Genomic DNA, 144,179 nt, shown 5'->3' with positions numbered 1-144,179 from the left:
AGCTTACATAGAGAGAAAACTTCCCTCTTGAACTACTGTTGGATTAAGAAAACTTTCTCTGTGTGTATTAATTGTGTATCTTTAAAAAAGCTGATTATCCCTTTGATGATGGTACAGGTACAGGAGGAAGAAAATACAGTATCTTGTCTACTTTAAAACTGAAGGTCTGTGATAATAAGGAAATAGAAACAACTCTAAGTGAACCCCAATGTATTTTACTAAAAAAAACAATAGTATAGGAAATTCACCTTAATTTTAATTGAAGGAGATTGTTTTTTCTCAGAGCAGCTGCATTATATGGACTTACAGATCAAAAAATACCCTTATTCTATAGTTAAAAATGCTACCAGCTTCACTCCTCATGAAGAGAGCTTACCTGAACAGAAAAAAGTATATTTTCTCTAATATTTAATTTTTGCTATCAAATTGTGCTGAAAAATCTCAGTGAACAATACTTGAACCTATGTAAAATGCCCCTAGTAACAATTTTTTTAAATTGTATTGTGTTTTCTTGTATTTATGTATTTATGAGCTACTCATCTTTTCCAAAAAACAGAAATAAATAAGTATGCTAAATACTAGCTCACCACAGTAGTATTCTGTTTCAAGTGTAACAATTAAAGGGCCAGAATTAAAGTAAATTAAAATATACTTAATTTGATAGGAGTGTTGACTATAAACGTGGAATGCACAACATAGGAAACAGAAACAGCATTTGTCTGAGTAACTTATTCATTCTGAAATTGTCGGATGAAAAAAGAGATTAAATAAGTCAGAATAGAAATTATTTAAATGTAAATTTACTCAGCCTCAGTGTCTTTTAATTTTAGAAACAAGTTTGACACAATAAGTGAATATTCGTGCTCCAGAGCAAGCACTTTTGAAGAGAGTTGAAGAAATGCATGTCAACGAACAATAATATGATTCAAAGTATTTTCTCTGACATGAATTGATAATCTTGCTGTCTTTTAACAGCAGAGTTACATACAGAGACAGAGTTACACAGCTGGTACCTTAGAATTTATAAGATCCAAACTGAATGGTGGGGAATCAGCTAACTTCCATCTGCAGGAGAAAGGCCTGAAAATGAAGAACAGTATTAAGCTGCCTGGTGTCTTTCTTAAAGAGATGCCTTGGTTGCACAGACCTCTTTGGACCCCAAAAGAGAATGAGCTGAGGGTTGATGCTTCACATTATTTTCTTTCATTCAACAAACAGACAATGCCCACATGACAGATAGGGATCAAAGGGCTCCTTCCGTTCATGCAGCAAGAACTGTTTATTGTCAGCAGAGAGAAGGAGGCAGAGTAAGTAGAAAATACAGTAGGTCTGGATAGAAATAACTCTTCCTGACTTGACAGAGTACTTTAAAGAATGGGATTACAAGTATTGCAGACCCCTAGTTTTTTTAAGCCTTATAATTTTTTATTAGAAAGGATTTTTTAATCCTAAAATTTTTTAATCCTAAATATTTTTAATGGATACAGGTCAGAGCACTGCTTTTATAAAAGCAAAACCTCAATCTCCAGTGAGCTCTGAATCAAATCTCATAATCTTACTAATGAAAGAATTTTCTGAATTCTAAGAATATAAAATAAATCAGCACATATATAAGAGTCTTCCAGTTTTACATTAGGCGTATTGATAAAATGCTGTATTTACCAAATGTAGCAGTTATGGGGCAATAATCCACTACTTAGTAGCAATCAACCTGCCTTTGTCCTTATGTTTCCTTTCTATTCATTTGCTCTGGCTTCCAGTCAGAAAAAAGTGTTAAGACTTATATTATGTACATATTTTCTTCAAATGAAATATTTCTATAATGAAATTAATAGAAATACAGTATTTGAAAATTTAGCTACTTGTAAATGACACTGGTTAGGAAGAGTCCAAGTAAGCATATAATAGCAACTGATAATAACTCTCTAGGTGATTACTTTATTCTACTAAATAGTCATCCTGGCAGTATGCAGAATATTACATCGATTTATTTTCAGTGTGTAAAAGTATGACTAAAATCACCTAAATCGAACCCTGTTTCATTTTGAACTAATTCTGTCACTTTTGTAGACCCTTGACTTAGATTTTGGAAATAAATATTTAGAATTAAATTATAGATTAAATAGTCACACAGTAGTTGCCTCGTTATAATAGTCCAATGACTGTTTTCTGACCTTTGTATCAACAGTACTGTAGGAAGTGTTTTGGACTTACATTCAAATATTTTTTTTAAGAGTAGCTGAACAATGTTAGCATTATCTTCTCATAATCCTGCACAGCAAGTCAGAGAAGAAAATAATAACTCTGAATCTCCAAGATAAACCCTCACTCAGGAACATCTGGGACTTGTCCCGCACAGTTCGTCTGTGTACTGTGCTATCCAGGTATAGTTTGATCTGCATGTTACATCTACAGTGGGATCCATAGCTACCTTGCACAGCAGCGATCACTTGATGAAAACTGAAGCTTTCTGACACCTGTTCAGATAGTCTGTAAACCACTGTCAGATTGGGACTTATGAAACGTTTTCTCTCTTGACACTGGCAGGACTTATGAGGAAGAGGGGCATTAGCTACACTGCTGTGCTTTCCTTCTTGGGCAAGGAGGAATAGCAAATGCCTCCTTACCACACAGCTGACTGGAAGGCAGGGCAACAGCCTTGCTGTTTGAGGTAGAAACTCCCATCTCATCCCTCCTGAGACACTCAGGAGTGCCTTTTTGTGAGGAAACACAGAGGCCAGACTTTTCACTGGAGAATTCACTGACCTACCAGTGCTGCTTTTATGGCCAGCATTAACTAGAGATGATCAAGTACATAATAATTTGCAAAATGCGAGTCTTGTTCCACCGTACTTTGTGTCCTCAGCTGCTAAACAAGAACTCATGCAGGGTTCTTTTAGAAACAGTTCTTTTTCAAAAGGGTATGCCTCAATTTGTCAAAAGATCTTAGAAAACAGTAAGTGAGCAGTGCATTTTTGCCTGCCTGCATAAAAGAACTGCATTTGGTACTATATTTTATGTTTTTTCAAACCCATACAAGCACAGTGGGGTGGGTTTTTTCTTATCGAAAAAGCATAAATTCAACAACAGGCTTTAAGCTGTGGGCTTTAAGACATAACAATTTTTGAAATATACTGTGAATTGTAAAAATAAAGAAGATGCCTGTGCTTCCTGCAAACCTAAGTTTGAATCTTTACCTAGGCTACAAGCAAACACAAACATGTGGCTCTGATCCTGTTTTAGCTCTTTTGCATACATCACAGAGCTGTTGCAAACCAGCATGTCTTGGAACATCTATTAAAGGCACCAAATGGTAGTTAAGAAGGGCAGTTAGTAAAGGGCAGGTGCAGCTGTAGTGAAATGCCCTGGGGATGGGAAATAAATGGTCAAGGAGTGTGAAGGTACAGAGGGAGTGATGTAGAAAGTAAGTGCATGTTTTTGCCTTCCATTGTAAACATTTAGTTGTCTTCACCAGTTAATGACCAGTTTCACATAGCTTGTATTTTTTAATCCTTTAGTTAACATCCAAACCTGAACATTCTGTGCTGGCAGCAAATACTGCAGACTGTATTGAATTACAAAAATTATAGAGAATTTCCTTTCAATTTCTGCCTCATAGTATTTAACTCCTGCAGACATGAAGTCATGTGACCTTTCTGAATCTAGATACTAAAACAAACTTGTGAACATTTGCCTGAGAGCATCAATGTTTTACCTTGATTCTTTATATCCTGCGCAAACTGTGGAGTCAGGACTTGTCCATCCAAAAGCTACATCTGCATGAAAGCACATAGGCACTGTAAGTGACTGTAGCATAAAAGAAAAAGAAAAAGAAAAAGAAAAAGAAAAAGAAAAAGAAAAAGAAAAAGAAAAAGAAAAAGAAAAAGAAAAAGAAAAAGAAAAAGAAAAAGAAAAAGAAAAAGAAAAAGAAAAAAAAGAAAAAGAAAAGAAAAAGAAAAAGAAAAAGAAAAAGAAAAAGAAAAAAAAGAAAAAGAAAAGAAAAAGAAAAAGAAAAAGAAAAAAAGGAAAGAGCTGCTAGATTCTGCATTCTACAGTTTATCTTGTTTTTGGTTTCATGTTTTGGAAAAATCTAAATTTAGGAATACACATGTAACTATGTGGCCCAATACTCAGATCTCTTCCGACTCCCATTTCCAACTATTAGGGTTAGGCACCTGAAATGCATTGGAATGGGAATCTGGAACCCCTAAGAGTAGAATAGTTCTAAAGAGAAGTAAAGAAGTAAATATTGTTTAGTAAGGGGTAAATGATATTCAATGGAAAGTTTAGAGGGAAGTAAGAATAAACAGAATCTCACACAGTGGAGAACAGGATGAGCTCATTGACATGGCTCTTCTTCTGATTTCTTACCCACTTAGGTAGACTAAATGGGTCCACCTAGAAGTGGTGCTAGAAATGCGTTTCATTCTTTTATAACATTAAGTTTCCTTGCAAGTGATCTCCACAAGGATGGTATACAGTGATGAAGGAGAGTAAGAAATCCTTAGATTCAGAAAGCAAAATATCTTAATAAGACAGCATGCGCAAGTTTCAAGGCCAGGTTGTGCCTTTCACATTGCTACAATTGTCTCTTTTTTTTTTTTTAAGGCAAAACAACTGCAGGATTCCATCTTGTGTCAATAGGTAATGGTGAAGACAGAATGTGAAATATATTTTCTTTTACAAGCTGTTGTCCTGGACCATGTAAACAACTCTGACACTGTAATGCTAGGATTACCTAAAAAGCAACAAATAGGAGCAGGATGAGAGTTTCTGGAGAAGCGACCACCCTCTTTATATTGCACAATCTCATCAAGCCATATCAGGGGTATAGTTTCTTGGAAGTCAAACTCAGGATAGTCCCATGGCAGGATAGGGGTGAAGTGCCCCAAGGCAGCACTGACAAACCTTTGTTAGCCTGGATGCCAGTTCCATGCACAAACTCATTTGTTGCAGATGTCTCTTTTTGCTGCTATTAGGTCTTCAGACTGCATTCCCACTTTAGTGTATTTAACCTGGAAAACCATATAAATAACTCCTGCTTGAAACACAGTATCATCTTGCAATACTAAAATCCCTGGAAGTGTTGAAGGCCAGGTTGGATGATGCAGCTTTGAGCAACCAGGTCTAGTTGGAGGTGTCCCTGCCAATGGCAGGGGTTGAAAATAGATGATCTTTAAGGTCCCTTTCAACTGAAACCATTCATGATTCTACTATATGGAGAGACATGGAGGTGCTGGAGAGAGTCCAGTGGAAGAGCACAAAGATAATTATGGGACTGGAGCATCTCTATTCTAAGGAAAGGCTGAGGGAGCTGAACCTGCTCCAGCTCAAGAAGAGATGACTGAGAGAGGACTTCATCAATGTCTGTCAGTATCTATCAGTATCAGTGGGTGGTTCAAGGGCATGGATCCAGGCTCTGCTTGGTGGTGCTGAGCAATAGCACAAGAGGCAATGGACACAAACTGATGCACAGGAAGTTCCAGCTGGACATGAGGAAAAAATTCTTAACTGTGCAGGTGAACAAGCACTGGAACAGATTGTCTAGTGAGGTTGTGGAATCTACCTCACTGGAGCTATTCAAGAACTGGCCAGACACAATCCTGTGCCATGTGCTCTGGAATGAACCTGCTTGAGCCGGGAGGTTGGACCAGATGGCCCATTGTGGTCCCCCCCCAGGTTGCCCATTCTGTGATTCTGGGACATGCAGAGGGTTAACAAACCTCTATTAAGTTGATAGATCCCACTGTCACTACAGCCTGGACAGTTGATTGTTTTCTGGTTCTCAGTCTTTTCCATTACACACATTTAAATAGATCTTACACTTCCCTGTAACAGAGGTGGAGGCAATGATCACTGATAATTTCCCCAGCAGGAAGCAAAACTTTTTTTGGCATACAGAGTTATCTGTGTTTACACAGTCATACAACTTAATTATTGACCATGATAGCATTTCTTTCAAGGCTTTACCTTTCTTAGATGGATTCACCAGCATGATGTTTTGCTGTGTATTAAGAGATGTTCTACTAATCTGGGACATAAGATTTCTTGAGTTTGGATAGTGAGAGGCTAATGAATGGCCCATTGTTTTTTATTACTTTGGCTTCCTTTTCACCTCCTCAGAAAAAAATGTATGTTTCAAAGCATCTCCATGGAAGAGTATTCCATTGCACTTTACCACTTTTCTGCTTCCTGTACCACACAGTTTTTTCTTGAGCTTTTATCAGTGCAGAAGGGCGTGCCTTCCTCTGTGATTCTGTTAAGTTCAGATCTATCACAAGACAGCAGAGTGTAGAAATTTTGCTGTAAATAGAAAGACATTGAGTTCACTGCTGGTGAATAACTTTGTAGTTGTAAAGTATTTGTCCCAAAACAACAACTAAGATTAGCTTTCACAGGAGGAAAGATCAGGGTGACTCACTGCTAAAAGGCAAAGGTACTAATCAAAGGCAACTTTAGCAGCTCCCTCAGTGAGCAATATTTTCTTCTGTTGGGAGAGAATTATACAACCTAACATAATCTACCTCATTTAGAAGTGAACTCCATCGCACAATCTGAACTGCACAGAAAGTAGACAAAAATGCAATGTAGAAATTGTAGTCTAGCTGAAGGGAGAAGGAAGCAGACTGAAGGGAGATGAAGCTGTATGTTGGACTAAAGGATCTAAACTGTATAACTGAGCTACCTGTGGTGGTTACTTCCTATAACTTCCAAGTACCCAGAATCAAATGATGAAAAGATTCAAGCCCAACTACAAGGAGAGGTTCTGTCTTCCTAAAGCTCTGTTCTTGGAAGGAAAGGGTTAAAAGGGGAAGAATTGCAAGGAACATGGTGGATTCACTCAAGTGACCTTACAGCTGGGAATGCAAAGGCCTGAAGAATACCAGTGTGAGAAACCACATGTTAAACCTACTGCTGTTTATCCTCTATCTGTTTGGAGAAGAAGAATTTCTGTTTAGAGATAACATAAGTTTTTACAGAGACTTGTAGGCCGTATCCCAGACATGCTTCAGCTCCCAGCTGGGAGAGAGATCAAAGCAGGGACCATAAAAAGCACAGGGAGATCACAGCATGGTGCTAAACTACGTGTGCTCAGGCCCTGGATAAACGGGCACAGCAGCAGCCCCGCTGCCTGCTAGGATTGGACTGAGCCTGATGGTGCTCGTGCCCTCACTCGTGTCTCTGCTGCCTGGCCTTGTTTCAGGATCCTCCACTTAGTGAGGTAATGAATAAATTTATTCTTTGCATTTCAGCTGCGGTTTTTCTGTGGTTGCCCTAAGTCATCTGTGTGATGATTCTGTTGATTCACACAGCTGCGAACTGGTGTCAGGGGTCTGTTATCAGCAAACTTTCTCTAACAGACAGGCTTCATGAGCTCTCAGATCTGGAAACAGGCAACAAACATAGTCTCATTCTGGACAAGGAAGAGCTTTCCAGCTCCATCCTTTCCACTCATTCTCCCTACCTAATGAATGAAAGTAAAACACTTGTTTTGATGAGGCAAAGCTTTTCAGCTCTCTTCATAAGTGTTGAAATAAGAGTATTTTTGTTTTTGCAAGCATTAGCTACACTATCCACTAGCAGCCACTCACAACAACTGAGAATAGGAAAAAACTGGAAATGAACATTACTGTCCTCCTTTCCATACAGAAGGTCCACTGGGGCCCTTTAATGCTAGTATAGCTGTCTTTGCTGAGGGTCTCAATGGCTAAAGTAGTCGAAAGGTAAATACTGGCAACTATGGGTATGACTTCTGTTATCTTGTTCTTTTATCCAGAAACTGTGTGGGAAGGCCTTCTCTCTCTTATGGTCTGAACTCTGGGAACATATTGTAGAAACAGCATAAGTAATCTCTTATGTCAAGATCATGGTGTTAGCCATTGATCTTTTCTCTTCTGTTGGAGGTGCCAACTTCATTGTTATATGAATAATTACATGAAAACCCCGATGGTCCAATGCCTTGACTAATCTGCAAATACTTAACTGAGGTTCCTCTTTGTGTCCTTTACAACTGAGGCAAGAAATTCCTCAGAAGATCTTTTGCTCTCAAAACATATATAACCACTATGGAAATCTGCTTCATTTGATGGATTTGCTTTGGTTACCAACTTCCTGGATACTATCTACTTTATTCAAGAGGCAACACTTTTTTTCCATTGTCCCATCACCATACAGGCACCTGTTTGTCTCTTTTCCATTTATCTGTCAGTGGCATTACTCCTGTGTTTCCCTTTAGAGTCATAAAGAGCCAGGTGCTAGTGTTCCCTTATTTTGTGATCAAGGACAGCAGCATCATATAAGGCACATATGTTTTCAGGAGATGGAAACAGATTACCACCCTCAGAGTGACTGATAAATGTCAGGAAGAAACAAGGTCTGGTGTCTGGTGCTGCCAAGCACTGCAAGGTCATGTTAATGAGCCCTGTTAACAGAGGAAATCAGAGGCCAGGAATTCATTATTGTCTTTGAAAAATAATGACTACAAAGTAGAATTAAAATAGGAGAGGTGTCAACATCCTTTCTACTAGGTTTTTCACAGAAAATTCAGACAGATGCTGACAGCTTTATGATTTCTTGAATCACTGAAAAGAGGAAGAGGATCGCAGACCAAGGCTCAAAGTTCCCTGGTCCCAGATTTGATAGACCAAGAGCAGCTGATAACTGATGGTCTAAGGCCATAGAAGCACAGGGCTGTACTCGGGTGCAGCTCTGGCCCTGGTCTGTGCGATCAGGTAGTGCACCGAGTCTCAGCTGCCTAAGACAGTGCCCAGGTGCTAGGAAGTGTTCAAGGCAGAAAGAGCCTCTAGCAACCAGAAAAAGCAACCAAAGTACAGGATAGGAAACCAAGTCAGATGAAGAGATAGATGGAGAATAAACTGGGTGAAATGGATATAAGAACAAACTTACTATAGAAATAAATGAATAAATTTCAAAATAAAGGAGGGTTACACAGTGTTAGGCTCTTCTAGATAGTCACCAGTAATTCCACAAAGAAGAAATCCCAGGAGAGTCGGCAAGGGTACACGTTCTTCCCTGGAAGACTTCTATAATCTCTATCATTTCCTCAGGATGCCCCCACCTTGTTGAGAAACGATTGAAATAGTTCAGGCTGTAAGGAACTGTGGCTTACCTGTCAGAGCTCTCTACATTTCATAAACATAACTGATGCAGTAGATATAATAGACACCTCCATGTAGATAAACCATGTGAAAAAAAATATTTCTTTTACCACTGGGGTAAGGAAGAAAGAACTGCTAAAAATTTAGAGCTTTGACCATACTGAACTGCTCAGCAGTAAACTATGTTAGTATTTCCCTGGAAGCAAAACACTTGGTTCAGGCAGAAGCACAGCATCACTCATATCTTTTACATCTCTGTTAAGAGCCCAAATGAAAGTGTGAAGTGTGGATGTGACTTGACCACTGTATAATGCCAGGACTAATTTTTAATTACCCATAGCCCAAACCTCCTGAAATTCTGGAGGTTACTGTATGCACATGTGCAGCCACCACCTATCTCTGCACAAGAGTGCATGGAAATTCTTTCTTGTAGCACTGACAAGAACTTACATTTCTTTACAGGTTCTTTAGTTATGATCTGAAGTTAGTTTTTTTTTTCACCTAGAATGATATTATATGCCTGATCTTCATCTTTACTGTTAATTTCTGATCCCTTGTAGTTTAGCTTTACTGTCTGTTGTATCAAAATTAGTTTATTGTCAAAGGCCACATTTTGAATTAGGATCAAAAATGTTTGTGTTCCCAGCAAAACCAATTTTTATTTGAAGGATGAAGAACCCTGAGGCTTTTTTGTGTCTACAGCACTCTTTGTCTGGCAAGGTTGAGCTTTTAACTTAGTACTAGCTTTGTCTTTGCAGTAGTATCTATGTTGCCATATGCCAGAATCAGTAATTTAAATTTAAAACGTCTCTTCCATTTTATAAAAATTTATAATGTATTTAATGTAATATTCCCTCTGTTTTATTGCACAAGGTCAGTATGTTTTTGTTGCCCTCTACATAGCTTGAAGATTTGAATGTGTGTTCTTCCTTTTCAGCCAATACCATCTAATTGCAGTGGCTTTAAGAAGTGGTGTCCTGGTTCCTGTCCAGATCAGTGACAGCAGGCATGACCAAGACCATGGTATTAAATACCATCTTACATCATTACCAGGGCAGAGGGAAAGGCACTCTCACTCTTCTGAGAAACAGTGGTCCTTTCCAGTCAGGAGAGCAAGCATGGCCATGGCTGTGGCAAGGGTCCTTCCACCATTGTTGTCCATGTTCCTGGGTTTGGTGAGCAATTTCCATGTATATCACCTTCTCTTTGCACACTTTAGTTATTAATATTGTTGCTGTAACTGTTCATTTTCTTTTCTTATTGCTGTTTCCCACAAATTGTTCCTATCTCAACCTGCAATTTTCATATTTTTGTGCCTCCAATTCTCAACTTCATCCTCCAAGAGAGAAGGGGAGGGGAAGTGGGGTAAGCAAATAAGCGGTGTCTCATTTGAGAAAGTATTAGTGGGGGACCCTGAATTGAGGAGTACTATTCCTAGGTCATGGCAACTGGTTATTTTACACTTTGAACAAATTCATGAACTAATACCACTGACAGCAGACAAAATGAAATAAATAGATATCTATGATTACCCTGTCTTTTCCTGCTTGGTCTCCTCCCAGTGCAATAGTTGACACTGTGGTAGATTATAATTTCATAGGAAAACTCTTAATGAAAGCGTTTCCTCTTGCACAGAAGTTTCAGGGCCAAATGGAAACAGTAGCTTGACCAAAAGTTGTAAGACCAGGGACTCATGCTACAGTTACTCTTCTACACAGACAGCGTTGTCTTTCTGTGTTGCATGAGCAAATTCCAGCACCACCTTCTATGTGTTTACCTGCCAAACAGAGGATAGCAAAAGCCTCAGTACACCAATTTCACCCCTTTGCTTTCTTGGTAGACCTGATTTAAAGTAAAGTCTCTGTTCACTAATCCTATTGCATTTGTGAAGGAAGAAGTGGAGATTGGTGAGGAGTGTGTAGACCTGAGGTTCCATTCTCTAACCTGAGAAGAGCATAGACAAAGCAAATCACTTACTCTCAGCTGCTACAAAAATTTTCCTTCTCTGGAGTTGAGTTCTCCTGAGCAGTGTACACAGTGTGGCCTGGTGAGCACAAAGAAAAAAGGCTAGCCATATGGCTTTACATTGTTCAGTCAATTTAAGGAGTTTAAAAATTCCTTAAATTCCTTCTTATTCTTAGGAAAGCACATTTGGAAAGTATTGTTTTAAGTGTTATTTCTTTGTTTTCTATGCCATTGCAAAACCAAGCTTTTTTGTGATTAAATCTCAGTGTGTGCTCATGTCTGTACAAGCACTGAGCACAAAGTGGTTCCCACCACAGAGAACTCCCCCGTGACTCACACTGAAGCCGGTAGGACCACTTTGCAGTCCTTCTGTTCACTGTGGTGAACAGTAGAAGGGCAGGACTCATACTGACAGTGTTTTTTATATAAACATATCTCAGAAAAAAAGATCATCACTCATGGATGTTGCTATGATACCAGAATCACATAGGCTCAGTGTCATTCAGGGAAGTGCAATCCCTGAATGTACACTAGGGTTTTCTGCAGCTCACAGGCAGACACAATTCCAGCTCTCATACTGCAGTATTTATTAAAACCTACCAATCTAACAATATGTTCATTTGCTGAACCCTAAACAATAATCAATGCTGAAGTAATGTAGCTGTACAGTACAATGTGGGTTATGTCATTGTTTTGGAGTTAAATACAAGAATGACCAACCTATTTCTCTTCTTTCTACCAGGTTAAAGCTGTGATGACATCCCATGCATTCCACCTTTTCACCCCCTATTACACTGGCGCTGCTATAGTGCACCACTATAATGGAATTTAGATTTTGGATTGTCTTTTAGTCCCAGAAGAATGACACCTATGTAAGACAGACTATGCTTAGCATCTACTTCCAGTCCCAATAGCTCAAAAAACAGCATTTAGGGGAAATTTCTATGGAGTTTAATAAGGAATTACAAGCTTTCTATCGAATGGTTAGAACTACCTAGAAAACACTGTAACAGGGATGTAATTCTCCATTGTTAGCTGCACTAAATTTCTATGGAATCTTACTGATTTCTTTCTTGCTCAATTCAATAAGACTTTTCCATAGAAAAAACATGCACACTTACTGCAGCCTACACAGATACAAGGCAGAATATATCTGTATTGTTTAATAGGCAGTAAAATTGCTACTGTTCTGTTACATACAAGGTGGGAGGTCTCTGCTGCATAAATTCCAAGCATTTGATATTCAACAAAAATCAGTTCATACTAAACATACTTTGTTTCAAAAATATTATAACTTAGGCTTAACTAACAGCAACCTCAAAGTACTCCATAGAATTCACAGAGGTCTCTCTAATGATTATCAGCCTTAGAAGAAGAAAAAGAGTGGATTTGTGCCTGCCATGTATTATTGCTAGGGTATACTAAATAGCATAGGTGAATTTAGGTGCTCGTGGTTAGTGCTTAAAAAAAAAAGTCAAGTACAACTCTGAAAAAAACAATGTGAAGTTCTGTACAATCACATAGGAAAGCCATGCTCATTTAAAGCTCCATTAGCAGCACAAAGGAATAGAAGAAGCTGATGCTGCACTTGACACTAGCAGCAGTGCCAAGGCTCACTCACATCAGAGGGCCTGGGCTTCCTGCCAGAGGGCCTGCCAGCAGGAAAACTGGTAGTGATGTTGTGAGAACAAGAGCACATAAACATTAAAAGCAGATACCAGGCCAAAAAGCACATAAGGTTGTCCCTGTTCTTTATGCAGCAAGAACTCTGAGACCAAGTTTTATTTCTTCAGTGTCATGGACATGTAATTTGGTGCCTTTCCATCCAGATACAAGTATCACAGTTTCTGTGAGTAGTAATTCTGAGGCAGAATCTTTGTCTGCTGGACAGAGTCCTTTGATTGAAAATTTGTAATTTATAGGCAAGACACTTGAAGAGAGACTGAAAATTGGTCTCCGAAAATTTCTCAGCAGCACTGGTCCTTGCAGATGTTTTTTCTGGACAAAGGCTGACATAGCACAATATGCCCTAAGGAGACTTCCCTCTTTGCCAGAGATTTTCAGCTCAGGACACCTAACACATGCTAAGGTTTGTTTGCAGCCTTGATTGCCAACAAAGATGAGGAAGTGTGTGCTCCAGAGCTGTATGAGTAAGGTCAATGCCAACCAAAGATTCCTATACTCAACAACCACAGATCCCTGTATGCGACTCAGGTCCCAAAAGCTTTCTGAAATGGTCCAAAGGTGAGCAATGCCTTCCAATCTAATCTGCTATAAATGTATGCTATAAATGCATGTAAATATAAATCAATATTTCTGCACCTTCCAGCCTGGTAGGTGCTTCTAAACAGAGTTTTTAACAGAACGGCATCCTTGTCTCATCAGCATATTGGAGAGAAAAACTCCTTATGGTCCTATATCTGTGTTTAGTTTTGTCTTCTGTCAATTGAGTGCCTGGTTCTTATTTGTTCTTCTCTGTTCTTGTTCCAGTTTTGGGTCTGGTTTGTTTGTGTTTCATACAAATTAGTCATACAGAGAAATTGCTTTGTTTGAATCAATGTCTCTTGCCATAAGTGTGCTGCCTTTCTTCACTAAATTTGTATTTTAGCTATCAATACTTTGGTGCTCCCAGGAGTTTTTTGTTCATGGAACTCAGGGTATCTCACAGCAGCAGATACCTCTTTTGGAAGATCTGTGTCAGAAAAAAGGTATGGAAAAAGATCATTTTAATATCATACAAAAAAGCTTGCAGATATTTCAAAATACACAATCAATATAGTAAAAAAACAGAATTACACCTGGTGTAGAACTAAAGTAGTATAAACATGAGTACACAATTGAAATTAACATCATTCCCGAGCAAAGAAATAGCAAATGTTTGTTTTTTTATTTTTCCCATGGTGCAGTCATTAGGAGAACAGGGTGAGATAAAGCTTAAAGTCATGAAATGAAGATAGCTCAAAGGGGAAACGAGCAGATCTCCAGTACAGACTAATCCTTAGCTCATCTAGGTAGTAGATCACAATGCTCATTTAAACCCTGAAGAGGGAAAGAAACCCAGAATTGGTCAGTCTTCTTTGTATCAGCAGCTTGTCTCCAGCAGACAGAGCGGTGATCCCAGGGCTTTGGCAGGCATTGCTGGCACAGAGCCATACAATATTAATCTGGCATTCTGTTAAAAGGCTTTACTTTTTCCTGAAGAGGCATGATTAGCACTGTTCCTTCATTTAATGTTGTTGCAAAGCTTTAACCTTTCTCACACAGAAAATATAGAAAATTGGCGCCCCAAGCACCTATTTACCATCCCAAGCTGCTGCAGTTCCTAAAGAGAAATGTTGCTGCTGTCTTGTAATGGCCACCAAAGCTACTTCAGTAGCTTTAACCAGAAGTAATTATTTTGATTAATTTTTTATCTGTATAGAATAGAAACTGGTGCAGGCCAAATTCTGACCTCAGTTATATCTTATTAAATCTCGAGGAACACTTCAATAGCTGTAAAAGAAATGTAAACTCTTAAGTGGTCTATAACCTGAACATTGAAAACATAAATAGGAAATTTGCTGTCACTTCAAACCAAGTCAATAAATCTAATACAACCATACTTTATTTATTTTAAGAGAAATGTTAGTGGCCAAAAACGTTTATTTTTCATGTTTACAAATATTTCTGTACAAATGAATACAAATACAAATGAACAAAATACAAGTAAAGAAGAGGAAGATTTGTCAAAAATGTGATTTCTCCTTTTGTGATACTTTTGTGTTGAACCCTATAAAAAAAAAAAGAAAGGAAAAAAAAAGAAAAAAATAATCTGTTCTTTGTTGCCATAGCAATAGATTCCCAGGGTGAAATTATATCATACTGCCTTTCTTCTAGGTTTCTGCTATGTGCTATCACCACCCACTCTCCTTCATTACAGTGAATAATCAGCAAAACCTCCCCACCCCCAGCCTTTATTCATCTGCATGTTTTGGGGTGGAGGATGCAATAGTTATTGTTTTGACAGGTGTAGAGAAGAGAAGTTAATTCTCAGTGTGCTGAGAGAGCACAGGATGTGCTGCCTGAAATGTTTCCAGTTCAGTCCCCTTTGACAACGCCTGTGAGCAGCCGTCCATCCGCAGTCTTATATCTCTTCTAGACATGCACTAAGTGCTGGTGTCAGCTCTACAGCACTGCTCTCTGTCTCTTGGGAGAGATGGGAATAAGCACCTACACTAGCTCTGCATTGCCAAAACAATATCAAATTTGAAGTACAACCCCAATTTTCTCAGGTAAAGTGCTGTTGCATTAATTCAGTGTGTCACCTTTCCTTTGCACCACAGCAACTTCAAAATTAACACCTCCATAGCAGACCAACAGGCCAAGAAGAGCTTGCAGAACACACTCCAAAGTCCGAACACTGGAACACAATGTAATCTAATTTTAACAGGCTTGCACTAGGAAAAAAAAAAAAAAAACACCCACAACTCCTGGCTTCCATGTAATTATTCTGAAACAATGTACCATTTCCACTCTCACACTCAATATCTAGTCCAGCATTTGAACTGTATTTCAGTAGGCTATAACTGTATCCTAACTGGATATTTCTCCAAGCCTGGATTCACATATGCCTTTTCTTGAGCACTAAATCCTCCTAAGTCAAGTGGTTAAGTTAAACAGTTAATTCCTGTTGAATACTGACCTTGTTTAAATTATCCTGGTTCCATCACTTTACAGAACCAAACCAATTTATCATACTGATTAACAACAGCTGAAGAACTAGCCCTGGATAACTTTCTGGCATTTAATATTACATAATAGTTTTCACTACATTTGGAATAGACATTAGTGTTTTCTGGTGTTTCTTCATGTTCTCACCACTCATGAAAGGCAATGCAGCTGCAGATTTTCCAAGACCATGGCAGAGATATGAGCTTCCTCATTCCTCCTCCTTTGGTCCCAGTCCTTTTCCATTACCACTGCTTTTGCTCCAGAGTCAGAGGTCTTGGTTGTGCAGCTGAGTCACCAACCCACCCATCTCCTTCACTTGGATTCAAGGCAATCTCTCCCCTTGAACAATATTCACCAGATTTTAAATAGTAATTTCTAGTATTTAATTTGAATTTACTCATATGTCTTTGTTATTCTTTCATGTATCCTTACTAGATTTTTTCCTCATTGGCCAGATTGTAAAACATCTTTGATTGTTTAAATACTGGTATGTAATGTTAAAAAAAAATAAAGAGAGAGAGAGAGAGAGAGAAAGAAAACGGAGCTTTGAAAGTGCTTCACATAGTATTATGCATTAGGTTTTTGCAGCAGCCTGATAGCTGAAGGTCATGTCTGCATGACAGAACTCTTTCTCCTTGCCTGTCAGTTAAATTAGTTGCTAAATATGGTTTCAGGTACAAGACCCATCATTGTTAATGCATGTCTTTGTTAATACAAGAATAAGATGTTCTGAATGCTTACTTCACATTTAATAATTCTTTGTGGATACAATGGTATCTATTTGAGCAATATGCATATAAATAATGTATAATTTTTGTAATGTGAATAGGAATGAATCATGATGCTACTTTTCTTATGAGAATACTAGAATGATATTATGTATTTTAATGGTGGACCCATGCTGCTCCTTATGTCTTGAAGTCAGGGTGAGATTCTGGATTTGAAAAGCAATCCCTTTAATTAAGCATATAAGTTTGACTTTCACTCTTCATTCTACAGGATACTGCACACTGAGGTACTCACCCAGTAGAGTGATTACAAACTCTCCAGCCTCTACTTATGTAAGCAGTGGTTTACTCCACCAGATTAACAGTTCATGTTGTTATGTCTACCATCTAGACCTCCAGATCTACTTTGGTGAATCTCAGCTTCAGATTCCTGCAAGAAGTTTCCATAATAATAGGGGGCTCAGACAATCACTAATATATAATAAAATATGTATTGTTTTTTGCAATACAGCAGTACCCCCACTTGTCACACCTGTTCTGTTTGTAGCTGAGAAGCCTTTACGGTATATGGAGAAGGAAAATCCTTCAGGGACTCAGGATGTAAAATCCTACTGGGACAGTTGAGTATATAGTTATATGGTTGCTGCTTTTCCTTTGAAAATTGTACAGAAAGAAGATAATCTCCAAAATATACAACAGTAACCCATCCATTGTAGTACCTGAAGTCATTAAATAATTTGTTCAGCTTTGTTTGTGATACAATAATAAATCAATTTAAGGGATGAAATACAAAATTAATTTAAGGCATGCTGGAAAGGGTTCATTCAGCTGAGAAAAATGGTTTTAACTCTCCTTTTAAAACACTCTGAACCATATATAATGGGAAATGCTCAGTACAGGCCCTCAATGTTACACATACACCCTGTGTTAATTTGGAAATTATTACTTTGTCCCAGAGTCCTTCCTCCACTACTTTTACTCCCAGCTACACCAGCAAAGATGTGCTATGAGGCAAACTGTCAGACTCTCTGATCCTCATCAGGCTTTTGTAACTATCCACAGCAAGGCTGGACATATTAGGTTGTGTTACCTTGAACTAACAATGCAACTAGGTAAAATAAAGTGGAGGGGGAGGGTCTGGGGAAACAAACTTAAAGGTTAAACTCAGAAACAGGAATTTCATCAGGACAGACTTTTTTCTATACCACAGGAAACTTCAACTGACTTGATTAAAGTATTTGAAAATTATACAGCATCCCTTAATCAGCTCTCCAAGATTATGTATCATTTACATAACAGAAGCCTCTTGTGTATTTTTTTTCCTTTTGCTTTTCCTTTTGCTTTTTTCCTTTTTCAGATGAGTCTGCCAGTTTGCAGAAGTTTAGTTGTGCTTCTGCCTAGCTCTCCACATGGCATACACACACACAGAGAACCACTTGGCACAATCAGAGTGTGTTGTGGGCAATATCTGGGCAAAGGAATCACACACAAAGGAAACTGAACACAAATTCCAATTTCTCTCTTCAGAAATTAAGCACAATTATTTCATTGTCTGCTGTACATGTAAGCAAGATAGGCACATGTAATGTATGGGCATGAAACATGCCTAAGATGATTACTTTAGATCCCTAACACCTAGATTGCAATTCTATACAATTTCTGTTTGTTGTAGATTCATGCTTAGGGTTGTTTTGTCTTCAGAAATGCCCAAATACACAGAGCTGATGCTGCAAAACAGTCTAATAGCTTTTTTTTTCATATGCTGATGATTTCACACATAAGCATTTCACAAATAGCTGGAGAGTGCTATTCCTTTAACACTCCACCTATAGCTTGTCAGGGTGCCTGGCAGCTGATGCGTTCATCCCAGTTCATGATTTTCAAACTGCTGCCCTTGATTCCCCAGTATTTTGAGCAACCTGGATCATGTACTAATCCCACAAAAGAAGTCTCCCACATTTCTACCTTTTAATATCACCTGCTAAATCTTTTCTGGTTTAGCACTAGTCTTGAATTATCAGCTTTTCTCCAACAAAAATTGTGACAGGCACATGCAAGCACCAGTGTGAAGACTGAGTTTTTGATGAGTGTACAGATCTGAGATTCCTCTGGTAAATGTGCTTTCAAAACCAAAGAGATAGTAACACTTGCTGTAGTAACAAGGTATTTTTTGTGGACTCCACAGTAGTATATCTGTCATGCCAGACCTGCTGAGACAGGAAAAATCTGGGACAGCATTTAAAAGGATTAATGACTTTAAATCCAGATTTTCACAGTGCATCCTTGAAGGAAACACTACTGTATAGATGTCTTGTCTCACGGTATCTGACAGAGACAATCTTAGAGTCTAACTGGAATAAGGAGTTGAGTGCTAGGATAGCACCTTTTCTCAATTATCATCACTTATTTCAAGTCTTTTACTGTGCAAATCATGCAGATCCTACAGACGTTCTTCATGTACAGTTTAGTCATGTTTAGCTGAAAAAGAAAAAATATTTTCAGCAACTAAATATACATTAATGGTTTGGGGATTAAACTCCAGCCTGCACTTCCCATGCCTTATCTGTAAAATGATACATTAAACATTACTCAGCATTTATTTCTAAGGATGAGGTTATGACTGCCACATTACCGTACCGTGCCAAAGGAATTTGAACCCACAGGTGGCTTTGGCAGGCAACGAGCCAAGGCCACATGTCAGCAAGCACATCTACCTTCTAACACCTGACATCAGCAGGGAAAGTGATGTGGGAAGTTTGGTGGGTTACAGAGCCAAAATAATCCACCACAGGCATTATCCTGCCAATCTCTTCTACACTTCACATGGGTTTCCATAAAGCTGGTTCTCGTGTATGGTGAATGCATGGAGTACCTGTTCAGTATCTACAAGTAAAATTACTTTACACCTAACTGTTACAGAGGTGTCGGAAAGGATAATTAAAGGAACCAATGTTTGCAAAGTATTTCAGGAGCATTGAATGAAAATCATTGTATAAATTTAAGTTCCCTTATTATTTTTTTTCTTTTGTACATATGTATACTTTCATTTCTTTGTTTCTATATTGACCAGATTCCTTTAAAAAAGAAAAGAGAAAAAATAGGCATAAATTCAGAACAGGAAATGCTACCTCATCCTGCCATTCATTACTTCATGAAACTCACTAATCTGTGTAATTATGTTTTTGTTGTACCATATATTACTGATAGGTCTGATGAACTTTTATATTTCAAAATGGAGTGGCAGGAAATCTAATGCCTATTGCATAAAAGCTGATGCAAAGCTCATGGCTTTATAACAGCAAATGTTATAAAATTTATTATTAAACATGCATATCACAATACTGAGATGCCAATCAAGTTCAAGGTTTATAGTGCAATATACAGTACAAGTAAGTCCCTCATGGTCCCTGTAAATTTCTTTAGGGATTTCCAGCAAGTACTTAGTTGACTTTTTCATTCAAATGTAGATTTAGAATATCCTTTGGCCTGACTAAAGAAAATTTATGAAAAATGCAGCTACATATTTGATTTGTTTTGTTTTTGTAGGAAACCAACTATTTGAGCTCAGAACTAAAAAGTCAAATAACCAAAGGATTTAGTTGTGCTACTTTAGAACATATATATTTTTGCCCCACAGAATACTTTTTCCAATATGCAACAAAAAGGTATACTATTAAAAGTTATATTTTAACTAAATGTAAGAAAATACACATCTACCTTACTGAAATTATACATTAACACAATCTTTTTCAAAATGTTTTGACTTGGAGTAAACATTCTTTTCAGAAAAAAATAGTTCTGCCCAAACAATCAAGCATTTGCCGATTATTTTCTATTGAAGAAACATACAATATCACAGAGACCAAACCTGCAAGTGAGAATTATTATAATTCAAAGGAATGTAATTACTATTTAGCCCTGATTTTGATTAGTGATTTTTCTTGTGTCATTTGTCAAAGGAGGCTTTCATGATCACAGTTCAGCTTCAGGGAAAATGATCCCTCTACTACAGATGTGAGTCTTCCTGTTTCCATCAACCACTTGCATTTTTCAGTAGAGAAGAGCATGTGTTGGGGTATGTACATGGTATGGGTCCATGGTGAATAAACACATGAGTTGACAGGTGCTAGGTTAGCTGTAAGTCTCTTGGGAGATGAAAAACCTTTTCTTTTTCTTTTTCTTTATCCTGAGGAACTGATATAAATACCAAGAGAATAAAAGAGGCACTAATCATTCTGAGATGCTTCCAGAACAGTGGTGCTGATAGTTTTCTATGAACTTTATTTCTACATGTCTTCCAAAATACAGCAATTAAATGATTTTTTTGCAATTTTGAACAACATAGTGTTTTGTTCACTGATTGAAAGGCTAAGGAATTACTTTCCCACCTAGAAAAATTTACTCTGCACCACTTAGTTGAGTCTAGTTACTGTACTAAAAGTACTGCATTGTATGGCTAGAGGTCCTACCTTGTCAGCAGCTTTAGGCCTTTGTGAATCAGTGTTTTCTGTCTACTTTCTGAGTGATGCAAGATCTAATCACAAAATGCACTGGCACACCTGGAGCAACTTTTCTAGGAAAAGTGCTTTGGGTTTACTAAAACTCAGTGGCTCTGTGATAACAATTGTCACCTTTCAATTATGTTATCATCCCTGATAAAAATTGAGCATCCTTATCATCATGATTATGATGGATAAGGATGCTCAATTTTTGGGAGCAGTAACTAGACTGCTTTGTGAGAAATTAAAATAGGGATGGAATCCCTATAAATCAGCAGAAGTTATCACACATAAAACAGGAAATTGCTTCTGTAGTCATGCTGAAAACAAATGCTGATCTCTTAAAAAGAAAACTATACATAGAAGAAGTAATAGCTAGCCTAAGTAATTTATGTTCTTTGCCATAATTGGGATCTTTCATGAGAGACATGCTACCTGGATGTCAGAAAATAATCTGACACTGATTTTGAAAATATTTATCCTGAAACAATACACTTAATATGCTTCCTTGTCTGTTAACTTCACCTAGAAAAGGCTGTGTATGTTCAGGAGCCAAGTGGCTAAAGAGTGCTATAAATCATTTGACTTGCAGAAACAATGTAGCTTTCTTTTCACTTAACATTGCTGGGGGATACACATACTCTGCAAATTTGATTCGTTGTAATATTTACAGAGAAACAGAACACTTGCTTTTCAATGCAACAAAATGTTCGAGACACTTCATATAGTAATCTGGCAGGCACAAATCATTGAAAACACATTGGTTGTAACTAATCTTGCTCCCGAGCCTCTTTCACACGGAAATAATCGCTATCACTTCTGATTTACAACGGTGTTAATAAGGAGTTAATCTCACTTTATTCATTTTGTTATATTACAACAAGTAAAAAAATCACACTGGCTTGAAATCATGGAACTATGAAATCATGGAGATTCTGCCACCAAGTTTTTAGGGCTGGATTTCATCCAATATGCTATTAAACCTGTAAGCATAAACCGCAATCACAACTGCTGAATTATATTTGACAGCAATTTAGAATTACTTATTCCATTTACTACATGTACAATCCAATAATGCTCATGAACATCGATGAGCATTTTGAAGGCACAGCAATGGAACTGGGTTTTCACCTAGACTAACTGTTCCCAGATTGCCAGATGAGTCCCACCAGGAACTGGCAAGCCCTTTAAAAGTGAACTGCATCAGACAAAACCAGGTGAGTACTTCTCTGAAGAAACCGGAACAGTGCTTCTGTTGGCAACCCCCTTCTTTTGTACCTGTGTATATCATGGCATGGATATGCCATTTTGGCTGACTTCACTCAAGTGGAGTATGACTCCTCCTCATGCATACAACATAGTAACCTGTGCTGTTGCTGCTGCCTTAACAGATTCAAACACAGCCCTGTGGTTACTAGGGGGCTTGGACAACAGAATTCAGGCACCTCAGACCTAGATGGACAGGTGGCAGTTGCAAGATTTCTACCTTCTAATAGGGTTATTTAATGAAAGGGGAAAGAGAAACATTTAAGCAATCAATTTTTCTGTTGTTCCTTTGCATCTTGGTCATTATGTCAGTTATTGTGTATTGATTCCAATGTGCATCTGCTTTACTTGAATCAATAACAAAATTCCATCGCCTTCAGTTGAAGCAGGGTTGGGACATAAAGACTAATATTGAATTGCATGTTTGAGCACTGCTTGCAATGCAAAATACATACAAGGTACAATAAATGTTACTCTTGTATGAGCTCAGGGCCCCCATAAAACACACCAAAGTAAAGAAGTTAAAAAACCCTGAAGATCAAGCAAGGTTGGACTGTTGGAAATTACATGGCCTGGCTACACTGGTTGTCCTTATTTTCAGCAAAGGAACAATCTCCAAAACCAAAATGAACTTTTGAACCTGTATGACATGTTTGTTAAAAGCCTGGAGCTGTGTTGAAAATCTGACAGCCTAAACTGTGCGAGTCATGACTTTGAAAACCTGTTAAACGTGTAGAAGATGGGCTGAAGAAAAGGCAGAGCATCCATACTCCTGCATCTTTGGCTATAAATGAAAGAGGGGTGCATAGTTCTTGACCTAAACTCTGTGCAGGTGGTTTTGTGTAACTTCACATCCAGCAATCCAACCAAATTACCTCCCTTCAATTTACAGATTACTTTAGTGGAGGTGAAAAACATTTTTGATACTTGCACAAGGTCATGCTGTAGCTCACTCAGAAAATACCAGGGATTCTGTACTTGTTGACCTCTATCTGAAGGCTAGGCTCTTTCAAGTACTAAATCAAGTAGGTGTGAAATCATATGAGTGTGTTGAACTTCCCGTTACCTTTGATGAGCAATTCTCTCTCTGAACACCTCTAAAGTTCAGATGGAACTTAAAAATTGCTCAGTTATGTGATGTCATGTACTTTTCAAAGGCTGAATAAAATGGATGGGAGGAAAATAGAGCTACTAGGAAAAACATTTGTCTCTAGGATGTAATCAGTAGTCAACTTGGCATGGGACCAATACAGTACAGAAAACATGAAGTGCTGGGAAATCTGAGGGAGAGAAGCAACAGAAGCACATAAGATGACACGAAAACGCCAAATATAAGGTGCAACACCCTGTAGAGGGAGTAGACTACATCTTGTATTTTGAAAAAGGGTGATTATTGTGTCCTGGAGAGAGAATACCTGCAAGCAGCACGTAAGCATTTGCTTTCTGAGGTGCCCAAGAGCGCTGCCAGTGGCTGAGGCTCTCTTCTTCGTGGGGGCCGAGAGCATTCGGTGTGTCCGGGGCGGGCTCGTGTGCCAAACTACAGCTGCCCTCCTGAGCTCGCTGCTGCTGCTGGTGCGGCCGGGGGCTCCGGACTAGTCGGGCGCTGGGGTGGGACCTCAATTTGGTAGAGCAGGATGCCAGCAGCGGGTGGGCGCAGGGCAGCAGCCGCCAGTCTCTCGGCTGCCCTGGCCCCCGCTCACCCTGCCCGAGGCGCGGGGCGGGCGGAGGCGCGGGCAGCGGGAGGGCGCGGCCGGCGGGCGCGCACACAATGGCCGTGCCGGGAGACGCCCGCAGTGCCGCGCTGGGCGGGTCCAGCTGCCGCGGGCTCGCCGTGCCGTGTCGAGCGGAGCAGGGTGGGCGCACCTGGCCGAAGCGACCGGAGGCGGCGGCGGGGCAGTGGCGGGAGACCGCGGCGAGGGGCGGAGGGCGGCGCGCCGGGCGGGCCGCTCCTCATTGGCCGCGCGGCCACACCGCGAGTGCCTGAGCGCCGGCCGGGAGCGGCCGCGGCGCTGTCGCCGCTTCCCAGGTCGCGGAGCGGCGGGAGGGTGAGCGGGTAAGCAGGTTGCGACGCGGAGGGGAGAACCGGTGCCGTTCGCCGTGGTCCGGCGGCGTGAAGGGGATCCCCCGCCTCGCTCGGGGTCAGGTTGCGAAGATGTCCGGGGGGTGGATCCTGCCGCAGGCCTGGCGGCACGTCCCGGTTGACAGGGCAACGGAGCCACTGAGGAATGCGGCGGGCCGGCGGCTGGGCTCCGATGGCCAGGCTCCGGTGGCCGCCGGGGAAGCTGGGCGGCTGCCGCTGCCGGGGAAGGGGCGGTGACGCGCGGCGCCGCTTTCTTCTGCCTGCGCTCGGGCAGGGACAGGGGAGGCGCTCTTCGGCCCGCGGGTGCCGCTTCCCTGGCGGGTGAGGAGGACGGGGAGCGCCCCCGGCGCCGGGAGGGACCGCGGGCAGGGGCGTTCACCTCCGCGCTCCTCCGCAGGGCGCGCAGCCGAGCGCGGGGCGGCTCTGGGGCGCTGGTGATGAGGGCGCCGAGCAGGGGCTGAAGCCGGCGGCGGGCGGCGACCATGACGGTGTTCCGGCAGGAGAACCTGGAGGAGCACTACGAGACAGGCGAGGACCTTGGCAGGTGGGTGCGGGCGGATGGAGCCGTGGCCTCTGAACGCGATGGAGCAAGGGGCGAGGGCAGGCTTATACCCGCGTTGCCTTTCTACCATGTCTTAGGTGCCCGAAGATAGAAAAGGGAGTTGGATTTGAAGTTACCGCGTCTTTGCCTTTTTAACACGGATCTGATGAGATTTTTGGACAGGAACAGTTCCTAAGTGGTACCTGCTCAGCTCGACGCCCTCCCGGGTGCTATGCGACTCGTAGGGGCAAACCTGCTGTCGGCGGCGCGGCTGTGGCTGTGCGAGGCTCGCTGCTGTTCGCCGGGCGGGGAACTGGAAACGGGCTGGGCTTGGAGGAGGGAAGTTTGCATTGTTCACAGGGTAAAGGACTACGTTTGTATTGCGTGTTGGATTTTTCTTTGAGAACGTTGTTAAAAAAGTGAGAGAACCTCTATATTCCATCTATATCTGTGGTGAAGATGTCTGTCTGGGCATCGCTGCTGGAGCTGGAAGTCAGATTAAGGGATGTGAGCAGAGCACTGCAGATGCAGAGCTCCTACTTGAACCTTGATTCTTGAATGCTGTGTAGTCGTGAGCTTCTCCGAGCTCACGATATTAGTAATGCGCTGTTTTTTCAGTGCTTTCCATGTTTTCAGACAGTTAAAACACTGAATTGTGTTACATGAGAGTCCTTTTCATGTTCTTTCCCCCTTCTTTAAGGAGGAATCCAATGGCATTCTAGCAAACCAGTATGGCAGAATCCTTCTCTAGTGCTCATCCTGGTGATTTCAAAGCATAGGATCAGTGTTCAGTTAGCATAGGGCATTCAGTATATGCCCCCATATCTGCCTCTACGCACCTTTCCAGTGAAGGGTCCAATCACAGCAAATGTGAACAAGTTACTTGAATAGACAGGAACTTAGAAATATTTTGTGATTTCTTAAAAATAAATAAAAATAAGCATAAACTAAAACAAAAAAACCAAACAACAACAAAAAAACAACCAACTAAACAAAAAAACCCCAAAACCCCACCCAAACAACTAACCAACCAAGATGCCCCCATATTATAAGAAAGTTAATTGCACTGTATTTCTAGTAAACTTCATCCGATTTATATACAAGTTTGTTGATGTGACTTTGACAATAAATATGTACTTTTATTTCCACATAGTGTTCTGGGTTGACATTTTTCATACATCTAGAGTAACATTCTAGAACTGTGTTAGACTGTGAAGTAATATTAACTTGCTGGATAACTTGATAGGAAGACATATTATCATGCTGAAGCATAAGTTTGGATTTTGTGGTCTAAACAATTATTTTGGCTCCTAAAATTGTTCTATTTGATTTCCAGTTTTTTTGACGGGGTTACACGGTGTTCCAAAATTCAGGTTTAGGTTTCTGGACTCTTAAAAACCATCGTTGCACTTACAGATACTGATAAATTACTGACTTCATGGAACACAATAAAGACATGCATATATTGTGGGGTTTTTAAGATTCTTCAGGGAGAAGACAATGTCAATATTCAAATTTAAAAGGTGTTAAGGTTTATGTAATTTCTCCTGGGTTTTTTTTTAAGAGGAAGTGTCAGTGCAGTGTTTGTTCCCTAATACATATTTATGAAATAGAACAATTGCCCTTAGGCCAAGCAAGTAAGAAGTGTTTAAATACATGCATACATACGTTTCAAATAAATGTACTTTGGGAGTCGAAAGTCACAAGCTCCAGAACACAGCACTGGAGAGCTGGCATTTTGTTTTTACAGTATGGGAAGTGCAAGCACTGAAAACATTAGGTAGTAAACAACAAAAAAAAAAAAAAAAAAAAAAGCCAGAACAAATGGAGGGTTTCAAACTGGCAGAGTGTTAGGTAATGGCATTCAGTTTAAAAATGGTATATTCATTCTGATCATTTACCAACAGGTTATTACAGCACTGGGGGTTTTATCCATCCTAATGTTATGGAAGCTTGGCATGCATTCTAAACCTATAATATTTTATGAATTTTAAAGAATCTTAAAACCTGCTCTAGTTTTCACTTGAAAAAAAGGAAACAAATCTAAGAACCTCTTCAATTTTATCTACATATGTGAGAAAATACCAGTGGATGGTAAAACATTATGAAATGTTTGGCAAGATTTTCCTTTAAAAACTGAATATAGTTATTTAAAAGGGCCAAAGCTTTCACTTCAGTATCATTTTAAGAAACCAGGATTATTCCAGTGTGAAATGTTATCATAAAACCATGAGAGTAAACAAACCTCAGGATAATTGTTTTATGGTTTATTTCAGCGTTAAAACACTGAAATAGTGGTGGTTTTGACTTCTTTTGAACTTAAATTTCTAAGGTTGCACAAAATACTTTTTTGTAAATCTGTCACTTTCCATTCCTCATTTACCCCATAGCAGGTTTCTGACTATTAGGTTTGCATATAAATGTAGTTACCCTGAGGCTCAAAACTGAAAAAACAGTGAATATTAAAAACATCTTTGACTTCAAAATTTCTTGTATTTATTTGGGAACCCAAATTGTGAGTTAATACTTCAACTAAGCAGTGATGAAAGGTTCCATTTTGCAAAATCATCTGATTTTCCCCCTTCTCTTGGAAGAATGCTTTTATTTCCTCTTACTTAGCCGCAGGCATGAAGCAAAGAAGGTGAATAAATTAACAGGAGAGTTTTTATTGACAGACTTGTGTTTCAATGAAAAGATCCCCAAGTTCCTAGGCCAACCTGCCTTTTGAGAGAGCTCAGTGAATTTTAATTTGAATAATCTACACTGTTTTCCCTTGTAAATTATTTAAGTCTTTGTTACATTATAATACTTCTGACAGTAACTAGAGTAAAAAATCATTTAAATAAGAAAGGTGTGTTGAAGAAAGCAAATAGGCTGTAAGAATTAAATTTTTGATAGAAAGCAATAAAGGAGGTTTAAGTATTTCTTATAATAAAACCTAGCGTTGTTGGAAATAAGAAGGGATGATGGTGTGCCTGGGCTAAAAAAAATTGTGTTCTCTAGTTTTCTGGTATTTTACCATGCTTTTGCAGAAAAAGCAATAAACAATCATAGTACCGTTACCAAACAGTCTGAGTTTTCTTCTAGTCTTTAGTTTGTTTTCACTTATGCCTGGGGAGAATAAGAAAAAATAAATTTGCAGTTGTGAGATTTCTCCTGACAAGTTCATGGCTGTTAAGGATGGTTTATCTTAAGCTTTTGTACCAATGCAGTCTTGGGAGACTTATGAATCTAATGCTGCCTTTGGAACATATAAGATGATTGCTCTTGATTAATGTATGGTGTGTTGCATACACTTTTTTTGTCTTCCATCTTTCTTACAAATATGAAATTACACGTGTTACCTGTTCACACGCAGGCTACCTACAGATGTGTTAAGTAATCATCTAACCATCTTACCTAATGAAGTTTCAAGAGGTGGTAAACATTATCATGGAAGAGCAACAAATTCGCTAAAAGCAATTTTGTCATTTTAATTCTGCCTGCAGTTGCAGGTGGTGTGACTGTGCATTTTAAATACCCTGCTTCAGTGCTTTTACTTCAGTCTTCCCAAAAGTCAGGAATTCAAGTTCAGCAGTATTAAAAACGTCACTATGGTGAGCAAGCAAGTAAAGACCTTCAAAGTATACTGAAGCTTTCAAGATATGTTTTTTACCTCCCATGACTGGCCTTTCTTGGGAATTCATACAGTAGTGTGAGAAATGTGGTGTTGTTTAAATAATTTTAGGGAGAGCTATCCAAAGCTGTGTTATAAATACATACTGTGTCTGTGTGAGTTCCTGATTATATAGACGACAACTTCTTCCTTCACCCCCAACACCCACATTTGGTATTTTTGGTTGTTTTATTTTCCTTCAAGCTTTCATGTGCTTTCTAAAAGAGATGCAGGGTGTTAAGGTAAAGTTTTGGAATTGAAGAATGGTATTTGCATTGCACTGTGGTTCTCAATTTTTAGATTCTTGTTGATTCAGAAAGTAGGAAGAGGTATCTAACTGTTTTAAATGTCAGGCTTGTTTGGACCTGTTGGACTCACTAGGGAAACACTTGTAACTTGTCAAAGGAAAGATACACTGAATCTTGCCAGTTTTTGGAGACTGCTCTGACACTGCTCTGACATATGGGGGAGGGGAAAGAGAAATGTGAAAGATGGTTTTGTAAGGCCAAAACTGTTGCATGTGAACAACAAAATTTTTAACTATGGTACATTGAAATTTCCAGTTTCAGTTTCCTTGTGTTTTCTTGCTATAAGAAAGAAAGTAACATTTCTCCATTGTAAGGCATGTGTTAACCTTCCTACTCCTGCAGCAGTAAAATGGTTAAACTGAAGAAGCAGAAGGTGCAGACCTCTGCGGTCCCATTTCCTGTGTTTTTCTTACAGGCATAGTGATAAATACTGCAAGTGTGTAATTCACTGGTTTCATAACTACGTTATTTGCATTTTAGTAGTACATGATAATTAATTAAATTGAGTGGACTATACAAGTTTTTCAGGGAAAAGGACCTTAGAAGGAACTCAAAATGTGGATGACAAAGTCCCTGTTTGACCAGGAAACTTGGTTGTTTGGCGTCTTTGTGTGCTCTTTTGTTTTTGTTTGAAGAATCGAACGTTGTGTAATTCAAATTACATCAAATAACCCTTTTTGTGCTGTTTGTGAGCCATGTACATGTTTTATCAGTCTTATCAACCCTTGGAGGAGAAGTTGGTTGTTCCATGCTTTTCTGTAAGTCCTGGCTTTGATGGTCGCATGGATACTGAAAAGAAAGGTTTCTTAACTGAAAAGCATGGTTGCAAAAATTATGCATCTCAAGTCACTTTGCCTCCCAGACATGCCTCAAAATGTTTCCTTTTCACAAATGCACAATTACCTGCAAACTGCTGATTGCGCAGGCTGCAAGAGCTGTCACCATACAATGCCACTGGTGACAATTGCTGCTGTATAAAATGTGCTGAGAGGTTTGCTTCGTGAAAAGCACAAGAAGTGCTGATGCTTTTTTGGGTATAACTTGGTCCTGCTTACTTTATTTCTTTCTCTGCAGAAGAATAATGTCTGCTTTGTATGTCCTTTAAAATACATTGTCGTAAAAGCTAGAGCTTGCTGATTATTCTGTGCTTTCAGTTTAAATGCACAAATCTTTATAAATCTAAACTCATCAGGAAGAAGATAAAAATGCTTGTCTGATTTTTCTTCTAGCCAGGCTCAGTGAGGCATGACTAGTACCAGAGCAAGCATGTTAGGGGTGTGCTGAAACTTCAATATGTCCTTCTAGCTTTCCAGATTAGTCCTTCTGTGTTCGTGGGGGTTTTTAGGTGTTTGATTTTTTTTCCTCCCTATTTTCTCTCTTTACAGATGTTGAGCATGTAATTTTCTCTGCTGGAATTATGTGTACTGAACAGAAGTTGGCCCCTTTAGCCTAGAAAGGGGTGGCTGACACTGCCGTTTCATGAGAGCTTTGTTCAAAGCTCAGGCTACAGTGTTGATTGAAAGGATCAGTATCTCTTTCCTCTGCTGTGTTTCTCTGTAGGTTGTTTTGTTTCAGGGTTGTTTGTTTTTTGTTGTTTTTTTTTTAATGTAGTGCTGCTGCCAAAGGGGAAAAATACCTTACCTTATATCTAATTTATGTCAGGTGTACACTCTCAGATCAGCTGAAAGCACTGTGGAATCTCAGCCTGCATGGAGTTGTGATTGCCTCCATAAATCTACTTTGAGTTAAATATGCAGGAGGGACAGAGATAAAGAGTCACTTTACCACAAAGACAGAAGAGCATAAACTGACAACAAGGAAGTATAAGCTGGAAATTAGGAGAACTATGGGAGTTGCAATAGTAATTGAATTAATCTTCACAAAGTGTTGTTGCAGTTAGTCAGAGGTACTCAAAGCTGTACCAGTTTTTGGAGGAGATGGTGTGTTTTTGTGAGATCCTGGCTTAATGTCCAGTTGTCTTTCTGTTTTTAACTGGCTTGGTTAGAAAACCTGTGCAACTTGTTGATACAATTTTATATTCTGAAGAAGTTATGCCAGTTAAAGCACTGGCTCAGCAGCTTGTTTCCAGGATGGCAGTGACTTTGCAGGAGCTCGGTTTCAAATAAAACTGTTTCTCAAACTGTGTTTTGTCCCCCTTGCATGAAGATAGGTGACACAAAGGAGGATTATCCACTAAACCTGAACAGCATTCATTGACTTGCCATGCAGTATAATAGGTCCTACTTAACTATGATGAGTTCGTGGCTGAGATGGCTGAAGCTGAGAAAAGCGTAGACAAAGCCTAAAGATCTTCAAGCCTTTACTATTTTGTTGCTTGTTTACTTTATGCAGTGAATTTTGACATAATGTGAAATTTTGCAGAACTGGGTACAAAGGCCAGTGTCCAGAAGTTTAATAGAGGTGATGTTGCTAAACTCTGAGATCTTGTCTAGGAGGTGATACAGGATGAGTGGAGCCTGCACATTTAGGTCAATTGTTTTTGGGTGACATTTCTGTTAGTTTTGGTACAGTTATGGTACAGACTAATGACAGAGATTAATTGTAGGGGCAGGAATCTCTCCATATCCTTGCAGACCTCGGTATGTCCTTCACATGTTACTTGCAGGTCTTGTCCCCTCCATTTCAAAGAGATTGTTGCTGTACTCTTCTAAAGTGAATGACAGGTGCTAAGGTGGTGAAGCTGTGAGATGAAGCTTCTTGAGAAAGAAGATTTAAGACTTCAGTACATTTAGCCTTGTACCACTATGCTTGGAGTGGTATGATATTATTAATACACTGGAAAAATTAAAATGGTTGGTGAAACAAACTTTAGAAACTATATTTACATTTGCAATTTTCACAGATGGTTATGCAGTCTGGAATTGAAAGGCTTCCTGCGTCAAGGAAAATTACCTTATGGGACCTGTTGAAATGAGACCAGTATGAACAAGGAATATAAATTGTATTAAGATTGAGCTTGTAAAATTAAAAGAAAGAATTGTATGATTCTCTTCTGGAAAAGGAGAAAGCTAATAAGGCTACAGTCATTTTTGATGTTTTGAATCAGTTTAAACACTGTGTTTCAAAGTTTCCCGGCATATTGTAGTCCTTGAGGATGTAGTCCTGTTGTATTAAAAGTGTGATGTTGGCATTTTAAGGTTCTGTGGGTTTTTTTGGTTGTGGCATACGCTGATGTTGGAGGGAATATCTTGTAATAGGTACATTTCACACAGACCCAGACTAACTTACATGGTTTACAGCAGTGCTGTAAGATGCTACGGTGAGTAATACACGCAGTGGCCTGCAGCCTTATTCTCTTGGTTTGAGAAGTTTAATTTACTTCCCCTTATTCCTTCCTGTTTGTGCAAGCTGATGTGCCAAACCATTTCTGCTTCCAGAGGCAGTGGTGCTGAGGAGGAAGCATTGCTGTGTAGCTGTTCAGACCACACGGGTGCCTTGACCACCAGCAGCAGGGACCCTGGTGTGCCGCTCTACTAGAGTGGTGTGCCACTCTTCTAGAGCAAGAGTGCCATCCCCCAGTGCCATCTGCTTGCAGGTGCAAATCTTTGTTTGTTATGAAGCTCAGATGGTCTTGCATGTATTTAACAGAAGGCAAAATACATTACTGGATGGTCATGAACTTATGGGGATCTGTAGGCTTTGTCCAAAGCTGGAGACTTCATAATGTAAATTATAACTGTTTTTACATACTGATTGAAATTACAGTTTGAGGGGTTTTTTTTCTGAATTATGCAGAGGAGTGAGCTTTTGGAAAGGATAAAAATTATTTGGGGCAATAGCATTTCTTGCTTAAACAGGAGGCTAAGAACCTGTAACTGAACCAATGTACTGGAAATATTTTATTTCCACTCTGTCTTTATTTGTGAGCTATTAATGGTATGCTTCTAAGTTTTCATGAGTTACTTGGAGTTCTGCCTTCTTCCTGGTATGTAAATTGGCTTCTCGACTCTTGTACGTTTCCTCAGTTTTCTCTTAAGTGTCAATGGTTGTTCTAGCTTTCAGATACTGGCTATGTGTGCCTGTAGAAGTATGCGCTTAGAGTACCTGCTTTCATGCCATGGGAACTGATAGCAGAGGGACATTTTCCCCAGATCACAGTCTGTTGGACTAGTGCTCTGAAGTTGTTAACACTTAAGGGACAGAGAAAGGCTGTTCAGTTTCTGGAAACTGGTGACTTAACTGTCTTGTGCTTATAGAGAAGTGGTGTGGAGACTCCCCTGTCTTCTCTCCTATTCTTTCTGTTGCTAAAATTTTTAGAGAACTTCACTGGTGATGCGGTATATTGTAATTATGTATTTCTAAAGGAGACTAAGAAAGCCAATGCATAAAGCTTCAAATCATGTATATCCTTTGTGGTGTCTGTTATTTGGCACTGTGCTTACTTTGCCTAGCTATGTAGGTATACCTGAATGCAGCTAAATTCAGTGCCAAGTAATAATGTTTTATTCTGACATAGTTTACAATTAAGTTATTCTGCTACATTAAATCATTGTGGCAGTTTTAGTGGGTGACAAGGTGTGGAGTTTTCCCCCTTGTGTTGGTTTTGCTCAGCCTGATTTTTGGTAGCAGAGGAGCCACAGAGGTGGCTTCTGTGAGAAGCTGCTGGAAGTTTCCCACCACATCCAGCAGAGCCAATCCCTGATGGCTCTGAAGATGGACATGCTGCTGGCCAAAACTGGGGCAATGAGAGATGGTAGTAATGCCTCTGTGATGACACATTTAAGAACAAAATCAAAACAAAGTCACAAGTTTTTGCTCCTCACCAGAGAAGAGGAGGAGCTCAGAACATGCAAGGGAAAAAACATGGAGACGCCAAGGTCCGTGGAGAAGGAGGGGCAGGAGGTGCTCCAGGCACCAGAGCCGAGATTCCTCTGCAGGCCATGGCGAGATCTTGGTGAAGCAGCTGTGCCCCTGCAGCTGCAGCTGTGCCCCTGCATCCCTTGGGGATCCACAGGGGGTGCAGAGATCCACCCGCAGCCCGTGGGGATCCACAGGGTTGCACAGATCCACCCACAGCCCGTGGGGATCCACAGGGGATGCAGAGATCCACCCACAGCCCGTGGGGATCCACAAGGGATGCAGAGATCCACCCACAGCCCATGGGGATCCACGGGGGATGCAGAGATCCACCCGCAGCCCATGGGGATCCATGGGGAATGCAGAAATCCATCCACAGCCCGTGGGGGAGGTGCCCATCCCGGAGTGGGTGGATGCCTGGAAGAGGCTGTGATCCAGTAGGAGACCTGGAAGAGATGGGGGGGCCCTGCTTCCAGGCTGGAGCAGCCTGTCCTTGGAGGACTGCACCCTGTGGAAAGAGAGGCCCACGTCGCAGCAGTTTTGGGAGGACTGTGTGCCCATAGGAGAGACTAACATTGCTGCAGTTTTGGGAGGACTGCTGCTCATGAGAGTGAACCCATACTGGACTAGTTTATGGAGAATTGTCTCCCATGGGAGGAAGCCCATGGTCTCACAGGAGACTTCTCTCCCAGAGCAATGGAAGAAAACCTTAGCTGATGAATTGACCAAAGCCCCCACACACTGTCTCTCTGCACTGTTGGTGGAAAGGAGGGACGGGTTGGGGGAAGAAAAAGTGTTTTAAGTACCTATATTCCTTCTCATTATCCTTCTCTGATTTTGTTAGTAATGAATTCACTTTGTACCTCTAAGTTTTTCCCTTGGAGAGTTTTTTTATGGTTCTTATGTTATCTCACAAACCCTTTGTTAATATTTTTCTCTCCTCTGCCCAGCTGTGGCAGGGGAGGGTGAGCAAGTGACTTTTGTGGGTGCCTGGTGTTTGGCCAGTGTCAAACCCTTTGTTTACAAGGGAAAATAATACTAGTGTGGGTCTTACTTGGGTCCTACAACTTTGAGGCCAAGAACTCAGCAATGAATAACTCTGCCAACAAGGGTGGGAGTTTATTATTGCATAAGGAAAAAATGAAGTCTTGAATGGTAACAAATTTTATCTTTCAATACCTCTCTTCTTGCTGACTTGGACTCCTTTGTTGGGGCACTTGGCTTCTGTTGTGACACACAACAGGAGCCAAGTTGACATCTGCGTCACCTTACCTTTAAGTAAAGTGATGCAGATGTATTCCTAGAGATAGATACTTCGACTTCTCTCCTTCAGCTTTCTCTTTCTTTTAGGGATTTAGTTTTGTTTGCTTTGGGTTGGTGTGTATGTGTTTTTGTTTTGATGTGGTTTTTACTTCTTGCAAACACAGACTTCAAACATTTTGGTATAGGAGTGTTGACTTTGTTAGTGTATTATCTGTCTGACAATATTTTCTTATCTTCATGAACAGGGCCATCTGTGTAGAATTGCCATTGATTCCTGGTAAAGCAAAGCACGTCAGGGAATGGCTCAGTTCCTTATGTCTCATCTTTTCTCATCGCTTTTTGTTTGAAAGGGCCTTCTGATACTATTTACTTCACATTCTTGCCTGAAAGGAGGATATCTCTTTTCCTGGCTTTGCTGCCAGTACTAACATTAGCTGAGCAACAAACAAACCATTCCAGATTCTATCTTGCAAAGCTGGTCTACTTCTTCTGCCTCGTTTGTTCCTCTAGAAAGAAACCTTTACATTACTGTTCCTCCCAAGGGTGTGTTAGTTCCCAGTTGGTGCTGTTCTGCCTGCCTGCAACCCCACCCGGAGTGGCTAAGCCAGCCTAGCTCAAGGGTCAGAGGATGGGATGGTCCTGTTCCTCACCCACTGAGCAGTACTCTCCTGTGCTAGCACTGGCACCATCGTGAGCACAGCCTGGAAGCAGGAGGGGATTACAGATTGAGCTCCCTGAACTGGGTCAGCATGGGCATGTCAGACAAGGATCAGTGCCAGCCACCAGCACAGCATAGGAGTGTAGGGCCCATGGAATGGGGAAGCCTCTGTTTGTGACAGGTACTGGCTCAGCCTATTAAACCACGCTGAAAAGCCTGCACTGAGTGTGCTGTGCATCAGTGCTGTGCAGGTCTGGCCAGCTAGGACCACATAGAAGAGCCACTCTGAACTGGGAAACAAAACCTGACTGTGATTAACCCTGGACAATGAGACTGGTGACGGCACAGTCTGAGTATGTTTTCCTGTGGCAGCAGCCATAGGGTAGCCAGACAAGCCCCAGTTTGCACAGGGGTCAGAAAGGACAACTTGGAATTTTTAAATTTTGTTTTGTTTTGTTTTATGTTCTAAATTCTGAAGTGCCCAAGCTTGTCTACAAATGTGAATAGCTGTGAATCTGTGAATAAAAGCTGAAGATCTGGGGAAGCAGACAATTACTTGGTTTTAAATAGTGACTCATAAAACCATAATGTATTTGGAAGTTACTAAGACACTTTGCATAAGAGCATTGTGTTTGTGACACTAACTGCTTTGTTTGTAATGCCATATGATCTTAAAAAGCTGCCTTTAAGTCACAGAAAAGCAGTATTTTTATCACTGGCTTAAGTGATGTGTTTATAGCTCAGTGAGCTTCTTACATATTTAGTTAATATCAAGTTAATAACTGGAGGAGAAAATCCAGAATTTTTCCACACAAAAAAATTACTCTGCCATCTTCTGTGGACCATAAGGAGGTTATTTCTCCTTATGCTCTAACACTAAAAGGTTAGTAGTACACCTGTGTATTTTAGTGATTCTTCATACCTGTTAGAAGTAGAAAGTAACCAAACTTTAAATTTTTTCTACACTCTCAATTTGTATAATTTCTAGAGAAAGCTGAGTCATAACCTGCTTGGGGCTTTGCAGTCCATCCTCACTTCTGCTCTTAGTGATTAGATTTCATCATTTTTCTAGCAAGTGTTTGAATGACCCATACTCTATGACTGTATTAAGTGATTTTTTTCAAGTATACTTGAAGAAAGTATACAGTAAGACGATATACTTTCTTACTTAGACTTACAGGATAAGTAAGAAAAAAACATTTTCTTACATTAGCATTGTTTAATGTATTTAACAGGTGCAGCTGTGCTGTAAAGGTGGTGAATTTCTCTGTTTTTATTTGTGGCCATTCAACATAGATACCTTCCAGGGTCACAATCTCCATAGGAATGCTGCTTATAGGCACAGTGTTACTGTTCATTAAGATGATAGGTCATACACTACTAAATAGGGAATTTCTGAAAAGGTGAAAGGAAGAAAGGCTGTTCATTGTGACGAAAGAGTGGATCACACAAGTGAGGTCTGATAAGAATTATCACTAGACTTTTCTTCCCCAAGCTGAAGGACAAACACCAATTCAGGCATGCTTCAGAACTCATTGCTGAAGAGAGAAGCATGTAATTCAAAACACTAGTTATGAAATAGCAGCAAGAACAGTCTTTAGCATCACCAAAATCAAATGTTTGTTCTGCTCATACGTTTTAATATGCACACCAGGAGACTGGTGTGCATATTAAGATTTAAGATATATTGCATATTTAAGATTTTCTGAGCTAGTGATAACTGAGCTTTTATGAAGAGTTTAGAGTCGGATTTATGTCAGATGTGTCTTTAAACATTTAGCTAGATTAACTTACGATTTAACATTAATTTTTTTTTTTTTTGGCATTATGTAGTTATTACTTCAACTGCTTACAAGTGTGAGTACTCCACTTTTCATAGTATAAGATGATTTCTGAAAAGGCTTTAGCAGATGTGCATGTATTCAGACCAAATGGGCTTCTTCAAGCTCCAGCCCAGGCATCATTAATAGGAAATGGCTGATATACAGCTGCCTTGGAAATTTTACAGCCATACACATTCTTCCAGCTTATACACTAAATACCACTACATTTTGACTTGGACGTCACATTGGTATTTTAAACTCCTTTGTCTATGAGTAGACTTTGGTCAAGAGTATTTTCTCTAGTACTATCTAGCTCTTCACATTCTGTAGTTTGATAATTACTTAAGTATTTTGTTAAGGCATTTGAGGCATGGGAACATCTCACATTTTCACTTCTGTGTTATTTTTACCATCCCCAGGTTTTACCCAGAATCATACATGTGTTTAGACTGAGTTTGCTCTCATACTGGTTGTGTTCATTTTACATTTGTCATGTCACCACACTCAGTGAATTATTATTGTTCCCACTGTAACTGGAAAGGAGCAGCTTCGAATTCCTCTAGAATGCATGTATCAAAGGTTAGTGACTCAGAAGTGTCACTTGAGAGAGAACCACAGAATACCAAAATTCATTCAATCTCACATGACATTTCTTTTTGTGAAAATGGGAGAGACAATGCAGCTGTGAAAGTGTGGTGTAGCCCTTAGCCCTACTTTAGTCTGCATAGGAGAAAGCTAAGAGCTCTTGAACTTTGCAGTATTGTTTAGTCTCATATTAAAAAAAAATTTAAAAAAAATTGAACATACCACAGAGAAGAATGTATAAACTAACTCTCAGCTTCTCTCTCTTTGTCTGTATAATGCCTCTGCATTTATGTCACATTGAACTATATTAGATGAAACTTTGAAGTGAAGTATTATCCTATGGTAAAATGAATTCTCAGGAAGGAACCAGGAAAAAATGTTTATCTCCTGAGCAGTGAAAGGTTTTACTGCATCTGAAGTGTGGAAGCTACAGCCTTTAGATATTATATTATGCTTTTGATTACAAAGGAATAGCTAACAGCTGCTTTGCTTTCTTTTTGTTTTGTTTTGGTTTTTTTTTAACCCTTCTTTCCCTTGATAATGTTATTGCTGTTCCTACCAGGCAGTAACTGGATTGGACAGCATAAAAATAGTGTCTGACCATTACTAAGTCTTTTGTATGAAGTTTCAGTAATGTTGATAACTTGCATTTCTTGTCTTGTCTACTAGCATAGTGACAAGTATGCATGTTTGGTGTTACCCAGACTGTACAAGTGATTGCTGGATAGACAATATGAAACTGGAGACAGAGGTGAATTGTTTATATACATAGTGGAAGGAGGGAAGGTTTTGTTTCTGCCTGTCTAATGTTTGCCTCTCCCTCACCTATTCAACATGTTGTTTGTTCAAAGTGCTAGAAAAAGCAGGAAAGAGAATTTAATCTTTGACAACTTCCAGAAGAATAATTCTGTCAATTTCTTGCAGCCATGTGTAAAGCTGTTAGTGTGCCTCTATTTTGTATCTGCAGTAATCCATGGGTTTCCAGGAGAACAGAATCATCAAACCTTCAGTAATGCTTCCAGCTTTTTCAGTATGCCTTTTCTTCTGAACATCTGCTGCCAACATAGACCCAGAGCACTTTACTCATTCAAATTTGCATTCCAAAACCCAAATGTGAATATAAGAAAAAGAATCTGACATCAGAATTCCTGCTTATGCAAAAGATTCTGTTTTTTTTTCCTAAGAATTACAGAAGTTTGTAAAAGCATGTAATATCTCTTTGTTCTGGTTAAAAGTAACAAAAATCTACTTACTTGCCTGACAACTAAGCCACATCAATCCATTGACAAAAGTGTAATTTAGAATGAACAAGACAGTACTGGTGAGCACATTGATGTGAAGCACTTTTTCTATTTGTACACAGATGCCAGTTTTTCAGTGCCAAGAATGTTCCTTTCATACGCTACAAAGTTCTAGCAACTGTGCAACTCCTCTTTCTGGCAAGGGCTTTGTATGTGCTTGAGAGTTAAATCCTTCTACTTCTTTTCTGCTTCATCTCCCCCACGTGCTTTCATTTCTTGACCTTCAGTTGCACTAAACTAATTTTCAAGAGCACGGTTTGACCTAATTGCTTAGCAGAGTATGATCATAGAGAAACCCATATATTGTCTGATAACACTGTGGTCATTACTTCTTTAAAGTCATGTGCTCCTTTGAAAGAAGAAGACCACATTGTTTGCAGGGAGGGCTGTGTGCTGGTACTGTCCATGGAGGATTTAGTAGCTGCAAGATCTTTCCTTTCTCTTTCTTTCATAGTCTGAAATACTATTGCCATGCCACCTTTTCTTCTGGAAAAACCCTATCCTTCATGCTGCACAGCACTTCAGAAAGACAAAGTCTTGAATCTGTGTCTGTGTTTCTGCACATTGTTTTTTATAAGGCTTATGTGCAGGCATAATGTAAATTTTAAATGCTGTCATGATTTGGAAGCAGGTAACTAATAAGAGGTCATAAGTCAGAGTAGAACAAGAGATGGAATGACAGCTATGTCATGTTCTGAAAAGGCTCAAAGCACAGCAGCAATCAAATGCTGGAGGGAGTAAGGGAGCATGATTGCCTCACATCAGCAGTGCCATCCGTAGCTGCACCTCGCTGCAAACCTTCTGATGCCTTTTTCAATACTGGTGGTACTTTGTGTCTGGCTCATCAGGGCCATCTCTAAAAAAACTTGAAGGTGTATTCTGCTGCAGAGTGAAGCTTTCATCTATTGAAACCTGTGTTGTCTGTCCTTGCTCACTGTGTTGATGAATGTGGGGCTGCCCTGTGAAGAGTCTCTTAATGCACTTCTGGTTTAAGGTTTGTGTAATGTTAACATAAATGACAGAGGCAAGTGAAGGAATATTTTCTCTGCCTCCTTTGTAAGGTAGATGGAAATTACTTTCATGTTCCTTGTGTATGTCTATCTTTGCTAAAGCAAGCTACAGATTAAGTGGAGGCACAGGAGTTTTGCAAGCTTATGGAGTAGCCTAGTGACAGGAAAATTCACTTGCTAAAATAAGACCTTCACTGTCAAGTAGGAAGTGTTTTAGGATCATTAAAGTTGATGATCTACAAAGTACGGTGCAAGGAAGAACATCATAGTTTCCTAGCTGCTATTGGATTAATTTGTTAAATAAAATAATTGTGAGATATTAATTTTTATCTTTTCTTGCAGGAATTATTGTGCCTCTGTATGAGATTTCATTGCTTGAATCATGCAGAATTCAAAACAGGAGCTTTGAAGTATATTGAATTGTATTTGACTTGTAGCACTAAATAGTATCCTTTATGCTGTTATCATGACTGTTATTTGCAGGGAAAAAGAAAGCTGAGGCAGAAGAGCCCTTCTGACTGTTGCTTTTATTTGAAAAGTAAGCAAACTATATATATATAGTAAGCAAACTATATTTTTAGACAGTTTTTCTGTCTTTTTTGTAACTTCTTTTTTAAAAGTTAGGTACAATAGGGTGACACAGTTTAAGTGTCACATGTGTGCTGCATGCTGTGTGTTGCCAAGGGTGTCTTTTCAAATTAATACTATTCATTTTATACAATTCTGTTGGTCTGTAATTTATGCCGTAAAGTTTGCAGCCCATGGTCTTTGAGCATACAACAGATATGTAGCAGGTCTTTTAGAAGCAATGATAGGGTAAGGGCAAGTGGGAATATATTTGTAAGGGAGATGACTCCCTTTTTTTCTTAAAAATACAGGTGGAGGGGAAGAGGACTTTGTGCCTGTTTGTAGAGACATGCCAGATGTATGGTAGTTGTGTTTCTGTGCTTGGTTTTTCTTACATTTTTACCATACATGTAGTGTTATTGGTATGTTTTGGGGGTTCTAGTGTTTAGTCAGCTGCACAAAATTACTTAATAATGAAGTCCTGTTCCTTCACTCAATTCTCTTGTTCATTTGGAAGGACTATGAATTTTTAAACTACTTTTAACATTTAAACACAACTTTCTTCTATCTGCTAAGTAGTGTTATCTTTAATACTGTTTATGGGTGGTGGTTTGTCATACCTTCTCAAGAATGACAAGTAGCTGGCATAAAGAAAAAGTAAGGATCTTTTGAAGCAGTTTCCTTGCTCATTTAGACCTGAAACACTGGAAAAAGTAAGATAACATAATGTGATATCTGTTGAACTGACAATTGAATCCACCCTGTAGGGAAAGGGACGAGCTTTATAGATATGGTTACTATCACTTTGTTGGTAGTTATCAAATGTGCATGAGGATGTTTGGGTTGCATGTACCTGCATGGAGGTAGTTACTGCACATTTCTCAGATACACGATGTAGCCTTATGATGGCATGAGAGCAGGTTTACTCTAGTTTTACTGTAGGTATTTATAATGGCTTGTCCTTGTGTAGTGTGGAACAGGGGGCTTGATTTAACAAAATCAAAGAGCTGCAAGTTTCAGGTGTGCTGCCTGGAGTGGTGGTATCCACCTTATCTTTTCAGTAGATTCCTGTATTTCAAGATTGCACAGGGAAGAAACTGGTTAACCTTTGTAAAGCTCAGACTAGGTTGTTAAGCACATTTGACAGCTTGTTTGTGCGTAGCTTTTTAAAAATCAATTGTGTTCTACCCTTTGTTCTTCCTTCTCTTTCTTCCTGCTTGTATTAAGGTTCAGTTGTTTCTGTACACCACCAGAAGCAACACCTCACTGCCTTCTGGTCTGCCTCGGATGTTATCTTTGCTTACATTTGCTTTTTGTCCTCTGCACTTTGGCAGATATTCAATGTCAACATGATATTCACTTCCTGCTGCCTGTTGGATATTTTCCTTGACTTTATCTCCCAAGTGTCAAAATGCACCATGCTATCCTTAATTACTCAATAAACAGACAGGAGTTGAGATTTTCCAGGATGTTGAAAGGTTGAAAACATCTTCAGGTCTAGTCTGAAAGCATCTCCTCTGCATCTGCTGTGCTTTTAGCCTATTATTTTCTTCCTTCGAAAGCTGACTTGTTCAGTAACAAGCTCACCTTGGTACACAGTGAATTCCTGTCAGCTGAGTTTTGTGGTTGCTGTTTTCTTAAAGTTGATATAGCTGTTTTAACCAAAAGTTATTGGAATATTAAAAAAAGAAAAATCCAACCTCCCCAACACCTCAACTTAAAAATCAGTCACAAGACAATAGTGAAGCTGTGATCGTTGTCATCAGAAGAAATATTACAGGTAAATCTTACGTATATTAACTTAAAATTGCTAATTATTAGTATTTATCTTGGTTATTCATAAGTAAGTGGTGGAAAATTTCATTTCTCTGTAGAAATTTAGAATTTTTGTTCTGAAAATTGGACAGTAACTGTTTTTGTACAGGGTAGGAAGACGCTGAGAAAAGAATTAGTGTCAATATCTTAACATTTTTCAGATTCATCTGCATTTCATATTTTTACAAGCTTTTGAGAGGTCTCTAAAGGTCGAGTTGCAGTCTCTTCTTTGCCATTTGCAGTTGTTGCAATGCAGTTTTAGGTGTTTGGGATGAGCATTACATTGTGTTTTTGGTTGGAGGAGGTTATTCTGATTCTGTCTGAAGAACTATTTCAGAGACAGAGCTATGGCCTTTTGATCTGATCATAATGAAGCAACTGTTGAATTAATCACTTTTTTCCTTTGGAGACACCAAAGTTGGTCCTGCATATGACGTAACTATTGTCTGTACAAGACTTCCTGCTGAAGTTCCCAAGCATTTAAGCTGCACATCAATACTCTTCTGGGATTGGAAGATTACATAGTAAAGGAGTATCTTTATTCTATTATGCATTTCTGTTGAGTATCAAGTTACAGGGACAGTTATGCAGTTTGACTATTCTTCTCACTTGAAAAGGCCTTCACAACCATTGCATGATGGCCCCTTAGCTTGTTTTCTTTGGAATTAGGGTATGACTTGTCAACAGTGAAAGCTGACAAAAATTATTTGGAGTTGACTTTGTACTTTTTAACATAGATGGTTTGGTGCTACTGCTGTAAAGTTAATGTAACAAAGTGTCATATTTTCAGTTCTGTCCTCAGTTTCATAATTCAGGGAGAAAATAATCTACAGGGAAAATTTTCTGACCCATTTTGCATATTCTGTCAGTTTTAATTTAAAATCACAAGCTTATATTTGATTTTAGGTGATCCATCTCTGTCCTATATAAAAAATCAAATTTGATGCTTCCAGAATATTATCCCAAATGTAGTGAACAAGCTGTAATTAATTTCAGTTTTGTTACTTAATGATGAGGTATTTAAGGTATTTAATTTTTTTGCTTCATTCTTCAATGGCAACCTTCCTTCCCACACCTCTTGAGTGTATGGACAGCAGGATGGGGACTGGGGGAACAAAGTTGTTCCCACTATGAATAACGGATATGGTTCGGGACCACCTGAAGAACTTAAACTTACATAAATTCATGGGACCTGATGAGATGCACCTTAGACTCCTGAGGAAATTGGCTGATGTAGTTGCAAAGACACTCTTCATGATATTTGAAAAGTCATGGCAGTCAGGGGAAATGGAAAAGGGGAAGCATTATACTCATGTTTAAAAAGGGTAGAAAGTTGGACTCTGGGAACTACTGACCTGTCAGCGTTTTCTCTGTGCCTGGAAAGATCATGGAAGAGATCCTTCTGAAAGCTGTGCTAAGCACATGGGGGACAGGGAAGTAACTCAAGCTAGCATGGCTTCACCAAGAGCAAGTTCTGCCTGACCAACTCAGTGGCCTTCTATGATGAAGTGACTAAGTCAATGTACAAGGGAACGACTACAGATAAAATTTATCTGGACTTCCGTAAAGCCTTTGACACAGTCCCCCACAACATCCTTCTTTGTAAATTGGAAAGAAGTTGATTAAAAACTGTTTGGAATTGCTCATCCAGAGGGTTGTGGTAAATGGGTCAGAGTCCCAGTGAGTATCACTGACAAGTGGTGTGTCCCCTGGGGTTTGTACTGGGACCAGTGTTATTTATTATTTTCATTAATGACATAAAGGGATCAAGAGCACCCTCAGGAAATATGACACAAAGCTGTTGGTGCTGTTGACACACCTGAAGGACAGGATGCCATCCAGAGGGACCTGGACAAGCTGCAGAGCTGGGCCCATGGGAATCTCATGAGGTTTAACTAGACCAAGACCAAGGTGCTGCACCTGGGTCAAGGCGAACCACAGTACTGGCTCAGGCTGGCGGATGAGCAGATGGAGAGCAGCCCTGCCCAGAAGGACTTGGGGGTGCTGGTGGGTGAGAAGCTGGACATGACCCAGCCATGGGCACTCCCAACCCAGAAAACCAAATGTGTCCTGGGCTGCATCCAAAGCAGTGTGGACAGCAGGGAAGGGAGGGGATTCTGCCCCTCTGCTCTGTTCTGATGAGACCCCACCTGGAACCCTGCATCCAGCTCTGGGGTCCCAGCACAGGAAGGACATCAGTCCATTGCAGTGAATCCAGAGGAGGGAGGAAAAGCTGAGAGAATTGGGGTTTTTCAGCCTGGGCTGAAAGAAGGCTTTGGGGTGACTTAATCTCAGTCCCTGTACCTGAAGGGAGCCTACAATAAAGACAGAGAGAGAGATTTTACAAGAACAGATAATAGCAGGACAAGGGAGAATGTCTTCAAATTGAAAGAGGGTTGGTTTAGATTAGATACTAGACGAAAACTCTTTGCTGTGAGGGTGGTGAGACACTGGCACAGGTTGCCCAGAGACGATGGGGATGCCCCATCCGTGGAAGTGTTCAAGGCCAGGTTCGATGAGGCTGTGAGCAACCTGGTCTAGTGGGAGTTGTGCCTGCCCATGGTAGGGGGTGGGGGTTGAAACTAAATTATCTTTAAAGTCCCTTCCAATCAAGGCAATTCTATGATTCTGCGATTTTAGGAAGAATACAAAGCAACACTGGCATGAAGAACTTTAACTTATTGCTATTTCATCCCAGGACATGCGACAGCACTTTCTGCCATGCCTTGTGTGAACAGGGTTTGGGGTTTTTTTAATTATCTTTTAAGCGGGATCATTGAGCATTAATGTTTAGAAGTAAATCTTGGTTTTTTGAGATCGGTTTAAGAAGAGATATGATAACAGGAAGAAGTAGCTGGGCATGCAGGGGCTAAGGAGGGTATGCACAGATATTTTGGTACCAGCTTCGCTTCTAGGCAGACAAGAAACATATTAGAGGCCCTTTCCACACAGCCATGTGCTGCAGAATTGTCATGCTAGCAGGCCAGCCGAACAAATGTTTATACACTGTATGGTGTTAATAGGAAATTAGTTAAACTGAATTGTGGAAAAATGCTACTTTGGGATGACTATGAGTGGAAAAAATTATAAATTGATAATAAATTGCATAGAGAAGTCTCATATTGGTCTCAATAGACCAATAGACTTTTTACACTAATTTTATGCACTCTCCTAATTTACTTTAGATATTTGTTTAATGTATGGCCTACAAAGGCTCTAATTTTGGAGCAGAGCTTAAAATTCAATAGAGCTATGATCACCCCTGCTTTCATTTTTTGGAGTTCTGGTAGTATCTTTTTTTGTACTACCCTGGTGGTATTGACCGAACTTTATTCCTTCTACTAGTCATATGGCTAATGAGGAAAAGAGTCTCAGCACTATAGCACACAAAATCATGTGAGGCCAGAAAAAGTGACTGTTTTGTGGTGACTGCCTGGTTTCCATGTGATTGTCAGTTTCATGTAGCATCTGCAGAATATGTTCCTTGTGCTTGCTGTGATTCCAGTGACCCTGTACTTGTGAGAACACTGTGTTTATGCCTAGGTAATGCGCGTGGTTCACTTCTGCAGCGTGCTCACTGTGTGCCACCATCTTTCATGTAGGTGCTGCTTCAAACCATTCTGTCATCTAGTTTAATCTTATTATGTTCCCATCTCTGATAAACTTATTCTTTTAGCACCATGCTGAAATGGTTGTGTGCAGGGATGTCTTACAGCTGCGTGTTAACTTGTCCCATGCAGCTGCTACTGGATTGCATCTTCCAAAGGGACCTGGGAGGTCCCTTCCTTTGTTGGGAGATGTTGATACTCACTGTGAAGTCAATTTATATTTGTATCCCTCACAAAGGTTGTGTCTGGTTGTTTGCAGCAATGCCTGTGCTTACCTTTTCACTCTCAAGGGGAAGCCTAGACTTACACACATACTGGGATTTCAGCTTGTTTACTCAAATGTTCTTTGATTCACAGTTTGAGATAAATGTTCTCTGATGATGAAGTTTGGTTTGGTTGGTTTGGTTTTTTTTTTTTTTTGGTTTTTTTTTTTTTTTTTTTTTTTTTTTTTTTATTTCCATGCTTTGAGAAAGCTTTCAAAAAGGGCAATAAGTATCTTCAGTTGTACATGGTGAATGCGTTGAGAATGGCAGTAAATTTAAGCCTAAAAGTTGTTTTTAAAACAGCTGAGACTCACTGGTGGTGTTGCCAAGACAATAAAAATTAATTCAGAAGCTTTTCTGACTTTTTGTGTGATTGTACAATTTCAGAAAGGAAGGTGTTGGAGGATTCCCTATTCTATTTGACAAATTCTAATGTCAAGCCTACAAGCTCATTTTTGACTGCCAACCCTGCAGTAGTGTTCTTGCAGCAGCAGAGCTCAGCTCTCTGCCTGTCACCACCAGCACACTATCACTTCTGCCAGCTAGACAGTCTTATGATTACACTTGGAATAACACCTGTGCAAACTCATTAATTACTAGAAAAAATTCACTGATGTCACTCTAGGAAACAGGAAGAGAGCAGTCTGTATTTTCTAGCAATCTTTTTTGGTTTTACCTCCGAAAACCGATTTTCCTTCTGGCACATTGTTGGCATTCAGCCATGAGAAAGCTTTGAGGCCAAAGCAGCTCTTGCTGCCAGAGAAACACCTGACCTGTGAGGGGAAGGAAGACTTTAACATGCAATTGTTGCGCTGCAGATGCAAACTTGGGTGCCCCTAGGTTTTCTGGATGTGCTATCAAACTCATGAGTGTCTTCCATGAGTTTTTTTGTGGCTGCCAAGGAGTAGCCACATGGTTGCTCATAGCTGGACAGAGTACATGTACTGCACAGGTTGCCATAACAAAACAGTATTTTCTGCAGTCCATCCTGAATCCTGAATTGCACACCAGCACACTCGCCTTCCTGACATGTTATGAGGCACTTTGCTTCCAAGTGCAAGACAGTCAAGGGCAGTTAAGAAACCAAGATATCCTGGGAGCCCAATCTTACTTTCTTTGGACAAATGGGGATTGGTTTTCTGGCTCCAAACTCCGAAACTACATAACAATAAAGATGATCCCCTGTTGTGGCAGGAGTGTGTCATCTGGCATCGATGGCAGTGGTCTCTGTGGGGCAGCAGTACCTGTGGAGGGCTGCCTGCTGTACCCTTGGCTCTTGCCTGTCAAATTCTTCGTTGCATTCCATGGAGCATGCTGGACTCTCAGCAGTAGTCCCAGCAGAAGGGAGTGATCCAGAGGTGATACTGTCCCCATCTGTACCATATCTCCCTTCCACCAGTAGCAGGGCCTGCCTCAGGACCCCTGGCTCTGCTAGGGGGATGCTGCTTCAACAGCTCCTGATCAGTGCAGGGAAGAAGCAACCATTTCTGCATCCAGCATCTTGGAACTTGGTGAAATTGACCAAGCAGCCAGAATAGTTTCAAAAACATGGTAGTGTAAAGGGATAGCAGGATTCTGGTTTGAGTTTTGCATGCTGAATAACTGAGAAGTAGTATAAAGTGGCCTTTGTACAAAGTACAAAGGCAGGTTACTGCCACACCATTAATAGGAAAGGGAGCCATCCTACAAAACACTGGGTTGTCTCCCGGCTTCATGGAGCTACATTTGAGTGCTGACTTCCTGACAAGGAGCTACTGCTGCCTTCTCTAGCTGGGCATGAGATCTTATGGGAGGTGAAACAAGAAAATGCTACTTCACACACTCTTATCTCTGGCAGCACAGGTTTTCTTACCCAGTATAATAAATCCTTCTTAAAAGATATGTTTCCCTAGAATAAAAAAGGACTATTAAAACTTACTGTCCTTCATCACACTGTTTTGCAAGGCCATTTGTGGTAAATGTACTACCACACTGGTCTCTTTCTGGCAGCTCCTCATTGACATTTCCCTATGTAAAGAGCTAAGAGAAACCCCCAATCAGAGCAATTTTTCTTTGACATTTTAACGTGAAAAAGGAAAAAATGAAGCTTGTCACCAGGGGAGAGCACATTGGGCTGGCCTCCCTGAGACAGTTTTTATTGGACTGGAAAGCTGGTGGCTGGCAGAAGGAAAGGCAGACTGCTTACACTACTGGCACAGGAGGTCTGTGCAGAAAGCAGTCACGAGGCACATTGTGCTCTGACACAGTGTTTTTATTAGAGTTGGGCTTCTGTGAAAGAAGCAATAGCAGTCTCTGCTAAGGGAAACCTTGCTCAAGGTAATGTTTCAAGTAGGTGAAATTTACACAGATAAATGCTGCTTAATGACAGAAAAAGGAAGGAAATGCATAAATAGAATTTGTGTTCTTGAGGCCAAAATAAAATGCCTTTGTGAACTGCATTTGCAACAAAAAATTCAGCAAAAATTAATTGCACCTTTCTTTGCACTAGTGGAGCTTCTGTCTGTTTCCTTTATCAAGAAGGCAACAGATACAAGAAAATTTCAGGAATTTGTGCTGTTTAATATTTGAAATCTTAACTTGAAAACTCTGTCTCTAGAAAATCAAAGATCAAAGTAGGCTGTGGTTTGAAAAGTGAAATATTTCAGGATTGTTTGCCTCTAATTTCTATGTGCAAAACTATGTAGTAACTACAACAAATCCGCAAAGCAAACTGTCAATTGAGGACAACTTTTTTTTTATTTAGAATACCATACACTGCAGGAACATCTGATCAAAACTTTGCAGACTTTTTTTCTGGACTGTACAGCTTTATTGCAGGGTTAAAATCACCTAAAAGCCCTTTATTCCTTTCCAGCATGTCTACAGTACTCATCCCCAAGCCTCTGAAATCTTTAAAATAGTTAACGCTTTCAGGAAGAGAATTTATAGTTAATTTTTGAGGAAGTTATAATAGCAAAGAGAATGCAGTTAATACCTCTAGAAGGATGGAGAGGGAACTGATGTGCAGAGAAAGTACATTGGAAGTACTGAAATGCCTCTGGGTGACTGGTTCTGCTTTTTTCCCAGGGCCTTGCTTATCTTCAGTTTGCATGCAGGGGGCTCCTGAGTAGAAGCAAGATGAGGAACTGAATCTAGAGACTCACTGCTGGTGATAGCAGTAGGAAAGAAGCTCACAACTTCTACCTTATACCTATCGCTTAGGCAGGATGGATTTGACCACTGCTCTCTACAAGGGTACTACGCTTTTGTTTGAAAGCCGTAATGAAAAGACCAGCTTTCTCGAAAAATACACTTGTTGCAGCTCCATTTACAAAGTAATTTATTAATTTAAAAATCATTGCTTTATTTTGGAATTTTATATGAACACATTTTATCCCTCCTCCAAATGTCTCCAAGTCACTGCACTTGCTTTATCTCTGGTGCAGTATTGCTTAGCCATAGCTTATGAAGCACAAGGGTGGAGGGTGGCAAAGCTAGGTTGTGTAGGTCAGCTACAATTCGACACTGCAAAATTCTACAGAAGTACATCTTAATTAAGACCATAATTTCTACAGTGCTTCCTTGTAGTTTGTGGAGTCCTTTTCTCTCAGCCCTTGTAATGGGAAGAAAACTTTTCAGCTGCAGCCTGCAGTGACTGTTAAGGTGAAGTCCATGTGAATGTGTTTTTATTCTGATGCCTACCTCTTAATCTGAGTAGGAAGAGCTGAAGCACTGAGAGCTGGAACTGATGCATTAGAATCTCTTGGAGACTGACTGTATTACTGTAGAAAGTGAAACTTATCAGTAATGATAGCAATTCTAAATATGCAACTGTTTGGATAACAAATCTCCTTAGTCAAAACCAAACCTAGAAAAAAATATCTCTATTTTGATAAAGAAGCTGAATTTTAGAAAACCACTTATTTTTAGTAATGCTAATATGGACTTGCAACTTTTTTTTTCCTTTTTTTCAGTTGTATTAATTATCACTGCTAATATTTGTTGGCCATATTCCTTGCATTAGTAAAAGTATCAGCATTGGTTACAACAGTCTCCAGCCTTTCCTTCAGTGTAATAGTTTTTCTTGTGTTCATAAAGATCATTGAAGTAAGCATGTGGACTTCTGACTGCTCCAAAACACTGACTGCTGAAGTCAGAAATGGAGGTGGTGTTAGGTCAAATCTAACAGGAGAGAGCTTCTGTGCACAGCATCCAGTTTCAGAAGTGGGATGCCTTCATGCTCTAGCTTCATGTTCTATAAAACTGTCTCTAGAAATCACTTAATCCATTTCTCTGCTTTAAAAGAAGATCAACTCAGCTACCTGTAAATATAAAGAAAGGTTAATGGTATTCTTTTCATACCACTGAAAAATGAAACATTCAATACTCTTTTCTTGACTAAATGCATGCTGCTAGTTTTTTTTATGATGAGTCAAAGTAAGTTCTTATAGGCAGAAATAATTTTAAAAAACATGCAAGGAATATTTGATGTTTTTTGAGAGAAAGTGTATGTCTTGCTATTTTTTTTCATGCAATGAAAGAGATCCAATAGATGAATAAGGTGATGATGCATCTATTTCTCACATGAATTTGATACAAGCTTTTTAATTTTCACTGATCTGTTCTTATTTCTCATTTAACTTCTGAAAAAGTTAGATAATGAGATGTCCAAAAATTGGATGTTTTCCTGTATTCTCAAATTCCCTTTAGGAGTCTAACTGGAAACCTCATTCTTGTTCCAAAAGGAGCACTTATGCAAATAAAATGCGTGCTTAACCTGGGCTCATGTAATTATTCAGCAGTCGTGCTCCAAATTTGCTGTCTCTCCAGTGCTGTACAACAGCACTTCCAGATCCTACCAAAGGAAGAGAACACTGTGTTTTTAATGAAGTGAGCTGGTTTTGGCACTGGTGATTTTCATCCATTACTTTCACAAGAATGCTGTGATTGTTGCTGTAGTACAAAGTTTTATTAGAATGTATTTCCATGTTAAACAAAATTGCTACCAAAGTAATAACAAGCAGCAATCTTCAGTTCAGCATATTTTAACGTAAAAGCTGTGTAGATTCAATTGCTAGGTCATAGGCTTCATTTTTCCTTTAAGGAAGGGGATTGGAGACACTTACAGGCATTTGGCTAGAAGTTAGCTATATAAAAATAAAAATAAAAATAAAAATAAAAATAAAAATAAAAATAAAAATAAAAATGAAAATAAAAATAAAATGCTTGTCACTGTCTTTTCTCCCGGCTCCAGCAATTGAATCCTTACTGTGCTCTCAGACTGGACAGCATACAGGTGCTGCAGTCTTCTCTGTCTTCAGAGTTAGAGCTGTATGCATGCAGTAAGCCAAAGAAAAGTTATTTTAGTGTATTTTTGGATAATTGTGCTATTTAGTTCAGTTATGGTGAGACTGTTGATAAAGAGAGGAAGTAAAAAAACCTAAAGCTAACCTGAAGGAGTTATAGTTCCATCTTTGGAAGAATAGTGGATTGAAATTAGAAAAGAAATGTGAAACTTCCTACATAACAGAATTTCTGTGAGTGAAATATCTTGGCAAATGCAGGAACTTCAGAAGGTTTGTACTTTAAATGCGGCAGTACTTAAAATTAACTGAGTTGGATCCAAAAGCAGGTGGGTAGGTAAATGTCTAAGGATTTCCCACTGAAATACTATTGCTTAAGGAACAGATTTTTTTTTAATACATGTGAGAAGGGGAGGATGTAGGGAAGGGGGAGATAGATAGTTTCTATATTGATGCGGGTTATACAGCAAGATTTGTCGAGTAATCCTTTTACCCATGTTGCAGATTGATGGGTAACTGTGTGATGTGCCATCTGCTTAAGTGTTTAACATCTGTTTAACTGTTAAATTAAACTTGGTTTTTGTTCATAAATGCTCTTACTTTCTATTTATTCATTAAAAGACTTCTAACAAGTAATTAAGCTATCTAAATAAAAGGGAGTAAATAACCTTGAAAGCAGCAGAATTGTATTTTTAATGAGGTATGTAGAAGATTCGAATTAATGACTTAGATTACTGCTTGATTCCTTTTTTAGGTAGATTAAAATATTTGTTTAAAACTGTGTGTTAACTTGAACATGCAATGACTCCATCCATTTCATACATCCATAGTTGAGAAAATAATAGGTTCTGAAGATCTGTTTCTGTCTACATACTGAAAAAGCCCTACTGAGTGTTAAAAGTACTGGGTGAGTTTGAACATCATGTTTGGGATTCAGCACTCTGTTTAATACAGAAAAGAATTGTCAGGATGGTTTGAGTTTGGTTGGTTTTTCTTTTCAGTTATGTTTGTGGAGTGCTTTGCCATTTTATTGTGAAGGTGAGCTAGGTAAGTTGGGAGGAAAGCAAGTGTCAAGCAGAGAACATAGTATAGGCAACAAGAGGGTGATTTGGAGAAGGGCATCTCTCCAAATCTCACTCATTCATCTCTCATTAGGAGAGACTTTGTGGGGAGTACTGATTTATTGTTTTAATTGAGCTTCAGGAAGAGATCTGAATACCTGACCACCGTGCTGGAGTCAGGTGAATGTGTAAGGACAGGAAAGAGCAGTAACAATGAGAGCAGAGCTAAAAGGAATGAGAAGAAATTTGTAATTTTCCCTCGTTTTGGACAACAGTGGCTTGAAGACCGAGATTTATTGAGATACTAGAGAACGTGGACTTGCAAGTGCTGAAGTTGCACATGAAGGTGGAGGTCTTAAAAATCTAGAATTTAGACAGCTGAGTGAGGAAGATAAATACAGGGGACTGACAGTGGTGAAAATCATTGGAAAGAAACCTTTCTGTTTTATTAAAAGAGCACAGTGAATGGGATGAAGAGGATTGAAGCTGGTAAACACCAGAGATAAACAGCCTATGAAACCATACAACTTGTTTAAAAGTTAGTTTTAATAAAAAGTGAAAGGCAAGCAAGTGGTGTTTCATTAGTATTGCAGAATTTTGACCACGAAAGACTACAAACCATAGAGCAGAAGAAATGCCGCACATTGCACAGTGCTGCATCCGTTGTCACAGTGGTGAGAGAGAACAAGGATAGTGTATTGTAACCAAACCTTTCTGTTTTATTAAAAGAGCACAGTGAATGGGATGAAGAGGATTGAAGCTGGTAAACACCAGAGATAAACAGCCTATGAAACCATACAACTTGTTTAAAAGTTAGTTTTAATAAAAAGTGAAAGGCAAGCAAGTGGTGTTTCATTAGTATTGCAGAATTTTGACCACGAAAGACTACAAACCATAGAGCAGAAGAAATGCCGCACATTGCACAGTGCTGCATCCGTTGTCACAGTGGTGAGAGAGAACAAGGATAGTGTATTGTAACCAAGGAACCCAATCACCACCGTGGGGGGAGAAAGGACAGGAGAGTGAATACTAGGAGGTGCTATGCTCCAAACTCTTTTAAATCTTGGGCTTGTCAGGTTTGTTGCCCCTACCATTATTTCTAATCAGGAGGTGGAATAAACACATGGAACAGTTGCAGCTGTGTGTTAAAAGTAACAAAACACTTTATTCAAAGGCCTTCATTTGAAAGCAGACACAGCGTTACGTTTAACAGATGGGAGCTATTTCTATGAATCTTCAAGTGCTTCCCAGAATGATTCCATTGTATCAGTGTTGAAAAGAGAAATCTACCCAGAGAAATAGTTTGAAGAATTCTGTGTGATTTCTTAAATCTTCCTGTGTATTCACTGGCATTAAGTTTTACACTTTTAGATAGCATTTTGTATGAAGTTCTGTCATGTCTTGATCATAAGGTAATGATTTCATGTGTGGGTTTTATTTCATTTGCTTTGCACATGAGTTTTACAGATCCCTCTTTCATTGAATATGACAAAGAAAATTATAAAGGTTATTTTTAATGCCGTAAGAAATTTGAAGACAAAACAATTAATCAAAATCAAATTAATCAAATCAATTTTTATTATTTGATTATCAATCAAATCAAATTAATTTTACAGTTATCTAAATTGAGGGAAACTGAGTCATTGGAAGTTCTTCTTGCCCTTAAAAAAGATTAAAATTAAATAAAAATGTTAACCTGAATTTAGGACTAACTATTGAGGCATATGGAAATACAGAATTTAGGCAGCATCCGTGGTTAAGCTTAAGGACTGGTCAGAGGCTTAAAGATACATCTTTCTTGCACAGCATTTTCTTCTGAGCAGGTGGTTTCCGAAGGACTTAGTGAAATTTCTAGTACATTATTGAGTTGTTACCTGCCAATTTGAGTTCATGCATATTAACTCTTATGTTAAGTCCTAGGTAAACTTCATTGTCTAATATTTTTGAACAATTATGGAATGGCTTCATAAGCCTTGACTGTCTCACAATTACATGTTTTGTGTGGCAGTTCATATAATAAATATTTGTTAAAATACTGTACGTATTGGAAAACAGAGCTTTTTAGTCTTTCCTGTAGTTCCCATATTCTTCTTCCTCATTCTTTCGAGCAGTGGTATCTTTAAATAAAGATAAATTTGAGTTCAATGCAAATAAACTTTTCTGAGGTGATGTTCTTAAGGTTTGTTTATATTAATTTGTGATACATGTTTCTGTTTTAATGCTTTGTTGTAATTTAATATCTTTATCTTTATTTTGGCAATCGAAAGGGTCTTGAACATTAATAATGTTCATGGATTCATGAACATGCTGAGTTGGAAATGACCTATCAGGATCATTGAGTCCCGCTCCTGGCCCTGCACAGGGCACCTGCAAGAAACGCGATATGTGCCTGAGTGTTGTCCAAAAGCTTCTGGAACTCTGTCAGGCTGGTGCTGTGACTGTGGCCCTGGGGAGCCTGTTTCAGTCCCCAACCACCCTCCTGATATGCAATCTCCCCAGACACAGCTTCAGGCCTGAAGGTGCTGTCACTGGTCACCACAAAGGAGAGATCTGTGCCTGCCCCTCCTCTTTCCTTCCTGAGGAAATTGTAACTGCAGTGAGGTCTGTCCTCAGTCTCCTCTTCTCCAGGCTGAACAGATCAAGTGGCCTCAGCTGCTCATCATTCAGCTCCCCCTCAAGGCCCTTCTCCATCCTCGTGGCCCTCCTTTGGATGATCTCTAGTAGCTGAATGTCGTTCTTATATTGTGATTGAACATCATTTTCTTGTTCCTATACTGCAATGCCAGACTATATACTGACAGACGGAGAGAGTTGGGGCTGTTCAGACTGGAAAAGAGAAGGTTCTGCAGGGACCTTACAGCAGCCTTTCAATACCTGAAGGGGGTTTAGAGGAAAGCTGGAGAGGGATTTTTCACAAGGGCATGTAGTGATAAAACAAGAGGAATGGCTTTAAAATGAAAGAAGGAATTCTTAGAGTAGATATTAGGAAGAAATTCCTTACTGTGAGGGTGGTGAGGCACTGGAGGAACTGGTTACCCAGAGAAGCTGTGGATGCCCCATCCCTCAAAGTGTTCAATGCCAAGTTGGATGGAGTTTTGAGCAATCTTGTTTAGTGGGAAGTGTCCCTGCCTATTGCAGGGGAGTTGGAACTTGATGTTTAAAGTCCCTTCCAACCCAAGCTATTCTATGGTTCTATAATTGTGTGATGCACCATGACTCACATAAACATTCCTTTAAAGAGGTGAAGCAAACCACAGTTCAGCCACATCTAATTAAATATCAAGGGGTTGGACTATGTAAGGAACTTTCCTTACAAATAACTTCTGTTTTGAACTGTTAATCAATGCACGCAGGTGACTGAAAGCAACCACAGAAAAACCGCAGCTGAAATGCAAAGAATAAATTTATTCATTACCTCACTAAGTGGAGGATCCTGAAACAAGGCCAGGCAGCAGAGACACGAGTGAGGGCACGAGCACCATCAGGCTCAGTCCAATCCTAGCAGGCAGCGGGGCTGCTGCTGTGCCCGTTTATCCAGGGCCTGAGCACACGTAGTTTAGCACCATGCTGTGATCTCCCTGTGCTCTTTATGGTCCCTGCTTTGATCTCTCTCCCAGCTGGGAGCTGAAGCATGTCTGGGATACGGCCTACAAGTCTCTGAAAAAACTTATGTTATCTCTACACAGAAATTCTTCTTCTCCAAACAGAGGATAAACAACAGTAGATTTAATATATGGTTTCCCACACAGTTTATTCTCTAGGCCTTGGCATTCCCAGCTTGACTGAATCCACCATCTTCCTTGTAGTTCTTCCCCTTTTAACCCTTTCTTCTGAACACAAACAGAACTTATATCACTTTTTGTTCAAGTGTTTTCATAGCTGTTTTCATTTTGAATCACATAATAAAACATCTCTGACTCTACTCTTCATAATTCCTTCCACTCTTCTCCCCCCTTCAAGGTCACCTGCCAACACTTGGGAATCACACTGAGCTGATCTACTTGTAGCTCCATGGGTATAACCCAGTCAGAACACAGGATTTCTCTGAAATCTTGTTCAGTTTTGAGCTGTGAATTGAAATGAAGCCATTTTTAAAAGGAAAAAATTGTGAAGGCGCTCTTCTTGGATAAAAGATAGGACTGCATTCTGCTCTGGTAACATAGCAGCCATACTTGGCAAGGGCTATGCATTAGCCTTCAGACAAACTATAGCAGCAGGATGAAAATATTGCAGGCATTTTGACTTTAAATTTCTTTTTCAATGTGCTATATATCTAATTAAAACCCTTTTCAAGGACAGAAACTCAGTTACTTCTTATGACAGAGTGTATAAAATATCTATTCGCTTCACAATATAGTGTGTATAAAATAAACAGTAAACAAAATATAATCCCAAAATATCATCCAGTCGTATTTTTTATCCTGTGTTTAAAATCCTCATATTAATGTATATAAAGATACTGTGCATATTTATATGTGCACAGAGAATGGCTGAAACTTGTGCTTTATATATATTATTATGAAGTTCAGCCTAATTGCGAGATTGCATTATTTCTTATAGCTTTCATATAGCTTCTTGTTTGTAAATGCAAAGAATTCTTCAGTCATCTGCAGCTGATGTTTACTGTCAAATTGCTGATACAGGAGCCTCATCTCTACCTCATGGCCTGTACTAGTTAATAAGTGCTCTTCAGCTCAGCAAATGTATGCACAGGTGTGTGCATGTACTCATGCTCCAACTGTTTAACTTGATTGACATTAAGTATTTTGGAAAAACTTTATCATGGCTCTCTCAGTGGAATCAGAAAATCCCGAGCAGATGCTGATCCTTCAGATGAGGCTGCTGGGGAAGGGACATAGAAAGTTGTACAGGCATGCTTAGTCTTATTTTCGACATCAAGGCACAGTATGTAGCTGTCTTCATCCCCTTCTCTCTGGGCCAGCCAGAGCCATCTGATTAATCGGCTCAGGCTTAGCTAATTACTGTACTGAGGAGCTGTGTTCAGTGAGATGTGATCTTGACCAAATTCATAAACGGGCTCCATAGGGAGCCTTGGCAATGGCAGGCACTTGCCTTTTTTAATGTGTGGCACACAAAGCAGTTTAATTCTATGATAAACCACCCTCACAATCAGGAATTAAAATACTTTGTAGCACTCAGTACTGCATACACATGCATATCTGTACACGGACAAAGTAATAGTCTCTTATCTTTTAATCACTTTTTCTCTTCCTCCACATCTCTAATATAACTATTCCTCTAAATTTTTTCCAACACTATTTGGAATAATACAAAACATTTACAAAATAATAATAAAAACCAGGAAACAATATATTTTTTTCTGAGATACCTTATTTAGGTCTGTCATAATTTTTTTTGTCATGCTTTATGTCATCCCTTAGGACTAGTGGCTCTTCTGGCTATCTGAGAAAACAGTAAAGAAAATCACTTTTCTGTAAGCTTAGAAAACATCTAGAGAACCTAATGAAAATACAGAAATCAGCACAGCAACAGAAACCTCCAATTTCATCAGTATTATGTGCTGAGGTTGACAGCACAAGACTATTTCTGCAGGATATAAATACATAGCTAAAGGGCATGATGATTTATTTTTAAAATAACCAAACCACAAAAATATGAGGCACAAACTTTAAAATGTTGGGGAAATTATTAGATTGGACAAATTCTCTACTTCTGTGTTTGATTTCAGCTTTAATAGAGTTATTTTTCTTCTTAGTTGCTCGTAGAGTGCTGTGGTTTGGATTTAGCATGAGAATAATGTTGGTAACCCGCTGAGGTTTTCGTTGCTCCTCAGTAGTGCCTACCTTAAGCAAGGACTTTTCATCTTCCCGTGCTCTGCCAGCCAGCAGGTGCACAAGAAGCTGGGAGAGTCTGCTCAGCCAGGACAGCTGACCCAAACTGGCCAATTTTGGGCCATGTTATACTGTACCATGAAAATCATACCCAATATATAATCCATGGGGAGTTTATCATAAGAGAGAGGCAGTCATTGCTGGGGGATGGATTTGGACATCAGTGTGTACTGAGCAACTTTATTATGCATTGCTTTTCTCTCTTGGGTTTTATTCCTCTCTCACTCTCACTCTCTTCTGTACATTGTTAAACCCTTATGTTTGCTTCTCTGTATTAGGAGTACGTGAAAGAGCCAGCTTTTAACAGTGATCTCTTTGGTCCACTATCAGTTTCCAGCTGGTTTATTCTTCTGCTTAGTCACTTACATATCATTGGAAGAGTTTTTCCCTTTAGCTTAAATACTGTATTATGTTTAACTTCTCTTTTTTTCTTTTCTTTAGTACTGCTTTTTTTCATGTGACTCCCAAAATTACTTCTTCTGTTACGCTATGGCCACTGTGCCCTTTCCTATAACAACTGTTTATGTGCAGCCTGAAACAAGTTTATGGTGAATAGGCTTCAGGTGCTTCCAGCTGCTTCTCCTATCAGATGTATACAGATGCTGTTCCTTCATGTTGCCAAGTGGTCAAGTTTGTGGACAAGTGTTCCTTTTCTTTGGAAAAGACTTGGGCACTGCTGCCTCACCAGCAAGTTTTGTGAGAGCTAATCTTATTAGCAGAAGCGGGTCAGATGCCTTTGGTGACAGACAATAATGGATAGCTGTGGTTGCTGATGGGGCTGACTGGTGCTAGGATGCTCCTGGGTCTGCACATCCCCTGGTCCATTGGCCTTTCCTGCAGCAGATCTCTGAGGAAAGACAGAATTGTGTACAGTATGCTGATAGTGTTCTGTTGGAGGAAACAAGAGGCCCCATGATAGAGTTGCAGTTTCTTTCACAAGCTAATCTAATAGTATTATGTTAATCTCTTTCTGTTGGATTAGTGTAATTTTAAAAAGGGAAGTAGTCAAACAAATAGTAAAAGTAGTTGAATCTCAGTACAATGTGTTTTCAGAGTTGTGTACTGAATATCAAAATTTTAAATAGAAGAAAAATACCTGCATGTCAGAAACATACCAAGGCATCTTATTACTCTGATGGCAATTTAATTCCTTTTCCTTACTCCTATTTCCTGCTCCCATTAAATTTTGGAATGCAGTCTTCAGAAGATGGCATGGAAAATTGCCCCATTCTTGACCTATTATGGCAATAACTGCTAGAAAATTTGTCCCTGGGAGTTACTTGACCAACTCTGTGTCCAGCTTAGAACTCTTTTACCAGGTTCTTGGAGCAAGAGTTTCACTCCTCAGAGAACATACTACCTGGGAAGAGCTGGTGCAGATGGCTGGAAGTGGGAAAGAATACAGGGTATCTGCTGCCTCTAATCACTGTCATCATCCTTGTGGAAAAAAATGAAAGTACTCTTGAGTTTTCCCTTTGATTCTAAACTAAATGTCTTTGTATTCAAAACTTGCCTTAATTCATGCTGATGAGTAGCTCTTTTGTGATCTCACTAAACAAGGAGCAATAAAGGTTGACATATAGGGACTTTACTGGTGCTTCCATCCCCTATCTGCATAACTTTTGCTTATACGTATATTTATTGTAAAGGGCAGCGTGTCTCATGATGTAAAAAGGATGCAGAAATGTCATGATTAGGTAATGGGTTGTTCTGAAGTGAGTCTGAAAAATCACTGGATGTGGGTGTATGCCAAGTGTCCCACAAAGAGTAGGTTTAGGGTAGTAATTAAGGGCTGGTGGAGTTAAGGATTACAAGATCAAAAAACAAATTACTATTATTAGCAGAACTATTTGTTCTTACATCAAGCTGTCATCCTGCCTTGCTGTTTAACCTGATCCTGCTACGTAGAAAAAGATTATGTCGGATGCTTTATTAAGTGTGAATTTGTGATTTACTTCAGGGAGAGGGTGCAGGGTGATTAGTGTAATTTTCTTCTTAAATAGTAGTCATTTTTTTTACTCCATGCACTTTGAATCAAACCTACAAAAGCAAGGAAACTTAAAAAAACTAAAGGACTTTTCTGGCTTTGAAGATGCTGTATGAATGCTGAATCTGAAAATGTAGGGTCTGTGGGAAGATATTGCTGGATATTCTATGAATGTTATGTTTGCAAAGCTGATTTATATCAGCTTGTCTCTGCAGTTCTGCAAGGGGAAGCCCAGTAAATACCTTTTGATTTACACATCTCCTCTGCTTTTAAAACAGGAGTTTAGAGAGAGTTTTAAAATGGTGTGGCTTAGGGATCCCAGGCATGAAACAGCCCCTTTGATTGCAGCTAAAGTGTGATCTGCATGTACAGCGTTTAATTACAAACAGCTAATTGTGCAGTTGTGTGCTGAATAAATACCACAACGGCAACAATAAGAAGGTTACTTGGTGTATAACCGGCACTTATTCAAGATACTTATTAGTTGATAACCTTCTTACAGGCTTGAGCATTGTCAAGGATTTTTGGAAGTTCACCTCCTATTAAAATGTGGATGAGACCAATCTTTAAAGTCATGTGTTTTAAACAATGTATTGGACTTCTGATAACACTTTTATATTGAATAGTAATAGATCAGGGCATCCTTCCAAGAGGTTGTTGTGGACAGAGAAAATAGTGAACGACTGAAAAAATAAATAGCATATCTCAGGAGAGAGGAGATCTACTTGTCTCATTTAGCCCCCTTTGTTCCAGGATGTCAACCTCATGCTGTAACATCATAGTTGACCCATTGCCAAAATAAGATTAAACAGTCTTAGCCTTAAAGGCATTGGAAACATGAAGTAGCTTTGGGGAATGATGTAATTCAAATATGCATAATACTATGTAAAAATCATTATGTCAGTAAAGCACAAACAACTCCTAATCCCCACCAACTTTTATAATTAAATCTTCTTGGATATCAGAATATATTGTATGTCTTTGTAGTTCAGATTTATGTTTTTCCTTTTTTACTCCAGAGCTAATGTTAGATGTAATTTTGGTTTTAATATTATATTTTGGGAGTTGTTGTTTCTGGGTTTGTTTAATTTGCATTGTAGGGATTGTGTAGGGATTGCAGGGGGGTTGGGGTGAGGGTGGGTAGAGGGGAGGGTTGTTTCTTTTTTTTTTGTTAGTTTTGTTGATTTTCCATAGTGAAGCAATAGCTTTTGCTAAACCTATAGGCTGAGCATTGATAAGAAAGTGGTTAGCCATGCAGCATTCAAGCCTGTGGATGATAAGCAGAAATATTTTTCTTCCTCTATCAGGCATTTTAGACTTCTAGCCTGAAAGCCAGCCAGGTGGTCAAAAGAAAAACAGCAGCTTTTGACTTCCTTGTGATCCATGAGCTTAAGTAACTGTTTGGAGTTGTGATGATGTCTGCATCTGTCTTCTACTCCACTTTATTGTTTCTCTGAAACTGTGAATTTTCTGCAAAACTGACTGCTTTTTAAATAAATATTTGTATCTCTGTGGAGATGTGCATGCTGTGGGGGAGAGTGTGAGACAATCACTCGCTTTATTCACTGGAAGCAAGAGCCAGAAAGGCTGTGTTTTCAATTCAACAGTGCAAATACCTCTACTCTGGCAGTGCATATTGCTCAGACCTTGGAGAGCAAACTCAGTTTTTGTGAAATTGGACTGAACTGGGCAGAGAAGGCTGATGATGTTAGGATGTCTGTCTAGCTCTCTGCTGTCAGTTTAGGATGACACAGGTATTCCAGAGGTCTATGCTTTCTCTTTCAGTCGCACATGAAAGTCTTACATGTCAAAGAGCATCTCGGATAACACTAGCAGGCCAAGTCCAGGCAAGTGAAGCAGGTCTTCCAGCCTGTGTGTGATGAAGAAGAGGATATGATGTGGTCTGAAGCACTGCTCTGTCCACTGCAGTTTATAATAATAATGTGGAGGTCCTTGTATGGAAATCTGATCCTTGAAAACTTTGTGCAGAATTGGGGATGGTGGCATTTAAGGCAAAGTCATTTTTCAAGCAATATAACATCTTCTCACAAGTTCATGAATTGATTTCATTGAACAATGAAGAATGAAACTTGAATGGTGATCATAATACTGAAACAAATCAAAACCTCAACTTAAGAACTGTTGTCTTAAGATTTCTCTCAAAGTTTACTTCTCTCACTACCTGTGGCTACATTCAAAGATTTCCCAGATGGTGGTGGCTACTCTAGAGTGTCTTTCTAAGAGTTCACATGAGAGGTCCTGTCTTTGCCCTGCCCTTCCAAGAGTGACAGTCATTTAGTCTTGCCCAACTGCATGTCCCAGGTCAAGACAGTGTGTCACTCAGGGTGCTATGTGGGATCAGCATAGTAATTGTGGCATGAAATGTGTAGCTCTGAGTGCTATATGGCTGTTCAAGTAGTGAAACCTATGAGGGCTAGCTCTGATTTAATTGCTGTTCTAAATCTGCTTTAGAGAACAGATCTTCAGTTAACAGGGTAGGCTAACTTCAAAAAATCTTCTCTTTAGTATCATTCTGTAATTCTATGATTCCATCATATAGTGAAAAAAGCAGTGAAAATTTCCGGAGAATCCTCAACAAGAAATTAGGGAAACTAAAAGAAAAACACTTCTAGAGATCCTATTCTTTCTTTGAATCAACATTAGACTCCTGGAGATTTCTGATCTGGATCGGTGTGTACATCTAGCAGCAGCAGGCTTGTACATCAATGATTGTGTGCTACCATCAGCAGCTACCTGGAGTTCCTTCTGGTTTGTAATACAAACACAGGTTTTGTTTCTCAGTGCCTTGGTACTTTTCTCATCTTCAAACTTGTACTTAACAAGATGAGTAATTCTTGATACTACTGTATTTAGTCAGCACTTTAAAAATCCAAAGCAGTGTCATGAAACCGAATTTTGTTTTAAAAACTTTTTTAAAAACAAACTTGAGGATAGAATATATATAGAATAAAGTGAATATTGACAAAACGTGTAGATTGTAAGAAACTACAAATTGTCCCAACTGCAGAACAAAGAAAAAATATTCAACAAGAATATGAGAGGAGAAATCCAGAAACCACTACTTTTGCCCAGTAATCCCCAGTGCACATATTTGTCAAAAATCCAGTGGTCCTCACTGATAAGGTATTACCTTTTACTTACTGATGTGCTGAAATGTGTACATTTGTGTGATGCAGAAGCTATATCTTAAATTACTTTTTCTGCCTCTTCTGGGTTTTCTTCAGGTGTTATTCTAGATGGCATAAGAAGCAGTTACATACTTAGGTCAAGTAGAGTTAAAAGCTGATTTCTCCCACCACAGTAACCAGGCAACTCTTAGCTCTGAATTGTCTTGAACTGAACCCTTGTTCTCTCTTTGTTTTTTAGTGGGCAGTTTGCTGTAGTGAAAAAATGCCGTGAGAAAAGTACTGGTCAGCAGTTTGCAGCAAAATTCATCAAGAAAAGGAGAACGAAATCCAGCCGCCGTGGAGTGAGCCGAGAAGATATCGAACGAGAAGTTGGCATACTGAAAGAGATTCGGCATCCTAATGTGATTACGCTTCATGATGTCTATGAGAACAAAACAGATGTTATTCTTATTCTGGAGCTGTAAGTAACTCTATAGACCCATGGACCAGTGGGAGAATATTTGTTTCTTTGTTTTTTAAAAACAGACACTTTGAGAATTGCAGTGATTTAATGGAAGTTCCTTATCACCCCAAAAGAAAATAGGTAATAGCCTTAAAAATTTTCATTTCTTAGTCAGTATTATAGTTTCCTGATTTCCACACATATTTTTCACTCTGAATGCACTACAAAGTTTGTTTTTTTTTATCAGCATATTTAGGATTTCTTTTTTCTGCTTTTTTACTTCAATCTCTGTTGATGTTATGAATCCAAATGAAGAGCCTGGAACTAAATATACTGATTTGAAGATCAGAGCACAAGAAAATAGAGATTCTAAGTGGGAGATTAGGTTAGCAATTTTTACTGTGTTTTGTGTTAGTGTAAAGTGGCCTCAGTGAATGCTTTTTGTCATTTTCTAACCCACATAAAAAAGAACTGAATTTTCCCAGTTCTCTCTTATTGAAATGAAAACTGAACTTCCACACTGTTTCATACTGGTTTAGTTCCCAATTTTTCATCCAATATCATTGCTAATTGAGCTAAATATGTCAGCAGAAACTACTTCTGCATTTTTTGAAGTCTGGCTTCCATTTCCTCAAAGACTGCAAGTGTAGGAGTTAAGCATTAGTCACCTGTTAAGAATTTGTCAGTTTGTCAGTGGTGCTGCTGGAATGTGCATATCTTTACATAGATGGCATGCCTGGCACTTTTTATTGCCATACCTGATCGGGATCAGTTAACCATACTCTACAGTAAGAAATTAATGCATGCAGAAGACTTGGTATACCAGAATCTTGGGCAGCACTTTGTATTTTCTTTGTATTGGCTGTTCCTGTGGTTTTTCTATGTAGGTTTGTCTTCCTGTTTACTAGCTTTGATAAATGGTATTTCCACTTTATAAAGATACTTCAGTGTTGCATGGTTTCAGTAACATGTAGATTTACAGTATAGATTTAAAAAGAAAACTGAGAAGTAGCTTTTTGAAGTTCCATTTTTTTCTATGTTCTATATATGCATGATACTACTTTCTTATGTTTATGCAAACATATTTTTACACTTCTAGTCCAACATGTGATATTTTATTATAATAGCTGTAGTCTGGCTTGGTTTTTTAGTTCCAGTTGTATATGCTTGCATTAGTTTGCCAAGTGTGGGTAATTTTCCAAACTAAATCATCATCCTGTATAAAGCAAAAGTTCTTTATATCCTTACTATTTCTGGGTTTTGTTCAGAATTCTTTGAAGTGTGATGTGAATAAGCAGCAAAATTAGTGTGATGCTTCCTCCTCTCCCCACTTGCTAACTCTCATGTTCTCTTGCTCTACAACCTTACTGTCAGGATATTGTTGCTTCTGCAGCTCCTTCTGCTCTGGAATCTGTCCAATTGAATTCAGGCTAGTGTCTACACTTGAAAGCTGTGAGAGAGACTTGGTAATCATGGCAGTGGTAGGAGGAATGGGACTACTCCACCCACCCCCGCTTTGCACATGGACTAGGAGCTCTTTTGGCAGCAAGGTTGCTCTGTGTGTGTCAGTGTGTAACCACCACTGTCCATTGAGCAGAAGAATCACAATCTGCATATTTCATAAGCTTGATGGCATGAAGCTCAGCAAATTATTTGTATTGCAATTTAGGTAATTATTTTGTGAGGTGAGCAATCCCTATATAGTTTCAATCGGAATTTTTTTTTTTTTCACTTTTCCAAACTGCTTTGTGAATCTTTCAATTGAAGTAGTGCTATTTTGGATATCACAAAGGTAATGCATTTACTTATTTAGACAGTCAAAGAGGAAAAGATGATGCTGGCAATCCCTTTGTAAACTTGAATATGCTAATTGCTACAGAGTTTTGTAGTTCTCAAAATCACTGTGATGTTACATAAAGCTATTGAATAGACAGGATTGTCATTTTAATTGAATGCTTAGACATTAAATATGTTATCCTTTTCTCTAACATTCTGATATTCACATTTTGCCTAGGGACCTACCCTCTTGACAGTCTTTTTTCTTACAGAACAATTTAATACAAACAGAAATAAAGCTGAAATCACATTAAATAACCTGTTTTCTATCTTCAGAACCTACCCTAAGTGTCCATTTTCCATTTTGATTAGAACATAATATATTTCCTGGCACTTGCATTCTGTTCTGACTACAATAATGAGGCAGTATAGCACACAGAGACGCAATTTTGTATAATTGAGTAACAGCAGCTGCCCTTTTGTTGCCATATGTCAACATGCACAGTCCCAGGGCAACAGGGTCTACAGCCTGTTCACTATTGATTTTTATTTTCTGCTTCAGCAAGAGGGTTGCTGTATTGCATAGAGCCTCCTAAACATTTTTCTGCCGTACATATTGGCAGTTTCTCAGAGGTGAGCAATTGACTGAACAAGGGGGAAGGACATTAAATTGAAAGATAGTAGACTCAGATTTGATATTACTAAGAAATTCTTAACTGTGAGGGTAGTGAGGCACTGGAACAGGTTGCCCAGAGAAGTTCTGGATCTCCATTCCTGGAAGAGCTCAAAGCCAGGTTGGATGGGTCTCTGAGCAACTTGGTCTAGTGGTAGGTGACCCTGCCCACGGCAGGGTAGTTGGAGCTTGGTGATCTTTAATGTCCCTTCCAACATTAACCATTCTCTGATTCTATTCAAGGTCATGATTTTTATGCAGGAATATGTGGGCAGTTGGTTAATTATGGCACTGGCCAAGTAGGTCCTCACAACACTGAGTACAAACCAGAGCTACTTTATCCACATAGATGTTTGGGAATTTTTCTTTGAACAACCTTATATAAGGAAACTGATTTACCAAAAAAAACCAAAGTTCTATGAAACTTAATTTATGAAACTTTTAAAACCAAATCTGTCCTTAAAAGATTCAGCAGCGATGCACAAGCATGAAATATCCTTGAAGAACTTTATTTTGTTGTAATCTTTTGGTATATTTAGAACATTCAGATGTATTTTCATAACTCTAGGTCTTAGTGACAAATATCTCCTTTCTTGGCTTGGAAATAACCTTTTAAATTTCCACTCTGTGGACTCTTTCATTATCTTGAAAGGAATGTTATGCATATTACACACAAAGTGGAAGCCACTGTCTTTTCCTCGTCTAACTTAAAACCTTAATTATTTTACTTTTTTTTGCTTTTATCACACAAATAATTGAATTACTCATAATTTCATAGTATATTTCTCTATCCAGCTGCAGCTATTAGAGTCTGTTATATGTTAGCTATATTAAGCTATTTCTAGTGAGCTCTGCTGAAGCCATCATTTTTTTAGACTTCACAGACTAGAAAACACAGATGTCTCTGCACAGTGATAATTATTTTCTTTCTTCAAGCATGTTTTGTACCTACTTGGTTCCCCTTTTTCTGGCCTTGGATGCATAATTTCTCTCTTCCATTTTATTTTCTCTTTCACTTTATTATGTCTTTATTTAGACTGCAGACATAAAATATATTTCGTTTGTGGTTCTTTGTGGAGCCTTGGTTATGATTTCTTGCTGCAACACAAAAAAATAAGTATTTTCATCCTATATTGTACAGTAATTCCTTAGAATTCACAAAAGCAATACAGGTGGTCTCTTTTTTAAAAATGGCTTGATAGCAATACCTGACTCTAACTTGGCAGCTGTGGATGGAGTTAGGTATTCATACATTTCTCTGCATTAAACATAACTTAATTTCTGAATTTGAAATCTTAATTTAAGATGGTTAGCTTTTGTAGCATGGTTCTGAGTGACGATTTTCTGTTTTATAAATTTTTTAAAAATAAAAAGCTTTGAAAGCATTAGAAGCATTTGTGTGTTAAATACTAGGATTTATGCTTCATTTGAATGCATAAACTTTCTTTTAGACTTAGTCCTGTGCCTCACACTGTCTCTGACTTTCTACTTTGGTGGTAGCTTCATATTATTAATCAAAACAGAACAGTACAAGAAGAGGATGATACATCCTTGTATAAAAATTTATAACAATTTCATTAGTTGATCATTGAAGACCAATTAAGAGCAAGTAACTATGAACTCTTTAAATTCCTCTTCTATCTTATTGGGGCTTTAATTTAACTTTTTACAGTTATTCTCTGGAAGAGAGTTAAAGCCTATCTTCCAGAGAAGCTTGAAGTCTTCAGAGGGCTTCCTTAATTTTGAGTTGTCTTTTGGTAGAAATACCTCTGAGATTTTTGTTAATTTTACACATAAGTAAATAAGAAAGTTATTATCAAGTGGCTTTGCACTGAAATTTGAGAGAAGGATTAAATATTTGGTGCTTCTGGCAAGTAGCAGGCAGTTAGCAAACCCGGTGACACTAATTTGTAGCTCTTGTGCCACCTTTGGATTTCAAAATCCTAAAATCCATGCCCACAGAGAGATGCACAGAGAATATGTAGACAGGTTAGAACAAAGGCTTGACAAGGCTGACAGTACAGGCTCTAGAGCTGGTATGACTCTTGCCACACAGTGAACAGGTCTTAAAGGGAGAATTGGTTTCCATGTGCTGCAGTCCCTGAGCAAAATCATTGCCTCTTTAGTTTATTAAACCTGAATGCTCCTCATATATTAAATTTGAAGGTTGTAGATGAGATCAAAATACTAAGGGCCAAGGTAACCACCTGCTGTATCCAGACTCTGGGCACTTCAGGAACTTCAGTCATGAAAACCTAAATACCAATGGTATTTGAGCACAAAAAAGATTCACAGGAGTGTTTGTGCCCCCTCCCACCCACCCCCCCTTAGTGGGACTTAACTGCTTAAATTATAGTCCAGGTTTTGGTGCATGTGTTCTAGCTGGCCATTGAGGCCAATGCTTCTTGTTCAGTATAACTGAAGAATTTAGGCACACTAAGGAGAAGATTTCATGATAGTTGATGTCTCTAATAGAAGCTGGACAATTGAAAATGAAAAGGCGTGGTCATTTTTCGGTAGCTAGATAAGGACAAGTTGAAGTGCAATGTTGTTCAGCCAGTAGGTAATTTAATAAGCTAGCAGCCCTGTTCTGCTGTTTCAAAATGTTTGGTACAGTTTGTGCTTCTGAGGATTGGGTTGGTAACTCCACGATTCATTAAGGCAGTGAAATGAAGTGGATGCAAACCCCCTTACTCTTTCATGAAACAGAAGTAATAATATATGAGTCTAGTCTTGGGCTTAAAACTGCATGACTGGATGTCCTACAAGATGCATTTGACCACAGAATCCCTAGGGAAAACATTTTTTTTACAAATTGACAGAATAAATGTTTGGACTAGAGAAGAATTAGATAATTTATCAAATTGCATCTGTTTTAAAATTGGAATAAATTGATGGCATGCTTCTTTAACTCAGTTTATGTTGTTTTGAAATCTAAGCAAGATAAATGTTTCTTCAAGGGGTTTGGGCCTAGATTTTAGGGCTCATTTATAGCTTTTAAAATTCATTAGAAATCCTTTGGTAAGCCTAGATTTTAGGGCTCATTTATAGATTTTAAAATTCATTAGAAATCCTTAGGTAATCATTAATTATCATTTAGGTGCTATTGCATAATAAGCAGTGTGATCATAGCATATGACTGAGTCATTATGAGGTGACCATGCTGACTTTGAAGGTTAATTGATTCTAAGTTCCCTGAGTAGGTTCCCATAATAACTTCCTCTGAGATCTGGCGACAGTTCTGTTTCGTAGTTAAGAAAGCCTGGCAACTTGCAAAAGCACTGTACAGAAATCCGTTTTCCATGGGTGTGATGTATTTTATTTCCCAGAGGGAGGTGTGTGGGTTGCAATCACATCTGTCAACCTTCCTTTGGGAAGGCTGGCACATGCTTTTACCACTATTGCATTTTGTAAGAAAGAACGCAGTCAGCTGAAAGCTTTAATTTACTTCTCTCATTTCACTTCTGCCTAGAAGTATCAGTGAAATAACACATACCAGCTTTTCTCTTAGTGAAAATATTTATACAAAATACTTCTAAACACATGTGCTCTACTACTTTAAAACAATATTAAAAGTTGTGTTATAATGATGAAATAGATTTTCCCAGCCCTTGTGACTTTCTGTGTTATAACATGGTCAATAATGCATTAGAATTAGGTGGAATTAAGATGTGACTGCCACAAAGCACAAGCTCTTATTTTATTGAACATGATGTTTGAACAGCATATTATGACTTCAAAATTATTACTAAATTTAAATGTAAACAAAAAGGTTTTATACAGGAACATTAATTAATTAAAGCTTTAGAGGGAAACATTATGTGAAGTTTAACAAGGAGGCTTTGCAGCTATAAAGGAATATAGCTGTGACTTCACTTGTAATCACGTTTCACTGTCATTAGGTTGCTGTCCATCCTTTACATACTGGCATTTTGGCATTTAGAGTTGTCTTGGGGCACAGAACTAACTGATCAGGAAGCTCTCTGGTAATTCCTACCAGCAAATTGAGAAACTGAATAGAGAGAAGCCCTGCATTTCTTGTGGATACCAGGTAGAGATACTCCGAAGTCCTCTACAGGAAGATGCACTAGTGCTTGGTGAACTTCTTGCCTCTGCTCCCTTCAGGAAGCATCTTTATCCAGTTGGTGGTTGGGGGCAGCAGTCTTTTACATGTTGGTTGTGTGGGCCCCTCTGTAGAGGCCCAAAGGCAGGCTGGGAGCCAGTTTGTGTGGCTTGGGAAACCCACACAGTGGTCTGGTTTCAGTCAAATTTCAGCAGACTGTTTGTGCATCAGCATCCCCAAAGCCAATTTAGAAACAGGGGCCCATGGTAATGGAGGTGGAAACAGTGTACTTCTTGGTAGATGATGATGTTCATAAAGACCAGTCAGAAGGGCTGGTGTATGAAATTACCCGTGCTTTCTTCTTTAGATTAACACCGCTTCTCTGTGTGAGATGGGATATCCACATTGCTGGAATCTCTCCTTGCTTTCTGGCTCCACTTTTGAAGGTGACTCTGGTTTACTAAGACATGCAGTGTTTATTCTTTGTGGAACTCTTTTACACTGGCTGAGGCACAGGACTAGACTCAACAAACCAACAGCATTTTAGGAGACTTGTGAAGGCTGCAATAGCTTACACAGCCAGTCTCTTTACTGGCTTCTTCTAACCCATTTCTTCATCTGTGATATCTGGAAACCTAGTCAAGATCATCTAGTTATTCTACACATATAATCCAATTACAGAATCTGTGAAACTTAGCTCTGCTGATAAATATGAGGACATTGTAATTCAGTCAATTAACTGTGGAAGGCAAACTTGTAAGGTGTGTTGAGTGTAGACCTGTATTAACCCTCCATGACTCACTTGAAGATTGCCTTGAAGTGATACCATGGGTTTTTGTATGCCTAATATCTTAATATCAGATCTTCCTGAGTCAGCAAAAGGGTAAGGAATAAGCAGTCTCCTGACAAGCATGAAGAGGAAGCTGAAAAATACAACCTCCCATGGGGACATGGGTGACTGCCTTACACATGTGAGAAGGGCCTCCCTTGAAGGTTGCCCAGCTCACAGGGACCTTTCTGGGAAGTCAGGCATTTCTGAGCTTTCAGGTGAAGTTCCTTATGCATGCTATTATAACCTTTTACTCATCATTGCTGTAAAAACCCTTTTCTCTTATGCTTTATGTCTCTACCATAAGTAAGCAGCAAGAGCAGCTAGATGGGCACTGTGCTTGCCAGCTATGGCAGCACCCCAGGGGAGAGCACGGCTTCTGAAGCTCGCCCCCACAGCTGAGGAGTTACCAGCAGGAGAATTCACAACAGCTCCCTCTCTGAGGTGAACCCACACAGGATCTCCTCCTAGACATCATGAGTGAGATGTGTAACATGAGGGGGCACACCAAAGTCCCACAGACCAGGAGTACAGCTGCTTCTGAAATAACACGTTGAGTGCATTACAGCTTGTCCCTCCTTACTCGCCTACTCGTTCAGCAAGGGCTGCCAAGTCACTTAGGGTAACAGTACTTAAGCATCAAAGAAGCACACAACAGATTGGGGAAATCTACCAGTTTTGCTAATGAACTTTCAGTTTTACAAAAGAAAAAACCACATTTCAAGCCTTTTACCTTCTCTGTCCCTCAGTTTTGAGATTTGCAAGCACTAGGAGAAACACAGTGTTTTATTGCACACAATTATAATGTCATGGTGTGTCATTAAAGAAAGGTCACTACAATTAATCTGTGGTAAAGACAGAAGAATAGTACTCAGCAGTACAGAATCAGAATAATTGCAGATAAGAGCCATTTTGTATCTAATGGCTTTTTCCATTTTACACAAATGCAGATATCTCAAAAAATTGCAAATTTTAGGAATTAAATCTTTTTTGGGGGGTCTATAAGGAATGTGTATAATAAGTGATAATCATAGATGACTATTGAGTTTCACAGACTGCATGTCTTTAAAATGCCAAGAGGAGTTAAGAGCAAGCTTTGCCAGCCACGAAGCATAACACCACCTGTGTGACACTGTCACAGTCTGAGACTGCAGGGTGGACAGCACAGCGCTTAGAGAGGGCATTGCCGCAAATGCCTGCCTGAGCACTTCTCTTGTATTTGTGATGGCCAATGAATGGTTTAAGCACCAGCAGGAGCTTTTGCTGTTTTACAGGGTTTCCAGCTGCTTGAAAAGTGGGACCAGATGCAGTCTTATGGTGCAGTCTTACAAGCTCTTCCTCAGCTGAGGATCCATCTTCTCTGGTTCCCCAAACTGTGACAGCTAGCCCAGTGCCAAACCATGCTGAGTGCCTACATTTGATGGGTTTTACTGTGGCTGCTGCCACAGCTGGGGCAGTAGCCCCAGTCAGGCATGGGCTGGGGCAGTAGCCACAGTGAGTCTGCCTGCTCCATGTGGCAAGGCTGTGTTCTAGTTTACAGTCACTCAACAACTGCAGCCAACTTCGACTTTTAAACATGTGGAAGCAAGCTTCAGGTGATGTTAAGGCCTTTAGCCCAATAATTGGAAATTAATGTCACCATTCAGTGCAGTGCTGCAGAGATACAGACATTAGCCAGAATTTTTTTTTTTTTTTTGTCAGAAGCAAACAATGAGAGAATATGCATGCGTGTCCCTTTGGAAGACACTTCTGACCAGTCTCTGTAAAATAACAAGTTGGATTTAATCATTAGGAATTCCATTTTAATGTCTCTATAACAACAAAAAAAATCATTAAAATGACCTCTCATCCTTACAGTCTATAATTCTTATATTTTAATGGCACTTTGTTTCAATAATTGCTTTCATGCAGAAAATATTACAACACAAATAATACCCAAAACAATACTCTCATTATTGTCTAGGCAGCTCAATGAAAGCTCCAAGAACTCATTAAAATACACTTTTCATGCAATTTGCATTACAATGATGCAAATTAAGTCCCTGAAAAAGTAGACATGATAAAGAAGTCAAATGTATTTCAAGAAATTTGCCCAAATTATTTACCTGTTGTTATATGTTAATCACCACCTTATGTTTCATAATCAGAGCTTTAAATCACGAACAGTTTATTTTCTTTTCCTGCAGAAAAGCAATAAAAATTAGGGTGCACTTTTTGAATTTGTGTTAGTGTCATTACAGTGAAAAACACAGGAGGTATTATGACCATTTTTGCAATCTCTTAGACTTTTGTAAGTAATACCCCTGCTTTCACAGATGGGAAAAGTAGTTTGCCACAGTGGCCAGTCAGGTGTCCTTCAGCTGAAATGTGTTTGTCTGTTATGTGGGAATAGCTGTAGTTCTATCACTTCAGTATCTCTTCATGCTGTTGACTGGGTTAAGAGCTGCTTAACTGAGCTGAGAAGAGGATAATCTCTTTACTGCTCTCTCTCTCTCACAAATGCAAAAATCCAGATGTGCTTATGTACTCTCTCTTACCTGTTTTCTTTCTGCTGTGGGGCTAGAACACTTGCTGGAAACAGTCTTAAGGATATTTCATTGTAGAAAAGGTTTCATCATGTTAGAGTACAAATATAATATAGGTTCTGCATGTAATACAATATTTCACAAACAGAATCTGTTTTCAAAAGTTGAATGCTCTGGGGAGTTTAGAAACTAAATAACGGGACAGCTGCCAATAAATATTTCAAAATAAGATTTAAATTTTTTATTTTTCAATGAGGGTGTAGAAATCTGGTGTTTTACTGATATGAGCCAATTCATGTTTTATTTCCTAGATAATATCATGTCCCATTGTGTTAGTATGTTTTGAGTCTTTTTACGTCATATTTAATTATATTCTTTTAAATGTGCATACAGAGAGTAGGAGGCTTTTGCTTCATTTAAATTTAAATGCCGCTAACTATGTTTGTTTGGGTTTCCTAAACTTATTTTGTCTGAAAGTAACTCTTTTTACTGTGTTCTTTTCAGGGGAAAGGAGGGAGTTACTTATTTCTTTTGGGTATTAAATTAAGTCATTTTCATAATTTTTTCTGATATTTGAAACATTTAAAGCATCTGGATCCTTTTCAAGGCTTTTCAAGGTTTGAGGACAGCTATACTAAAAGGAACCCACTGGTTAAACCAAGCTTGTCAATAACTGCTTCTCCTCTCCAAGTGTTGCAGGTGGGGAGCTCTTTGACTTCTTGGCTGAAAAAGAATCTCTCACGGAGGAGGAAGCCACAGAATTTCTAAAACAGATCCTTAATGGTGTTCAGTATCTCCACTCTCTGCAAATTGCCCACTTTGATCTTAAGGTGTGTTGAACAGATAAAAACTTAAACTGTAATCAACATCCATTGAAGTCCTTTGTAATTCTAGCCACAAATCAGTCATCATGCAGATCTTGGCCACAGTTTTGTTTTGCTAGCTTATGTAGACAGGGGAAAGCTCAGTCATTGGAAAGAAGTTACTGAACTGTAAATAGTTCCTGTCTGGGAAATGTTTCTTCAGGGGAAATGGCACCTTCTGACAAAATTAAACCATTCTGAGAAAACAAACCTGAAATAAAAATGAGGGCTATGATTTTTTTTTTTTTTTTTTATGTGAATGGGATCTGGGTGAAACATTCTGACCTAGATGCTTTTTTCAACTGTGGGTTTTTTTAGGTCCTTAATTGAAACTGTACTAAGTACAAGAATTTTTGTGGAGCAGGCAGCAGATTTCCACTTCTGTCTTTTTCTCTTTTTGTGGCTTTTTTGTTTGTTTTCAGAAAAGTTGTTAATTGCATCCTTTTGATAATGAAAGCAGAGCTTTTTATATCTAAAGTCAGCAACTGCTTTTCAATGTTTCAATTTCAGCATATTTTCCCCCATAAGATTTTATTTTTCAGAGGTAGACAACTAAACATTCCCTGAAGTCTCCTGAAGTGGGCAGCTATGTCTGTAAGAGAGAAAGGAGGCATGATTATTTAATTACAATTGAAATGTAGTTCTGAAAGGGGGATGAGGTAGAGAAGGGAATGAATTTCAGTGTAAGCATACCTTTTCCAGTTTCATCATCGTTACCTCAGTAATATATTTGGTCTTTGTATGACAGTCAGCAAGAGAAAAAAATTGTAAAGTTAGAAAGGAATCTATTTCAAAGAGTGTGAAATGTGAATTTTCGCCAATGTGTTTGTAGTTGAATAGGTCTTCCTTGGATACCAAAAATTTGTGCATTAAAGTAGGCAGCAAGGTGTAGACCAATAAAAGTATGCAATAGAAATGCAGGGAAGAAATAAAAGAAAATTACTTTTGCACATATCAGGTCTTGTGATTGGGAAAAAAAGGAAAAAGAAGGGTGACAATGAAGAGCTGTCCTTAATGCCTCCAAAAGCCCTTAACACTCTGAACAGGATAAAGGTAGCTACAGGACCTTTCAGAGCACACCAGCTTATGGACATAACAGGACATGGAGACTAAGTAGCTGATTCTGTATGCTCATTAAAGTGATGCAGTGTTGAAACAGCCCCCTTTGCTGATAATCCTGGCATTTCATCTTCTTTGTTCTGGCTTTGCAGATCTTTGGTGTAAAGTAATGTGAAGTCCATATTTCAAAATAAGCTAGAAAAGACAGGAGAACCTGCTCTTTTTCCTTTTTTTTTTAAATATGTTGAGCCTTAAAATCTGGGAGCTGGACCACTCCAGAAGTTTCCCTGGAAGATCCAAAGGCAACAAGATACACCTCCCTAATTGCTTACATGGTATGAAAGAAACCTCTTTCTGGGACTAATGTAAACCAAACCCAGTAACTAGTTTATAGGGTTTTGTTTCCTGCAAGCTCCCAGCAGTGCTGGAATGGCTGTAGCACAGGGCCTGTGATTTTTACTGGGGGACAGTGTGTTTCACTTAGGGTTAGTCCACATGAAAACTGCAACTGTGGTATCTACAAGAAGTAAAATCTTGGCCTTGTGGAAATCATAGTGCTTCAACAGCAACATGAAATCCTAATGTACTGTAGTTACTTTAAGCATATGTTAGATCATAATAGGAAAAGACAGGATTTTGCTGCCTAAAATACAATTCAAGTGTCTAACGGAGGTAAAAAGGAATGTTCAGTGGTGAAGAACACTGGTTCACAGTTTGTACCTATATGTAATCTCTCTTTCTCTCCCCCTTCCTCCTTCTCAAAGCCTGAAAACATAATGTTGTTGGACAGGAATGTACCAAAGCCTCGAATCAAGATTATTGACTTTGGTTTAGCACACAAAATTGACTTTGGAAATGAATTCAAAAATATCTTTGGAACGCCAGAGTTTGTTGGTAAGAAAACTGTTGTTTCTTCAAACTATTCTTTTTCAGTCTGTGAAACAGTATTTGTGGCTTATCTTGGCTTGGCTGATTTACAGATTATGAAATTTGTGTGTAATTCGTGACATTTTGAAATTTAAATAAGCAATTTGTAGCATTTGATTTCAAATTAGACTTACATTAAGATATTTTAATCTATCAGCATCTTAGCTTACTATCTCTGACATACATGGACTCAGAGTGAGACTTATACCTGTTCTTTGACTAGGTACTTACCTTGCTGCTTTTTCCTTTAGCTCCTGAAATAGTAAATTATGAGCCTCTTGGTCTTGAAGCAGATATGTGGTAAGTGATTGGATCTTACTTGAAATAAATCTCTCATGATTATACTTATGTTCTAACCTTTTTTTTTTCTCCTCTCTCTCTTTCCATCTATTTTTCTCTCCTCTCCCTCATCCTTTCTTTGTTTATTTTTCCTTCAATCCAGGAGCATTGGTGTAATAACTTATATTCTGTAAGTACCAAAATCTATGGGTGTTTCTTGCAAATGCTGTTGTTTTTTAATTCTTATTCTATCCTCTGGGGTGTTGGTGGTGTCTGTACAAATCAAACTGCTCTGATTGCCCATCATGATTCAAGTTGTATGATCTTAAAAGCAGTAGTATAATTATTGAAAGAATTGCTGTTAATTAGCATTGAGCTAACATGGGAAACTGTCTTTAAATCTGCAGGTGACTTTCCTACAGCTATATTTTAATAGTAGTCTTTGAAATTACAGCAAAGTTTTTTGTCCTGCTACATCACATCATCCTGAAAATAGATTGCAGCCTTAAAACAGAAAAGAAAAATGTTTGCTTTCTACTGTTATTTGATCTCAGAGGGCTGAAGCAGCATTGTTACAACATGTACTGAGAGGAATGTTCTGTCTCTCTTGCAGTCTAAGTGGTGCATCTCCATTTCTTGGAGAAACCAAACAGGAAACATTGGCTAATGTATCTGCTGTGAATTATGAATTTGAAGAAGAATTCTTCAGTAATACCAGTGCCCTAGCTAAAGACTTTATACGAAGACTTCTAGTCAAAGATCCAAAGTAAGTTGTTTTTCTTCTGTGTGGCACTTACATCTCTAGTATTTAAATTACATAATATTTGGAGATGATAGTTTAATAAACATAAACCAGTATGTATTTTATTAATATCTGAAACAGTTTTATCCCTTATTCTCTTAAAGGAAGAGAATGACTATTCAAGACAGTTTGCTGCATCCTTGGATCAAGGTTAGCATGCCATTCAATCCCTGTTGTCCTGTTTTTAAACATTCTTCATTTCATGCTTTTCAAGTTCCTTAACATGGAATATGTTCACAATTGTTTAATGTAACTTACTGTTTTGGAAAGCTGCTTATATGAAAGCTAACACATTCAGAATATGGGCTTCATTCATGTATGCTCTATGTGAGTTAGCAGTAGGGAAGTAGCCCCCTATGGAAATTAAAGTCGTGGTCAGACAGAGAAACTAATTTTCAGAGAGCATTGCACTGACAAACATACAGTCTCTGAATCCAGTCCAATTCACACTAATTCTTCTTCTTCTAATGCCCTTATTTAGACTGGGAAAAAACTAGTAATCTCTCTTCTGTCCTTCCCCTTAGACTGAAGAGAGTAGTTGATGTGGTGGCCCACTTCTTTCTTCAGTGTTTCAGTGTTTGGTTTGGGTTGAGCTGTTGTGAAGCTGCTAGGTTGAGAGGGAGAAAATGGCACCTATCATTCTTCTTAATGTGTGTAATACTACCTGGCAGTTTATTGTTTTAACTCTGTATCACATTCTGATTGTGGGTAGTAAACCCATTCAGTGCCATTGATTTCCCAGGATGTGAGGATGCACAGTGGGTATTTGATCCCATTTGACTTTCCAGAGAATCAGTTAGCAGAATATTTATCTGTGCCACAACTGCTGCAGTTCACAGAAAAACATCCAAGGGCAGACATTTCTACACCAAAGTGCCAAAATACAAATTTAATCATGCTTTGCTGACTTTTTGCTGAGGTAATCTGATATAGTTGAAATGTGTGGAACATATTGACATGATATTTTAAACCACTAAAGCAAACATTGTGCAAGTTGGTCTCTCTTGGACCAAGTTCCACACTCGTGCAAAGAGACAGGTTGTTTTGTACCCTATTACTTTGCTTTATAACTTAACTTTCCAGGCATTTGATTCCCAGTTCACTGGTCGTATCCTCTTTTCCCTTTTCCCACCACTATCTTTACATGCATTTCCATGGCAGGGAAGGTTGAAACTAGTTCCCTTCCAACCCAAGCCTTTCCATTACTCTTTGATATATATATATCTCTGTAAAAATGACTTCAAGAATGGGATCATAAAATGCAAAATTTGGTCTACTCCACTAGTCATTGGTGCTTAGTATTAGCCCATGAAAAATTTGAAAGGATGAGGGCTTAGAGCTTGCTGTACTGGTGGGATGTGATTTTGTTTGGCGAGGAAGTAATTTTTCAGCAGCGTCCAGGTGATTACACTGAGACTGTAACAAAGATTGATTGCATTTAAAATCAGTCAGGAAATCTTCCCAGAAGACAGGATTTATCTTGGAAATCAAATGCCTCTATCAGAGAAGGAGGTGAAGGATAAGGCTGAATGTTCTGATGTTTGAAGGGTTTTTTTGTTTAAAATGAAAAAGCACATTTTAGTATTGCATTCTTAGGTCTGTATTTCCCTTACAGCATTTTCTTAAGAAATTCCATCTGTATGACAGACTAGACTCTGAATATTAAAATTATTTGCTTTCAATTACTTCATTATTACAGTATGATTGGAGTACTATTATAATGTAAGTGGAAATCATCACTGAGGGACAGAGTCTTACCTGCAGAAATTATGGAATTTTTTAGAACATCTTTATTTTCCCTTTTGCTCACAGCCGAAAGACACTCAGCAAGCACTCAGTAGAAAAGCTTCTGCAGTGAATATGGAGAAATTCAAGAAGTTTGCAGCACGACGAAAATGGAAAGTAAGTCGTTCAATAACACATCAAATGTTGGTGACATACAAAAGCAGTAGAATTGCCTGTTCCAGGAAAAGGTCAGCACATTTAAGAGTGGAAAAGAAGGAAGAAGAAACACCAGGAATAAATTAAGTGATGAGTATGGTAGTATGGGAGAAGACATCTTTATCAGTGATCTGCATACAAATGCTTGTGTGTGGATTGTTTGCTTTGTGCTTCTGCTGGATTATAAATAACAAAAGTTAAGGTTTCAAATTCAATATAAAAAGCAGATGGGGTGTTGAAGTTAAACTTCAGTTTGTTTTGCTAAGTCCTTTAAAATATCTGCAGTAGCATCCTATCAGAATTTTCTAATTTTTTTACATATAGCTTTTTTCTTATTATTTTTATAAAGCAATCAGTGCGCTTAATATCCTTGTGCCAAAGATTATCAAGATCTTTCTTGTCCAGAAGTAGCATGAGTGTCGCTAGAAGTGATGATACTCTGGTAAGTGTGTACTTATATATTTAGAATGCTTTATCACATTTGAACTTTGCCAGTTTCTAACTAACAGAAATGTATTAGTCTCTTGAAAATTTGCATGATTAACTAATCTCATAAGTAGAAAGAAATAGATTTTCAGGCTACGAAGGTCAGTTATCCATAGTTTGATCTTCTGCATCTTGAAACCTTGACATTTAACTTACCTTGTTGAGGCTGATACCTGGTGTCAAAAAATTAATTTCTTGGTTTTGAGACTTGATTAATGAGTATTTTTCGTACCATAACAATTATATGGTGAAAAAGTGTAATCTGAATTTTACTCATCATTTGCATCATCATTTTGTAGACTAAAATAATATTCCTTTTTTTTTTTTCACCGAATATTCAAAATTGAAACAGTTTTAAATCCGATGAATGCTAGATAGCAGTGTCACAATGAGCAGTTATTTGAGGAGGAAACTTCACAATTGGCCAGTATTCAGTTTGTAGTATTAGATAAGACTAGAGTTGCATTTAGGAGCAATTGTTGTATGTTTTTTAATTACAAATGCTTGTAAATCCAAAAGCATTCTTCTTAGGTTACTCTACAAGTTTTAATACACACTTCACAAATTCCCTGTGATCAGAAAGGAATGTGTGTTAATATGTTTAGAGTTGGGGAATATCATCTTTTCTGTGCATTAATAGGGTCAAACTTCAAAAATTCTTCAAAGCCTTTTTCATGCATACTATCTTCTCTATGGCCCTCCTGTGCAACTCCATGCTCATGTTTCCACTTTTTCTCCTCTTATCTTTCGGCTTCTGTGCTCTTTGTTCTCCTCTTGCTCTCCTTTCCCTAACCCCCACTCCCTTCAGCTATCTGTATGCCTTTTAACACTGGATCAGCTTTTCAAACCTGTGTTCCAGCAGAAAGGATTATAGCCCAATGTTAGTGTCCTAAAAAATCTGAAACCTCAGGAGAAAGGAGGTAAGAGCAATCCAAATAATGGGCTCTGTGAATTTCAGCTCTTTGAAATTCTAGTGCAGAGAAGAAAAATAAAGTTACACCTGCAGAACTATCTAAACTTATTCCTTAGGTTCTAGATTTTTATCTGATCCATTTGAATAGATGAGAGCTTGGACCAAAGCACCTCTCTTATGGATGGCACAAAACCTGATACTTCAGCTGGTATTCATGCACCTCTTGGGTTTTTTACTTGTTACATGTATGTATAGAATAATTTCCTTTTATGCAAGTATTACTTCTGTTGAAATCTATCATCTACTTTTCCTATGAGGAAAAAAAAATACACCTAATTAAAAAAACCTGTATGGAATGTCAGTGAGTAACAGGTTTGTGTGTGACAGAGACGGAAGCATATTTTACTAGAAAACATGTCGGGGGGATTTGGTGTGGGTTTTCAAATAACATACATACATGCTATCCATATGCTTCATGAAAGATTACAACTTGCAGCTGAAGCACTCTTTAACAAAAAAATATTTCAAAAAATTTTAGTTTTAAATTTTTTTTTATGTCTTGGCAGCTGGTTAGATACGGATTTTTTCTTACAGCTAACAATTTTTCTTCTTTCACATTTAATTGCAAGGATGAGGAAGATTCTTTTGTGATGAAAGCTATTATTCATGCCATCAATGATGACAATGTTCCCGGATTACAGCACCTTCTGGGATCTCTGACAAATTACGATATCAATCAACCCAACAAGGTAGTGTGGGTCTGTTTTGAGGTGTGATGTGTGTGGGGGACTAGCTACCACCCTGTTGAATAGAGCAGTGTGGTTGTAAAATAGAAATGTAACACCTGAAATGAAAAGGCAAGGGAATGGGAAAAAATTCTGCCTTTTTTCTAAGAGAAATTTTCATGTGCTTTGAGTTCAGTCTTCTCAAGATACATTAAAATGGAGCCAAATTTTTTTTGCCTAGGCATTTTAAAAGTGTAACTCAAATCTATGGCCAGGAACTGTGGTGTATCAAATATTTGCCTTCCCTCTTGGTGGTAGTTGCTGTTTCTTGTGGCCAACAAAGATGGCACAATACCTAAGAATAACCAGACTGCTAAAACCGACTTTGCAAAGCATTGTTAGAAGTTGCAAACAGCCAATTGGGTTATGTAAACATGTTAGATGTTGGTGTTCGCTTTCAGTAGTGAAATTGCTTGTCCACTACAGTATTTCAATGCATCAGCAACATGTAGGAAAGTGAAACGCGACTGCCCATTAAAACGAAAATACAATTATTTCTTAAATGGTTCAACACGAGGTCACACTTTTTTTGCATGGTTATAGTGGCCTCCATTACAAAGTACTTTCAGAAATATTCATGAAGACCAGTATAGAAGTATTAGTGTGATGGATCTTGAACCATTTAAAAATCACTAGGTTTTGTTGTTTTAATGGGCAGTCCCATTTCACTTTCCTAGATGACTTGTGTCTGAGGTGGTGTGGTAGCTGTAGAGAAATTGCAAAGGGGTATATTCTTACCAAAAAAGGCTAATAGTAAGAGCTTAACATTGATATCCCTTATTTAAAAAGCATAAATTTACTGTGTGATATATCATGAATTCATCTCAAAAACATGGAGAATTGCTGTGCAATATTTTTTTTAACAAAGGGATAAATTATTTCCACACAATATTTCCATACAATATTTCCTGTAGACTTAATTTGAAAGTGGAAATCCAGAAATGCTATTCAATGCATGCCTTCTATTCCACTGTTTCCTTAATCCTTCAATAATTAATTATATCATTCTTGCTTGTATTTCATTGTTAGCATGGAACACCTCCACTACTGATTGCTGCTGGCTGTGGAAACATTCAGATGCTTCAGCTGCTTTTAAAGCGTGGATCTCGTATTGATGTTCAAGATAAGGTTGGGTGTGGCGGCGTGTTTCGGGGGGCCCCCCAGGGGTGTCCCTGTGGGGGCTGCCTAGGCTGTGAGTTTGCTGGTAGCAGCAGGCAGGCAAGGAGACTCCACACGGCTTCTGAGGGTGCTCATTAGATGAGGGGTTATTGGGGGTCCTACCCCTGGGAGGCAGCATGGTTTCTGAGGGAGAGGGGGGGAAAGGGGAGTGAGGGGGGAAAGGGGAGGGGGAGAGAATGCATCAAATGAGCTGAGAGAGCACCAGCCACGAGAGCCGGCTAAGAGAGAGACTGCCCCGTCCCCCTGGCACACTTAACAGGGAGATTCAAAGTGGGCGCGGAACAGATTGGGCCAATGGGATTACAGACACAGGATACTGCAGGGGAGGATCACAGGCTTGGAATAAACCATACATTTTCGAGAAGTGAGACAGAGCATACCGTTCAACTAAAATATAACACCACAGTTGGGGTTCTGCTTTTCAACTACTCTTTTTAAGTTTTTTTAGTACAGTTAGCAGGAGACAAGCATTTCAGACCAAGTGGTATTGGAAATTAAAAATTCTGAGGTATAGATCTTGTTTTCTGTCTTCCACAGCAAAAAACATAAGACCAAGTTTTTAGCAATGTCATTTGTTACTAATGCATGTCCTGTGATTTTCATCACTTTATTAGCTGAAATAATTTGAATTATACTAATCTTATAATGTAGTTCATGCTTACAAAGCCACCTCAGTTAGCTCAAATTAGTGATTTCCCTAAAACACAATGGTGAACTTTATTTAATATAGAATGATAAATTAATATTTAGCCATCGGGAATATAGCAACTAAAATTCATATTTGATGGAGGATATGCATTACAATAAGGTCTTTTCCCCAGTATGCTGTAATACTTCATTTAAAGCAAACTTGAAGAACTACCTGCTTCTCCATCTAATAGATGGTAAGGCAAGCAGAAGAAAGGTTTTTATCTAGTGACTGTTCTTTCCAAAGAACTCCCTAACAAAGGAGAAGAGGATTATCCTTGCAAAGAGTTAGTAATCCTGTTAATCATCTTTGCATTGAGAGGTTATTGTTGTCACTGTTGGTATGTAGGGTTGTAGAATCAATTTGATTTTTTTTTGAGTGAATGTGTTCATATAAGCTTGAATAGCTTTTCAGTGTGTCTGTGAACACCTAAGTGCACATATACCTCAGTTGAAAGTCTAGAATTGGGATTTTAACTTGATCTATAACATCTGAATTTTTTTTTTTGACAGGCTGGATCTAATGCAATCTATTGGGCTTCTCGACATGGACATGTAGAAACACTGAAATTTCTCAGTGATAATGAATGTCCTTTGGATATTAAGGATAAGGTAAGAAAATAACTCCTTTTTTACACAGAAGGCCTTTTCCTATAACTCTATCTTAGCAAAGAAAGAGGTCTTTCATTTGAAATGGTTTTCAGCTGTGCCATAATTCCTAGAATTTAACTGGCTCTTTTAGTGTGGTTTTCTAAGTTGACATATAGGGCTGTGATAACAGAGCTTTAAAGTAGCTGGATGTACTGATTATTTTTCTGACAAATGTTAGCCAAGTGTGCATGTTAAATGTGGTGAGTACATGGTGGGTAGGTGGGGAAGTACAAACCTAAATTAATTTTCACTTGAAGGCTTGATTTCTCATTGGAACTTAGAGTGAAATCGTGATTTGGTTTTTCATTCCTCTTGATTGAAATTCACTTTTGTCTGACAAGTAAATTTGACTGTTATTAAGTTGAGTTTAAGGAAGCCTAACAATTTATAGCTGATGAGCACTTACCTTGTCTTTGGCAGTGTTATTTGAGCAACATATGCCCTAGAAACTAGTTGCTGTTAAATTTTTATACCATAACAATGACTTTATACTAGCCAAAGCTCCAGTAGAGAACAAATTATACTTGTGAGACAGTTTGCTTTGTTGAGGGAGCTAATGCAAGGCAAGGTACATTAGGAAAATTGTTGTTTGACTCCTGATAAGGCTACTACAAAAGAGGTTACTCTCTTAATAAAAATACCATTTCTATTTTATATAATTTCCAAAAAGAAAGTGTTGCAAGTAGTTAGAGATCGTGACCAAAACACACCAGGGTATACAAATGTGTTAGACCAGCTCCTTACATTTGAATAAACAGGGCAGGGGGGAGTGTATGGAAATATTATGAATAGAAGTGCAAAATCTGTTTCAACACAATTGCACACACAGCTTCCTCCTCATAATCCCATCATGGCTGTGATCTGGAACTAATAAAGTGGAAAAATAAGTTCTGGAAAAAGATATCCTTTGAAGAAATAACCTGCCTGCCAGGTGGTGGTGTATCTGTCACATACAACCAGCTTGTAAGCTCTGCTGATGGAGCTGTGTGGCTGGGCAACAGAGAGGGAGGAGTATCCTGTGCAGGATTCAGGACATTCAGACTGTACATGGTGTACAGGGAGTGTATATCATGGTGTGACACAGGAAATTACACTGGCATGTTCTCCTGTAATTGCAGTCTGGGGAGACCGCTCTCCATGTGGCAGCTCGGTATGGGCATGTGGATGTGGTTCAGTTTCTCTGTAGCATTGGATCCAATCCAAACTTTCAAGACAAGGTGAGTCATGAACACTGTCTGCATTTTTTTCAACAAATAAGGCTTTATATAAGTGGTCAAAACTACAAGTCTCGCTTTTAGCCTCTGGCATGTTTGCAAACCAGAATTATGCAAGTTTTGATTAGCTCTTAATAAATAGATAAAGATTATGTGAAAAACTGAGAGAACCAACCAGTGCTATAAAACACAGGTTCTCTCAAAAATGAAGGCTCCTCGGAGAAACAACTCTGTGCAGGTGTGGGTGGTGGTGTGTACTCTTTGAGTTCAGCTAAAGATTTTTATTAGTTTTTGCCTTGAATTTTGCTTGGTTTTAGCAGTCATAGGATTTTTCTGCGGTGTCAAGGACACATTTTTGAAAATGAGAGGAGGATTTCTTTAGAGGTCTGAACTCTTGCAAGAAAACAAGGAAGAAAAGGCTTAATAGAAAAAGAAAATCCATTTCACCCAGATTTGACTCTGTGTGTATAAGTTTCACAAGCCTCCCCAAGTGCTGCATCCTCTAGGATTCCTTTTCATTGTTTAAAGAGCCCTGGGCTGAGGGAGGACAGGACATGCTCTTTGTCTGTTTCTTCACACTCAGATTTTTATGGAAACCTTGAATACAGTCCAAGTCCTCTGCTATTATCAGCCTCAATTGTCTCTTTTTTGATATTTGCCAGGTAGAGAAAGGCTAACTCATTTCTTAGAATTTGATAGAGCTTTTAGTAGGTTTTAATTCTCCCTGCTTTTTCAGTAGGCTGTTTTCAGTATATTTTTGTGAAACATTTGAGGTTTTTAATGGTGTACCACATAACTGCTCTAATGTACAATGAATTGAAGTTGAATATTTTCAAGTTTCGTGGGTTCAAGCAAAAAGCAAATTAGTACTTCAGTCAGAACTGAATTTCAAATGCAGACAGTTTCAAAGGCATGCTGTGATGTGTCTTTAAAATACTTGGGTTTTTAAGTATCTTTGCTCCTAGAACACTGGGATGTGCTTTCTCAACATGGTATGCAGAGTGACCCACCTCAAACTGCAGGTCTAGCAGGATTTGCACCTTCATGGTGATCGATCTGTTTTAGACACTGGATTAGTCACAGCACACAGGATATACAAGTTGTTTGTGAACAAGGGTCTGTTTTCAAATGAGAGAACCAAGATAGTTAGCCTCAGGAGCAAGGATAGATTTAAAGTAGTATTGCTGGCATACTAGGTACCATAATTACTTGTATGTCAGCTGAAGTTATTCTTAGTTTTAGAATGTCAGCATTAGAAATTACAGTGTTTTTTATAGGACTTACTTAGTAGACTGTCTTTTCTTTTTCATACCCTCTTTTTGTATTTTTAAGCTGAGGAGTTGTTCTTCCTGAAGTTTGGTTCAGTGCTGTTTTTTGATTTTCTATGTTCATAGGAAGAAGAAACCCCACTGCACTGCGCTGCTTGGCACGGCTACTACTCTGTTGCCAAAGCACTCTGTGAAGCAGGTTGCAATGTGAACATCAAAAACAAAGAAGGGGAGACCCCGCTCCTGACAGCATCTGCTAGGGGTTACCATGATATTGTGGAATGCTTGGCAGAACACAGGGCTGACCTTCATGCAACAGACAAGGTTAGTTATGTCTGGACATCACAGGGATGTGTCTCTCAATTGCTTCATTTGAGTGCTGCAAGTCAGTGTTGTTTCCACAAAGTGAATTTTCGTAGCAGTTCGCACAGGGGCCTATTGATGGCTGAAATAGTCTTTAAGGTTGTCCATTGATGATTATTATTCCATGATTGGGATTTTGCTGATCTATCATCTCCTTATCATTTATCACCTCATGAGTAACACTCTTTGAAAAATTAGGTCTGTAATTGGCAACAAACTGTTAACTTCAGAGAAAAAGATGGATTTGCTGTTGGCCTTTGATTACTATGGGTTGGAAAAATCACATCCATTTCTAATAAGAACTATTTAAAAATATGATTCTATTTGTTTCAGAATAAATTTTTGTATTTCAGGATGTAATCCAAATACATAAATTTGGAATTTAATTGCTTGTATTTTTGGTATGGCTGGCATTTTAGCTACCTTTATTAGTAATGTTTAAAAATAGTTATTAAAGTAAGTTCAGAAGAAAGTTTTTGCTTCTAAAAGAATTAAATTGTCTTTTCCGGTTACATTATCTCTTTAAGTTGGTCCACAGAGAGAAAGTTCTGTCTTTGAAGTTACTGATCAGAAGGCAGATTGCATGACTTTTGCATCAGTAACTTATGTCTAGTAAACACTAGAGTTTACAATATTCATCTGGTTGTTACTGTTGATCACTCTCCTCCCTCTGAGGAAAGCTGTTAGAAGAGAATGTGCATTTTTATTTTATCTGTTCCACTGCAAAGACCAGTGGCTTAAGAGAAATTTGCTTTAATCTCATGGTTTATTCATTCGGACAAATATGGTGCATCTCCCTGCCTCCACCTTCAAATCAAAAACCACTGTGATTCTTGAGGCCAGGAGATGCACCCTGTTACTTGAGATAGCTGTGACTTTACTAAATGTTTTGATTTTTAGTATTATTTGATCTCACTTACAAGTTGTCTCTTTATTTCAGGATGGTCATATAGCTCTGCATCTTGCTGTAAGAAGATGCCAAATAGAAGTAGTTAAAACTCTCATCAGTCAAGGATGTTTTGTAGATTTCCAAGACAGGCATGGCAACACTCCCTTACATGTAGCCTGCAAAGATGGGAATGTACCTATTGTGATGGCACTCTGTGAAGCAAATTGTAGTTTGGATGTCACTAATAAGGTAAAGGGAATATGGATACTGAACTACGTTGTTTAGTAGCTCACCTGTTGCATTAGGTGACCTTTTCAAGTTCTCTGATATGAAAACATCTTTTCCTTGGTTTTTTATGTCTCTGAAAGTGGCTGAATGCAAGTATTAAATGACTCACCTCACAAATTTATCAAAGTTTATTTCAGTTGAATAGATCATTAAACATCAATAAAGAAAAAAGCCAGGTGAATTATCACAGTATGTTTTGCCAAACTTTTTTCCTAGCCATTTAGCTTTGCTTTATGCAGATTACATCTAGGTGCAAAAGAACAGACAAAATGCATTGCAGCTGGCTTTGATTTCATAGGTAACATTAAGTTATACACAGAATTGAAGACTGGTATGTTTTCTACTACAATATGGTAACTCTAAAAATGGTGATTGCAATGATTATTGGTAGATGAATACCAGCTAAAAATGCAAACAATCTGTAGTTGGTGTAAGCACTTTCCAAAAAGAATATTTCATTACCTGCCTCTTTATTTCGAGACACTAGTGCCTTTTTTGTCACTTCTGTTGTGCTCATGCTGTAGTGTATGGGATAACTAAATATAATGCTTTACAGGTTTATATTATATCTTTTATCCTGGAGGTTTTAAGGGAAAAGTGAACTGTTTCAGGAAACTTTATATAGTTTGAATAGGTCAAGGTTAGCCACTGAACTCTGCTGACAGGCTGTGGTGCTTATGGCTTGATATTTAGCTCTGAATGTCTTTCTCTGCCCTATTGAAATTTTGTATGTGCTACAAAGTTTAAATGTTACTTACAGGAATCTTTATGTTTCTATATGCAATTTCTTTGATTCAGGTATTTTAGCTTCTTCATGTTTTTTCCTGGAAAAGTACATACTCTAGCAATAGTACTTTGCTAGTTAACACTTCTATTGCTTACAAAAAACACTTACATTGTATTGGCCAGATAATAGCCAAAGAAAATAATCAAGTTTTTTGAGGATTGTCCCTGCAATCATTTTTGGTTTCAACAATTAAAATCATCAGCTGTCTAATGAAAAAAGTTAAGACAATGAGCTCCCCAGTCCTGTTTCTCAGCTCAAATATGATTGACTAGGCAATTAAATCCACATCCACTGATAAGAGCACATTTTAGAGAGGTCAAGTTAATGGACCACGAGGCTGTTGTCCTGTTTGCTAATGGAGAATGCTGAGCTGGGATCACCACTGGCATGCTGTGGAAAAAACAATTAGCCTTCAAATGTTCAGTGGCCTTAGGATCATGGCTACAGAAGCTGTGGTTGTAGTTATTCTTCTGCTGTTATTCTTTTAAGAGTAATGTATTCTGGACAGATTTTTAAAGTACTCTTTATTTGAAATGGTGAGTTTGAGTGTTATTAAATAGAGAATCTCAATTTCTATTTCTCCTCTTCAGGAGCAAACCCTGTATTAACAGGGCATTAACAAAATTAACTTCTGTCCTTGGTCCAGACATTTGGCTTTGTCCCACATGTACATAATACTGATTGAAGGCAATGTTTGTTCTTTCAGAGATTCAGTGCAGCAGAACATCACATGCATTTAGAATCATAGAATCACAGAAGCATTTAGATTGAAAAATAACTGTAATATCAGAGTCTAGCCAGCACATTAACCCAGCACTGCCAACCCGACCACTAAACCATGTCCCTAAGTCCCACACCTATATGACTTAAATACCTCTAGGAATGGTGACTCCACCACTTCCCTGAGCAGCCCATTCCAGTGCTTGGACAACCCTTATAGTGAAGAAATTTTTCCTGACAGACAATCTAAATCTCCTCTGGCACAACTTGAGGCCATTTCCATTTTCCTTGAGGCCAAGTCCTGTCACTTGTTTCATGGCACAAGAAAACCAACACCCACCTCACTACACCCTCCTTTTAGGCTGTTGTAGAGAGTGACAAGGCCTCCCTTGAGCCTCCTTTTCTCCAGGATAAACAACCCCATCTACGTCAGCAGCTCCTCACAGGACTTGTGCTCCAGATGCTTCACCAGCTGCATTCCTTTTTTCTGGCTATGCCACAGCACCTCAATGTCCTTCTTGTCATGAGAAGCCAAAACCTGAACACAGGATTTGAGGTGTGGCCTGACCAGTGCCGAGTACAGGGGGAGCAATCACTGCCCTGGTCTCGCAGGACACACTCTTTGTAATACAAGTAGGATGCTACTTGAGATGAGGTGTAGGGTCTGGAGCAACCTGAGCATCTTTTCAGATTCCAGTTGTCAGAAAGCTGGCTTTGATCTCAAATACTTCTTTCAATAAATATTATGATTTTGTTTCTGTTTGTAGACAGGAAGAACAGTATTGAAAGCATAAAAATGTGAAGTAATAGTAGGCTACCAGCAGAGAATAAATGATAGTTTTTGTAACAGTAGCTCTGAACATGTAAAACCACAGGTGGGTGTCATGAGAACCTGTTGTCAGTGAAGAGATTAATGGAAAAAAAGTAAAAATTGGAAAAACAGTACTTTACAGCACTTTCCCTCTTCACTGAAGAAAATACATTATTTCATGGTGATTTCTTTCATTCATCCCTTTTATTTCTTTGGGTGAAAGGGGAAGATATTTAATCTTCAGTAATACTTGGGTTGAAGTAGAACCTGGAGTTCTAAAGGTTATAGAATTAGTGTTATTTAAGTGGTTCATATTTAATTAAGTAAAAAAGCAATTACATTTTCTGGAATTAAAAGACATTATCAAATAGAGCCAAAAAACCTCTAAAGGATTCCTCCACAGTTGTGAGGGATTTAGCTAGAAAATTGTTTCCCCATTTTTTAAATAGTCATCCAGCCTTTGTTTTTAATTGCACTTTTGTGCTTAAGCTGCAATCAAAAGTACATTTTCTTGCAGTTTTTGCTAAACTTGTTAGTATGTATAATTGTATATACCTCATTATTACTCATAAAATTTGAAGTGAAGTTCTTTGACTGATGTAGTGACACATCTTTCCTCATGTTAGTATGGAAGAACACCTTTACACCTGGCAGCAAACAATGGCATTCTTGATGTTGTCCGCTTCCTTTGCCTGACCGGTGCCAACGTAGAAGCATTAACCTCTGTAAGTATTGAGAGATGCTGTTCTTCTTTTATGCATGATAGTTGAAAGAGAACTCATAGACAGGTGTAGGAAAAGGACATTACATATTGAAATTTAAAAAAAAAAGGCTGTTGTATGTTATACAACATGAGTGGTATTTGTTATCTCTCTCTTGTCTACTTGTTCCCTTCTTGCAACTGAATTTGGAACTGATTTTGGTACAGTACAGCTACCACTTTGTCTACACCTAATAATTTCTTCATCTAAGAATTACTTGTATCATTGTGTTTTCTATAAGTTTTAAGTAACTTCATTAAGATGTATGTCATTTCACATTTGAGAAACATACAAATGCATTGTATGTATCTTAAATATTTTTCTTGCTTTAAGGAGTTAAAAAGTTCTAGTTTTATGCTGGGAGATGTGTGGTTGCATGGATGAGTGAACCAGCATGTGAGTATCCTTATAAACTAAATCATTCATGTCAGATCAGCCAGCATCATTGCTTCCAGTTAGTAACACTGAAGGCATTTTTCATTCTCAGTAAGGTGAGAAACATCTTCCTAATGAGATACCCACAGCAGGAATGAAGTGTCCTTCATAATATCCACGATAAATTATAAATATCATACACACCATTACATGTGAACAAATTAACCATGTTTTGTACTCAGATGCAGCAAATCATTTAACATTGCTACTCACTGTAACCAGTGTATTCTGCTTAGAAATAACTACTGCTCTATATGAGGAAGACATGTTGTCATTAGATTTGAGGTCACATTTTTCAGAGTTCTTTTCCTAACAAATTTTTCCTGAGATGGCTGAAATGGAGGAGGAAAAGAAGAAAACTTCTGTATGATTTGCTTTACTCATTTGGTAGAAAATACTAATTTTTGTGGTTTTTTTTCTCTAGACTTAACACTGCAGTTTTTTCTTTTAAGCACAGATCTTATGTAGGAGGAGAATGCCAATAAACTTGGAATTGTGGCTTAAACAAGTTTAGGACGTAATAATTACTTTTTGATAACTATTGAATTGTATATTGCTGTGTCCCCTATTAATAATAATGAAATGTGCATGCAGTGGACTTGGTAGGATGCTCTACAGATTTCCTTTGTCATCTGTTTTTGTCTTTTTTGTTTGTTTGTTACATCCCATTGTGTATATGTATTTGCACTACTACGTACTGTAGAGATGAGATAAAATAAAAGGGTGATGGGGGAATTCTTGAGGTTTTGCACTTCATTTATGCCATGACAGCTGTGTTGGTATAATTGCCTGTGTGGACACTCTCCTTCCAAGATAAAAGTACATTTTGTCTCTTCACTTTAGGTCAGTTTGAAGGCCATAACAAAATAAATAGTGCTGATACTAAATCTAGCAGGAGCAGTACACTGAATATACGTAACCATCCATTATTCCAGCAGAGTGGTGGCAGAGAGAAGGAAAAAGGAGGAGAGTACCAAAGGAACTTGCATGTTGTGATTTTAATATTTCAGTTTTGCTCTGGTTTGTTGGAAGGCTGTTAAACTGTTCTGAAAAGTTTATTAACAGCTCTTTCTGAGCCAGTGCAGTAGAATTAACGGCCTTTTTTTGTCTCTCAGTCTGCTGTTCCTGAGGAGCTAACTTTTCCAACACCATTAAGTAACTGGGCTGTATTATTCATTCCTTGCCTTCTTTCTGCATTAAAGTCCATTTTGGAACTAGTCTATTTTTAATTTGATTTCATGGATGGTGTTAAGTGACCTTAGAAAACCTTCCGCTCCTGGAGTATACAATCATTTCAAATGTTTGAAAATTGCCCCAAAACATCTGTTGTGCTCACATGTCAACTGGCATCGTGTTGTTGGATTCTTCTCATGGAAGTTTCTAAACCGACTTTAAAATTGTCAAAGTGATTAAAAGTTTTGGATGCAGATGTTTGCAAATGCAATTTGAACTCAGGATCAGCTCTTGCAGGCTGTCTGTTTTGCAATATAGGGAGCCAGTCAGCAATTGTAATGAAATTTACCAGTAGGTGCAAAATACACTTTCATGGATCCTGTAACCAAGCCCTTTTTATAGGTCAGTTTTGCTTACCTATTGCTATACCAGTGTGTAGATACTCAGTACTTTTCAGGAAAGCTTGAATAGGAAAATAACTTGCTATTTTTCTTGTGGATGTATTTTCTAATTCTCTTATCTGAGATAGTGAAATAAGCGAAGTACTTAAAAATTACCTCTTACCAAAATTTAAAACAATGCAATAACATAAGATAGCTGTAAGAGTCAAAGTAGTGGGCAATTTTTCTTTTGGTCTTTTTGATATTAAACTGCTGATCTATGAAACATAGGTAACTGTATGGCAAGACCAGAATCCTGAGGGCAGCTTTGCTTCTCCTTTTAAACATGCTGATGCAATTTAAACTGCATGCCTTACAAGATTCTTGCATTCTGGAATCCTTTCTGATATGCCACTGTCAGTCTTTATCCATGGGTAAACAAACATTCACCTGCTATTCATGTGAGTCTATATGCTGATGTGTCCCTTGTTTGTGACCTTTTAAATCTATTCAGTGGGCAATATCTAGAAATCACTATCATCCTCTACTTGGTGAGAAGAGAGATGGAATTCAGGGGGAGGAGTGTTGACTTTGCTCTCAGATTCTGAATTCAAAGTATCTTGTTACAGTGGCATCCAGATGCCCATCTCTAAAAGAAAAATGAAGGAACTGCTGCTAATAATTTGTGTTCTAACAGGATGGGAAAACAGCAGAAGATCTCGCCAGAGCAGAGCAGCATGAACATGTAGCCAGTCTGCTTGCAAGACTTAAAAAGGTTGGGAATACATGAATTTTAAGTGAGGTTTTCATCACAACCATTCTAAAAGCTGTTGCAAAATTCCTTGCTGCAATGCTGTCTTTTTTGTTCTTTTTCCTTTTTATATTTTTAATTTGAAATTATTCCCTCAATTAAAGTAAATATGTACGTATTAAAGAAGCTGGCTAAGCTAGTATGCACCACTGATTTATATCTATGTCTGACAGTGCCTAGCAAAGCATCTAAGGTATTTACTAGAAAACAAGCTATTAAGAATTAGCACATCCCCCAAGATGACTCATTTCCTCACCATCACCATTTCACTTAGATTAGGGTTATGAAGGATAGGGGGTTTGTGCCCCTTACGAAAATGTCAATACCGTATGAAATAGTTGCATAAGTTCTCAATGTCATCTTTTAATTCTGCAGTTTCAGTATATCCAAATGTCTTGCTAACTAGAACAAAAAGATGACCTGGACTTTTTGTAAGGCAGCATGTCTGACACATGTGATACACGTTTATTAGTCAAGCAGCATCACTCATGCTGGGAAGGTTCAGAGCCTACTTGCCTGGAGATAACAGGCAAGAGCTAGACCTATTAAAATAATCCTGTTATCATTACAATGATGAGTCTGTGATTGGAGAAACTGAAATAAATTATAATTTCTATTGCTAAAGGAAGATTGGTGCACATCATGTATTGCCAAGGTAGAAGTAGAATCATGTCCTTTAAGGCCTGCCAGCAAATCTGTACTTCCTAGGATTGTAAACTATATGTGTGTGAAGATGTGAGAAAGTGCAAAGTGCAGACTTCCTTTGCAATGACAGCTTTTGTAAAGTTTGTCATAATATGCTCCATTTTGCATAGCTACATCCCTACACCGAACTCTTACTTGTGTCTGCATGCAGGCAGGTAAATTTGTGATTTATTCATAATGTAAATATGAAAATAATACAAATTGACCCAGAACAAAGGAAGAAGATCAGATAGCTCTCTTTTGAAAGAAATATTAGTAAACTGTAACTCTCTTCTTGATAGTGAAATATACATACCTGAAGGCCTGTCTCTATATATGTGGGGAAAGTGCATTATACTTTGTAACAGAGAATCTGATCAATTGAAATTAACAAATTATATCTAACCACTGAAAATATTCTAATATCTATCTATTTAGTATCATCTAGTGCATAGTATACCTTACACTTATTTGTGGTGCTTGTGAAGTATTTTGCCTCTAATACAGACATGTGAAGAACCTACTATCATACTAGCTCTTGTGGAGGATTCAGTATAAGCTGTAACAGTGCAGTGTTTGCACTGTGACTAATTTACTAAAGATATGCCTGCTGGTGAGAAAAGAACAAACTTGTATGCACTACTGCTTCGGTCAAATTTCTTAGCTCAGTCACTGCATGCTTATAATTCAGGGGGGCCCATCCTACATGTAAATAAGGTGCAAATGCAGAACAGCAGAGCTTGTCAGCTTCAAAGGGGGGAACAAAGAAACGGAAGGGAATCTAGTTCCTTTGCTCTCACATTTTCCTGCTTCCCCCCTGTTTCCTTGAAGTTCACCCAAACATGAGAAGCGCTGAAAAAGGTGATGTAAAGAAAAGAGAAGAAATGCACATTTGAGTTGTTGGATGGTTCAGGTGATAGCTGTCACAGCAAAATTCTTCAGTGCTGCATGTGTATTCCATAAGAGTATGTATATTGGTTAACATTCTGAGACTGATGGGTTAGGAGAATGGGCACTGAAAGAGGCTAGTTTTGACACCTTTGCCCTCTCCATTGGAGGTCAAAATAAATCCATTCAGTGATTTGAGCCTGAAGACATGGGATTTTCATGAAACGTCAAGGCAGCTCTTGAGAGAGAGCATTAATCTCTCCCGTCTGCCTGTCCAGTAACTGATGGCTTGCATGATGAACTACATGAACAACAGTCTGGCAAGAAAGTGTATCTAAACCCCAAGCTGAGTTTGTTGGGAGGCAGAAGTTCCCTGCCACACATTCTCATTTATTCTTTGTGTTGAATTTTAGGATACACACCGGGGGATTTTTATCCAGCAGCTGAGGCACACACAGAATCCACAGCCCCGGATCAAACTGAAGTTGTTTGGATACTCTGGCACTGGGAAAACCACTCTAGTGGAGTCTCTCAAATGTGGCCTGATACGAAGCTTTTTCCGAAGACGTAGGCCTAGGCTCTCCTCCACAAACTCAAGCAGATTCCCCCCATCACCTTTGTCTTCCAAACCTTCAGGTATGGTTTTGAACCATAATGTTTGTATGAGAAAATAGTTTCCTCTTATTTTCTAAGCTCCTAAGAAGAAGCTGTTGGCTGCACTGCAGAAGACAGGACAGCCTAATTATGTAAGAAAAGAAAAAGGGAGAAGGGATTGGCTTCTCTGTGCATAGATTTGTACCTAAAGTATGAGGAAGAGGACCAGTGAGTGTGAAGGATACATGAGTAGTTAAGATTTTTTTTGCTTACATGCTGCATAAGTGAATTTGCACAGCAGAGCACAGGACTTGTAAACACTGCTATTTATTTTTCACAAAAAGTCCTAGGTTGCAAACATCAGTGTCACTACTAGCTTCCTTTCTGCTGAAGGAACTTCAGTAAACACTGCAAAATTGGAACAGTTGCTGGATCTCTATGGGACTTTTAAGTAGCAACAGGTTGCAGAACTGCCTCTGATGCCTTGGGGTGCTTTTCCCTAAGGTACAAGTTTGAATTAGTCCAGTTAGAGGTGTCTAAAATTGTCTTCAAACAAGCAGAAAATGGAAGTTTTCTAAACTGAAGTAAATGTTTACAAATATTAGGGAACAGATTGCTCATGTAGCACCAGCTGGCCTGTGCAAAGTGGGAAGAGCTACAAGGTGTAGAGAAACTAGCTAGGTTTACACTTAAGCCTGTGCCCAGTTTTTGAAGAACCCATGTGGGACAGTGGAAAAACAAGTGTCTGGGTCCCTTTTCTAACACTGGGAGCCTACAAAAGCAAGCTAAACATGTTGAGGAGCTCAAGTTTAAATTGATGTTTAGAAGTGCTCTTATATGGTGTAAGTTTTAGATGAGGCTAGGGTTGCCTTTTTTTAAAAAAAAACTTCGGATAATATTTGCAGGTTTGGATTTTGTTCATGATTTTAAAGTAATATTAGAATAGTGCTAGTAGTAGTCTTCATCTCTACTTTCTCTCTGTTCACCTGAGGAAGATACAGGGCATTCACAAAACAGCTTAATAAGGCAAGACCCATATCACAGAGATTGTTACTGCATTTAGTGTTTACTTAATACAAGGGTCTCACATCTGTGACAATAGAAAAAAGAACTTGATTAAATTAATCAATCGAAAGTTCTTGATTTATTTATCTTAATTTACTGTGTCATACAAAGGGCGATAAATCACTCAAGGAATATCAGTTCCTGGAGGCAGTACAGGAAGGTTTTGATTGAAGTTAGACTTTTTATGTTGGTTAGTAACAGAACCAAAGAAGAGGTGTTATGTGCTCACACCATGATAAAATCAGAAAGACTGCCAGTCACACCGGTAAATCAGCGTAAAAATAAAGGTGAATTTGAAGCCCTTCAAAAAAGAGAGCCCTTCAAAAAAAAGAGCTTACCTAGATATAAAGTCGGAAAGATGGAGTTGTATATATACAAAGCTACTGTGGGGTTATTTTAGCATTTGGAAGTTTGGGTTTTGCTTCTTTCAGTATATGTTCTTTTGGGATGTAATCATTGTATAGCACGTAAATTATATTCTGGGCTGAGTGACATAATCAGATAAATGTTTATGTACTTGGGCACATAAGATGTTTGTTTATGTGTTTGTTTAAATTCTGTAAAAATAAGTGTGTAAATTCACTAAGTATTTTTTTACAAGAGCCAAAAGATTTAAAATATTACCCTAGGAGATCAAACATGAAAGTGTTGTTTGACAGTTAACAGGTAATCTCTTTCTATTGTAAAACATAAATATTAGAATTTGCCAACTGGTGGAGGAAAGACATCTTTATCCACTAGATGGTGCAAGTCAGTTAAAAAGCCCTTTTGTTTCTCATTTGCTCTCTGGGAATCTGAATAAACAAGGAATTTTAAAATTGCTTATTGGTAAAATAATTTTGGTTAAGAGCCTGCTTTTCTTGCTCACCACTTCTGAGACACTTGTTACACAGTGATATCTTTTATCATTACTTACAGTGACAATTTCATGCCAATAATAAATCATGCAATGAAATTGTAGCCCTTGGCTTTAAAAAAAAAAAAAAGGCAGCATATTTTGCAACATAGAACTTTAACTATTCAAACCTTTCATACACATACATTTTAGTCTTCTTTTATGCTTTCAACTCAGAGGTATATCTGCTAATGGACATAAGTGCTTTTTAGGATAATTCTAATATTCTCCTTTTAATCATTCAGAATAAGAATGTAGTTTTGTACACCCACAGCTTCATAGACATCTATTTTCTTTGAAGAACACTTTGGGCTTTTAAATCTGCTTTTGTGGCCTGCATAGTTGTTTTGAAGTGATCTTGTTGTGATTTTCACATGGTTTGCAATCTCATTTCCTTTCCCTGACCCAGTTTCAGTAAGTATTACGAATCTTTATCCTGGTTGTGAAAATGTCAGCGTGAGAAGCCGTAGTATGATGTTTGAGCCAGGCCTGACCAAAGGGGTATTAGAAACTTTCGTATCACCTGCTCATCATTCTCACTTCTCTTCTGATGACCAGTCCACCAAGGCCATTGACATCCAGAATGCCTTCTTGCATGGTAAGAAGAGCCCTGGGCTGGGGTGCCTTAATGCTGTAGAACAGTTAATGCTATTTAACTCATTTTTTTTAAATAAAAATGAGGCGGGGGGAAAGTCTGACTTGGCATAGTAGTGACTGTGTTTGACAATGCAACACTGGTGGGATTTAATTTGCTTAAGAAAGTAAATCTGCCTGAAGTTCTGTAGCTGTTGTAATAATACATTTTAATCACTAATGTCAGATCTTTACAGTATTACTTAGGAATGTTTCTGAGGTGAGTAAGTGGGAGAGTACAAAAGAGAGATTTGGTGTGACAGTAGCAGGTCAGCAAAATGGCTACTAGTATGAATGCTTTTTCATCTATACTATATGGTATCTGGGGATTTTATCAGATTTAGCATGGGACCATTTAGTCCTCACCATTTAAGTATTTCCCCAGCTATGCAAAGGACATACTGTTCTCACTCCATGTCAGGACTGGAACATTTTTGGTGGGCCCTGGAGCCCATCAGTCATTGTGAGGGGAGTTTCTGATTTAATTTCTTTTTTTGCAAGGAAACTGCTCTGCAGTTGAAGCCAGTTAGCAGTAAGAGGGGTCAGTCACAGAAAGTGTCATAAGTACACACATGGCTTTTGGCTCTGAGACCACAAAAACTGTGCTTACACTCCACCAGACATGCTAATTGTCATTTATATCAGTGGTCAGTTCTCTTCTTCATAAGGAAAATGTTTTGCATGCCTTAGCAGCTACAATTTTGAAGCTGAGTTAGTATTGATCAAGAGTTTACCTTGGAAACAGAAATCTGCATATCAATGCATAATTATGAATGCAGTGACAAAGCATTTATCCTAGATGCTGAAGAGTTTGCCAAGTAGCTAAAACTTGTTCTTTGTGTAGGCTAATTTCTTCCTATAGTGTAATTTGAAGCCCAGTCAAATTCTGCAGGGAAACTGAGTTGTGCCATGGACTGCCAGAAGGACTTCGTTTTCTTTCTCCATTCTGTACTCTACAGAACAAAGTGTACACACAGCTGAACTCTGAGTAGCTGTACTCATAACAGCAGGTTGGAGTGTTCTGACTTTTCTCCTTCTAGAAGTTCGAGGCACATCTTGATCACCATTTATGTAATTAGAAGTAGTACAGGTGCAGCAGACATCACCCTAATCACATGGTGCATCTAGGAAGTGCAACATACTAACACTTTTCTCACCCTAAGCTAGAGATGGCAAAAAGAAGCATGGAGCTCTTGGAATCCTTGACGACATGGTGATTCTTCAGCCCTGATTTACCAACACAATGCGAATAGTACAGTTCTGTGAAGCAAAGCAGCTTCTTTTTAGAATGTGCTTCAGTGGTTTTTAAAATCAGCGGTGGCATCTTAAAAAGAATAATTAATAAAAGTATTAAGCATTTTTGAAGTGAACAGGAAAAGAATGGGAGCCATTATTCTTGGTTTTCAAGACAATTACAAGATCTGCTACTGTTGTTCAAGGCAAAGCTTAATTTAATTGCATAAGACTGCATGCATTTAACACTGGTATTTATATGTGGAATCCAGCTAAATGTCCTAGAGAAGGAATGTGAGAGAGGAACAGATTTTGAGGGTCCAACTGCTAAGCCTCTAAAACTGACTGAAACTTGTTACCTTTGTTCATGATTGCATTTTCAGTCTTGTTTTCACACATGCATGCAGTTTATATTTGTGAAAGTTTAAATCAGATTAAATGTTTTGTTTGGATTTCCATGGCCAGAAGATGTTTCATGCTTACTGATGAAGTGTGATCTCTTCACGTTTGTCTGTTTTTCAGGAGTTGGGGATTTCAGCATCTGGGAATTCTCTGGGAATCCTGTGTACTTCTGCTGTTATGATTATTTTGCTGCAAATGATCACACTGCAATTCACATAGTGCTTTTTAGTCTTGAGGAGCCTTATGAAATACAGTTAAACCAAGTGACCTTTTGGCTCAATTTCCTGAAATCATTGGTCCCAGTTGAGGAGCCAATAGGTATGTTCTTGTGCTTGTTAATGAAGTATTAGAGATATAAAGCTTCTTGTATTTCTCTGCAGCTCTGTACATCATCTGTGTTAGGTGTCTTCATCCCCATGTATGCAAACAAACTTTACATTAGGTTTCTTGGCAAAAGGGAGTTTTATCTGTGGAAGAAGCCAGAAGCGTTGCACACATCACTCAGTTCAATTAAAAATGTCACAGAATACAGTGCAATATCTTGTGGCATTGGGATCTACATCTGTACATGGCAGATGACGTTTTATGTCAGATAAGCTATCAAGAGTGTTTTAGAGGGCTGGAACCATTCAAAACCAGGTTTGCTTAAATTCCTCTTATATCTAGCCCCAATACACAATATTTTCAGCATAAATTAGTCTTGTCAGTGACAACAGGACAGAACAGCATTACCCTTCATTATGTGCAACTTTCATGTGTTTAACTAAAGTTCTGTTTGGACTTCAAATGTGGTAACTTTTTGGGGCTGATGCACAGAAATCAGTATTTCTTGTAAATTTCACATATGCTCCAATTTTGCACAGGTTTTAAGTAATTTTATTTGTTTTATATTCAGGCTTACTGAAAGTTACTTGGTGGGCAAACTTAAATAACATTTTTCTTAAAAGGTCTGGTAGTCCAGGTGTATATACTGTAACTTATAACTTGTTTTTGTTTGTAGCTGAGTACTGGTCTGCAGACTGTGACAGTTTCTTGGACTAACCAAGCTCTGACACGTGTCTTGGTTCTATGATCTGAAAGATTATTCCAGCTGGTGGATCTAACTCAGCACTAAAGGACATTTGTAGCAATGCTAGGGATTCACCAGACAAATGTATTAAATACTTAACATTATGCAAAGGGTTATTTTCTTGCTCTTTCTATATGCATTATCTCAGCCAGACAATGAGCCAAGGCCAACCCTTGGTTTTCAGTTCAAGCTTCTGCATTTTTTTATTTGCTGGTTTAGATCAAATCACAATGTAAATAATATCAGCATTTGGATCTAACCAACAATAAATTACCTGTGAAAGTTAAAGCTCAGAAATTTTCAAAAAAGGTGATAAAGCTACAAATACAGTTAATTTGCAACTGCTGAAAGCTTTTCACTGCTCATCAGTCTCAGTTTATTTTTTCTTCTTGCTCATCTGATTATCAGCATTTTTTAGATACTTCACTTAAATCTGTGTTTATACTAATCAGCTTAGTCTGGGTACCCATCCATCTCTGTACCCATCTTCAAAATCTCTCAAATAATATCTAGTAACTGATGTGTGCAGAAAAGTTAAAACTCTTGGAATTACTTACCATTTTTTTGTCTAAATCCTTACTGTTAATCAAAAAGAAAAATAAAAAGAAGATAATTACAAAATACTTGCCTGGAAGTGCTATGCAGAGATTTGGGGAAATGTGTCTTTTTGTGAATTAATCAATATTATGTAGCTCTTAGTTGATGAGAACCGAGCAGTGATGTATGCATAATTCTCCCATGTGACCATTTTTAAGGCTAAAAGAGCATGACTGGGTGTACTGTCTCTTTTAAAAATAGTTTAATGATGTCTTCTCTTTTCTGGAATATGAGTTTAAGAAAAGATTGAAAACTCTGTGTTCTGTACTGTCACCTCATTCATGCCATTTGTATCTTTCTTTCTTTCTCATTCTTTTTCATGGCTTCTGCCAGGCTTTCCTACTTAACTCTCACCTAAGTGAGAGGTCATTGTTTGTGTAAGTACTGTAAAATAGCATTCATATCAACATATGAATGTTGTAGACATTTTGTGTTCTTACAGTTCTCTATTCTGCACTTGTAATATTAAGGACTATGCAAAGATTATGCAAAGCTCTTTCAAGAAGCTGCTATTTCTATTTTTTTTTCCCCTCACGCTGTCATAGTTTGTAGTTAGTAGGTATATCATTAGTGCTAATGATTACTGTTTTTTGTTAAACCAATAAAGTAACACAATATAAATGTATCTGGTGTTATTCAAATTGTCTAGCTATTAAATTTGGGCCTTATTTACCTGGTCCTATAAGCAGAGCATCAGCAGTTACACTGTTAATGGCTGTGCTTAGAGTTGGTAAATAATTACAAAAGTGGTTGGTATGAAGAATGTAAAATGTATTTCTGCTTTTCTGGGTCAGTATCAGCCATCTCCATAGGCGTGCCTTATAGTGAGGGAGTCCTCTTGTTTCTCTTCTAGCATTTGGTGGGAAGCTGAAAAGTCCCCTGCATGTTGTTTTAGTTGCCACGCATGCTGACATAGTGAATCTGCCTCGGCCTGTTGGGGGAGAGTTCTGGTATGACAAAGACATCTCTTTGTTGAAAGAAATCAGGAACAGGTAAGTGGGAAATATATTTATACGTAGTGTTTAAACATGCTAATTGGAAAGAAAAATATGAATAGGTAAACGGTTATTATATAGCTTATATGATATTATGATATTTTGAGTATGTTCAGGAAGCATATGTTCTGCTAAAATTGAAACATATACCAATATTACAGTGAGTAAGCTGCCCTGAGTGAGCTAAAGTGAGCCAAGTGGTGTCAAAATTAATTGTGGTATAGGCAGTCTCACCCTGTAAACACTAGGCTACATCCAAGGACCCATTCCAACTTTTTGTCTAACATCTTGGTTCTCAGGTTTTGCACCAGTCTCAGAAAAGTACGTCATTTGCAGCTAAAAATTTTGGATGCAAAAGAGGAAACTTTACCAGAGAACTACCCTTAGATCTTTACTGATTTAGGATAGCTATGAAAAAAACTTAAATGAGGCATGGAAGTAGTCCCCACACAGTATGCAAAAAGCTGGACATTGTGGAGTCACACAGGTGACAAGGTCATCCAAGAGGTACATAGAAGTTAGCCAAACTTACAGAATTCCTCAGCAAATGTCTGGAGCACATGCTAATGGTAGATGAAAATGGGGAATTTTCCATAAACATACTCTTGTTTAAAGTAGCAATAACCTTATATTCAGAGAGACTGGATGTGAGATATCATCCATACCTTTGAGTATGGACACTTGTCTGGACTGTACAAGAAACAGATGCAGGAATTCCAGCATAAAGGGGGTGGGGGGGGGGGGCCGGGAGGGGGGGGCATTATCTTAATCAATTGAACTAAACCAATAGAAAAATACCTGTGTGTCATCTTTGGTGCTGGGGTCCTTTTAAATGCAAATCTCTCTAGAGCTAGGCGAAGAGGTTTGTGTGGTTTGAATGGCAGAACAAAAGTGGAAAGAGAGCTGTCAAGGGCAATGCCTACTGAACTATTTAAAGTGAGAAGAAAGCAAGCAACAGACATTAAGACCTTAAATAAATTCCTGTAATCTCTTCTCTAGTAAAATGTTTTGGTTTGTAATTACAGGTCATGTGATGCAGTTACAATTTTCTTATACATATTCACTCTTCATCCTGAGAGAAAACAAATTTCTCTCAATATCTCTGCTTATTTTCAAGAAAATTACACAGCAGCCATAGTGTCTGTGCTTATAAAATATCTCAGTATAATCATTACTTAAACTTCATCATTCCTAGAGGAAAAACAACTCTAGTGCAATTCAAGACTGAAGTACAATTGTATTAAGAAATAAACTGGATTTGGGGCTAAGTTAATAACAATTATTTTTGTTTAGATTTGGAAATGATTTGCAAATTTCAGAAAAGTTATTTGTCCTGGATGCTGGAGCATCTGGGTCTAAAGATATGAAGCTTCTCCGAAATCACTTGCAAGAAATAAGAAGCCAGATAATTTCTGTAAGTAGTGTCTAAAAGTCTGGGTTGGATGAGCCAAAATGTGAACGTCTTGTGTAATAATCTACTGTAAATTTCAAACTTACAACAATGAAGCATAGTTGTTCCAATGTTCTAACAGCATACTTGACAGGTCTTGTGATAAACAAAGCCTTGAAATCAAAGATTCAGTCAGCATTTTGAAAATAGTAGCTGTTTCAAGCAGATGACCAAAATACTCACTGTTGAAAGGAAACAGTTTGAGATATCAGTTTAAAGTCATCATTTTGTTTTTTGATTGGCAGTGATTGGATTCCAGCATTGGTCCCCCCTTTTGTTTTTGTTTTTTTTAAACTCAGCATAGTATTATAGAGAAACTGAGAAATATATTATAAATACATTTCAGGAAAATAAGGTTTTTCACTTAAAAACCCACCAGAGTAAAACAGTTTTCTCAACTGCTAGAAAGATAATTCCAAATATGGGTATGTAAACTGAATATGAATATGTAAACTGAATATGTATTAACTTTTGGCTGCATTTTTAAATTGAAAAATATTGCTTGCAGTTGTATCTGTATGTGTAGGTATATGTATATGAGACTAAAGGTAAAGTGTAGCCATGGTTTGATGTTATCACTATGAATCCATGGAGACTTCCATAATAATGGTGACCAAGTCAAATTTTTATAGCCTGTGCTAAATGGATTAATATCATGTTACACACTAACAAGTTTTTTTGCAGCTACTTTTCAAACTTTTTTTTTTTTGTAATTGATTAAAAGTGGATGTATTACTGAGTTAATTCTGTGGGTTGAGGAAAATAATTAGATTCATGCAAAGTTCGGTCTATTTTACATTCCTGATGGTCTCTTGATTGTGTAAGCTTTTCTTCTCTAAGAAAGCTTTACTATAGCTATAGTCACTAGCTTGAAATCTGAAGGGGTTTACTGTGTAAGAAGTGGAGGCTGTGGCTTGAGAATGAGCAAGAAGGCATTGGTGAAGTCTAAGGCAATCAATACATCAAAGTACCATTTTTGCTTCTTATTTAGTACCTTGCTGTCTCACCTTTTGAAGTAAATTGGTCCTGTAAAGATATTGATGAGTACAGATTCTAAATAAATTCTCATCATTTCAGAAATAAGCATTGACTTAGAAATGCCTGACGGCAACTCCTGGTGATATTTGGAAATTTTGCTTATTTCAGTGAAAAACTAGTTTCTGCAATTCACTTTTTAAAGAAAAAGTAGATAGATCTTATGGCAAGTGTATGCCACATGAAAGAGTAAGGGTTCAGCAAAAAGGGAGCTCTTTAGATCTGAATATTCATTATAAATGCATTGGCCTCCATATTAAAAAACATAGCACCACTATTCTCAAGTGGATGTTTTCTGTGCTTTTCTAAGACTTGTCCACCTATGACTCACCTGTGTGAAAAAATAATCTCCACACTGCCTTCCTGGAGAAAAATTAATGGGCCCAACCAGCTGATGTCCTTGCAGCAGTTTGTGTATGATGTACAGGAACATCTTAATCCCTTAGCAAGCGAAAATGACCTACGGCATATTGCACAGCAGTTGCATAGCATAGGAGAAGTAAGTATTATTATGTAAATTCCATCTCTTTATTTGCAAGATATTGGTAGAATATTTCTTTATGAGTTTAAGCAAATGTCTAAAGTTGTTTGGTTTTTTTCTCTTCCTCTTAAGACATCATAAGTAGAGAATGCTTATTAACACTTTCTGTTATCATTATGTCTTGTGGCTTCTATTTTGTTCACGGAATCTCTTTGAGACAGGAAGAATTACAGTTTATTGCTATAGTTGTAAGAATATAAAATACTCAGAAAGGATCACTATATTATCACCTTCAATGAAGTGTTCACTGCATATGAGAGATTTATGTGTGTCCTCTAGAAATTGAGTAGTAGGATAACACCTTTGCATAAACAGCTTGCAGGGCATCACTAGGCTTTCCAGCTCTTGGGCTTTAATCATTTCATACTAGTGGAAAATAACAACAAGATCTTTTTTTTGTTCTGAGTACTTGCCATATATTTAAACTTGTTGTTTTTTTCCTGTGAGCAGTGTTAATCAGATTGTTGGGTCAGTCTGTTAGGAAGGTGAGAATGTGGGCTATCATCTTGTACTTCACAAGATGCAAACAGTAACTTTCATATTTATAAACAGATTAACATTATGCAGAGTGAAACTGTCCAAGATGTTGTGCTTCTGGATCCTCGCTGGCTCTGTTCTAATGTCCTTGGAAAAATCTTGTCAGTGGAGAACCCAAAAGCCCTCCATCACTATAGAGGTCGGTACACCATAGAGGACATCCAGCGTCTGGTGACAGATAGTGACGTGGAAGAACTGATACAGATTTTGGATGCCATGGATATTTGTGCAAGGGACCTCAGCAGTGGAGCAATGGTGGATATTCCTGCTCTCATAAAGACTGATAATCTTCACAGGTCTTGGACAGATGAGGAGGATGAAGTGCTGATCTATGGTGGTGTTAGAATCGTTCCTGTGGAACATCTTACCCCATTTCCTTGTGGAATTTTTCATAAAGTTCAGGTGAATCTCTGCAGGTGGATTCATCAGCAGAGCACAGAGGGAGATGCTGATATACGTCTGTGGGTAAATGGATCAAAGATTATGAATCGTGGAGCCGAGCTTTTAGTGCTGCTGGTCAACCATGGGCAGGGTATAGAGGTTCAAGTTAGAGGACTGGAAACAGAGAAGATCAAGTGCTGTTTACTTCTGGATTCTGTGTGCAGCACCATTGATAACTTAATAGCAACAACCTTACCGGGTCTTCTGACCGGGAAATATTACCTTAGTCCTCAGCAGCTGAGGGAACATCATGAACCAGTAATGGTCTACCAGCCTAGAGACTTCTTCCGTGCACAGAGTCAAAAGGAGACATCACTAACTAACACTATGGGGGGATATAAAGAGAGCTTTAGCAGTATACTGTGTTTTGGGTGTCTTGATGTTTACTCCCAGGGAAGCCTAGGAATGGATATTCATGTTTCTGATCTGAATCTACTTATCAGGAGAAAACTGAGTCGACTTTTGGATCCACCTGATCCATTGGGCAAAGACTGGTGCCTTCTTGCCATGAACCTGGGCCTCCCTGACCTTGTTGCAAAGTATAATACAAATAATGGAACACAAAATTACTTTCTCTTAAGCCCAGTTCATGCCCTTCTGCAGGAATGGAGTAATGCACCTGACAGCACTGTAGGCATACTAATGTCTAAGCTGAGGGAATTAGGTCGCAGAGATGCAGCAGATTTCTTACTGAAAGCATCTTCTGTATTCAAAATTAATTTAGATGCTAATGGTCAAGAGGCTTATGCCTCCAGCTGCAACAGTGGCACATCTTACAACTCAATTAGTTCTGTAGTGTCACGGTAAGAGGAGGTGTTTTGCATGGACATCCTTTCAAAGAGCAGAAAAGATAAAAAGATACAGTATAAAAGTTACAGTGCATACTAATTTATGAGCTTTTGCATCAGAGGATCCTTCTCTGGCACCACCTTTTTTGTGCATAAACTTTCTACTAACTGTAGTTGTTGCTCTTTATTAAAAAGACTGGTGTACTTCTGGTGGTTTAAAACTATTTCTGATTGAGAATGTGCTGCTTAATACTACCATTTCAACTGGAAAGTCTTAACTTTTGGATTATGTACTGCAACTGTTATATATAATTCTCCCCATAAAAGGTAGGGGGAGATGAATAGCACATAGTACCTTATATGTCTGTTTCTTACATTCCTTTTTTTTTTTTTTCCTTTTCACTGTGTCCTCTGCTTAACATCTTTTTTTATATTTGTAAGGAGAGAAATCCACCATTTGTGGTCAATCTGACCAAACTTAAGTGCATCGTTTTTAGCTGAAAAAGTGAGTGCCTTTTGCAGGAGGGAGGGTGCAGTTGATTTGAATGACCCTGCTGGAGTTACAAGAACATGCTACCTCTGTTTCACTTAAATTGTCTGCATGCTTATCATTGCAAGTGGTGCTTGCCTGTTAATTTTTCCTGCACTTCTAAGTCATTGGTGATGACTCACGCAGAGCATTCTTGTGCCAGTACTATAGGTATAGGTGTGATACCTAATCAACTTCAATTACAGTCAAATCATAATGTGAAAATCTCTTAAACTTGCCAATTATTATGCTTTGTTATTTCCATGCACCTCAGGTAAAAGTTCATATCATTATAATAGAGTTAAAAAAATACAAGTGTTGGATACTGCAGAATAATATTGTCTAGCTGTCAGTTGTAATTTGTGTATAACAAAGGTTTTCTACTATTAGATCCTGCATTACTTACTTCCTGTACTTGAAAACTTTGATGGGGATAAAAAAAAAAGGAAGCAAGGTTTCTTGCAGTGACAACTTTTAAATTGATATGAGGGAATAAGACCCATTCTCTGTTCTAAAAAAGCATGTAATTTTCATGGTGCATATGTGTTTGTTTATATATATTGTATGTATATACATTAAGACTATTTTTTCCTTAATCTTACATTGTAGTAAATTTTAAAGGATTTTTCTACAAATAAACTGTTGCTTGTTGCATCCTTGTTGATCACATTCTCTTGCTGAAGGGTATCAAAACTTCTCTTTTCTTTGCAGTCAGAATTGAAGAGAGACAATGCCTGCCTTCTGAAGTTCTTGGAACCTCCCCCTTCAGGGGAATTTCTTAGTATGCTGCAGGAGTATTTACTGGGTTTTTTTAATTGCAGAGGTGGTCCCTGTACAGCAGAGGGATCTGCATTCATTTTAACAAGTGGCAAGCCAAAGCTTACATAGCTTTTCCTTTGCGGTTTTTCATAATGGAAAACAAAACAGCAAATGTGAGTCTGTCTTCAAGAATTCTCCAGATAATGCTGTGCTGCAGAGAGAGAGGACACTGCATTGGAACTTGTGCTGCAATACCTTTATTTACATGATTTACATTAAATATTCCCTCATCACACAAGGTGCTGCTTATTTAAAATCTCATCATTACTCCCTGACAGCTGCACTGTCTTGGTATGGCACACTCTGCAAGCAGCTTTGCACAATGCCTCTGCCCTATGTATGCTGCAAAGGATTTAAGCAAGATCTTCCTAAAATGCTAGTTGCTGGTTCCCCCTGCCTTTCTTTCCCTATTTTACCCTTGCTTAATTCAATCTTTCCCAGGTCCCAGCTATTGCTGGGCTCCATAGTTAACCATTCCTTTAAAGTCCAGTCCTCAATAGGAAGTATGGTTTATGAGCAGTCCTACCCTGAGCTGTCTGACAAACTGCATTCAGCATCTCCTGCCACTGCTCTAATTGGCCCAGTGCAGAGCCCAGCTCTATGCAGCCTAGATTTACCTCTGTCAATTAATGGCCACTACCATATTTCAGCTTCCAGCTGTGCACATGTTTAGTACTTTTGCCAGACTCTGGTAAGTGGAGGGGACTTTCTCATGTCATAAAACTTCCTAGGTTTCTACCAGAAAAGGTTTCCTCACCTGCCCACCTCCCCAGATGCATTATGCACACTTGAAATGTGTGGTCAGCTTACCAACACTGATTAACTACTCCTTTTGCTTTCTTTTTGTTTTTCCCTTCCCAACAGCATGTTTCTCACAGCAAGTTCCTTGCTTCCATTTACTGTAAAATGCAGACCTGGGAGTATAAATTACTTAGTGGACTCTATGATGAACTTTTGACTAGCAGTCACAGCCTATTGCATCATTTACAGTTTTCATGGTAATAGGCTCAGGAAAGTGAATCACAGTCACAAGTATAGCTTTGGATTCCTTTCTTATAAATCCTGTGCTACTGATCAAAAAAATAAAAAATTTGTTTCCTAAATGACAATTTGGGGGTAAAAAAAAAAGGCTAGCCAAATGTTACAAGTGAGCGTCCCTTATGTTGCTTCACTTTTATTAATTGTTTCATTTTTTTGTCAATGCGACTAGGACCAGAGCTTCATTCTACAGGTTTTAGAACTGGGTGTAAAAGATGCACAGATCTTGCCCTGACTCACTCCAGAAACTGAGAAAATGCAGGTCTTTGCAAGGTCAAAAAGTTTAGTCATAAGTGTACAGAATGTAAGGTACATGCAAGGAACATGATGCGCTTAGCTCCTGACAGTGAAATAACTGAAGTTGGATAGTAACCATCTTTATAGCTTCAGAGAAGAGCTGCTGAAACATAATCTTGAGGATAAACCAATGAATGACAGTTTTCATTTTTTTTCAAAATCCATAATATAGACAAACTCTGAAGTTTGCTGCTCAAGGCCAACATGCATTACAGATTATCTTGCAGTTTAGAGAAGTATTCTACTGGCACCCAGACTCAGATCTTGAAGAAATTTTCTGAAGAAGGTAGGGAAGAAGCAAACACTTTGGTGCAGGCCATTTTTCCAGTTTCTCCCCAGCATGCAGCAGCATGCATCAAATAAAAGAAGTGCTTCATATGGCTATTTTTATTGGGTGTTATTGGTTGTACTATTTTTGAAAGTTTTGTTGTTGACCTAACTGCTGAGTTTAGAAAGCCACAAGAGATCAGTGGTTACATGCAAATGATTTTAAGGCAGGCCAAGGGCATCCAGAGGCGGCCTCAGGTGGAGGTGGATATATATGATTTTTCTCACCTTAAAAGGTTGATGAGACAAGATGAAGAATGTCACAGGTTTTACAACCTTTGGGATTCAAGTGATTGAAAAAGTTATGAAACTACAAGAGTTTAGAAACTCCCAAGTGTCACATGCTTGACAGAGCCAGGAGGTTTGAAAGGAGCCAGTTTCCTAAATAGTCAGGTCTTTATAGAGAGCAACAGTGAAGTTTTTAGAGCTGGCTGTGCTGGAGCCAGTTCCAGGTCCTAAAACCTCTGTTGGCTGTGTTCCTCCCTCAAAGGAGAAGTCCCCTCCCTAATTCATTGCAACCTTTTTATTGCAGAGATGCTGTGTTATAGCATCATTGTTTAAAACAGGTGCTTCGATTTGAATTGCATCACTATTTCAGCTTTGACAATGAAATGGAGGAGTAATGCTTGAACTGTAGCTCCTAAGAAAGTAAATGAAGCATGCTGTTGGCGAAGTCAGAGGAGATGGAGCATTACAGTATCTCTGAAGCTAGCCTAAAAGCACTCTGTATAATATTGAAATTTATTTCTATTTGATTTTTTATTTGTTAAACTCAGTCCACTGTGTGAAAAAAAAAAATAAAAGAAAAAGAAAAAAATTCACTCATTTCTTTTCAGGCATTGTCTGACTCAGAAGACAAGGCAGTAGTGGGTGGAAAATAGAAAGAAAATTGGTTTTCAACAGTGCCTAAGTTTTCCAAAAGGGTTACAGCCATGTCACTCAGACTGCAGGTAGAAGTACTTGAGTCTTCCAAAGTCAGATGAGCGGTATATAGAATGGAACAGATGGATTCCTCTGTATGGCAACACCATTTATCATAACAAGCTTTACAGGAGTGGTGGGACCAGCAGCTAGCTATGCTGCCTCAAAGCCAGCTGAGGATCTCGGTGGACCTGGTTCAGTTTTGCATTAACCAAACTGACCTAGCGTTTCTGCACCAGCCGGGTTACTTTGGGTGAGGTCCAAATCCAACACATGCATATTTAAAGATAGTTTTTCAGAAAGCAGTTATGTTGCCGAGTCAATTGGATATATCTTAAAATTCACTGGCCTGCCCTGAGACAAGGCAAACCTGGACCATCTTGCCCAAACTCTGGCTCCTGCTGTCACCAAACCTAGGACACCTACACTACCAATATGCACTCGCATACCCTAGGCAGAGAGGAAGACTAAGAAGAATTTAGGGCATGGCGACAAGGAGTCTCAAATAGGATTGAATGCTTGGACATGCTGCATCTTACATGGATTTCTCAGCAAAGAGATGCTGACAGCCTGAGCCTACACGTACTCCTCCTGCAGAAATGTAGCACCTGCTGCAATGGTCTAGGCATATCTGGTGGCTCTGTGTCCAGGCTCATGAATACGCACTCTGTTGTATCTGCACAGGATTTGGAGTGCAGCTTGGTGAGCTATGTTCCCTATGGATTCAGGCACGGTCACGGCTGAGTGTAACACACCTGGAGACTATATGTGGACTGAAGTATATGTGTTATTTCAAAGTTAACTGGAAGTATGTGTGTATATCTGGACTATATGTGTTGGAAGTATAGTCAGGATGCGTCTGCTGCGTCTCAGCAATTGAAGCTGGGGGGCTGGGGGAGAGGGTTGGAATCTGCCTGGACTGAGTGAGACACCAGCATGTGATGCTCAAGGAGAGGAGGATGAAGTCCTTTTCAAAACTGCTGTCAGAGAAACATGAGAGAGACGGGAAGGCTCTTGCATTAGAGAGGCTAGACTGCTGATGTTAAAAGACAGCATGTGTGTGACTCTTTGAGTCATCTTGTGCTTCACTTTTTGAGCTGCTCATTGCATTGCAAAATCAACTTTTTTAGCTTGGCCACAAACAAGTATAGTTTGACTAGTCCGTTTCCCATGAAAGATGAATCAGCTTCACTTTCAGACCCCCTATATAGGACTGCTTAAAAGTCAAAACAGATGTAGCAATCAGCTAAGCAAAAGGAGTGCAGAGAGAAAGTTAGCAGGGAATCCTGCTATCACTAAATTTACCTACAAAGCACTATAACTTTGTATCATTTTTACATCTTTCCATTGGCTGCAAATATGAGAAAAAGTACTCTGCAGAGTGCTGAGTGCAATCACTTACTGCTAAGCCAAAATTTTTATTACTGGAAAAACAACAAGTCTGGAATTTTTTGCCAAAGGCAATGTGTCAGTGCATATGAAAATCAGTGTAGGTCCAGATGAGTTGTAGGACAGAAACATATCCTCCTCTCCTAAGCCTAAAATATGGGTTATTTCATCATTCCTAAGGTATGTATCTGCAGAAGAAGCAGGAAAGATATTTCTTTAGAAGAGTTTCCCAGTAACACCTGATAGCTAGGATTAGACTCAGATTAAGAAATTAACCACCATCCTCTACAACTAGAACACTCAAATGAAAATTTTCTACAAACCCCTGGGGACTGTGTTGGCAGCTAGAGAATGTTGTAACAATTACCCTGTAAAACATGGAAGGAGGTGAGTCACCACAACCAAATTAGCATCAGATAAAATGGGCTAAATTTCCTCAGCTGCTCACAGTCAGAAGGAAATATCACTTGCAGCTGCTAGACCTGGTAGTCAGGTACCAGTACAGGTTTCAGAGGAAGCTCAGAAAGGAGCTGCATGAATGTTTAAACTGATGGATTAACACAGTTTCCATGCAGGCTTCAAGAACTGAATCAAGGTACAAAGCTTGCAAGTGCTACTGGGAAGAGGAAGATTCCAGGCCTTTTTATCCCAGGTAATAACACCTGCCTGAGAAGTGTTTTGCAAATCACTCACTGCTGCCATCCCAGGAAAATACAGAAAGGAACCTAATCTGGTGCCAATTTGGGTCTACAGGATGATATGAATAGATTAATACAAAGCTGCCATATGACTTTCCATTTGCCATTCATTCTCCAAGACATACTGTTGGTTTGTACGTAGCAAAAGAGGGAGAGTATTGTTCAGCACAAGGTGAAGGAGAGTTACAAGAAGAACAACCTCCCCAGCTGTGACTTAGTACCATGCAGTTGTCCTGTTTCTTACTGTCATGCTAAGAAAGCTCTACAGAACTCCCACAGTCACCAAAGAAAAGCATGCCAGAGAGAAATTCTGCCTTGTTTTATACATTCATCTTCAGTTAGGATGTTCAGTTATTTAAGCAGTCTTCTGTGCTAGCATAGTATTTTCACAATTCCCTTATCAGACCCACCTTTCTGCTTTAAATTGCTCACTGCAGGAAAGAACGCTGCTACATCACCCATGTGAAACACTCTCTGTGGCACCAGGTGAGCCAGGCATTGCACAGGAGAGCACAGGTCAAAGCAAGTGCATGGGGTGCTTGTTAGATAAACATGATGGTCCCAAGGGCCTCTTTCTACCATCAGTGCCCAACTGCAGCAAAATTCAACTGCACAGTGTGGATGTGATCTCTGAATTTCCCACGGATATACCTGTAAATACCAAGATATAGCATCTGGTGAGGAGAATAAAGGTGCAACTGTTTTATGTTTTTCTTTATGTTTTTCTTTATGATATGCTAGACTTAAAGCATTTTTCACATGGGATAATAATCATAATAATCATAATCACAAAGGGATCTCACTAAACTCAAGTTTGATGTTTGTGTGTAGTTGTACTACTGCATTAAACACTAAGGGGAACATACCTGCCTCTTTCAGAGTTCATTGGACTACACCTTTTCATTTCCAGAAGTAAAGACAATTTATATAAAATTGCTGGAAAACATTTGTTTTCAGCAAATATTTATCACCATAATCTCTGATGCACATTGTTTTTAATGTGTTTCAATGAAAGCTCTAAAAGAAAAGTTTTCTCCAATGGAAAAACATAATCTTTAGCACAAATTGTCCATAATCTCCTAAAAGAGACTTTTCTGCCAACTGTTACTTTGACCAGTGAGAGAAGTAATATACAAATTGTTTCTGTTGTTAGAAGAATTTGTTTCAAAATGTGGTATTAAAAAACTCCTGTAATCCACTATCAATCTGAAGCCACAACTCCTTGTTATGCATCTACATAGCGATACCACAGCGGAGTCATGACTTCAGTGTGCCTTTGCATAACAGACAGAAGTTGTTGTGGTTTAACACCAGCAGGAAATTAAACCCAAATAATCCACTCCCCTTACCCCTAAAGCTTCCAGTAAGAAAGGGAAAAGGCAGAGGCTATGGGCTGAGATAACGATTTCCTTAATGCAAAAAACAATGGAGTAAGAAACACGCAATAACAACAAAATTAATACCAAAAGTACACCAAGAGAGAAGGTGTTTTACCTACAGAAATGTATTCACCCTCAAGAACAAAAACAAGATGGCACATGTTCCCCACAGGCCACACCCACATGGCTTCCCAGACAAAGGCACTATGGCAACCTTCCCGTGCCCTGAACCAGTCCAGAACAAGGGCCAAGAGAAGGGGGGGCTCCCACAGACAGTGCTTCCTGACACCTTCCCATTGGAGAAGGGGAGGTGTGGAAGAACAACCTTGGCAGGCCCGCTGCAGCACTCAGCCCACCTCTCTCTGCAACCAGCAGAGCATGAAGGAAGACCACCTTCCCTAAGAGGAATTTAGAGCCTTGCATCCACACATACACAGCAGGTATGAAGACTGTTATGCCACTGCAACCTTATTATTAACATCCACCAGGCCCAGAGCCACATTTTGCATGAGCTAAAGCCAAGTTCCATTTGTAGCTTGGAGAAACTGATCTGAAGACCCAATCTCAACCAGCTCAAGGGCTTACGTTTCTGTGCCTGTGCTGAGGTTAACCTCAAAAAGTAAAACGTGCAAACAGTGCTAATGACAATTTTGGGAAGCAGATCACTTGCAAATACAGCAATTTTAGTTGTAACAAGAAGCTGTATTCTCTTTCTGCAATTTCCATTTTTAAAACTTATCTGCCAGGTGAATTCATTTGTCTTTTTCAAATATAGGAAACATAGTGAAGTATGGAAATCTTGTAGTGTAAGTGATTTTGGCTATATTGTGAAACAAGACAACTAAGGAATTCAGCTGGAATTACTCATTGTAAACATTGTCCAAAAGCACAGTCTTTCATGTCAAGAGGGTCTCATTTCTGCCTCCTCTGCTTGGTAGAAGTGTTTCCTCTGTGTGTCTAGCAGAAGACTCTCCACTGTGGACCAGAGGGTGCTTCCCAGCACTTAAAAATCCCAGCTGGAGACATACTGTGTCATGTATGTAATTCAGACAAGGCTTTTATTAGCACTGCCAGCAACAGGGATTTTTTGAGTGCTCTGTTGCCATCAGGCAGGGTGTGGTGCAAGGTTATTAAACTGCCTCTGCCACTTAGTTTTCATCTGACACATGCTTAATTGTGAGGATGTCCTTCCTCTTATTAGTGTTTGAATCAGTCCCACTGTTGATGCAAAGTGTTGTCCAAATCATGTTATACAGTAAAAAGTATTTAAAGCTACAGCCATAGTATTATTGTAGAGGCAAGTTCAGATGGCATGTTGTGTCCTCACATTTCTCAGCATCAGCCAGGAATAGCACTGTCTTATTCCTGATGGGCAGAGATACAGTAGTTGACATAACAAAGGGACTGTCCTGGATGCCCCTGTGGGGAGAGGAGGGCTGCAGTGTAACCCATAAATAAGAGAGAGAGACTTTATTCAATATTCTCTGTCATCTCATGCTATTTCTATTAATTATATGGAAGGAAACTGGTGTTGAAGGGAGAATGAGAATGTAGAAAAGAAGGAAATGTGTGAAGTAAGTGGCTTCTCAACCTTGTTGAATGGTTGGGAATATTATGTACTAGAAGCTGTTGATGAAATGTGCAGTGTTCAGATGTTAAGGACTGAAATCAGAGTCTAGGGTCAAAAAGAGGTTGATGTTCTTACACTAGGAACAAATTTCACAAGCTGTGTAGCTTTGCTATATCATAAATAGCTATAGTCCTTCCTTCCAGCTTTTAATCCATCAGGGCATCAAATTACAGTGACAAATCAAATTACAATTTCAAATCTTGGAAGCCGGATATGCTTCTCCTAACCTCTGCTCCCTGAAGCCTACCTGTGATTGCCAGCTCCAGCAAGCCAAGTAAATAAAACACTTTGGGGAGTGGGAACGGAATAGTTAAGTGTTGAAATAATCAGACTAGAAAACAGCACTCACCTTTTTAAAACATCTACACTGCTTTCTGCAGGGAGCAGAGACAGTTTTAAATGACAGCTGGAGGCAATGACAAGTCCTCTTCATTACTCCCTATGATGCAGAAAGAGTCTTGGGAAAGGGAGGCCCTTGTTCATCTGTAGTCCAGGTAAACAAGGCACCTGGAAAATAAGATAAGCCACTCTTTCTGAAGCCAGCCCATGTTCTGGTATGGTTTCCTGGAGAGCCCTGTACATTCAGTTCTGACAGAGTCCCTTTAGACTGATTGCAAGAGGGAGTCTAATTCTGCCAGCTTAGTAAATGCTGTGTTCATCTTACCTAAGCTGTCTTGTAAAAGAAGCATGGTTAGACGTTAGTGGAAAACAGTAAACAAAACTAAGCATGCAGCAGCTAACGTAACTACACGTTTGGGGCAGAGAGGAGTGGGTGCTGTTCTGGATGATAGCCACAGTTCAAAGCCTTAGTCCATGTGTTTTGATCATTAGACTGCTGGCAACTGATCAGCAAATGTGACCAAGGCTGACGTCTTCTGTTTGGAGGGTGGGTGGTATGTGAGAGTGCATGTGTATTTATAGCTGGAGTCAGGACAGATGACAGCAATTAGGTACTCTGTTGCAGCAACTTCTGTGCTTCTCATGTTTTGCTTTTTTCTACTTTTTAGTTTTACTTTAGTCCAGAATGTTTTGGCAAACATGGAGAGAAATAGAGAGTTTATATAGGACATATATGTGTAAGGCTAGATATATTAGATTCTGGTTGGTGTGAAATCTCTGCCTAGCCTGCCACAGAAGAGATTTTAACCAGGTTCTGCCATTAGTGAGCACTCTGGTCCTAACACTGTAAATTTTGATCATCCATTTTTCCTCGGTTTCTTAAATTAATCTAATGCTGTGTTGCACTAGAAGGGGAAGACATGCTATCCACCCTTGCTTTGCAGTCTTTTGGGTTCACACTAGTATCTGGCATGCTCAGCCAGTTCAGCTCACTCATCTAGCAGGAAGAAGCTGTCACTTGCCTTTGAGGGCATTGTTTGCAGCCCAATGAGTTTGCTACTACAGCTTAGAGCAGGAATGAGAATTGACAGAAGAGGGAAGGGCCAGAATGCCTTTTTTTCAGCACTAGTCCTGGTTCAAATCAGCCTGAACTGCTTGGTAAACCACACCCATAAATACTTTCAAATTATATAAAGGTTTGACTTAAGTATTTGTTTTACCTAGTATTTCCATAAGCTCTGGTAAAATTGTCTAGATGCCAGTGGCTCTTGGCAGAAAATAAAACAGTCCTCTACCCACTTCCAGGGAAACAGTAGCAGATGTGAACTGGGAAAGCCTGTACCCTGGAGAATGTTTAACCGGGTAGGCAAGCCCTGAGTACCAGCTGCACCCGTTCTGGAGAGGACAGCACCACAGATGCAGCACTGTGGAAGTCACCTCTCCTGACTCACAAACTCTCTTCAGTACCAGGTTACTTCTGTTAGCAAATGGAGAGTGACATCTGCAGCCCTTTCCTTCTCTCCTCAAGCTCCTGGGTACAGCTAATTCTGGTCTATTTGGTGATGAAGGCAGGGTTAGTACTGAAGAAGGGAAAAGGAAGCTTTCTGTGCTCTTGCCTGTGCCACACAATTCCTGTGCTGAAGTCACAGAGTCCTTCCTTGGCTCAGATCTCTTGTGGTGTGCTGACAGGTAATAGTCCTGCCCTGCCTGCAAGGGCTGGGCTGCAGCTCAGCTGAGGGAATGTTTCTGAAACTAGTTCAAGTCTCAGTGCTGCAGAAACTCTTGAGCTCTCAAATGACCATTACTTTTGCTAAGCTCCTGAGAGCTGTATAGGCTATGCTGGTCCTGCCACACTGTCACAGGTGCAAGAACTGTGCAGATGTGAGCCATTGCCACCCCACCTCAACAGGGCCTGGACTTTACATGCTGTGACAAAACAAGCACTGGTAGGAGAGAGGCTAGGTGGAGGTGTGGATGAAAAAGCACAGAACATGAAGAAGAAATGCGGTACTACTTACCATTAAACATTTTTAAGCAAAACTCATCTGTGTGTCGTCTGTTCCCCTTCATCTTTTTCATTATATCCATCAGATATTTTTAGTCTATTGGCTTTTGGATTTGTTGCTTTCCTTTCTGAAAAGGAAAGGGGAAAAAATACATGCTTTTATAGATTGGCAGCAGCTGCCGCAAATGTTGCTTCCTAAACCAATATAACGAGCAAGTTTAATTTTAAATTCAAAGTACTGTTACAAAGCGAGACTCAATTTTCTATTTATTGCACACCCAATACCACTGGTGGTTTCAAGACCTGAGTCTACATCACTCTGGATTCAATTATCCATTTTAAAAATAAGCCAACAAATTATGCTAGTTCTGTCAGTGAGTCAGAAAGCATCTTCCTGTATTTGAACTAAACCCTGATGAATTTAAGGGTTGTTCTGTGATCCTGCTTCTGAAGAATGGTCTTCATTTAATCTGTTCACTCTTCAACCTTAAAGCAGCAGGGTTTGCCCTGCTGAGGCTGGCACATGGCCCCAGGTGCCTGCAGACCCCCAGGACCAGCCCCCAGGCATGCCCCCAGGACCAGCCTTCCAAGAAAGGCACCACCCCGAGAGCTAGATCAGAGGTTAGCTTGCACCCCAATACCAGGTCAAGTGTGACCAAGGATTAAGGCATTCCTTTTGGATGGTGGGTTTCCCAGGTATTGCAGCTGGATACTAGACTGTGGACAGTATCACAGCTAAATGGTTTCTGTAGATTAGGATGAACTTATTCTCTGAGTGGTCCACGTTTTCTTACTAAAGAATTTAGAGCACCTCTCTTCTCACAATTGGACCCTGATTGCTGGGAAGAGAGTATTTTTTGTGTAACAGTATCAGCTGCAGGCTTACCAATGACACAGCCTCCTCACATTTCTCCCTCTCCTCAGATGTTTTCTGCACTGTGGGGAAGATACGCAAATTGGGAAAGTGACACTTCATGTTAATGGAGGATGGTATTCATTTTTACAGCTTCCAGAGTCTTTGTGTCGCTTAGTAGTATGTGTAATAAAAAGGAGTACAGAAAGCTATTTGTAATTGTATTAACATGTATGTTTTGTCTTTTATTTACTTTTATTTACATTAATTTATCATGGCTTTGGAAATCTGTATTTGTGTATTATTTCCTCTTCATGTATAAAGCAAATGTACAGATCCATCAAAATAAGTAAGCAGAAAGGACTGGGCTGTGTTGTGGGGAAAAGCTGTCCAGTTCAGAACAGGCAAAGGATCTTCCATTTTTTCAGATGTAGGTAACAGTGGCCTTTCAGCCTGCTTCCAAAGTGCAGAGGTACAACTTTTACCTCTCCAGCAATTAAAAAAATACACTAGCTACGATATGAGATACATTTGCAATGATTTAAAAGACATAAACCTGAAATGGAAATTAAAAGAAACAAGAATTGTTCGGGATAAAGAAAGATGGGGTCGACTGAAGAGACATTTAAAAGATGTTTTACTGCAAAATCAGTCTCATGGAATAATCACATTAGAAGCCATACATTAGAAGCCTTGCATCAGAAGCTGTTATAATCCTAATTACAATGTCTTTCATAAATTTCTTATTCTAAACTTCCACAAAGCTCACTAGCATCTTCATAACCAATTGCTAATTGCTATGTTTTACACAGCTTACAGCAATGTATCTTTTCTATCCAATCATATAACTCTGCTAAAACTTATTTCTGTATCATCTACTTTTTATCAACTCTATAACAAGAACTTCTATTGCTAAACTTTAATTGTATTCTACTATCTTACTTAACATATTTGTTCATTTATATGAGGCCTATATCTACTTGCTTAAAACATATTTCTGCTTAAACTACAAATCTTTATTCTTATTTCACGTCTGTTTCACTATTCTATTCTAAACCATCAAGTCTTCTCCAAGGTCTTAGGTCAAACATTGTAGCCATATCTGAGTTTGTATGCTCCAGGACTTGGAAGCTTTCTGTGCCTGCATTTCCTGCAAAGAATTCCTTCAAAAAACTAGAAAAACTAGAGAGAGGTGAGGAGGCAAAATATAAGCAAGCAGGTTTGTCACATAAGCAATTCTTCCAGGCTCTAGATTAGTCATTTTTCTGTTTTAAAAACTGGGTTTTTTTCCTGCTTAAATGTTTATGGGTGTTTTCTTTAAACTGTTCAAAACTAGCTTCAATATTTGAGTACAGGGAAAAACTAAGAGAACATGTAGTGCTAAGCAGAGAAGTCACCCAACCAGCCTGTGTGAAGATACTTCCCTGCCAAAGTACTTTAGGTAGGAAAAACCCACTAAGTACCTTTGAGGGCTAAACTGAGAAGTCCAAATGTTGAAGATTTTGTTGGAAGCAAAGATCTTCTTGGAGGAAGTAATCTGTAGACACCGCCTTTTCTGATCTCATTTTCCCCTGCTAAGACAGCCAGTAAGCCAGGCTTTTTCACTAACTAGGTATTTATCAATATTATTAGGGCAGGAGAGGGAGAACAGTCTCATATTCTGAAGCTGAGTTTCTGTAAAGAAACAGGAACCTGACTTTTTGATTCCCTCAGAAAAGCTGTTTCTTTTAGTGTAAAAACATGCAGCTCCTACTGGTGTCCACTGGAATTTGATGAGTTTCTAAAAACTGCCTTTTGACAGCATCAATAATCAGGCATACAAAGCATCTCTGATGTCTTCCTGGCTGTAGCAGTTTGTTTATCCAGTTGCTGAGAGAATAAATACCTATATCTCTCTGTAAGGAGGCTTCCTGGAGCTGCCTGCAGCTTACAGACTCAGGCACTGTTGCTGGCTCTTTAGCATAGATACCGGTTCAGTCTTGTCATCAATGAGGAGTGGGAGGGAGTGTAAGGGACTTTCTGAGAACATCCTCAAAGGGGTCTAATGTGGTATATGCCAGCTAAGAGTTTCTTGTAATAGCAATTGGCAGATAAAAGAGAAAAGAGACTGCAAGTGAATACAGAGAGAGAGGTAACTGTGCAAACCCCAGCCTGTTGTGAGTCAGTTACAAGTAACATGCACCTGGCACTGCAAAGATGCTTCCAGCCATCTCTTACACTAAGTTAATACAGTTCCAGAGCCAAGAGCAGCTTTGACGCTTGTTTGCTCATTATTAAACATTGGAATAGTATTTTTTGCTAGTATTCTATCCAAAAAGTCATCCAGACTAGAACTGCAGGTGCTGCCCTTTGGTGTGAATCATAGCGTAAATATTGCCACACTCACTGCTTGTCACAAACAGGTTTATTTCAAAATGACCATTGCCAAATTCCTCCTTTGTTTGGCTGTTTTACAATCCTTCCTCGATTCCTGACAGCACAATGCAGTTGGGAGGTGAGAGAGATGGTCTTGGTTTTGTCCCTCATCACCCTTGGAGGCACAAGCTGTACAATTTACCGGTGAAAGAAGGTGAGAGATCTCTCATATGACCATTCCATAAGATAAACAAACATGCTGATTTCACACAGTCATTTTTTTTCGCAATGTAACCACAAATCTATTACATCCGATTTCCTGCACAGCCTGTGTGCAATGCATTCTGGTAAAATAAGGGGAGGTGTCTGGTGCAGGGAGACCCTGGAGTGCACTGCTGAGCTGACTTAAGTCTCTGCCTGGGGACACAATGTTGCACAATCATCACACTGCATAGCACAGCTTGCCCTGACCCCATCTCCTCCCCTCTCTCACCTTACTGTCTTTCTGTACAAGGGCTTCTGAGGAGATACAGAGGGCATTGCAGCAAGAGGGACACATCTCTCATCAGACCTCCAGCCATCCCACTCTCCCTTTGCAACACCGTGCCTTCAGGCTGTCGTCTACAGTAAGAATCTGGTAAACAAGAGCACAAATCAAGAACCAACTTTGTGACCTATTTAATGGGAAAAAGACTATGTCGACCCAAGATACTGGCAAAACTAGTTTCATTGCAATAGCTGCTAGCCAAGTAAGTCATGTGCACATGCATTTAAAGTTACCATGCTAGCAGGGCTGCTGCTTCACACTTTCAAACATCTCTGTGAAGGCTTGGTTGGATAGGAGTGCATCTAGGCACATGCTGCTTCTGCAGCAGCAAGAAGAGTCTAAGAGTTGTTTCTGCCCATGTTAGTGGTGTCTGGATGTACCCCTCTGACCAGGCTCTATACCAAAGAACACACTATAGAGGACACTGCTCTCCAATCTGTCTTCTGCTGCATGCTTTCAGTTACCTCCTCCATGCAGATAGAGAACTGGGCAACATGAGAAGAAGAAAAGGAAAGGTTTGCAGGAATGTTTACAGCACAGGGGATGGCTTTTGAGTCAAAGAAAAGGGGGAAAGGCAACAAACCAAACACATCTATTCCAGTCTGAGGAAGCTCCAAAGAAATCAAATTATTCCAGTGACAAAAGAAAACTCTACTGAAGACACTAAGACAAGAAAGCATAAAGCAAGGCTAAAAAAGCCATAAGAAGGTCTATGTAAAACAGCAGCTTTGATCTTCTGCCCTAACCCTGCTGGTTTCCATGAACAAGTAATGTGACTGCTAATCTCATCTGTGAGTGGCATAGGTTCATCAACTCTTGTCTGAAGAAAATGTTCAGCTTGTGATGCTAAGAACATTCTCCTCCACACATCAATGCAATAATAACTTTTAACAGAAGAAACCAGGAAAGACTGAAAGAGAATGAGAATCTTCCTTCTGTCATGAAACACATTGTACACAAACAGCAACACTACCGCCATAGATTCACTGTATTTAAGCCCTCAGTTTGGACCCTTTGGAACTGGATATATATATATATATATATATATATATATATATATATATATATATGAAATATTCTGTAACATTTGTACAGGTTGAAACAAAACACTAGTGATCCTCATACATTTCATTGCAGAAAGTAACCCTGGCAAAAACTGCTGTGTGGTCTTCACAGTAGCTTTGGAGCAGGAAGAAAATTTCTTAACAGTTCCACTTGGCCTCCATAGCATACAATTTGCTTACACAACTCTTTGAAATTTGTTAATTTCTCAAGTCAGGTGTCAAAAAATGTCAGGTTACTCTCCATTTAGTCTTCTGAGAAACACTGTCTTAAATTATACATTCTTCAAAAGACACTTTATTCAGTAGACTGCATATATGTGCCCTATGATTAGTTTTTTATTTTAGTCTTCCTGAAATTTAGTACAGTGCTGGGAAAAAAAAAAAAAAAAAGATGCCGCACATTACAAGTGCATAAAAGACTTAGTATTATCAGCTGTTCCCCAAGCAGGAAAAAATAATTCTTCCATCCCACTGAAGCAGAGAGCTTAGGCATTTAGGGCTTAATCCTGCAAACATTCAAAAGTGTGTGTGTGTGTGTGTGTGTGTGTAGTTTATTCATGTGAGTGAATTGACAGAATTATATGAGACCACTTTTGTGGATAGTAATACAAGGTATGGTTTTTTGTGTCTTCAGAACATGATTGGAGGTTCCTGCCAATTGTTGTAGAAATGCCATCTATAGAAATGGGAAAGTCTTAATATTTCTAAAAAGTATAATGAATAATGCATTACTCAGGCAATATATTGACCTTTAGTGATGATTCTTTCATCTTAACTGCTTTTCTAAAATGCTTTCCTAGGAAAATGATGGATGTTTATTATCATTGTAGGTTTCTGCTACTGATGAGAAGCACATTGTCACATCCTACTTGGCAGTCACAAAATGCTCAATCTTTAGTGATTTCACTTACCTCAGATTTCACCTAATAAGAAACAGCCAAACGGAAAAGCAAAACTTATCCTGGCTTTGCCTCCTCCTTTGTCTGTAGGATGCCTGCTTTCAGTGCAAAGTCTTGAACTCTGTAGACAAGGATATTGCACTGCCCATTTACTTCAACATACTTCAGTTTCTTTACAAAAGAAGCACAGGTAGGAATTGTTCTTCTTAGCTATAATTCATCAGTTCCAAGAATCTATCTGACTTCAGTAATAACACAGAGGTAGCTGTGGGATGTTCTGCAAGTAAATGAGAGAGCAACTGAACTGTGGACATAAACATCAACATGGATGGCAAAAGAAGTAGTGTAAGGGCAGAACCAATGCATTTTCATTATGCTGGGACTCACTTTTGTCTCCTGTTCATTCTTTTCTCTCTGTATCTCTTCTCATGCTCACTGAGCAAGTGAAAACTGTGCCAGATAGGAGCTATAGATGCTCAGATCGGGGAACACTGCAGTGCAACTGCCAAGCACTGGTTTGTGGCAGCTGTGGTCTCCCTGGCTTTCCCCCAGCAGAGGCTCTGGTTTGGTTTTCTTCTCTTCTATCAAAAAGCCGCCTTCCAGGCAAGTTGGAGATTTCTCCCTTTCACACCTGACTTGTGATGGCTAATGTCATCAAAAGGTACACCAGGGAAATAGACACGTGGATCATGTGGTGTCCTTGGTCTTATATTCTCTATGGGAAAAACAAACAAGGTATTGATGATCTGACTAAGGGAGTGGGAGCAGGACAAGTGTGAATCTCACCATATATTCTGTATTGCCTACCTAGCAAAACTCTTACTAGCACACTTTCAGCTCAGCCTACGTAAGGATGCACGGTAAGGCACTGTATGCTTCACTATGATTCATGTGAAACTTGCAGATTTTCTTGACTAGGAAGGTTGTTTGAGAAATGTGAGGTAGTCCTGGTGGTTTCCAGATCCAATGGGAAGGAGTAACAAAATGGAAATACAGGGAAAACAGGCAACAAGCAAATGAATTATGCATATACACAACTGCAAGTACATAACTGAAGGTAAGGATAAGGTTGTCCATGGACCTGAGGGTAAAACTGTTCCTATATGATATATCTCCTTTGCTTAGCTTTCATAAAGAGCCACCCACAGCTCTAGTATCTGCAGTTTTATTAAAAAAAAACACCCTGCAGCTGAGTGGCTGTGAATGTACCTTTGCTCTACTATGTGAGAACAGTATACTCTTGGATTTCTCTGCTCAAGAAAAAGAACAGCAAAAGGTCAGCCAAGACTTCACTGGGCCATGTCTGTTATTTTCTCCTTTAAGCCAGTAGTGAATTCAGGATGTGAAACTACATCTGAGCTGAATTGAATTACAAATGCAGTAGACAATTTTTTTTTAAATTTTCTTTCCAGTGTTTTGCATAAAAAGTGATTCAAGCCCTTGTCAAAGAACATACTAGCTATTCACCTTTAAAAAAAAATAAAAATCAGTTTTTGGCTTTCATCTTCTTCCACTAAAGTTTGGGCAGTGCTGCAGCAACACATATGCTGTTTGTCAGCCCAGAAAATTTGTTTCTGCAACCAGGTTCTAGCTAGGAAAATACGTAGAAATTAGTCCTGACAACTGTGTGGAGGTTTTATAGAGACACTAGTCCTGAATTATTTTCAGGCTTGATCCCCTACTCCCTCACAGGTCTTGGTTAACAAAGCATTTTTAGTTAATGTTTATGGAAGAGAAAGGTGTTTAATCAATGCAAAACACTGCCTTCAGTAGTGATACCACTTCAATGAGGTATTTTGTCATCTCTTTTTTTTTATTATCTTCAGTCAAGATCTAGCCAAAAACACACAATGTACATTAACACAATATCTAGGGTGGCTGATGGCCTCTGCTTTTCTCAAAGGATAGTGATAAGGCAAGACTAACACTTAATGAAATCAAATTTGACAGAGTGAATGGTCTTGGTGGTAAAACTTGGGGACAAGGGGGAGGAAGAGCTTATTTTTGCTATTTTTATTTTGAAGAATTTGAGGCATAAAAGAGCACTATAAAGGTCAATGAACTGACTTGATGGGTGGAAAAGTCGGGGGAAACATTAGAAAATCACACATATTCTGCTTAAGCCAACTATCAGGAACTTCTAGCAATTCTGTACTTTGTCTGTCTTCATTTTCATTCTGCATGAGGAGCTGTCAGCACACAACCTTAGTCATCTGAGGAAAGATTAAGAGAAAAACCACTGGCGGCAGAGAGACTTAGGGCTGAAGAGATGGACTTCTACCTCACTGAGGTTAACACAGGAGAAGCAAACAACCTCAGTGGCACTGGGTTTGTATAGGATCATCAGGCACAAAATTTGTCTTGAGTCCAGGTGAAAAGGGCATGTTACAGCCAGAGCTAAAACATGCAGAGATTTCCATGCTACACATCCTGGTATAATTTAAAAATATGTTCATATCAATTCTGGTTTGAAAGCTAACATGAAAAGCCAGACAGTTGTCTGAGTCAGAATTCTCTAAACTATTTCTGAAAGACTTTTTCGGATGACTCTTTGATTTAATGTCTCCAGTCCCCTTCAGACAAAAAAGGCAACTGAAGACTTGCATACTGGGCAAAAGGCAACGTAGTTCTTAAATGTGGCCAAATAGAGGAAGAAGTATAGGCTTGTCCCAGCTGGATTTTGCCACTTCTGCTTGGCTTTTCTTTCAGTGAGAAGTAAAGAAGAAGGGAAAACAGCTTTCTATATGGTATTAGAAATCTTACTAGACAACTCAACCAAGTCTAATACAGTATTTGATTAGAGAATACTGTTGTTTTAGTTTTAAATACTGCTTCAAGAGAAGACATTTTTAGTAATATTATGATGGAGCATTTTTATTTAAATTATTATAGTACCTTAAATACAGAACATCACTGATGTATATTTTTCCATTAATAATTGACCTTTCTTTCTAGGAATTTTAATTTACAATCCATGAATCGTTTAGGACAGTACAAACTCAGTCTATTGAACAACAGATGAAGTAATGTGTGTGATCTCATACTTGAGTTTTTTTTTTTTCATGAAACCCAGGAAAAAGATAGCTGTGCCAGTATGTAGCCATTCTTGGGTATCCTTGCCTTGTTACAATGTAAAACTATTTAGAGTGGATGTCCAGGTGCACTAATGTAGTAGTACTGCCTGAAAAAAAAAGTACAAAATTCAAGCTTATTTGCTAGGGGAAAAAAAAAAAGTAATCAATTTTTTTTCTAATATTTACATTAATATTTGCCACTGTACATATAGTCAAAATGGACACAAATGAAGAGTTTTAGGTAAACTCTAGACTGCAAGTATGTTGATTCTTTTGTATATTTCTTCACTTTCTTTCTCCCTTCCTTTCTCTATGTCTGTCTTCATCATAGTATTTGGGGATTAACCTTTTGCAGGCAGCTTGTGAATATACCTAGTTCCAGATCCAAGTGTTAGGACTGAGAGCCTCTGAAAATTTGCACTGAAACCTGCACCAAGGAAAGCCTTTGTTAACAGACATTGTAGCTGCAGCAGACTGGCAAAACCCTTAAACACAGCCTCTGCTTTGAGCAGTTACTTGGTTAGGCAAAAACAAATTCCTTAAAAAAAAAAAAGTCAGCTGGGGGAGAGGAAACAGGTGGCACTCTGTTTCGATTGCAGTGTGTGCTCAAGTGTCTGCCCTTCATGCTAATGGGAGAGTTTGGGACAACTATCAGTGGCCAGAGAGCAGAAGGCAACCCAGATACACAGCACTGGGACAGCCTCTGAACAAAGGAGTTTCATCACCACCTTTCCAGCCATGGGCAAAGGCCAAATTTTTTGCATTAGATCATGGATATGGTCTGTAATGAGTTGTTTGCAGGCCAGTGTGTAAAACAGCTTACTTTGCTAATATCCAAGTCTGACTTTGAGCAATAGAGCTCAGGGAGGGAGGAATCTGCAGGTAGAGTACACTATAATGTGAATAGTGAGGCTTGGCTTGAGCAGGCCCCAATATTAGGCAGCTGGGCCACAGTCCAGCACAGCCGTAAGCACCATCATGACCACTCCAGGTCAGGCCACTTTTCTGGTAATGCACGCACACCACAAGATAGCCTACTTATAAGAGCAGAGGAAGACTTTGGTGACAAGGATGAGAAGTGATTCTCTGAATACTCTGTCAGTCACTCACTGTGTTCTTCTGCAAGCACAAGGGAAAGGTCTAGTAAAATCCCTGTGGATGTTTCCATATGGAGCAAGAGGAAATTGCAAAAGCGTATATATAGTTGCTCATGAGACAAGTTTGAGAAGCAGTATTCGACCCTCAGTTCTGCAGCTGCTTCACTATGTATGGCCTTGTCATGGAGCCATCAAGACACTGCTGTGATATGAAACAGTTTCCTAAAGTATCTTGTTTCATGCTGGCCACTAAGTAAATCAGCTTCACTTCATACCCAGATGAATGTCCTCTTGCACATGCTCACTTTCAGTGGCAAAAGAACAACTAGTGCAGAAGTCGTTTGCCTTCTGCTGTGCTGTCCTGCAGCTTGTGGCATATATTTAGGATGCCTCATGGGCTAAGGCTGATCAAAGGAGAGATCAAAAGAAATTCTGCTCTACTGACAGTGCAAAGATTCAAATCAAGAATGTCCTTGGCGGCCATAAAAGTTCTACAAAAGACCTGGTGTTGTGTGTCTGCCACAGTGATTAAGCAGTTATTAAAAATTTGAAATTATAATGTAACTTTGGCAGCAATTGCCAGCATCCTGAGGATCAATGGGCTGACAATACTGCAACTGAATCTCAGAGACTGACAAGGCAATGCGCATTTCACTCATTTATATCACATGTATGTTCATATTCCCCAAATTGGATAACCCTGGCATTTATCTTGACTGGCAGAAACAGGAGAAGAGATGTGATGCATTATGATTTGCCATGGCTAATCATATTGGTATTGAAGAGCCTATAATAACATTGAAGAGCCTATAGTGATTTGTTCATAGTCATTCATTTGATTTCAGTTGCCACAGCTGCACATTACTGTTTCTTCTTTCCTCAGTCTTTCTGTTTGTAAAGCAGGAATAACAGCAGGTGTTATTCTGTTTCATATCACCACTGCTCTTACCCCAAAAGCACATGCAGTCATTTTGCTCTTAACCTGATTTTCAGGAAAACAAACTTTAGAACCATATTTGATTGTTTCAATTGCCTCTCTCCTCTTCTAGAAGCAGCTTTTGTTTAAGCTTCTCTCACATGATCTGTTAATGAAGCCCAGCCTGTAACTTTTTAAGTTTAAAAATAATTCCACACCTCACTCACAGTCTTTAACCTTATCATGGGAAATGCTTTCCAGCCTGTCAGCTTGTACTTTAGACACAACAGCTCCAAGAGAGAGATTTGTCTTTCATGCTATGTGACTGTTTACAATGGCTTGCAGAAGCGCAAACATTATAATCAAACACTGAATGATTTATACTTCTCTGAACTTTATTACTGTTTCTGTCTCAAAATAGAAATGCTGGATCATTAAACTAAAACAAAATGTGATTTCAAATATTAAATAGTGTGAAATCCTACCCACACCTTCTTTGAAATCTGTTAAAATGTTTTCACTGTGATCTGTAGAGTACTGATGTGTGGTAAAAAATTTATGTTGATCAGAGGAATCTTACAATACTGACTGGATTTACAACTTGCAACTTGTTAGAATAAAATTTTAAATTAGGAGAATCAGGAAATAGTAAATACTTTTGAGAATTTTTTAAAAATATCTTTCTTACTATAAGGAGGAAAAACACCAAGTACCTTTAAATTTTAGACAAACATCAATACAATGCTAAAATTTTTCTATATTTCTAAACTTTGTATCAACAATTCATGACGATACTTCCCTGAATACTCCTACTATTTCCCACGGTTAGCTTTCAAATCTCCCAAAACACAGAAATTACTACCTGACAGAAATCAGGAAGAGACATTGAGTAATGAATGAGAAATCAATCAAAGTTTATAATTTTAAGCATGTGAGTTTTACAATGAAGAAAGCTTTAAAGCTGACTTCAAACTCAGTATTTAACCTCTATTAAAAAAATAAGGTAAAAGAAAAAGGAGAACAAAAGAAGTCTTTTCCCCCACACGCATACAAAAAAATACCTTCATCAAAAAACCTCACAGAAACAGAATATTGCTTATGAGAAACCCTAACCTTGAAGTAATGGAGGACCCCCACCCGGTCTTTCTTGCAAGGCAAGCAATCCCTTGTATCGTTTCCCAACTCCTGTGACTAGGTGACACATTGAGATGCAAACGAAGGTCTCTGCCTTGTGGGCCAGCAGAGAAGCTGGAATGTGGTTTCTTATCTAGCACTTGGGCGAGGAAATGGTGATTCTGGTAGATCACAAGACCACTGAAAACAAAGAAGTTCAGAAGGATTGTGTCACTGTTCGTCAGCCATCTCCCAGGTCTTCGGAACACTCACAGAACTCTGTCTGGGTTCCCTTGAAGCAAATGCTGCTTCCTTTTCTAACCTAATAATGATGCAACTAACCCCAGGTTATGCTCCAGCTGAAGTAGTTTGAATCTTATATTTTACTAGGGAGAATCCAAAACAAGGATTCTTAAGGGTCTACTTATGAACAAACGTTGTTAATCCCAGAGGGACAGTATAAATTCAGGAGGCACCTCAGATCTGTGGTGAGGAATGCCTAGGCTGGGGGAGAAAGGTGGTTATTTTATGGAACTGCATGGAAGAAGAGAAACTACTCATGTTTATTTGGTAGCCTTTTTCCCAGGCATGCTCAAATCAATTTAGGTAAAACATATCTGCAGTTCCTAAAACTTTTCTGAGTGTACTACTACTACTAAGTATTAAAGCAAGCAGCATAGGGATATCCCTACTGCATTTGTTTTCTCACATCCTCCCATCTTTCTGAAGCAGTCACTCTGGTTTTGGAAATTTACAATGCTTTTTTCCTGCAAGAAGAACATTTACTATAAGGTAGAAGAAAATCCTGATTATTTTTTCAAAAAGAAGTTGGCCTGTATTTTTTACAGTTTCATTTTCCTAAAGACAAATATGACTGCCATTTCTTACACACAAATCAGATTCTGGGATGTAAAAATCAGCACAGGGTTCTCTGCAATGCAACTGTGATTTTCTAAACTGGATCAATTTTTGGCTAAACAGAAGTACATATGAATTTTTGGTTCTATTTTCTTTTTTTGTTTGTTTTTTGTTTTGTTTTGTTTTGGTAGCATCTAATGGAAGCTGGTCAGCAAAAGCTTGCTATGAAATACAATAATTTGCATTTTAGGCTATATAGCACTGAAATATATCTTGACCGAGACCATGCTCCTGTAGAAATCTATTCTTAAGCCATAGTGTAGTATGGTGAAATGACAGAAACTAAATTGTAAGCTAGGGGACTTTAATGTTTGTATAAACAAACATGTTCACATGCATAGCTTTTTAAGTAAGCCAGTTCAATATTTTTTTTTCAGGAACAAAAATCCTGAATTTAGTCTCAATAGTAACTGAGATCTCCAGCACTTTGACTAAATAAAATAAATGTCCTACCTTTGCTGTTCAGATAAAATGGCATACAAACAAGCCACTTGTTTTTACTTCACTAAAGATCATGGCTTATGAATTATCTTGAGATTGCTGGCCTAGAGGAGCTGCTTGTTCACACAGTCTTGTCACAGTTGAGTGTGACATAGCTTATTCTGTTTACTTTGCTCAGATGGTTTTCACATATTGCCAGCCTCCTGTAATTTGGCAAGTCAATTGCCATGACAAAGGAACTTAGCTTTTCTGATTGCTGGGTTGTCTTCTGCCAGATATAGATTGGTCCCTTCCTCTGTGTATTTGTATGAGGAGAAGAACGGGAAAGGATTTTAAAGTACCAAAAAAGTTTTAAAAGTCCTGGATTCAAATAAGTAGTTTGGTTCCAAAGGGGGAGAGAGCACTGTGCTGCACACATGTGATGCAGCCACTTGTGCAGTACCAACCACAGTTTGTAAATGCAGCAGCACATCTCATGTTGATGAGATCTGTCCCTGGAGATTCAATGCTGAATTTACTCCTTCAGATTCAGGAGCAACACACTGCTATGCAAGTTCTTGGCACTATTATCTGGTAACTTGTAGGGCCTGATATCTGCAGTAGAGTTGGCAAATTTTTTGGCTGTTGCAATGGTGATGTGACTAGTTATTAAAAGGTGGTGTTCCTGCATCTTAGAAGAGTGGTATGCCTTTGGCAAAATACCTGAAGTTTTGCCTATGTAGAGTTCCTCAAAAGCTGGGGTTTTAAAAAAACAATTTGGAAAGTTATCCTCTGAAACTGAGAGATTTAAAGTGTCTTCCTTCCAAGTCTTGATCTTTGGATTACTGCAGACACAACACTGACTACTGTGATTAGCATGGCTAGCTACATCTCCTCTGGACTGGATGGCTTCAACTGAGCTTTTAAGCAGTGGAACTGAGGGAGCTCTTGATTTCATTCCTTGTCTCTGCTAATGTAGAAGTGCATTGCTCAGTCCCCACAGAGATATTTACAGTAGAGCAAAGGCTGCTATGGATGGTGTGACTGCAGTGTACTGTCACAAGGCTGCACAATTAGATGGAAAATTATTTCTATCAGTATCTGCCCAGTTATTACCTGTAACTTCTGCCACTGACGCTCTGTTCACTTCAGCAGACCATCACCACACTGGGCTTACAGTTTGGCTTGTGAACACATCGTGATGCACAGGCAGGAGCAGTAGGGACAGTAACAGAGGGATGCCTAGTAGCTGTGTAACATGATGGTTTTACCTTGCCGGAAATAATGAACAGCTGCTGCAACATGACTTTCAGTGTTCACGTTGATGCGTTATAATAAAATTCTCAGAGAGGAAATGTGCATCCAGGAATTGGAGGTGGTCCTAGTTCAGCTTGCTATCACAGGTTTCTGAATGGCCACTCTTGTGATGACCAAATTCTGACCATGGCTGTTGCTGTGCTGATTTCCCTTGCATATGCTTACATTATTCCACCTGGGCTCTCAAATGTTCTTAGCAAAATATCTAGGGAATTGATATATCTGTACAACACTTATGACTCAGTACAAGCCTAAGTCAACATGCTGAAGGTGAAAGTATTCTTGTCTCCTTCAAGGATTTCAACAAATTCTCAGCTAAGATTTCCCTATGTACAGTTGTTAAATAAACTGTAGGGTGAATTTATCTTAATGTTAAAATAGTATTTGACTCCTCTGTGTGTGTGTGTGTGTGTGTGAGCGTGCATGCGTGCGTGTGTACGTGCACCAAGAGTGTTCAGAAGGAGAGAACAGCACAGTGGTATCATATGTTAGCTGACTGCATGGTAACTTCCCCAAAGAGACAAGACATCATATCATCTAGAAAAGCATCAGTTTGTCTTCATGCATCTCAGGGCACATTACGGAACAGCAGACATGTGACTTATGATGCAAGACCTTCTGTAATTTAGACATTACCTCCTGTCATGCCAGCTAAACATCTTGTCCTTCAAGCAAAAAACTTCTTGTCCATAGTTCATTTACTTGTAGTCTTTCAATGCTCAGTCAATACTAGATACAATTGCATAAACAAGGCTAACTTAAACAGGACTGAGAAATCTGATTGCACAAAAATATCAGCAAAAAGCTGTTAAGTAAAATATTTTCAAATGTCACACATCTCAAAAAAACCCAAAACTCAAGAAAAAAAAATCCCTTATTATAAGTTAATTGAAGTAGATGGTGTTATATCTAACTCTCCTGAGGTATTTAAATGTGAATTGATTATAAAGTGAAAAGTTTTATGCTGGAAAGTTACAAATGCACAGAGGACTTGCACAAGTACTTTAAAAAGACAAGACAACCCCTCCAATATATCTGTATGTATTTGCCTCTGTCAAGTTTTCAAGTTTTGCCTCCTGAGATTATCTGGATAAAGAAACATGTATTGTTTGTTTTAGCAATACACTGTGTGTCTTAAGACGTCAAAAAAAAAGTGAGAAGCACGTATCATATAATTTCTTCCTTTTCACTGTTGTGTAACAGTCTGCAAACCCTGATTTTTACACTAACTATATGTTCTAAAGTTTATAAGCTAAAGTCACAGCAATGCTGCCTCTACAAGGGCTTAAAGGTGAACCTCACACAACTTGCAGTTATTCTACTACTGTAGACAAGTTCCCTGAAAAAAACAAAGTTTGTCTACTACTGCTTACATGAAAAGCAAGTCCATCCTACTAGTATCTCATCTGTGCAGCAACTCTTGATGTCACAAACAGTGTTTTCCAGTAGGTATTACTGGATGCTATGCACATAAACACTAGCCACCCACTGGTGTTAAAATACCTTTTAGTGAACTTGGGTCTAGAAGCAGAAAATATAAAAAAAGAAAAACAAACAAAAAACCAAGCCAAACCAAAAATACCAAAAGAAAATACCCAAAGAAAAAACAATAAAGAAATTTTCAGATACTAAAACATGGCGGAATAAAAGGACTTCCCTGGAAATGTTTCTGGCAGCAGTGTCACCGCCATGCTGCTGTGCCCAGTAGGAGATACTTTGCCTGGTGCCAGCCTCATGGAAACGGCCCTGCCGGCTGTGTTCTACAAAACCTCTGGCAGAGGTGGAGCGGGCCGGGGCTGCCGGGGGCACCCACGGCCAGAGACCACCGGAGCAGCACGGGAGCCGCCGCAACAACCTGATCCGAGCAGGAGCCCTCACCGGAGAACACGGATGGCGCTGGGGCTGCCAACACCCGCCATTCGTGTCTGTTTGCCTCCAGACTTAGTTTTTCCTTCGTTCTCCCAGCTGCCCATTTTAAGGCCCTCCGGGTTAAATTCCACCAGCGTGCTGCCACTATCTCCGGCCCGACAGCGCTCGGAGTATATACCTGGACGAACACTGCCCAACCTAGCGGCTCTGGCGCGAGGGAGGGCCTCTATGGAGAGCCCCCAGGGAGGCCCCGAATGTCCCCTAGGCGCTCCCGGCCATGTCCCCAGCCCCGTCCCGGGGGTGATGCGGGACATCCCCGGCAGACCCCGCCCCGCCCCGGGCCCGGCGGGAGGCGCGGCCAGGCTCGGCCGCCAATGGGCGCGGCGGGGCGGGCAGGGACGGGCCGGGATAAGAGGGCCGGCAGAGGCCGCGGGTCGCTGGGCTGTGGAGGCAGCAGTGCAGCGGAGGCGCTTGACCGTGGTGAGCGCGGGCTGCGAGATGGGGGTGGGTGGAGCGGGCCAGCCTCGGCCGCGTCCTTGTCCTGCCTGGGGCGGTTCCTGCCGGGAAGGAGCCGCCATTCCAGCCGCTTTCTCGGTTGGCTGCCGACTGCGCTCCCCGCGTCCCGGCCCCGCCGCCCGCGCTTGTTTACAGTCGCGGCCGAGGGCGGGGCAGGCAGTGCGGGGTGCTCGGCTCCGGCCGATCGCTGACGGAGGACGCGCGAGCGGCCTCGTGTCTGGCATTCCCCGCGCCCAGGGCGCCCTGCCTGACCGCTCTTCTCCGTCCTTGGCAGATCGGCCAGCATGAACCCGTTCCTGACCGCGCTCTGCCTCTGCTTGAGCGTAGTTCTCGGCGCGCCGAGGCTGGACCCTGAGCTGGACGGCCACTGGCAGCTGTGGAAGTCATGGCACAAGAAGGACTATCATGAGGTGAGCCCCCGGCGTACGCGCTCTGCTGGGCGAGCGCTGAGCGCACGGAGCTGGGCCCCACCAGCTGAGTCATGTCTGCTTTGTTACAATGCCGGCTATGGGCAGGGCTTGGGAAGCATAATCCTCTTCCCCAGGTTCCTTTCCTGTGTTTGTGTATTGACTCAGCTGCGCTGTACTTGTTGTTTTTTCTTATGAGGGCGACAAAAAGACCACCTCTTAACGCTGTTCATGCTTCCCATTCGAGTAATGTACACTTGACCGAGTATTATGAGCCTTAGAAAGCTTGTTGTTGTGCAAGCAAACTTGATTTGAAATGCCTGCTTGAAATACGCTGTTTTTTTGTCTCCTTAGAGAGAGGAAGGCTGGAGGAGAGTGGTGTGGGAGAAGAATCTGAAAATGATTGAAATCCATAATCTGGATCATGCATTAGGGAAACACAGCTACAAGTTGGGAATGAATCAGTTTGGCGACATGGTACGTGTAGAGACATGTAATGTACAAATCTAAGTCATGGTTTGTAATAGATGTAGTAGTAGATAGTGACTGCATATATTGGTTTGTTTTTCAGACAACTGAGGAATTTAGACAGCTGATGAATGGTTATGTACACAAGAAGTCAGAAAGAAAATACAGAGGATCCCAGTTTCTTGAACCCAACTTCCTGGAAGCACCACGATCAGTAGATTGGCGAGAGAAGGGATATGTAACTCCAGTTAAAGACCAGGTACTGTCTGATGAATGGTGAATTTCTAACCAGTTACAAATCCAGTTTCCTGAATGCTACATCCACAGAGGGAAAAACACTGTACCTATTTCATTGTGCCTAGTATAAGTTTACTAAGCTAAGCACTATTTTGTAACTGCCTTGGTTTGTAACTTATGATTTCACTTTATACTTCAGGGTCAATGTGGCTCTTGCTGGGCTTTCAGCACAACAGGTGCCCTTGAAGGGCAGCATTTCAGAAAAACTGGCAAACTTGTTTCACTGAGTGAACAGAATCTGGTGGACTGCTCTCGCCCTGAGGGGAATCAAGGTTGTAATGGTGGTCTCATGGACCAGGCTTTCCAATATGTACAGGATAATGGGGGCATTGATTCAGAGGAATCCTACCCATACACTGCAAAGGTAAGTGGAATAGCTGAACTTGTGTTGCAGGTGTCATCTCTTTTGTGTGGAAAAAATTGTGTTGGGAAACTCATACCTAGAAAGGAAAATCTCTAGAGATCAGTGCATCTGTAACTCCTGTTGCATCTTTGCTAAGAGCACTAGCATGGCTGCTAGCCCCAGTAGGAATCACATACTACACTCTTTGAGGTCAAAATCTTGACAGACTAGTTAGAAAAGCTGGAGCAAGTATTCGCTCTCCTCCCCCTCGTTGCCCTTCTGTCATGCCTTATCTTGGTTGCCACACCAAACCAAGAACCCAGCCCTTGTCAACAGTGCTACTTCGTGGTAGGACAGCAATTCATCTTCCCATAACTGACCTATTACAGAGTTGCTACCTATAGACCATGTAATTCTTTTGACTAGTGTCAGCTGGATTTTTAACAGTTGTTCATGCCTTGAATTCTTTTTCTGGACTAAGTGTGCATAAATGGAGAGATAATGGACAGGCTTTTAAAATCCCTCTAATGATCTATCAAATGTTAAACAGATACAAGAGGATGAAAGAGCAGCAGTCAATTGTGGTATCACTTTTGAGCCCGTATTTTGTGGTTTTCACCTTTTAAGAGTTCTGCTCACCTTAGAGGATCTTTTCTTTCAGCTTGTTTTGTGTTGTCTGGGCAATAGCAATGCTATTTGTTGTGAACAATGCGGGATCTGAGTTCCTGTTCACCTGTGTCTCTGTAATCTCAACTTTTTCTTAATCTTGGCTGTTGTAGAGATCACACTTGATTATAGGAAGTGCCTAACTGGCTGAGTACAAAAAGTAAGCAGCTGAGCTGTAGTCTGTGTTCATTTATTTGGGGAAACAATTTTGGTACTAACCTATAATGCAGGTAAGGGAAGGATGTGCTTCCTTGAATCTGTTTCAGTTTCACATGACCTGACTTCCAAACTAGGCCTCACCTCTTTCCTGCTGTAAATGTACATGACATCAGCAGTTCAAGCTTCACTGTAAAAATCAAAGGGGAAAAAAAAAGAAAACAAAAACCCACCCAAGAAAACAAAAACCAACACCCTACTAGAAATACCACAAATACTACCCCCAAATGTTGTATGTAAGGTCATGTAATACAAATTCCTGGCTTTCAAATCATTCTGTATAGCTTTTCAAACTGTGACATGTTAAAATTGTGGATTTTAAGTGCTTGCTCAATGAGCAGTTTCTGGATTGCTTTGTAATTAATGAATACTTGGCTCTCTTCATTGCCCATTAATGCATTCTGGGCATCTTTCCTTCCTGTAAAGATATTTGTCCTGCCAACCAAAGAGAGCAGAGTTCCAGAATGTGATGGCCCTCTGCACCTCTAGTAAAGTTGATGGGGGCTTTTTGGGCCCTGCTGTCATTTATTTTTTCTATACTTTTGAGAAGCTCAGAAGCAGTTCTTCTGTGTTCTGTTATCTTCGCAGAGTGCTGCTTAGGCAATTGGATCCTCTTCAGTCCCTTGCTCTCAAAGCAGCAAAGTCACACAGTTTATGGTAGTTCTGTGCTCACCTGTGTGTTAAATGGAAACTTGTGTAATAACTACAACTTTCTCTACTTAGGATGATGAAGACTGTCGCTACAAGGCAGAATACAATGCTGCTAATGACACTGGCTTTGTTGACATCCCTCAAGGACATGAAAGAGCTCTCATGAAAGCAGTTGCAGCTGTGGGTCCAGTGTCTGTTGCTATTGATGCAGGCCATTCTTCATTTCAGTTCTATCAGTCAGGTGGGGGTTTGTTAATTACATTTATTCAGATAACTGGGTTTTTTAATTACTCAGTATTCATTGTCCTGCAGTTAAATAGATGGAAAAAAGCCCCCCAGGTATGATAATTCAGAAGTCATTTTAATTCTAGGTCAGGTTTTTTCCCACATGTATTTCTCTTGTATATGTGTCTACTTGTCCCTCAGTTTTTGCCATGATAAAATTCACTCAAGATTCCTTTTTCTAACTTTCAAGAAGCTATGCAACATTGGAGTTGAAATGCACAAAGGGGCTCTTGTGAGGGCTAAGGGTTTTGTACAAATGATTTTGCTCATGACTGAATACTTTGCAGGTATCTACTATGAACCAGACTGCAGCAGTGAAGACTTGGACCATGGTGTTCTGGTTGTAGGTTATGGATTTGAAGGGGAAGATGTAGATGGGAAAAAATACTGGATTGTTAAGAACAGGTAAGGTCTGTGTCCATGTATCTGGGGGAGAATAGAAGGAAGTTTGTCACTTGTAAAGGGAGAGGTAGAGAGACAGCAGCCATTAAAATCGGTATGTGGGAGATCTGGAGATTGTTTTCAGATTGTATGGTATGACAAAAGGTAAAATCCAACTCCTGCTGCTGGCAGGCTAATAAAGTAAGCCCAAAGCAGCCATCGTGTTCTGCTTGTTCAGTTAATTTAAGGGAGCTCAGTGCTGAAACAGCCTGTGAACCCAGTAGATAATAAAGCAGTGGAGCAGAGGGGAGCAGGAGGAAGCCTGCTTGTGGGGGTGTAATGGGTTTTTTTGGAAGCAGAGTGCTGCTCATTTCTGTGAAATAGGATAATACTTGAACTTTAAAGATGGCATTACCTCCTAGGTTGGAGGGGAAAATAAATTAATGCTGAAGGGCACATCACATGAGCTTGTCTCATGTTCTCAGCATTACTGGGGCACCACCCTCAAATGCTGTTTGCAGCCTTTGACTTCCTTTAAATTGCCTGGGAGCAGTGTCTGAGCTTCAGGCACCTGTAGTCAAGGTTTGCACATCAATGTGACTACCTCATGAGAGAATGACTGCATTCTTCAGTTCTATGAACTCTGGATACCTCCTGGGATGCTTTTAATTATTGGAAAACACTTAAGTTTTTGGCTGCAGCTATCTTGGATTTTCTTCACAAGTGTGGAAGGCAGCAGTTTTCAGCTTTAAACACTTAGAGGGGAGGGCAGTATATAAGTAACTTCTGAATACATAAACAAGCCATTTACTTTTGTTTCCAGCTGGGGTGAGAAGTGGGGTGACAAAGGATATATCTACATGGCCAAGGACAGGAAGAACCACTGTGGAATAGCAACAGCTGCTAGCTATCCACTAGTATAACTTGAAGACTGAACATTTCAGTACAAGAGGGGATTTAAACTGAATGACCAAACCCATGTTCGCATGTGGTAGCCTTGTGTCTTTCAAAACTCAACTTGATTTTTAAAACTCTTGAAGTATATTTTACATGTTGGTGACATGCCACTTGTTTAAATTAATGTAAATGTTGGTATGTAAACAGCTTGTAATATTGCTAGCTTTTAACTGCTTACTCCAATAGATTCTTTGTATTTTTCCTTTTTTTTTTTAATTGCAATGTGTCCAAAGGTTTACTTTTTAAATAAATGCTTAAATTCCACTACATATATATTATTTGGCATTTTGGTCTTTTTTTCTATGTGGGACTTTGGCTAAATAGGCATCCTAAGTGATACTCTTAGGTGGAGTCTATATGTGTGTACCTCTCCATTGGTCACTAAAATGCAGCCCTATCTGGGAATGGCTAGTAGTTGTTACAAAAAGGAGTGCAGAATTTACGACACGGGTTTATTTAAAATGGGAAGTGGAAAAATATCTCTTGTTCCTAGTGTCTCATAACAAAGATCTTCAGTCTTGTCATCTTCTCTATGCAGCACCTGATCTCCACTTAGCTTTTAATTCTGTTAGTTTTCTTAACGGCACCTGAAAAGTAACACATTTCTGTAGTTTGTGCAGTTATGTCCTTTTGAACATTATAGCAGGAGCACCCAAAGCACACCTGGACTGTTCAGAGGGCTTGTTTCTGGAGATATGTAGGACACTAGATATTGTCTTCCCCCTGTACCAGCTTGAGCTGGAGAAAGAAAGGGGATAAGGGAGAAATTATTTCCCTATGGAAAGAGATGTTGGGCTGCTTTGTTACTTATATAGTTGCTGGCTGACTTAACTGAGGTGATTCACACAGTGCCCTATATGTCCTCTTCTCTCTGCCGGTATCACTACAAACATGAGCATTAGCTGTCACATACTACTGTTCAGGTGTGGTAGCCCAAACCAGGCTACCAGTAGCCAGGCTTGGGCATCTCCTGCAGAGGATGGTAAATAACAAAAACAGCAGAGGGAGAAGGCTTGGCTTTGGGTTATTGACATGAACTCTTGCTCTTGGGCTGTAGGGCTGAAGGAGGTGTAGTTCTATAGTATAACTAGCATGAGCGCTGAGTTCATGGGCCCATAGGTTTTTGTGCGCATCTTTTCAGAAGCTGATAGCCATGTGCACAAAAGAACACTTAGACTAGAACTTGTAGACTATTAATTTCCTTATTGTTGATAATGTAAGTCTTTAAGTTGTATTTAATAAACTCTTTTAAAGAGAAAAACAAGGTGTGTTATCCATAATAAATATTGTGAGTTGTTCATGTGCTGCTTGTAGATGAATTCTTTCAACCTGAATTTCCTGACAAGTTTGTTTTTTGGTGTTTTTTTTTTTTTTTTTTTAAGGAAGAGCCTCACTCAGCCCAGTGGCTGTATAACAAGCCACAGAGCAGAAATACTGGTTAGAACTTAGCTATTAAGTTGACTTGCTAAGCTAGTTATGGAAAGCATCCACACTGCTTGTGGAAGCTGTGGAGTAAGTATAGCAGAGCTCACCAGGTCGTCCTCTAAAGGCTGACATTCAGAAGGAAATGGCACTGGTGTGTAGATTCAAAGTGAGAGCCAGGAGCAAAATTCTGCCAGAGAAGTGGCTGTGTAAGTCACACAGAAGTGACTTTATATATTTCTCCTTATGCAGGAAATTATTTTCATTCTTGCTGCCAGAACTGGGAATGGACTGACACTTGTCTCTCCTTTAATCCTGGAAGCTGATGTTACTGTGAGCCTGATAGTGCTTCATGCTTTGTGTTTTCTTTATTGGCTAGAATAGAAGTGAGACCAGTAAAAAGCTTGTTGGGACTTGAAGTGCTAAAAAAATGGGCAACAGGGTTGGTTGCAAAATCCAGGGTTCAGAAAAGTTGCTGGGAAAGCAAGTATTTTTTATGACAAGAGGGAAATTAAAAGGAAATAACTTTCTGAAGTATCTGCACATGAATGGGCATGTAGCTCACAAAATAGCCATCAACCTTTGACTTTTTTAGAAAAAATGTGATAATGCAGTTATTTGTGTTTAAAAGTTGCTGACTGTTCTGGTTGAACATCCTTCTCGGAGTGAATAATAAAGAATGAGACAGGGTAAGTTAGGTCATGTAGATAACTCAGTATGTACACAACCTGAACTAACAGCTTCACCCAGAATTGGCTTACATAACGCTATAAAGACTAAAATTTTTATATAAGTAGCAGTTTGTGTAAGTTTTTTTTCTGAAGAATATAAAAACCGCATTTCAATAACAATATAAAATCTGGTTTTGTGATTCCATTGCAGTGGCCCTATCTTTGGCAAAGCTGTTTTATTTACTTCAGAAATACTATAGTAAAGTAGCAAATGATTCCATGGTGGTATATATTGCAGTGTGGGAAGTGTTGTCTCTGTTCAGCGTTGTTCCTTTGTGAAGATACAGCAAATACACATTATATGTAGTCATGGAAAGCTCCAGAGTTGTCCCCAGAAAGCTGTGGTAGTTAAAGCTCTTGATTGCTGTTCCAGTGTTTTCTCTCCAAAGCTTCTGCTGGTTATATATTCCTACTGATAGCTGAAACTGCATTTATTAAAAGATATGTTACTTTAAAATACACTAG

The 144,179-nt window shown here is 39.1% G+C and overlaps 2 protein-coding genes and 3 long non-coding RNA genes across 9 annotated transcripts; 3 read left to right on the top strand and 2 right to left on the bottom strand.

The window, feature by feature from the left end:
* The first annotated feature begins 24,241 nt into the window (after nucleotides 1–24,241).
* DAPK1 (death associated protein kinase 1) lies at nucleotides 24,242–109,744 on the top strand. 3 transcript variants are annotated; one of them, XM_068175805.1, is made up of 26 exons: nucleotides 24,242–24,348; nucleotides 24,774–24,911; nucleotides 64,173–64,394; nucleotides 74,934–75,072; nucleotides 76,929–77,058; nucleotides 77,343–77,391; nucleotides 77,534–77,560; nucleotides 77,984–78,136; nucleotides 78,277–78,322; nucleotides 79,985–80,074; nucleotides 80,463–80,555; nucleotides 82,142–82,261; nucleotides 83,327–83,425; nucleotides 84,677–84,775; nucleotides 85,933–86,031; nucleotides 87,423–87,620; nucleotides 88,600–88,797; nucleotides 91,781–91,879; nucleotides 94,601–94,678; nucleotides 96,700–96,922; nucleotides 99,250–99,438; nucleotides 101,229–101,426; nucleotides 103,628–103,766; nucleotides 105,063–105,183; nucleotides 106,565–106,753; nucleotides 107,348–109,744. In XM_068175805.1, the coding sequence occupies exons 2-26, from the start codon at nucleotides 24,850–24,852 to the stop codon at nucleotides 108,578–108,580; spliced, it is 4,293 nt and encodes a 1,430-aa protein (XP_068031906.1). In that variant the 5' UTR covers nucleotides 24,242–24,348; nucleotides 24,774–24,849; the 3' UTR covers nucleotides 108,581–109,744. The 3 variants fall into 3 exon arrangements, with proteins under 3 accessions (XP_068031906.1, XP_068031905.1, XP_068031907.1); XM_068175804.1 differs by having other exon boundaries at nucleotides 24,244–24,340; nucleotides 24,765–24,911; XM_068175806.1 differs by lacking the exons at nucleotides 24,242–24,348; nucleotides 77,534–77,560 and having other exon boundaries at nucleotides 24,651–24,911.
* LOC137464608 (uncharacterized) lies at nucleotides 65,620–70,286 on the top strand. Its single transcript, XR_010994306.1, has 2 exons — nucleotides 65,620–69,846; nucleotides 69,904–70,286. It is a non-coding gene; the product is annotated as an uncharacterized lncRNA (long non-coding RNA).
* LOC137464452 (uncharacterized) lies at nucleotides 108,071–110,990 on the bottom strand. The gene is made up of 2 exons (XR_010994240.1): nucleotides 110,720–110,990; nucleotides 108,071–110,060 (listed from the first exon to the last, which is right to left on the bottom strand). It is a non-coding gene; the product is annotated as an uncharacterized lncRNA (long non-coding RNA).
* A 157-nt stretch (nucleotides 110,991–111,147) lies between these two features.
* LOC137464783 (uncharacterized) lies at nucleotides 111,148–131,177 on the bottom strand. 3 transcript variants are annotated; one of them, XR_010994422.1, is made up of 4 exons: nucleotides 130,804–131,177; nucleotides 120,819–120,868; nucleotides 117,938–118,095; nucleotides 111,148–111,521 (listed from the first exon to the last, which is right to left on the bottom strand). It is a non-coding gene; the product is annotated as an uncharacterized lncRNA (long non-coding RNA). The 3 variants fall into 3 exon arrangements; XR_010994420.1 differs by lacking the exon at nucleotides 120,819–120,868; XR_010994421.1 differs by lacking the exons at nucleotides 111,148–111,521; nucleotides 120,819–120,868 and adding an exon at nucleotides 115,435–115,988.
* A 5,953-nt stretch (nucleotides 131,178–137,130) lies between these two features.
* Nucleotides 137,131–141,832, top strand: CTSL (cathepsin L). Its single transcript, XM_068175808.1, has 7 exons — nucleotides 137,131–137,300; nucleotides 137,652–137,774; nucleotides 137,869–138,024; nucleotides 138,202–138,426; nucleotides 140,011–140,179; nucleotides 140,511–140,628; nucleotides 141,428–141,832. Exons 1-7 carry the CDS (start codon nucleotides 137,175–137,177, stop codon nucleotides 141,525–141,527), a joined length of 1,017 nt encoding a protein of 338 aa, XP_068031909.1. The 5' UTR covers nucleotides 137,131–137,174; the 3' UTR covers nucleotides 141,528–141,832.
* The last annotated feature ends 2,347 nt before the right edge of the window (nucleotides 141,833–144,179 follow it).

The sequence above is a fragment of the Anomalospiza imberbis genome, chromosome Z, assembly GCF_031753505.1.
Source record: "Anomalospiza imberbis isolate Cuckoo-Finch-1a 21T00152 chromosome Z, ASM3175350v1, whole genome shotgun sequence".
In the NCBI taxonomy this organism is placed as follows: Eukaryota; Metazoa; Chordata; class Aves; order Passeriformes; family Viduidae; genus Anomalospiza; species Anomalospiza imberbis.
This window is presented reverse-complemented; position numbering and strand designations above follow the sequence as displayed.

Bases quoted from the DNA above. Each gene is read 5' to 3' on its own strand.
- CTSL (XM_068175808.1), top strand. From the start codon at position 137,175: ATGAACCCGTTCCTGACCGCGCTCTGCCTCTGCTTGAGCGTAGTTCTC. The intron at 138,025-138,201 runs GTACTGTCTGAT...TTTATACTTCAG, and splicing joins TAACTCCAGTTAAAGACCAG to GGTCAATGTGGCTCTTGCTG. The intron at 140,180-140,510 runs GTGGGGGTTTGT...AATACTTTGCAG, and splicing joins ATTTCAGTTCTATCAGTCAG to GTATCTACTATGAACCAGAC.
- DAPK1 (XM_068175805.1), top strand. From the start codon at position 24,850: ATGACGGTGTTCCGGCAGGAGAACCTGGAGGAGCACTACGAGACAGGC. The intron at 80,556-82,141 runs GTAAGTGTGTAC...TTTAATTGCAAG, and splicing joins CTAGAAGTGATGATACTCTG to GATGAGGAAGATTCTTTTGT. The intron at 101,427-103,627 runs GTATGTTCTTGT...TTTCTCTTCTAG, and splicing joins CCCAGTTGAGGAGCCAATAG to CATTTGGTGGGAAGCTGAAA.